This window comes from Octopus sinensis, linkage group LG4 (genome assembly GCF_006345805.1).
Source record: "Octopus sinensis linkage group LG4, ASM634580v1, whole genome shotgun sequence".
Classification (NCBI taxonomy): Eukaryota; Metazoa; Mollusca; class Cephalopoda; order Octopoda; family Octopodidae; genus Octopus; species Octopus sinensis.
Window position 1 is genome coordinate 63751744 of NC_043000.1, and position 144179 is coordinate 63895922.

General features: G+C 35.8%; 3 protein-coding genes and 1 long non-coding RNA gene across 7 annotated transcripts; 3 read left to right on the forward strand and 1 right to left on the reverse strand.

Moving 5' to 3' along the window:
* Positions 1-6673: 6673 nt before the first annotated feature.
* LOC115210456 lies at positions 6674-46461 on the forward strand. Of its 2 annotated transcripts, XM_036502041.1 has the most exons (7): positions 6674-6730; positions 17631-17777; positions 31989-32134; positions 35276-35465; positions 41575-41688; positions 43736-43861; positions 45942-46461. In XM_036502041.1, coding segments are annotated over exons 2-7 (849 nt in total). In that variant the 5' UTR covers positions 6674-6730; positions 17631-17776; the 3' UTR covers positions 46214-46461. The 2 variants fall into 2 exon arrangements, with proteins under 2 accessions (XP_036357934.1, XP_029634919.1); XM_029779059.2 differs by lacking the exons at positions 6674-6730; positions 17631-17777 and adding an exon at positions 26939-27311.
* Positions 21716-25148, forward strand: LOC115211106 (threonine aspartase 1-like). Its single transcript, XM_036502040.1, has 2 exons — positions 21716-22879; positions 25126-25148. The coding sequence occupies exon 1, from the start codon at positions 21723-21725 to the stop codon at positions 22863-22865; it is 1143 nt and encodes a 380-aa protein (XP_036357933.1). The 5' UTR covers positions 21716-21722; the 3' UTR covers positions 22866-22879; positions 25126-25148.
* A 4995-nt stretch (positions 46462-51456) lies between the features above and the next one.
* LOC115210187 lies at positions 51457-96582 on the forward strand. Of its 3 annotated transcripts, none has more exons than XM_029778643.2 (8): positions 51457-51634; positions 60305-60925; positions 65737-65865; positions 67870-68054; positions 72451-72509; positions 81930-82126; positions 87990-88105; positions 96217-96582. In XM_029778643.2, the coding sequence occupies exons 2-8, from the start codon at positions 60365-60367 to the stop codon at positions 96350-96352; spliced, it is 1383 nt and encodes a 460-aa protein (XP_029634503.2). In that variant the 5' UTR covers positions 51457-51634; positions 60305-60364; the 3' UTR covers positions 96353-96582. The 3 variants fall into 3 exon arrangements, with proteins under 3 accessions (XP_029634503.2, XP_036357931.1, XP_036357932.1); XM_036502038.1 differs by lacking the exon at positions 51457-51634 and adding an exon at positions 54103-54366; XM_036502039.1 differs by lacking the exon at positions 51457-51634 and adding an exon at positions 58652-59054.
* A 10351-nt stretch (positions 96583-106933) lies between these two features.
* Positions 106934-117698, reverse strand: LOC115210896. Its single transcript, XR_003881454.2, has 3 exons — positions 117585-117698; positions 110469-110600; positions 106934-107069 (listed from the first exon to the last, which is right to left on the reverse strand). It is a non-coding gene; the product is annotated as an uncharacterized LOC115210896 (long non-coding RNA).
* Positions 117699-144179: the final 26481 nt, after the last annotated feature.

Here is a 144179-nt window from a genome sequence, read left to right on the forward strand (position 1 = left end):
CTTCTCGAAAAAGGTTACCCATATGTTTATGTATTGGTTTGTGACACAGGTACAAGATCACAATTAATAAGGATTAATAAAATTTGTTGATTACTTATCATTAGTCGTGTACATGCTGCATCTTGCAACAAAGAGATCAATTCTAATAATGTTTTCCCAACGCAGTATAGCAAGCTATCTTACTAGTCGATAAACGAATAGGAATAGCAGTTTGAGTAGTGAACGTTTTAATATTGTATTCCTTCAGTTTCTAACGTTTTCAACTGAAATGAGAGAATTCGGTTCTAAAAATAATAATTTAAATATTTAGAGTGCACTGGTAATACCAGCGGTCGAAATGGAGTTCCTCCGAAGGATCTGTGGCTTCACATTGAGAGGTTACAGCTCCTGTACTACGGACATGTCGCAGGAAAGAATAGCAAAACGGATTCTTCAAGCCGAGCCAATAGGCAGAAGACGTAGAGGGCAGACCAAGAATGAAATGGCTGTATAATATCCATAGCTTCAATTGGTCATGCTGGGGGAATCCAGCCAGAAAGTGTAATGACGGTTGCTTTTGATAGAACCCGATGGGGGAGGTATCTGAGGACTCTACTCCACCTCCATGACCTTCCCAAGAATATTGGATGGAAATATACAGTATGATTCAAAAGTCTCCTGTAGCTTTTTTTTTTTATCAGTTAAATGCTAAAGTGACTTTTGAATTACTCTGTATGTTGTTTGCATGTTGGAATGACATTTCATTCTCTGAAACAATTTTAAACATTTCAAATGTTACAGAAACGTTCTTTTATGATTTTTTAAACATTTGTTTCAGAAAGATTTCTCGGCGTTTTCAAATCTTCATCATCCAATGTATCCGTCAGACTATGGATATCGGAGTAGATTATCAAATGTAACCTTTCGATGATGTATCTATCACCATATCATTCAATGTCCCTTCAATGCTTTTCATTCACTTTTTTTTTTTGCAACTGTAGGCGCTGGGGTGGCTGTGTAGTCAGTAGCTTGCTTACCAACCACATGGTTCCGGGTTCAGTCCCACTGAGTGGCACATTGGGCAAGTGTCTTCTACTATAGCCTCAGACCGACCAAAGCCTTGTAAGTGCATTTGGTAGACGGAAACTAAAAGAAGCCCGTTGTATATATGTATATATATATATATATATATATGTGTGTGTGTGTGTGTGTGTGTGTGTTTGTGTGTCTGTGTTTGTCCCCCAACATCGCTTGACAACCGATGCTGGTGTGTTTACGTCCTCGTAACTCAGTGGTTCGACAAAAGAGACCGATAGGATAAGTACTAGGCTTACAAAGAATAAGTCCTGGTGTCGATTTGCTCGACTAGAGGCGGTGCTCCAGCATGGCCGCAGTAAAATGACTGAAACAAGTAAAAGAGTAAAGAGAGTAAAAGACAGTGTAGAATGTGGTTTGAGAGACATTTAGTATTTCTAGTAAGTCGAGCGATCAAGTAAAGTTTCTGAGTGTGATATCCAAACACGGTTTATATATTAATTTGAAATACAGATACAAGATCACAATTACATTTTTAGTGGCTGGGTATTTTAGACTATTTGAGCGATACTACTTAGCCTATTGTTAAGGCGCGTGGCTTAGTGGCTAGGCTGTTGCACTAATGACCATAAGATTGTGGCTTTGATTCATGGGCCAGGCGAGAGGTGGTGTTCTGAAATAAAACTCTTCATTTCACATTGCTCCAGTTCACTCAGCTGGCAAAAGTAATTCTGCGACGGACCGGCGTCTCGTCCAGGAGAGGAATATATATGCCACAGAATCTGGGAAACCAGCCTTATGAACCCATGGCTCGGGAAGAACCTTTGATCCGTTTTTCTATTCTTTATGATTTAAACTATAATATAGACACTAGCTGCTGTTTCTCGCCAGTCGAGCGATCACATAATGCTTCTGTATAATATCCAAATACAGTTTATATTAGTCGTGGGCAAACTACAGCACGCGGAACTTTCTGAATGGAACGTTTAACGAAAAATGACATCATTTTTTTAGTAGTTCGGCCCACTTGATGATGAGCTATGTCTCATGCGGCCCGCTTCTCGAAAAAGCTGTCCATACCTGGTTTATACATTGGTTTGTGATATAGGTACAAGGCTACAATTATTTTTTTCTTAGTGGAGTGGTGTCTTGACTTCCATTTTGTTCCAATGCCTGGATGGATTGGATTCTTGGTCGAATGGAGTGTCGATCGAGTTGTGGTGCACAATTTAGTGAAAATAGGATTACAGACCTAGATTTTGCTGATGATGAGGTTATTCCTGCTGAGTTTCTAGATGTCTTAAGGAGTGCTCTCCTTTCACTGAGTATTGAGAAAGTGAAACCACTTAGCCTTAGAGTATTTTGGGTCAAGACAAAGATTCAGTCCTTCGTTGGCTTCTTGGAGGCCTCCACTTATCTGTCTTTGTTGCGGATGACAATGCCGAAGTTGTTGGCCGTTTCAGTTATCTCAGCAGCGAGATTCATGGTTGCTTTAGCTGCGAATCTGAAGTCCTAAAAATACGCAGACGAGCTGGTGCAGTTGTAGACTCATTTGATAAGGGTGTTTGGTGCTACAGATATCTGTGCAGGAGAACAAAGATTCGGGTCTTTAGGTCTCTGGTCCTCTCTGTTCTGCTTTTTAAGTTGTGAGACTGGGACACGGTCCAAGGCCCTTAAGAGCCACCTCAACTTCTTTGGTAGGATTATGGGTTACCATTTGTCGGATTTCGTATCCAACCAACGACTCTACTCAGAACTGGAATGCGACCTGTTACTTGTATGATTGGGGGCACCAACTCAGACTGCTTGGTCATGTTGCTCGATTTTCTGAGTTAGACCCTGCTTACCATGTCCTCTTCACTGGATCCAGCTGGGTTGACGGCTTGTGTTGGTCGACCACGTACCACATGATTACAGCAAATGAGGAGGTGTTTTGCGGAGATGGGGACTGACTGGGACTCTACTTGACGGCTCGCCCAGGAGGACCTGGAAATATAGTGACAAATGGTGAATGCAGCAACGCGCTGCAACAGTGCATGCTACAACACCTGACCTCATCTGGGGTGGTATGCATAGCTCTGTGGTTAGAGTGTCGGGCTTACAATCATGAGGTAGTGAATTCTATTCTTGGACCTGGCTGTGTGTTGTGTTCTTGAGCAAGACACAGTATTTCATGTTGCTCCAATTCACTCAGCTGTAGAAATGAGTTGCGACATCACTGGTGCCAAGCTGTATCGGCCTTTCCCTTGGATAACATCGGTGGCGTGGAGAGGGGAGACTGGCATACAAAGGGCGATTGCTTGTCTTCCATAAACAACCTTGCCCGGACTTGTGCCTCGGAGGGTAACTTTCTAGGTGCAGTGCCATGGTCATTCATGACACTATTTAAAACTATTATATAGATATTAGCTGCTATTTCTAACAAGTCGAATGACCATGTAAAGTTTTCGTATGTAAAACTCAGAGTTTCTATATATTGATTTGTAACACAGGTACAAGACTACAATTATTTTTAGCTTTTCTTTTATAGGCACAAGTTTTCTTTTATATGCACAAGTTGCTATTTCTAGCAAGTCGGACGCTCACTTTATATATTGGTTTGTAACACAGATACAAACCCACAAACTAGTGGATGTAGTTGGACTCTTATATACGACTGATACTTATTTTACCAACCATCGAAGGACAAAAGACTTCGCTAATCTCCTTTTATCACGTAGCCATACGTATACAAACGAATGCACACACACACGCACACGCGCGCGCACAGTGAAGGCACGTGGCTTACTGGTTAGAGTATTCGACTCATGATCATAAGGTTGTGAATTCAATTCCTGGCAATGTGTTGTGTCCTTGAGCAAGACACTTTATTTCATGTTGCTTCCGTCCACTCAACTGGCAAAAATGAGAAGTACCTGTATTACAAAGGGCCAGCCTTGTTACATTCTGTGTCACGCTGAATCTCCCTGAGAACTAAGTTAAGGGGTAAGCGTGTCTGTGGAGTGCTCAGCCACTTACACGTTAATTTCACGAGCAGGCTGTTATATTGATCTGATCAAGTGGAACTTTCGTCATCGTAACTGACGGAATGCCAACATATGCGTTAAAGGCAGTGGGGCCTCCAAGAGAAATTTTGCAAGGCGCTACAAGACCCCTTTGGGGCCCCGGGCTGTAAGTAGATACTCTTGGTGTTATCATATGTTCATACAACTAAGCCTACAATAATTAATAATAAATACTAATAAAAAGAAGTGTGATATGATAAGTATTGTTTGCGTATGTGTGATATGATAACTATGTGTGATATGATAAGTATGTTTGTGTATGTGAATGTAAGTGTATGTCGAACTGGGGGTAGTAGAAAGTGCTTGTTTTCAAGGGGGAATGGATGTTGCATGGTTGCTGTGGAGCCCTCCTTAGCTTTTGGGCCCCAGAACAAAGTACCGGCTGGACATCCCTCTCTCGTAGGCCCTGAAAGGCAGTGTTTATGACCCTTAACATAACTTCGTTGAATGGTAGAAGAAAGTTATTCTCAGAAATGGAGACATGGGCTGAATGCTAGCAACAAGAGTGTGTTCTGCTAAAGGCATGCAAGAACCGGGTGGGGGAGTTTAACCGAGCTACGAATTGAGTCTATAAGCCACGCAGCCCATGCCGGAATTCGAACTCAGAATGCAATGACTTGGAGTAAATAGCTCATGACATGCCCGTCCGATGCTCCATCGATTTCGCCATCCCACCGATCGATCACCCTGCACTGGTCAATTTAACTATTGAGTCCGGAAGCAGGAAAGACAAAGTTGACCTTGGCAGCATTTGAACTTAGAACGTAAAGGGACGCAACTAAATACGGTAGCAACAAGGTACGTTGTCCGAGGCTCTACTGATTCAGCCGAGAGATGAGAGAACGGGAGAACGGGGAGAGGAAGGGAGAGAAGAAGAAGAAGAAGAAGAAGAAGAAGAAGAAGAAGAAGAAGAAGAGAAGAAGAAGAGAAGAAAGAAGAAGAAGAAGAAGAAGAAGAAGATGAAGAAGAAGAAGAAGAAGAAAAGAAGAAGAAGAAGAAGAAGAAGAAGATGAAGAAGAAGAAGATGAAGAAGAAGAAGAAGAAGAAGAAGAAGATGAAGAAGAAGAAGAAGAGGAAGAAGAAGAAGAAGAAGAAGAAGAAGAAGAAGAAGAAGAAAAGAAGAAGAAGAAGAAGAAGAAGAGAAGAAGAAGAAGAAGAAGATGAAGAAGAAGAAGATGAAGAAGAAGAAGATGAAGAAGAAGAAGAAGAGACTACGTAGGTAATTCAAGCGAAGGACGTGGTAATCGTACTTTTACAATAACACTTGAGCTTATTTTAAGTCATCCACTACCAAGCAGGCTACACCACCTATACGAACACGCGCACACACACGCATGCACGCACACGCATACACGCACGTATATGTGCGCGTGAAGGCTTTGTTAGAGTTGTGTATGCGTGTGTGTATGTGCATGTGTGTGTGTGTGCGCATGTGTTTGCGTTTGGGAGAGTGCGCACGTGAGTAATATACACATGGTCTTATGAGTGTATGAGTGTGAATGTATCTTAGAAGATGAATACGTATTCTGTGTGTGTGTGCGCGTGTGCGTATGTGTGTGTATGTGTGTGTATGTGTGGTGTGTGTGTGTGTGCACGCGCGATCCGTATGCTGCTATATGAATATAGTCAAGTGTGTATCTGAGTAAATAATATACGATGTTATATAAGCAGTGTCATGTGTGATGCGTGTATGTAGGTTTGTTTATTTACATTCTATTGTGTGTGTGTGTGTGTGTGTGTGTGTGTGTGTGTGAAAGAGAGACACACATACTGACAGACAGACAGACAGACAAACAGACAGGCAGACAGACAGACAGACAGACAGAGAATGTATTTGTGGTAGAGGGGTATGTTTGGCGTTATGAATGTGGTTTTGTATATATGTTTGCTATTATGGTGATGTAGTCTAGTATGTATGTATTGAAACATAATGGTTTTCTGCCTGCATATATGCGCATTGTTTTGATACGGCGATAGCTTTGTGTATATAAGTGAATGGGTTTTTTTTTTTTTTAATTTATAATCATGTGTAGGACTATGTTTTGGTGCATGTTGCTGTGATAATGTATAAAACAGAGATGGAGCAGTCCTTATCACCTCCGGTTGTGCACGTGTGCCTGCGTGCGTAATTGCGTGTATATCATGTATATGTACAGTTAGTTATATCATGTGATTGTGCATATTAATGTGTATGAGTATATGTATATATATACGTTAACGTGCGGAGAAATCTTTCAGTGTAGGTTTGTTTGTATATTTATAGATGTATAAACAATAATACAAGTGTGAATTTGAGAGAGAGAGAAGAGTAAATGAGAGAGAGGGGGAGGGGGAGAAAGAGGGAGAGAGGAAGGGTGAGAGAGAATACAGTGTTTGTATGTGAGAGGGTGTAATAGAGGATTTTTTTTGTTGTGTTTGTTTATTTATAGATACATATAAGTATAATTGTGTCAGAGCGAGATTGGTAGAATACCCGAGCAGCATTGACGTTACCAGTCTCTCTCTGACACAAATAAATCCAAATTCTTTAGCCGACGTCATAACACGGTTTTTTTTGTTCTTGTTATCCAGTGGCGTTGCATAGGGAGTGCGATTAGTGCAGATTGCGCAAAGCAGCCACTTAAGGAGAGGTGGATAAACACACGTTGAAAGTGTGTTACATTTAAGAAAGGGACCTGCCAATCTAGCTACCATACAGAACACCAGAATCCATGCTACGCTATTGTTGCCACCTCTGCAGCAACCTTACTAAATCAAAGGCAACTCTACTCACCCTACATTTATTTTGTTTTAATACTTGCTGAGGATTTATTTTTATTCTCAGCCCCTATCATATATCTGTGATGGAGTTTTCTCTGTTTCTCTCTTCGTGTCACAAATTCCTACTCTACTGTTCCTCTCAAGTCCAATACCAACCGAGTAAGACAATGTAGATCTAACAACTCATCCGCGACATCCCACTTTCATTGGAAGTCCTATAGTAGTGGTTGCCAGTCTTTTCACAACCATGGCCCCCTTTTATTTAAATGAGTTTTCTCACGGCCCCCTTTCAATATGCTTATCCATCGCGTGTGTACCGTTGGCGATTTTTTTTCCTCTGTCTTCCCTTCTCTAGATCTTTCCTTCTCCTATGTTTCCGACGAAGAGCTCCGTTCGAAACGTTAAACCCTCCTTCTTCCCTTCCTTCCTGGGCGTCCAATAATACTATATTTGTTCCACGTCCTCGCGTTGTGTTTTCTCTTTGTGTTTTCATGTTTGGATTAACTATATATATATATATATATATATATATATATATATGGAATTTTGAATTTAATTACGGACCCCCAGTACTCACTATTTTTGCGGACGACAAGTTGGAAACCACTATACTGTAGATTGCCATACTCGTGTATTCACACGATCCCTGAATCCGCAAGATTTTTTGGGCACCTCTTTATCCCATCACCAAATATTCAGGTCAAACCATGCTATAATGGACCGGACCGTTGCTTTCTTATTGCAACATGACTTGGGAAGACAAGCACTTCCACCAGTCACATTCTCCTCATCAATATTCTGAAGTTTAGGTAGCGAGCTGGAAAAATTGTGAGCACGCTGGGTAAAAAGTTTAACGCCATCTCGTCTCTTTTTACGTTCTGGGTTCAAATTCAGCCGAGGTTGACATCGTCTTTCATCCTTTCGTGGTCGGTAAAATAAATACCAGTTGAGCACTGGGGTCGATGCAATCGACTTGCTCCCTCCACCGAAATTACTGCCTTTGTGCCAAAATTTGAAATTCAATATCATTCTGAAGTTTAGGTTTTGGTTTTTCTTTGTACGAATTTTTTGTGCCTATTTATTTATTTATTTTTTGCTATAGAAAACAACCGGGTACAACTTGGAGTTGACTGTCATCACATAGATATTGCTTATGTTAAATTGTTGTTTTAGTGCAGAGCAAATACGTTCAAGACTTGGCTATACAACCATATACATTCTGACTGGAATAATTTGCACGTTACTAGGATATGATTCAATAAATGTGTATCTTCCTTGCCGATTACAATTAATAATTTCCATTTCACTTTACCACCAAGATGACTGGAGACTGAAACAGAACGAATACTGACGGATATGGAAAGAATCATTTAGCTGAATTCATTCCCTTAATTAAGCTCTATAATAGCTTCCCATTCTTGTGATGACCCTGTAACATTGACGCATTGACTTTCTATTTACGCGGCTTCCGTTAATCAGTCTTTCTCTTCAATCTGGCGAATTTCTCTGGCCACATTATTTCGCTAACCTTGTTAATCTGGCAGAGATATCTGAGATCCTTCTTTTTTTTTTCTTTACACGTTAGATCAGGAGTGGGAAAACTTTTTAGTGCGGCGGGCAAAAATTTACAATAAAAAAGATCCGCGGGCGGATCACAAGTTCTAACTCTTATATCTGTGTAGATCTTGTATATATCTAATATATCTATGTATAATTCGATATACATTAATAAAGATAAATTTAACATTAAATTAACGCGTAACATCTTCATTAACGCCGCCACTGAATTTAGGACATTTATATTACTTATGAGATTTCTGTATTTTTCAGCTAGCGTGTAGTTGGGTCTCAAAGGGGCAGTATAAACCTAGCAATATGTGTTATATAGTGAAAACAAAATTTCCATTCAAATGGCAATTATCGGATGATTTTCTGTTCGACTCTAACCATCTTAAGTCGTAGTGGAAACGCGACCTATGTCGAAAATAGACATACGAATATTGTATTAATTTTATAATTGAAAAATTTACTATATTTTGTACATACGAGTATAATCAGCCAGCGGGCGAAATAAAATGGGCTCGCGGGCGCAATTGCGCTCGCAGGCAGGGATTCCCCACCCCTGATGCGCAGTATTAAATATAGCTATTACAGCCAATCCTACCAATCAGTTTCGCATTGGATATTAAACCTAAACCGGATGTTAGATAACAGCATTGTTACAGCATACTGCATCCTTGTCAGAAAAAGCAAGCATGAAAAATTTTTTTTTTAAATGACTGCCCTCCGTTATTGAAGGTGAAAAATTACATCCGGTTTGTAGATGCTTAGAAAAAAGACGAAGCGAACTGAACAAGACTTATGTCACTTGGCCTCAAAGCTTTCTGGTATGTATTTCTACAAGCGTTTGGTATATGAGTAGGATTGGAATGTATGTAGGGGTATTATATGTCTAGTTTTTTTTTTCATGGCGAGCGGTGGTGGGGGTACTCGGCAGGTGCCTGAACGCTAAAGCTCATGTTAGCGAGCATGTGTATCTGTGTGTTCGTTTGAGTATGTTTTGATCAAACTTTTTGCTGGCTTTCTCACGATACGGTAGTGAAAGAGCCGAAGATAGAGAACTGGTGATAGTCATAATGGGTCCCGCAAGAAAGATAAGATATACCTTCTGTCAGGTGGGAAAGAGCTAAAAATCTCACTTCTGCAGTTTATATATATATATATATATATATATATATATATATATATATATATATATATATATATATATATAATATATATATGCCGAAATTACTACGATGATCCGGTTCTTGACTGAAGACTGAGGGGTTCGAATGTCCTGTCCATGTTTATTGTATCGTCTTCTATGAGTTATACGTTCTTGTCCATGTGTATTTTTCTACATACCTTAACATATATATATATATAGATATATATATATATATATATATATATATATATATATATATATATATATATATATATATATGCCGAAATTACTACGATGATCCGGTTCTTGACTGAAGACTGAGGGGTTCGAATGCTGTCCATGTTTATTGTATCGTCTTCTATGAGTTATACGTTCTTGTCCATGTGTATTTTTCTACATACCTTAAATATATATATATATAATATATATATATATATATATATACTAACAGAGCGTAGCTCGGGATTAAAATGGCATAGTTTGTATATTACAGTTATGTTGAAACAGGTTATACGGGAAAGTGCAGCATTGACGACAAAACATTTGTGGAGTATATGAAGGGCTAATTCGACTAAGCGATATGCCATGCGTCCGTTTGGAAAATTAGGCATGAGGGGTATGTGATTTTTGAACGTACCGAAAAGCTGTCAGTGGATATACTCTCCTTTGTGGCAATCGGCACTGCGTCTAACACTATCCATCATCTGAAGTTTTGACACCTCCTTCGGGATTGTTATCCTACATCACTCATAAAGTAAATTTGGAGGAACTGCGGTTGTTCATTTGTGGGTAGCAGGGAACCAATGAGGTGATAGACTTGTCTTTGAACTTTGAACGTCGGCATAAATCTATGTTCAACTATCTCCTTAGATGCACCAAAATATGTCATTTGAAATGCAGAATTGCATTGCCTGATATTGTTCAGAAAATCCTTTGATTGAATGGAAGTACGTTCCAAAAGATCTATAAGAGGTTGAGATGGAGCTGGTAGTGCTGGCAATCTTACCTTACCGCCTGAGTAGCACATGCCATTAGTTTCATTTGGAAATTTTAAAGCTTTGCAGAAACGACAATTTGAGTTTAGCACACCAATTTGGACAAAGTTATGATTTTTATAAGAATGGAATGGATCATATCTGAAAGCCACTCCATAATTTGTACGTAGTCTGTTTCTAAGAGCTATTCTATTGGACATCTGTCTAATCATTAAAACGTTTTAATGATCCAGCATTAAGTGCTGCAACATGCCATTGCTGATCTTGGAAAAGTCTCATCTCCCTTCTCTCTTGAAACTCCATCTGACGTGCTGCAGCGTGCGTTTGCTGATCTTGGGAAAGTTGCATCTCCCTTTCCTCTTGAGACTTCATTTGATGTGCTGCAGCATGCATTTACTAATCTTGGGAAAGTCTCATCATCCTTCTCCCTTGAGACTTCATTTGACGTGCTGTAGCATGTATTTGCTGATCTTGGGAAAGTCTCATCTTCCTTCTGTATTCAGACGTCATCTGACGTGCTGCAGAATGCCTTTGCTGATCTTGAGAAAGTCTCATCTCGCTTGTCTTGAGACTCCATTTGATGTGCTGCTGCATGCGTTTGCTGATCTTGAGAAAGTCTCATCTCCCTTCTCTCTTGAAACTCTCGCCTTCGGTTTTCTACAATTCTCCTTGTTTTATATTTGTTTCTGGAGAGATTACGTCTTTTCTTTGATGGCATATTTTTTCAATATTGTAAACAAAAAATTATGAACATAGAAAAAATTATACATTAATCTCTATTCTTGTAAACAGTTGTATGTAGTATGTCTTTATTTTTGTATCAATATAAATTAACCAAATATAAGCAAATTAATGAAATAAAAACACATGGATGAACTGCTAATTTAACGGTAAATGCCGCAAAATGATCTTAGTGTTATCACGTTAGAATTAAAATGGAAGGAATAAAATAGAAACAACATTACAATCTTATCACATTAGAATTAAATGTGAAAGAATAAAAGTGAAGCAATATTATATCACATTACAATATAGATGTTACTCTTTCACTTTTCCCACGTAATACCGAATCAGTGCCGATGTTATATTGTTTTAATCCAAGTAAAAAGATTACATGTTGACACTCACGGGGTCTAATACTAATACCTTGTAAAATTTGATATGATTTGGTCGAGCCGTTTGAGAATGCATAGGGAACACACAGACAGACGGAAAGACAAAGAATTTTATATATATATAGATATATGACGGGCTTCTTTCAGTTTCTGTCTACCAAATCCACTCACAAAGCTTTGGACAGCCCAATGCTTTAGTAGAAAACACTTGCCCAAGGTGGGACTGAACCTAGAACCATGTGGTTGGGAAGCAAGCTTCTTACTACATAGCCACTCCTGTGCCTATATATAATATATATTTATGTATTTATTTATTTGTGTTGTCTCGACCCTACCACCACCGTCGCTTGACAACCGACGTTGGTGTGTTTACGTTCCCGTAATTTAGCAGTTCAGCGAAAGAAACAAATAGAATAAGTACTAGGCTTACGAGGAATAAGTCCTGGAGTCGATTTGTTCGACTAAAGGCGGTGCTCCAGCATTGTCGCAGTCAAATGACTGAAACAAGTAAAAGAAAAGAATAAAATGTATACATATGAGTGTATGTTTTGTGTTTGTCCTCCACCACGGATTGACAACCGGTGTTACTTTGTTTATGTCTCCGCAACTTAGCAATTCGGCGAACAGAGACCTACAGAATAAATACCAGACTCCAAAAAAAATACTGTGTCGATTTGTTTGGCTAAACCCTTTAAACTGGTGCCCCAACAGAGCCGCAGTCCAGCGACTGAGACAAATAAAAGTAAATTGATAATACACACATACGCGTGCACACATACATACATACATACATACATACATACATACATACATACATACATACATACATACATACATACATACATACATACATACATGTTAGTATTTTATAGTAATATAAGGTGACGAGCTGGCAGAATCGTGAGCACGCCGGGCAAAATGCTTAGCAGCATTTCATCCGTCCTTACGTTCTGAGTTCAAATTCCACCAAGATCGGCTTTGCCTTTCATCCTCGCGTGGTTGACAAAACAAGTACCAATCAAGCACTAGGGTCGATGTAATCGACTTAGCCCCTTACCCCGAAATTGCTGGCTTTGTGCCAAAATTTGAAACCAATACTTTATAGTAATATTAGGTGGCGAGCTGGCAAGATCGTTAGCAGCGCATTCATACATACATCTATCTATATGTTTACATCCTTCATAGTGTGTTAGCGCATGTTTGTATGTGAATGTATGTGTGCGCATATATCATCTTCATACATGCAAACATAAAGATGTCAATAAGTGTGGGAAGAGGAAATTGCTTGGCTTCTATAACTAATTGTTGATTATGAATATTCTTCAAAGTGGACGCCTATGTCAAGTAGGATATTATTTTGGCATCAATTAAAATATCAATACAATATCTTTTTCCTCAAAGAAGTTGTTGCCAAGTGGAACATGCAGTCATATAAACTTCTACTTCGTCCCAGACACAGAATAATATGTATATCATTATATCACCCAGTCACTGATAGAGTTCAAGACAACAGGGAAGTCTCAATGTGGTCGTTCGATTTGCTAGAAATAGGAAGCGAATATTTCTCAATGCATGTCCTACTATCTTCAAAAAGAACACGTCGGATTATGTTTATCTAGGATTATTAGTGTATAGACGAAAATACGACAGGGTGATCATTCCTGGGGTAACCTTTCCTCATAGGTCTGCACATTTAGAGATGAGGGAAAAATTGACAGATATTTTAGCTGTTACAGCGGCTACAAATCTAAAAGTTTACAAAATCTACAAGACATTATAAGTACCATTTTGAAGGCCACCGCATCACCAAGCCTTGTGAATGGAATGAAATCCTATTGTAGGGATCTGTGAAGAAACCCAACCAATCAAACTGTAATTGTTTTGTGTGTGATAGACTTAATCTCCATCTTGGATACATTCAGTAGAGTTCGGACTCCTGCAAACACTGAAACCGAGATTTCAATCTGAAGATATATTAATATCTCGATAGATATTGCTTGCCATTGTAGTAAACTATGAGTTAAACTTTATTGTTCTCCCCCCCCCCCAGTAGAACCAAGAAAAATTTTGTAAGCACTATTCTTCCTTCTTTGTCAGGTAACCACATAATTGACTATACCACATAGCGTCCGCCTCAATTTCGGCACTTCGGTCTATTTTCTGCCATTACTTTCATATTTGTGGTTCTATGATGCTGTTTTGTCTACAAGATAATCGCTCAGTTATGTAGTGTAACGGGACAGATTAAACTCCATATATAAACAATCCTTTTACCATAGGCACAAGGATTAAAATTTGAGGGAAGAGTGCTAGTCGATTACATTGCGTGCGTGCTTATGTGTGTATATTTGTGAATGTGTGTGTGTGTGTGTGTGTGTGTGTGTGTGTGAGTGAGAGAGAGAGAGAGTGTGTGTGTGTGGTGTGTGTGTGTGTGAGAGAGAGAGAGAGAGAGAGAGAGAGAGTGAGAGCGAGAGAGTGTGTGTGTGTCTGTGTGTGTGTGAGTTTGCTTCCAATGCCAAAATGTACTATTGCCCAAACAGGCTGAATGTCCAGTCAGTTGTAGCAAATCATCTCATTCCACCTCATTCCAGTCGGACAGCAGAACAGACATTGTAGAAGAAGTTGATTATTTTCTGAATATCTTGTTCCGTGTGAACTATAAAATCACAAACATCAGCATACAAGTGTGATAAAGGTCTTTGATTTAGCATTGAGATATTTTAGGCTAAAAAAATTTACTTGCTGAGCGATAGTGGACAAAGATACATAGAGATCTCAGTCGTTAAGTGTATGAGTGATCACAACCAAAAAGTGTATGGGGGATAAAGTTGGCGCAGATTTATACACCCTCGTTAACATCATTGTCCACTGGGGCGTTAGAAAAAAAATTAAGTGTTTTTCTGGGTTTCTTTTCGGTTTTTTTTTTTTGTCATTTAGTTCCGCTTCTCTCCTATCAAACATTTTCTTTACCTTTCAATGAATTATTGATTTTCTCTTTTAATTAATTGAAAATAAAACTAGAGCAAATATTTCCTTTTAGACAAATGAACATATACGATCTTAAGATTTTAAGTCGCCATTTTGATATTATAAAATTCAAATTTCAAGACAAAGCGATGTTATAGCTATGCATGCACATGTGTATGTATGTATATATGTATGTATGCATGTATGTATGTATATACATGTGTGCATATCTATCTAGCTAGCTAATCTATCTATATTTGTATGTGTGTGTGTATGTATATACGTATTTGGGCAGAATTAGAAACACAAAAACATTCCAGAACACGCATACACATACACAAACACATATATGCACACACACACACACACACATACTCACATGCACATATATATACACTCATACATACACCTGGTGTAATTACATAAACAAATAAAGGAATAAATAGTATTTAATTTAAATAATTAATGACAAAGAATAAAGAAAGTGGGTGGGGGATGAAGGTGGGGGTAGGGGCCTAAAAGCGAAACAAATCAACAGTCGTTTCTAGAAGTGTATAGCATACAAAGGTGGAAAACGAAAGGAAAATTATTGCTATGAGAGATAGCGTTAAGAATATTTAAATTTTAAAATAGAATATTCTCTTTAAGTCTGAGCACTATATTACGAAAATATACACGTAAACAAACTCTCACACCAGAACACAAACACTCACGCATACAATCATATATATACATACACACACACACACATATATATATATATATATATATATATATATATATATATATATATATATATATATATATATATATATATATATATATATATATATATATATATATATATATATGTATAAGGGTGAAAAGGAACACACGAGTTGATATATATGAAAAAACAAGTCAAAAATAGAAAATGCTAAAATAATTTTATAGTGAACATTTCAGTACCGGTTTCGGTCATTTTGAGACCTTTTCAACTGTAACGATTAAATAATTAAATTTAGAAAAATTAGAAGAAAAGTTTTTTTAAAAGAATATTTCTATAGTAGTGTTCAGATTTAAGTGGCATTCTGCCTTTCTCTGACTCCCTTGTTTGCACTTGTGCGTTGGAGGTCGTTGTGAGTTCTTGGTAGGGTAGTAGAGGAAGAAGGCTGGTGAGGAAAGGGGGGTGGGAGAATCTGGGAGTGCCCTGATGGTCGTATTTTGAATGGTCAGTGGCGGCTGGCAGTCTCAGTTCAATTCAGGAGAATATTTATATTGACAGGCTTGTTTATAGAATTAGCGTAGGTGTTATACATATATATATATGTATACATACATACATACATACCTGAATATATGTGTAAATATATACAGACTAATATACATGCATATACATATTTAAGCATGTATAAGTTTACATCCAGATATGCATACATGCACATATATGTGTGTGTGTGTGTGTGTGGTGTGTGTGTGTGTGTATGTGTGTGTGTGTGTTGATTCATACTGACATATGCATACGTACTGACATATATATATATTAATACATGCACAGGCATACGCATCAATTATTATTTTACATACAGCTTGCACTGCGGCACATTCCCTTCATCAGCTTTGTTTAGAGACTCAGCGATTTCATCCACTAACGACACAACCGCTTCTTACATTGAGGCTACTAGGATATCTCCGGATTATTTAGGCCTATACTGTGACATACTTTCTCTCTTGTCATCTGTGTAGTCACCACTGGGTGCAGATGTTACTACTCTAACCATATCGCAATTATTTTGCTTTGCTACTCATTAATGATATGGAGGCGCAATGCCCCAGTGGTTAGGGCAGCGGACTCGCGGTCGGAGGATCGCGGTTTCGATTCCCAGACCGGGTGTTGTGTGTGTGTTTATTGAGCAAAAACACCTAAAGTTCCACGAGGCTCCGACAGGGGGTTGTGGCGACTCCTGTTGTACTCTTGGGCCCCAACTTTCTCTCATTCTTTCTTCCTGTTTCTGGCGCTGGCGTCCCGTCCAGCTGGGGGGAACACATACGCCATAGAAACCGGGAAACCTGGCCCATGCGCCTGGCTAGGCTTGAAAAGGGCGCATAAATACATAAATAAATAAATAAATAAATAAATAAATAAATAAATAAATAAATAAATAAAACTCATTAATACTCTCAGTATTGGTCTTTCTGTCACATGTGGCCTCTGCCACATCCATGTTAAAACAATTTATTGCTTGTTTTTCTGCTACAAGAATTACTAACTTACTGTTCTTCTTAAGTCCAATGGCAGATAAATGGCGCATAAGAGATCTAACTGTAAACCTACAACACCTCACCTCTACTGTAAGCACTGTATATGCCACCCTTCTGCTTCACACGGCTCCACAAATCATATCGCTTTTAGACCGTTTTTTTTTTTTCATGTGCGCACAAAGTAGCGTCAAATCCTCGCTCAGGATGTTGTAAAGTTAGACCATGCCATAAGATCAGGAATTCCTTATTTTTGCACTATAGCTTGGGAAGACGAGCTCTTCTTTTAAATCCGATCGCCCCTTCTCTTCAGTATCACCATTCAATATCATTCAACTAGCGGAGAACACTTCACATCAACATCGAATTACATCGGTAAGGTGCCTTTTCGAAAATGTTATTTGATACCAAAGAATTACCTGAACAAATAGCATGCTTAGGTGTTTTATCTCACGAAAGTTTGTCGTAAGAAGAATTTTTAATGGTTGGGCTACGATAAAAGCAGAATGACAACCTGAAAATAGTTGATATCTTGTCTTAACCGTGTTAAGTTTATTTTCTGGCTTTTATGCTAAAGTACCAGCTTGTGACATCAAGCTTGGGTATTGAATTTCTCCTATTTAAACTACATTATCTTTTGTTAACATTCTTACGAAAAGAGCGGGGCGTAATTTTGTAAGGAATCTCATTATATTGATGCTACTACTTTCTTGATTTAGTACTTCAATTAGGATACTCCATACTTGGTTACTCTTATATTCTTCAGGTGATGATAAGCTTGCTGTCGGAATATACAGCGATGCATTTTGTCCACACCAATGACAATCAGTAGTTTTACTCCAATCCCATCGTCTACCATTAGCTACGAATGAAAGCACACCGTAAACTGTTCTCGGGAGGAAACGCAACCTGAGTGAGTCTATTTTCCACAACATGCGTCTCTGTAGCTTTCTCGTTCAGCCGCCTCCTATGGTGCCTATGAGCACTCATGCAACTAAGACTGCTTCTTAACTCTGCAGACTTAGTTGCATGCTCCTCTCTTTTCAATTTGAGCGATTTCTTTGGCTACAGTATTTTGCGTTTTCTTTGACCATAATATCGCTAACAGGATATTAATTTGTTCAAAGAGGATCTCAGCTGTAACTGAACTTTTACTAGTGAAATAAATGAGAGAGAGAGAGAGAGAGAGAAAGAGAGACAGAGACAGAGACAGACAGACAGACAGACAGACAGACAGAAAGAGATGATTTTTCGTATTGACTTTATGTTCTTTCGTTCTTGAGAAAATGGCATCTTTACGATGAAATATTAATTTTTGATTTTACACAATAATTTCATATACATAAATTGTAATGACTACAATGTAAGGTTTCTTTGCTATTTTATTCAATTTAACAGTATTTATATCGCTCCTTAATTCCATTTCACTTATATTTTACATCCAGCTAACAACGAGCAAGTGAAATATAAAGAGAAAAGACTAGCAAGATTTTGCTATAATATCACATTAGCATCAAATTACATCAGTAATGTATTTTTCATAAAATGTCATTTGATACCAAAGGATTACTTGAACGAATAGCCTGTTTAGGGATTTTAGCTCACGAAAGCTGATCGCAAGAAGAGTACTACGATAAAAGCGAAATGACAACCTGAAAACATTTGACGTTCCATCTTGACCATGTTGCTTTTGTTTTCTTTTTCGAGTTTTTATGTTGAAATACTAGCTTTTGACTTTAAGTTTTAATAATTCACTGCAGGCGTGGCTGTGTGGTAAGAAGCTTGCTTCCCAACCATGTGGTTCCGGGTTCAGTGAGGGTGCTTGGCTTTTCCAACGTCTTAGCCTCGCCATCGTCTGTGGTAATGTCGCGAGCGTGTTGGCTTGCTTCATTAGGTTCCGTTGAACCTTGAGGTGTGCGACCAATTGAGGTTCTTGATGTTGAATTGATGTTTTTTTTTACTTCCTCTTTTTCTTTATTTTCTTTCCTTGTTCTTTATCCATTTTTCCTCCTGGTTTTGGATTTGGATTTTTAAAGTTTTTAAAGTGGTTTTGTATTATATATGTATTTATAGACATATGTGTTATATTTCAATAAAAGAATATTAACATTAGCGCTAAAAATAAATTGGGTGGATGGATGGATGGACCCACACCAATACACAAACAAGCAATAAAAAACCATATCCCTCCAAGGCGATGTATGGTTATTACTTAGCAGAAATCAACATATTCTTCCATACACATGCACACACACACATACGCGCGCGCTTTAAAGGTGTATATGAAATAAATTTAAATTATCTTTTCTATTTCTTCTTGTTTCTTTTTGCTTTGATAAAAACAATTTGAGAAGTCAACAGAAAGTTTGGATTAATGAAGTTTCATGGATGTTGGTAATCATATATTTTAATGGTATATTTACGAAAAGGTAGCAATTTGTTTTGTTTGTATCTTCACATTCTTAAGTCCTTAGACTTGACCTTTAGTATTTGAGATTATACATACACGACCGATTTTCCGGCAACTGATGATCAGGTACTTCTGTTAATTCTTACATAATTTCCCGCGACCACTATTATTAACTATTTTGCTACCAAGCCAACATGATACACATCCGTGTCTTCCCTAGTAACATATCATAAAGGCGGAAACACAGTTTCTTACACCGAACTATCTATTATATAAAATCCGTTCTGTCTGTCTGTGTGTCTTCTATGATCTCAGTCATCCTCAAATTTGCGCTCAAATTTGATATGTAGATACTGACGGTATCAGAGCGTGTATAAGTCTTGAAAAATTACAAAAATCGATTCCTAGAGAGAATGCGACCGATAAAGCCGTGGGAACGTGCATTTGTACGCGTCAAGTACATCAGCTGATGCGATCGAGTTTTCATCTAGATTTACCTCCAGTAACCCATTTGCATGCATCGTGTTTGTCCTGATTTTCTTCTGTCAACCTGTACATAACTGCACCTTCCATTTTTGTTGTTTTTGTACTGCTTAAAGGCACGTTTCTTTCCTTCCAAGCTTACTGTTTAAACCATGTTTGTGTTCTCCCATTCAACAGCCTTATCATTGCTGGTACTTGAAACTCTTCGGTTGCATATTTGTGTGAATAAAATCGTTTTTCTTTGGAATAGAAAAAAAAAATCTATCTTTATTTCTTCTTTTGCTGGTGTCTCAAATTTAGGTTAAATCAGTGTTTCTCAAAGAGGAGGCTTATGGGACGGTCGGACAAGTTGCTTTGAGAAAATTTGGTTTAAATGTTTGACAACTCAGCACCGTCCATTGGACGGGTGGGGGGCATTTTGCTCGTAATAATATAAAGACGCAAGGTGGCCAGCAGGCAGAATCGTTAGCACGCCGGGCAAAATGCTTAGCAGTATTTTGTCCGTCTTTACGTTCTGAGTTCAAATTCCGCCGAGGTCGACTTTCGGTGTCGATAAAATAAGTACCAGTCGAACACTCGGGTCGAGCCAATCGACTCAGCCCCTTCCCCGAAATTTCTGGCCTTGTGCTAGAATTTGAAACCAATAATATGAAATGTTCGTATTATTTGCTTAATAGCAGAAAGAAAGAGAGAGAGAGAGAGACTTAGATAGGGTAACACATGATGTTTGATTTTATCTTAAATCAATCATCTGCTACCCAACCTAAGGTTCTCTCCCTGTACGTGTGTAGCAAATTTATAGAAAACTTGCCTTCGCTCTGTTGTGAATCCCAGCATGAAAGGTGTATTGTGAAGATTTATCAAAACATTGATTAATAACGAGGCGAAAGTCTGCAAAGAATTTACCCAGATTTTTTACTACGTTCCATCTGTTAATCGGCTAAAATGGATAAACCGGAACGAGCCTTGAACCGAAAGTACCGGTAAATTGACGCTGTTCAAATATTCCATCCTATTTTTGGTTAACTTTATTCTACCAACTCTTTCATTCGTTTAGATATAATTAGCGCGTGTGTGTGTGTGCGTGGACGGGAGAGGTATGAAGAAAGATGAAATTTTGGGAAATGAGATAAAGGGAGATAAAGAGAGGTGATAGAAATTTGAAGGTGAAAAAGTGAGTGGGTGGAAAAGCAAGGAGAGAAGATAAGGTAGATGGAAAAATAAGGAGAGAAAAGTGAGGAGGGAAACGTAAAAGAGAAGAGGGTGCATAATGATTTATTTAATCACTTTCTTCCTTAATTTTAATTTATGCATAAACATCTTTTTTGTAGAGGAGACAACCTTATTACTGCTTCATTAAATTTTGTAATAATTTGCTGTTTGCTTGCTGAATATCGGTGACAGTAAGGGAATCGTTTTCATTCATTAGATATACCATTTAGATATAGAAAAATACCTATGCGATATGGTTCCCATGTTGTTAGGCCTACATGCAATAGCAGTCAAATCTCCCTCAAATCATATCCTTATGTCTTAAAAATATATGAAAACAAAGGATGGTGCATTGTCTTATACAAAAAGACTGTATGATTATCACTAAAATGCTTTTCATCATAGATTTGATGTATTGGACCGATTTGGTCTACACACTAACGATAACAAGAAACGTTAGCACGCCGGGCGAAATGTTTAACAGTATTTCGTCTGTCTACGTTCTGAATTCAAATTCCGCCTTTCATCCTTTCAGGGTCGATTAAATAAGTACCAGTTACACACTGAGGTCAATGTAATCGACATAATCCCTTTGTCTGTCCTTGTTTGTTCCCTCTATGTTTAGCCCCCTGTGGTTAATAAAAAAATAAAAAATATAGCAGACCGCATCAAGAAAGATATGCTTTCGGAAGTGAAAACTTCCTAATTCAAGGGAAATAACTATGATGTTAAAGGGGGAACACTCACAACAAAATGGCGATGAAACCTTTTGTTGCTGTTCATGCTGGAGCTGGCTATCATTCTTTTTCTAAAGAAACTGATTATACTAAAACTAGTAAGACTGCCTGCCAAGTTGGAATTATGTCATTGAAAAATAACGTATCAGCACTGAATGCTGTAGTTTCAGTTCTAGCAGTTTTGGAAGATGCGACATGTACAAATGCCGGAATTGGCTCGAATTTAACACTAAATGGAACCGTAGAATGTGATGCCTCTGTAATGGACGGACATACAAGGGCTTATGGAGCTGTTGGCGCTGTATCTGGTATAAAAAATCCTGTATGTATAGCAAAAACATTAATTGATGCTCAGCTGAAAGGATTATCTCTTGGTAGAGTCCCTCCGAGTATTCTAGTCGGACGAGGAGCTTATGACTGGGCTCTGAAGCAAGGTTTAAACCATGTGTCCGATAGCATTCTCGTAACAGAATCATCACAAAAGACTTATGAAAACTACAAACAAAAGCTTTTGGCACTTGATAACCGGCTTATTTGTAAAGCTAAAAGAAAATATCTTGAAAAGAAATCGGTTATAAATCATAGAAAAGATTCGTCTTCCAACATTGAAGAAGTTGAAAACAGTGATGACATTTCTCAGCACCAAGATACAGTCGGTGCCATATGTGTAGATAAACAAGGGAATATTGCTTGTGCTGTATCTAGTGGTGGACTATCTCTAAAACAACCTGGTCGGCTAGGTTCCGCAGCTGTTTTTGGTGCTGGTTGCTGGGCGGCTAATAATACTGCGGATTCAGCTGGTATTGGGGTTGTAACATCTGGCACCGGTGAATATCTTATCAGGACCATTTTTGCAAAAGAATTTGCCGAGTGTATTCTCTCTGAAGAGGATACAACATTAGCTGTTAACAAAGCTTTTGAGCGGAAGTTTTTCGGATCCCCTTTACTGAGCAATATTAAAGATAAGTATGCTGGTGCATTGCTCATAAAATTAGTAGAAGCTAATGAAATTGAACTTGTGTCGGCACATTGCACCTCAAGTATGTGCGTCGGCTATGCAATTGATGGAAAAGAACCAAAAGCATATATATCAAGACTCTCAAGCTCACAAAAACCTGGAAAGTCTTTAAGTATTCAAGGGAAACATTTCTTTTTATGAATTTCATTTACAAGGTAATTTAATCTTTACAGCAATGAATAACAAGAATCTTACACCAGACAACTTCTGAAGTCCTTGGGTCCAATTCATTTTGCTATATACTGGAATCTAGTTAATTTTATAAATTAAAAAGACATATTCAAATTAGCTAACCAATATCAAAAAGCACTAAATTGGTTATTTTTTAATGTTTATTTGCTAAATAATCTTTTACAACGATTTTTTAATATTTTATTTTATTACATTTTGGATTTACATAGTCCAACACTAATCTTTCAGAGTCTCTTGTAGTTACTTTAAATACTTTGGGTCATTTATAAAAGTGCCAAGTTACAATTTCACTAGCTTAAAATTTGTTATTCACTTACCAATTTAAACCTGCCCAATTTTCCATTTTTTCAAACTTTATATTTAGTTAAATAGTATATAGATGCCTTCTACTTGATTTATTACAGTTACCTTAAAGGTCCCTTAAAGTTCACACACATACTTCATTGTTTACTTTTTTTCTTGTGTGGTGATAATATTTTGTAGGTGACTTTGGTTATTTTATCAAATTATCAGTAAAATATGACCAGTTTGACACTTCTCACATGAAAAGTCTTTAAACTCCTGCACAAACTGTTTTTAGACTTGGAGACCTGAATGAAATACAAACGAAAGAGGAGAGTGAATATGTTGCTAGAAATTTGATGAAACAGATGAGTCCAAATCCTCAGTATTTGATGAAATGATATTGCAATAATGAATAATACTGCAAATCAGAACAGGCCAAGGCTACAGTTTGCTACCTCACAGCTGAAGATTTAGTGTGTCTCATTCATAAGTACTGTTCTGTGTTTAGTCCAAGACTATAAACTGTCCTTTAGCTACAAGCAGGTAGAACTGGTAAGTTGGAAACAGTGACAGGTGTACTAGTCCATCAAATTAACTGTTCACTACATATGAAATAAAATTACTAAAAGAACTATCCAGTAAAAAAAAAAACATAAAGATAACTGACACCTTAGATTTGTTTTGTGGGTTTTTTGGCGGGGTGGGGGTCATTTTTAAATGGAAACATTGCACCAAACCCTTCATATAACTTTTTCCCGCCAACTTTCAAGTAATACAATTGCAACTGTATTGACACAAGTGTGGTTTGCTCATCCTTCAACCTGCTAGAAATAGCAATCATATCTCTCTCACAAAACCAAACTTTAGTGTCTTTAAAAAAGAAAGGATATATTAGATGATGTAATCCGAGAAACATTGTACCTGATTAAATGGTATGTTGATGAAGGATAGAATATCCTTAACCAAAGGTTTACCAGATCAGGTCTGCTTTGAGTTAAACAACTACATTGTTGTATACATAATAGGATTTCCAAGATTTCTACATTGAAAATTGTAAGGCTAATATAACTTTCAGATGTTGGTACAAAGTATTCTAATGCTATTATATTTATGTCTATCTGAAATTTGTTTAATCAGAAGTCAGCTTTGATTGAGCAAATCTATGGTCAGTGTCACTCCATCCATAACCACCCCATTATTTTAGGTATATGTATGACTATCCAATATGTCCGCTGCTTTCCAAAAACAGTAGCGTTTGATTAGCAGAATATTTGGCTGTTGTTTCTTGCAGGTCAAACAAGCATGGAAAGACTCCTTTGTTGGCTTGTTAATATAACCATGCAACTACACATCTTGCTTGAAAACAGTGTTAGCTATTGGCAGTTTTTATCTTGACAGTATAGATGCCAGATTGGAACATTGTTTTATGCTTACAACGGATAACAAAACCAAGGATTGTAAAGTGGAAAACAATAACAATGTACAAGTTACCTATAGAAACAAGCCTATTTGTATTAATACAAAACCATATGGAAGAAGTAAATTATATTAGTGACTCTTTCTATAGTATTCAGTCTTGAAAACACTTGATTTGAACTGACTCATTTATACTGAAATTAACTTGCACTCTTGAATATTATGAAATTTATTTCTTTAAATGCCACAAATTGTATCAAGTGGCACAGCCATTCTTTTCTACTCTAGGCACAAGGCCTGAAATTTTGGGTGAGGGGGCCAGTCAATTAGATTGACCCTAGTATGCAACTGGTACTTAATCTATCGACCCCAAAAGGATGAAAGGCAAAGTCGACCTTGGTGGAATTTGAACTCAGAATGTAAAGACAGACGAAATACCACTAAGCATTCTCCCAGTGTGCTAACATTTCTACCAGCTTGCCACCTATTTTCCTTCTTTTATTTGCAGATGACACAGAATGTGTTAGTGCTGTCATTTTATTTATTCAGTAGTAAGTATTGTCATGTAGTTAGGGACTAGCCAGCTTTTATACCAAAAAAAAAATATTTTCTCTAACACAAGTACAGAAGCTGAAGTTTGATGAGAAAAGTTAGCTGATTAATTTGACCTTATTACTTGATTGATCAACCCTGGAAGGATAAAAGTCTAAGTTAACCTCAGCAGGATTTGAAACCAGAGCTTAGAGCCAGAAGTAATATTTCTAAAGAAGACACAAGGAGCAAAATTTTGAGGTTAAATAGATTACATCCACCTTTGTACATGATTGCTACTTTTTTTATTAACCCAAAATAATGAAGGCCAAAGTCGATCCCAGTGGGATTTGAAATTAGAATGTAATGGACCATAACTAAATACTGCAAAACATTTTGTCCAACACCTCAATGATTCCACCATTCCAATGCAAAGATGAAATAATGCTTGTCATGATGTCCTGTTTGGTATACTTCAAAGTATGGAATGAATATTATTTAATGAAATTGTTACAACATAATGGTAGCTGTTGAAGTATGATCTTGTGAAAATATAACCTCTGTGTTCTCATAAGCTGTCCAATATATTGTTAGTGCTAGTCTAGTATTTTCACAATTAACAGCTACCTTGGTTTAGTAAGGATACTTCTTTAACAAATTTACCATTAGCTTTACAAAGAGAACCCCATATTTCAATCCCTAAACCTTAGGACTGAATCCTCTGAAATGAAAATTACATGAGTGAATGATTTTTTTTTAATCTGTTTTTTCCATGCTATGATCCCATGAGGGTGTGACTGGGGCTATTCAAATTTAACAACTAAATATTAATAATTTCATGAGGGAGCTCATTTGTGATCATTCAACAAGCTACAAATATCAGCCAAATTCCATTAGATCACACATCTTAACTCTAGCATTCAGATTATTCTGTTTAATGTAATGCTTGTTCATTCACATTGTTGTGAATTAATCATACATTATCTGATAGCTTTGAGATTTCCATGATGTGCTCTTTTATTCTTAGAATGACATTGTAGGGTAGATGTGAGAGGCTGAAAATGGCCAGTCTGTACATGAAACAGGTATAATATTTGGGCCAGATATGGCCAGTTTAAAATTAAAGGGTTAAAATAAAGCTGGAAGGACACATTTGACAAGCTAATTCTAGGTATGTCTGCTCAACCAGAGCTGAGCTTGAACTAAGCAACAGCTAAATAAAAATCTGACAATCTTGTCATGCAATAAAACAATAAATTGATATCACAGAGCCTACTATATTTTGTTTGCCTTTTGAATGTAGAGTCTTATGAAAATATTTATTGATTTGAATCAACAATTTAGGGTAGAGAATACCATATCAGGAAAATATATACATTCTCCAGCTTTTTTTCTTCTTCTCGTTTTGAACTTGTAGTTCCTTCATCTAAATTTTACATCAAATTGTATAAAAATTTCTGATGTTATACAATCTAATGTTAGCCTCTCTCTTTCTCTCCATTCCCGTCTCTCTATCTATCTATCTTTCTTTCTACAATAGGCACAAGGCCTGAAATTTTATGGGAGAGGAATAATCGATTACATCGACCCCAGTACTTGATTGTACTTTATTTCATCAACCCCGAAAGAATGAGAGGCAAAGTCGCCCTCGGCGGAAGTTGAGCTGAGAAATATAAAGTAGCAGAACAAATGCTGATAAGCATTTTGTCCGACGTGCACGTGTTTCCACTAGCTTGCTGCCTTTTCACAGATATTTTAAATGAAAGGGTTGTCTCGTAATGCAAGCATGAGTTAATTCCCTTTATGTTGACGACGTCCTTGGTAACAGTGAAATAAACTCGCAAAACAAACTTAGTTTTAAGGGGGAAATTATAAGTATTTGCTTGGTTAAGGCAAAATATTTCAAGTAGATTCCCCATAGCGCGAACTAGGAAATAATGATTCAAAAAAGCACGTATTTCGAACAATCTATTCAAAATATAGAAATCATCGTTAAAAAAATCCTGCATTGTAGTAACTGGTTTAGTAGTGACCGAGTTGACAATGAGCTTGTACACCTCCTTAAAGGTCTTCATCAACTTTGGTTGGACAACAATATACTTCAAAGTTCCACAGAATGGTCCAGTCAACAAGATTCTCGATATATGTTTTCATCAAGGCAAGGTAGGTGTTAAAAACTCATTTCGCAGCAAGAACAAGATAGACACAGGCATGACTGTGCAGTAAGAAATTTGTTTCCCAACTTCATAGTCTCAGGTTCAATCCTACCGCAGGGCACCTTGGGCAAGTGCATTCTACTATAGCCCCAGGCCGACCAAAACCTTGTGAGTGGATTTGGTAAACTAGAACTGAAAGAAGCCCATTGTGTGTATGTGTTTGTTACTGTCGCCTTGACTTCATATGATAGTTGTAAACGAAAATCACCCTCTTGAAAGTTGTGTCCTTTTCCAATCTTCTGTGGAAATGTGAGGTCATGGAAGTATTACCTTACTTGAAAATAGGTACGGGCTTGCGACAGGAAGGGCGTCTGGCTGTAAAAAAATCTACTTCAATAAATTCTGTCCGACCCATGCAAGCATGAAAAATTAGATAAATGATGATGCTGAATTAGTTACTGGATAAATTATTTACTATATCCCTTTGAATTTTATGTGAATTCTTGTTTTGGTTTAATGACAGGGAGTTGTCCTGGGCTGCTGAGACCGACATGGTGAAGAGAGTTAAAATCTACGAGGTATAATTATAATTTAGTACCCCCACCACCACGAGTAAACCCTTTTAATACCAACCCCCTTCTACTGATAGCAGTAGTAGTCAGAACCGATGCCGGCCATGCTCCGACGGCGTGGTCGATATCGCAATGCGGTCCGTCCCCCACAAATTTCAGGCCTTGTGCCTATAGTAGAAAGGATTATTACCTCCGCCTTAGCGGAGGTATTGTTTTCAGTCATATCTCAAGAACCACTGGATGGATTCTGATGAAACTTTCATGGATGTTTGGCTTCGTGACTGGCATGAACTGATTAGATTTTAGGATCGATCTAGTACCAGACAAGGATTCTGGATTATTTGTTATATTTACTTTACACGATTACGGTCTTACATTGACTTCAAGTCTTTCTCAATTTTCTCCCTTTAGGCTGTTTCCAAAGTTTTATTTTCGTTTCTCTATTATTAATTTTACTCATATCTCTATCTTAGAAGAAATTGATGGATAAAGAAATCAAACTATATAAACAAACGGCAGCAAAACCTTTCAGAAATTAAATAACACTAACATGTTTTTATAATATATATATTATATATGCATATTAACACTTTACAGTATATTTCCATATATATATACATCGATGAGGATTCTGGATTATTTTTCTGGTTTCTTTACTTAATTTTTGAGAGTGGTCGGGTTCATTTTTAGTATTCTCGTTTATGAGAGCAGTCAAGTGTATTTCAGATATTCTCATTTTAAAAATCTCCAGCTAATCATTGAGAGGTCACTGGTGTTGCCTTGGCAGAGGTTTGCACTCTCAGAGTGCTTTTGGAAGTAAAGTTGACCATGGAAGAATTTGAATGTGAAGACAGACAAAATGCTGCTAGGCATTTCTTCTGCTGTGCTAACAATTCTGCCAACCTTAATAATAATGATAATAATAATAATAATAATGATCCTTTCTGCTATAGACACAAAGTTTGAAATTTGGGGGAGGGGACTGTAATTGACTTCCTTCTCACTTAAAAAATTCCTAGTTTTGTACCGAGGTGGCAAGCTGGCAGAATCGGTAGCACACTGGGCAAAATGCTTCACTGCATTTCTTCCATCTTTACATTCTGAGTTCAAATTCTGTCATGGTTAACTTTACCCTTTCATCCTTTCAGGGTCAATAAAATAAGTACTAGCTGTGTACTGTGGTCGATGTACTCAACTGTCCCCTCCCCCAAATGTCAGGCTTTATGCCTATAGCAGAAAGGATTATTATTATTATTATTATAAAGGTGATATGTTGGCAGAATTGTTAGCACATCCGAAGAAATACCTCACAGCATTTTGTCTGTCTTTACATTCAAATTCTGCCATGGTCAACTTAACTTCCATCCTTTCAAGGTCAATGAAATAAATACCAGTTGCACACTGTGTCAAGGTAGTAACTAGCCATCCCCCACCAAAAAAATTTTAGGCCTTGGGCCTATAGTGGGAGGTATTATTATTATCATTAAAACAGTGAACTGGCACAGCCATTAGCATGTTGAACAAAATTGTTTGACAGCATTTCTTCCAGATCTTTACATTGTTGGTTCAAGACCTATGGAAGTCAACTTTGCCATTCATCATTTTGGGGTCAATAAAATAAGTATTAGTTTAGCACAGTAATTCACTTACGTCTCACTTAAAAAATTCCTGGTTTTGTACCAAATAGAAAGAATTTGAGATAAGTTGACAGAACTGTTAGCGCACAGGGCAAAATGCTGAGTGGCATTTTGTTTCTCCTTAGCTTTGCCTTTCATTCTTTCATGGCCAATACAATAAGTACCAGTTGAGCACTGGGGTTGATGTAATCAACTAACCACCTCCCCCAAAATTTCCAGCTTTGTGTCTAAAGGAGAAAGAATTATTATTATTTGATGGTTTCAATTCTTAATGTTCTGAGTTCAAATCTAGTCAAAGTCAACTTGCCTTTCATCCTTTCAGAAACAGTCAAGTACTCGGATTGATTTAACCAACTGATTTCTCTACCACCACCACTAAATATCTGGTTTTGTGTTAATCACAGAAAGGATTATTATTGTTGTTGTTAGGGTGGTGAATTGACAGAGTCATTAGTCAGACAAAACGCTTTGTCATATTTAGTTGCAACCTTTTCTGATCCAAATTCATATTTGGATCTCACCTTACCTTCTGGGATTAATAGAATAGAATAACACTTAAGTTACAGGAGTCAGTTTAACTCTTTAGCATTCACATTTCTCTGTCAAATGTAATAAATAATATCTATTTACATTGATTTGAATTAATTACACATTACCTTGTAGCTTTGAGATTTCAATGATGTAATTCTTTTATTCTTTTACTTGTTTCAATCATTAGACTGCTTTAAAGGGGTTTTGTCAAACAAATTGACCCCAGGACTTATTTTTTAAAGTCTAGTACTTATTGTATTGGATTCTTTTGCCAAACCACTATGTTACAGGTACATAAACACACCAACATCAGTTGTCAAATGATGATGATAATAATAATGATGAAATTATTGTATACAGTGCTCAGGTGCACCACAACTTGTCAAAAGTGCATACAAAGCATATGCAGTAATGTACAAATGTCTGGGAAGTGAACAGTGTATGAGTCAGATACATACTTGCATGTGTATGGAGGGGAGAAAATCAGGTGTAGTGTTGGCGAATCTCAGGAAGCATGGAAGTTTTGAAGGATGCAGTGCTCCGACAACTAACAACTGATGCCAGCAGTTTGTTCCATACTTCAGCAACTCTTAGCGTGAAAAAATGTTTCCGAAAGTCATGGGAGCTGTGCTGTTTTCTGACTTTGTAAACATGTCCATGGGTGTTAGACAGGTGGAGCTTGAAAAGGTGCTCTGAGTTATTGTTAGTCAGATGGTTAATAATTTTATGGGTGTCTGCCAAGTCAGCTGCCAGACGTCAGAGTTTCAATAGATCCATGCCCAGGGAAGTAAAGCGTTCAGAATATGGCAAATGCCTGATGGAGGGTATTCTCTTGGTTGCACATCGCTGAACAGTTTCCAGACGATTAATATCCTGGGCAAGATAGGGATTCCAGACTGGTGATGTAAATTCCAGCTGAGGCCGCACCATAGCTATATAAAGCTTCAGATAGATAGCCAGAGAGCAGCTCACAAAGGACTTGGGAAGTGATGCCAAGACACCCTCAGCCTTCTTGGCAATTTTAGCAATGTGTTTTGTCCAATGCAAATTGCACACACACACACAGCGAACTGCTTTCAGTTTCTATCTGCCAAATCCATGCACAAAGTTGAAGACACTTACCCAAGGTGCCATGCAGTGGGCTTGAAATCAGAATCGTGTTGTTAGGTAGTAAACCTCTCACCACACTGCCATGCCTGTGCCTATCATAACTGTTGATAATAATGAAGCCAACTAGAAAGCCACTATATGGTCCCTCAACCTATTAGAAATAGTAGCCAAATCACACTGTGTTAAATAAAGGTACATTGGATAGTGTTGTCCTTTCATAGACAAATATTACAGGACAGTCACAACTGGAATATCTTTGGATCATCAGTCTGTTCAGTTAAGGCTGATCTTATGCTAAATAACAATAACAACCATTTTTTTTTTTAATGGCTAGTTTTTTTATTATTTCTTTAACCATTTTGTTGCTATATTTCTGTTGAAATACACTACTATTGTTTCAGTCAATTTTGAAAATAAGGAACAATTTGTTAAAATAACTTTGTCATTATTAAGTTGGTGTTTAGAACATAAATAAACATGAAGTTTCAATGGAAGTCTTTAATTTTGATCCCTTTAAAGCAGGTAGTTTGCACCATTGAATCATAAAGGCAGTCCCTGGTGGATTGTTAGCAAAAGGATTAAATCATTCCACTTCAGTGTTCTGTTGCTCTGATTTTGTCAGAGCTCTCCCAATGCAAGTCTGCATTCATCTGTTTGATTTTTGACACACGCTGTATCTTTCATAAAACCAATCTAGGATACATTATTGCCAAAGTTAAGATTTTGTTTTCTTTTGTTTTATATTGGGTTATTTTATGCTTTGGACATTTCCAGATGTTAGTGAAATGTGTATTTATGTATACTGATGTTTTTTTTTTTTGCCTTTTATTTTAGTGCTTATGCAACTTTTAAATGCAACAAGAATCTTTCTGGATGAGTATATGGATAAGTTTGATATACTCAAATACAGGGAGTTGCAGCCAAACCAAAAGAGTAGCATAGAAGAATGGGCACTTGTATCTTTGAACAATATTAGGATGGTGAGAGAATATCTCTTTGTTAACATGTTATTTACCTACTATTTTTAATTATATGGTAAGTAAGGTGTTGAGCTGGCAGAATTGTTGGCAAAATGCTTAGCAGCATTTTGTCTGTTTGACCATTCTGAGTTCAAAGCCAAGATCAACTTTGCCTTTCATCCTTTCAGGGTGGATAAAATAAGTACCAGTTGAGAACTAAGGTTGATGTAATTAACTTATCCTCTTCCTTGAAACTGCTGGCTTTGTGCCAGAATTTGAAACCATTATATGGTAAGTATTTCCAAGGACCTGATTAATTGTAGTAGTGGAAAGACTTGCTTGGTACCTTGAACCTGAGAACTATACCATTTTATTATCATCAAGCAGACCTATCAACAAAGGTGTTCTATCTGTGACTATTCTTATTTCTAGCTATAGAAAAGAACACATTTAATATGTTCTTTTTTTATAACGGTAATATGTTACTTCAGAGAGATTTTACAGTTATTTCTTGCTATATTTGTAAAAGATTCTATGACAATGACAGGCTTAGGTTAAAAATAATTTCTTCAAAAATGCTATATATACACAGAGAAACCATCTTCCTATAATAACATCTAGTTACATTCATTCTTTCTAAGGCGGAGAGTTGACAGAATTGTTAGCTTGCTGGACAAAATTCTTAGTAGCATTTCATCCATCTGTATATTCATCATCATCATCGTCATTTAACATCCGCTTTCCATACTGGCATGGGTTGGATGGTTTGACTGAGGGCTGGCAAGCCAGAATGCTGTACCAGCTGGATGCCCTTCCTAATGCCAACCACTCCAAGAGTGTAGTGGGTGCTTTTTATGTGCCACCAGCATTTTGTCCATCTTTATGTTCCGAGTTAGGATTATGCTGAGGTCAACTTGGACTTTCATCCTTTCAGAGTTGATAAAATAAGTACCAGTTGAACAATGGGGTCCATGTAATCAACTTATTCCTCCCCTAAAGCTGCTGGTTTGGGACCAAAATTTGAAAACTATCAACATATTCTTTCTTTCTTCAACTCTCTTAGAATTCAAAATTTGCATCATTCCCTTTTCTTATTTTTTACTATCCACTTCATTTTCACTTGTTTTATCTCTCTCTTTACACTTTACTCTTTTACTTGTTTCAGTCATTTGACTGCGGCCATGCTGGAGCACCGCCTTTAGTCGAGCAACTCGACCCTGGGACTTATTCTTTGTAAGCCCAGTACTTATTCTGTCGATCTCTTTTGCCGAACCGCTAAGTGACGGGGACGTAAATACACCAGCATCGGTTGTCAAGCAATGCTAGGGGGACAAACACAGACACACAAACATATACACACACATACATATATATACATATATACGACAGGCTTCTTTCAGTTTCCGTCTACCAAATCCACTCACAAGGCTTTGGTCGGCCCGAGGCTATAGCAGAAGACACTTACCCAAGATGTCACGCAGTGGGACTGTTCCCGGAACCATGTGGTTGGTTAGCAAGCTACTTACCACACAGCCACTACTGCGCCTCACCATCTTTTTTTTCTCTCTATTTTATCTCTTGAGATTTTGCTGCAGATATCATATTGTGCTCTTAAATTGCATGTACAGTTTTGTTTGCCTTAGTCTGCTTATATATAGATTGTTGTATTTACTCTTGTTGTTGTTGAGTCCCAAGTACACTCTGACTGAGCAGGCTTATGATTAAAAATATTCCGGCCATGACTATCTTGTCTGTTTAAAGTTATGTAGGATTACATTATTTAATGTATCTATAGGCGCAGGAGTGGCTGTGTGGTAAGTACCTTGCTTACCAACCATATGGTTCCGGGTTCAGTCCCACTGCGTGGCACCTTGGGCAAGTATCTTCTACTATAGCCCCGGGCCGACCAAAGCCTTGTGAGTGGATTTGGTAGATGGAAACTGAAAGAAGCCCGTCGTATATATGTATATATATATGCGTGTTTGTGTGTCTGTGTTTGTCCCCTAGCATTGCTTGACAACCGATGCTGGTGTGTTTATGTCCCCGTTACTTAGCAGTTCGGCAAAAGAGACCGATAGAATAAGTACTGGGCTTACAAAAGAATAAGTCCCGGGGTCGAGTTGTGCGATTAAAGGCGGTGCTCCAGCATGGCCGCAGTCAAATGACTGAAACAAGTAAAAAGAGTAAAAAGAGTATCCCTTATTTAAGAAATTAGTATGAAAGCTGTGGTAGATTCAGTTGCTATTTCTTGTAGTTGACATGACTATGCAGAGGCTCATATAAAAATTGGCTCATTGGCTCATATAAAAATAAGTATTTCATATATACTAGCATATAAGATGACATGTTAATCTTAAAGAATACTATCCAAAATAGTTGAGATTATTTCCAATCTTGATATAAAATAGAAAGTTGTTAGCATGGCTGATGGTTGACTATAGGCTGACTTTTACCTTGATAACAACAGACATACCTTATAACTCTAATCCTTTTAAACACCAACATATACAGTAATTGATAAATAATTCTTGCATGCTTGAATGATTAGCAAAATAGCAGTTGCTCCAATAACACTGTGTAACAAATTTTTTTTTTTTATTTTTTGCCTTTGATCAATAAGTGTTATCTCCTATTTGCTTTTATCTAGAAATCAAAGGAAATGACTACAATTCCCTTCAAACTTTGCTTTTGCAACTTGGACATCGATGTTTTGAAACTCAACTATTCTCCATTACATTTCAGACAGATTCAGTGCTGAGTTACTGAAGCAAAAATATCGTTATAGCAAATATTCTGCTCAGTACCACAGATTTGTTTGTCAGTTGTTTGACCTTAACCACTTGAATATGTCTCTTAATGGCTGACAATATGTGCATCTCTGATCATGAGCAGGAAAAGTTGTGGGGCATCATAGCCATGTATTGGGAGGGATTCTTTGGAGTTTGAATAAATATCATAATAAAAGCAAAGTTTGAAGAAAATATTAGCCATTTTTCATACTTTCTGGGGGTAAACAAATAGGAAATAACACTTGCTACCCAAAGTCAAAAATCACGCTGCACAGTGTAATTCATATGAAATAACAATATTTTAGAATATTTATTTCTATAATCTATAAGGGTATTTCAATTATTAGGCCTTTGGATAATGTTTTAATTGCAGAAGTTAGAATCCCACATTACTGCTTCTAATGACCGGATCCAACTTTTTAGTGATAACACGGGTGTTACGGATCGATACACAGGATATCGCAACAATTTGACAAAACAATCAAAGCAACCATTCATTTATGAACCTGATTGGATGAAAGGCAGACAGCAACCATTAGAGGAAACAGATGCCATTTTACTTGGTAAGTTCACAACATTACATTTGTTTAAGTTCTACTTTGCTTTTAATTTATTTTCTTTAAACTTTCTTTATATATATATATTACACATTCATAAAGATATTTTTCTTGCTTATGTGTTGATCTTCACAGCACATTTAAATAATTCCAGCTCTAGCAAGTGTCTCTAATGTTTCTTTTTCATTCCTTATACTAGTTCAAAATACCAAGGCTCATCTACTCATAGGATTAGGTCATCATTCTCTTCAACTCTTATTCAATAACAGAAGCTGCTTACTGGATTATATTTCAAAGTAATTTTAGAATATATTCTTCATAAATAATATTGTAATAATATTATAATCTATACATACATAAACGGCAATCTGTTTGTTTGTGTCAAGTTGCCGTCTACACTCGTTAACGAATCATCATGAAACTTTGCATACATGTTAAACCAACATCCAGTTTGTTACTAGGCTCATTGCAGTTTAATAGAAATCTATAATTGGACGCCTAGGGCCCCTAGAAGGGATCCAGATATACCCATCTATTTTCCTTTAACAGCCAAGGGGAAATAACCCATTCATTTTTCTTTATTTTTCCCTTTTGCCCACTGGTCATTTCTTCCTCCATTTATTAGAAAGCAATATCATTAGAGTGACTGGTTGCCAGTCATTACGTTGTATAAATACATATGCATTCTACATTACATGGACCTTCTTGCAAGAAGTTGTCAGACAAGGTCAGTGATTTTATTATCAATCTAACCCTTGTCCTAAGTCAATATATAAATTTAATGATATTTCATAAACCTACCTAAAATTTTTCATTTAAAACAAATTTGAATAAAATCTGACCATGGGTTATGGAGATATCAATGCCACAACTTATTTGCAAATTTTACCATTAACGTGCTATTTCCAAGGCAACCATGCAAAAATGTTTCAAAATATTACTTTTTATTTGGTATAAATCAAGTCTCTTTTACTTGTTTCAGTCATTTGACTGCGGCCATGCTGGAGCACCACCTTTAGTCGAGCAAATCGACCCCAGGACTTATTCTTTGTAAGCCTAGTATTTATTCTACCGGTCTCTTTTGCCGAACTGCTAAGTTACGGGGACGCAAACACACCAGCATCGGTTGTCAAGTGATGTTGGGGGAACAAACACAGCACACACACATATACATATATACGACGGGCTTCTTTCAGTTTCTGTCTACCAAATCCACTCATAAGGCTTTGGTCAGCCTGAGGCTATAGTAGAAGACACTTGCCTAAGGTGCCACGCAGTGGGACTGAACCTGGAGCCATGTGGTTGGTAAGCAAGCTACTTACCACACAGCCACTCCTGCACTCTGTATGTCGAGTATGTTTATTTCTTAGTATTTGAACTGTTAGGGTTATTTTTGCACTTTACCCAGAACACCCCTTATTTCAGTTAGTGACTTATTCACGAATATGCCATGAATGACGATGCCTTTCATGTCACTTCAGTCAATTGACAAGTGCTGCATGAAGAACTGTTCTACTTTTAGATAAATGCACTGTCATCACAAAGGTCAAACCCTGTTTACAAGAAGAAACACCTTCCTAATTTATAATGATAGATGTGTTAATGTTTCGTAACAGTGTTCTCTATGTAACAACCAACCACACAAGAAGACAGAAATTGCCATTTATCTATCAATAATATTGCTATCTATACTGTCCTCATAAAGTTCTCATGCTGTTTACATGTAGGAACATCTTCTTAATTTATAGTGATAGCTGTGTTAATGTTTCCTTAAGATATACCCTTTACTATTTTTTAACGGCCAAGAGGAAATAACCCATTTAAAATCCTTTATTTTTCTTTTCTACCCACTGGTCATCTACACTGTCACACGCCAATTACTTGATAGAACACTTTCCTAATTTATATTGATAGTTGTGTTGATATTATGTAAAGATGTACTCTACAACAAAGACAAGTTTTAGTATGCCAAGCCTCACTTACATCACACCCTACTGTTCTAAAAAATAATGTTGAATAATGTTGTCGTAGCTACACTGTATTTAAATAAAATACAGAATGATAACAACCAGGTCTTAGATCATAGTCTTACTTCATCTAAACACTATCAACTACCATAGACCCATTTTTTCTTGTCTGTAGTACTGGAACTGTAACCTCTCAGTGAAGAAGTAGCAGCTCAATATGGAGAACCTCCCTAATCTCAAAACCCTTTACTCTGTTGAGTAATGTTACTCCAGAGTCCCTTTAGAGAAACCTCATTACAGCATTTGGTCAGAACCACACCTTACGTTTTTTTCAAAAGGAACATTTATACACAGATATAACACACACACATACAAACAAACATGCATCATCATTGTTGGCGTTCTTTTTTTTCTTTTTTCTTTTTCTTTTTTTTTTGTCTGCTGGAATGGATTGGACAAGATAGCGATGAAAACCAAATTGAAGTTATGATTTTGGCCTTTTTACCAACCTTTCCTCTTCTTTTCTACTCTAGGCACAAGGCCTGAATTTTTGGGGGAGGGGGCCAGTTGATTAGATCAACCCCAGTGTGCAAGGATGGGGATAGAATGCTAGAGCAGGTACATCATGAATTCAGTTTTTGTATGTATTCTCACCTGTAGGTATGAATGTTAGGTAATGAACAAAAGAGTATGATTGCAAATACAAGTGACCAAAATGGGATTCTTCTGAAGGTGTGAGGAGTAATGTTAGTGGACAGAGTGTATGGCTTGAAGATCAGGGAGTCTCTCCAGGTCAAGTTGCTATGTTTCTGGATTGAGAGGTCACAGCTCCAGTACTATGGACATGCAATTAGAATAACACAAGAAAGAATCGACAAAAGACAGATTCTTCAAGCCAAGCCTACTGACAGGAGACTCAGGGGTAGACCAAGAATGAGATAGTTGGATAATATCCATAGTCTCAGCTGGTTGTGCTTGGGAAGCTCTAAAATCTAAAGACAATTGCCTCTAATAGGACCCTATGAAGGAAGTAACTGGGAGCTCCATTACCATAGCCCTCCCAGGAATAATGAGAAGAGAAGATGGGTGCATGTGTGGATTGACTATTTTTGTGCCATCAGCTAATGGTTGACTCATAGTGACTTCTTTCACAATGCTATGCAGTTGCCATTGAATTTTTATGTATAAATACAAAGATAATTTCCTGTTGCCTTCCTTGGTTAGTTTTTATACGACATGTTCCTATCAGCTAGATACAAACAAATCCATCACACTAGCCTGGGTGCTTGGAACATAAAGGCCAGGAATAAATAGTACACTCTTACAATTCTGTCAGCCTAATGATGTAGCTAGAATGTGTGTCCCCTGAGGTAGCCCTTGAGTTTTCCATGCTCCAAATTGTAATCTACACAGGCTTATACAACATACCCAAACGTTCTATCCCATACAAGTATCACTGGGGTGCACTGGCCCATTACCCCCTCCAGCTATACTACTGTGCAAGTCCAAAGCTCTAAACTGGTACTTTATTTTATAGACGTCCAGAATAATGAAGTTGACGTAAGCAGGATTTGATCTCAGAAAATAGAGAGCCAGAACAAACACTGCACTGTTTTGTCTGACACTCTAACAATTCTGCCAATAGCAATTTTAAAGATTATTTCTTACAAAACATTGTTTTTCACTCTTCAGTAATTGACAGCACCTTTAGGTCCACTATTCCTATCAACTCTGATGTCAACAAACAAACAAGAGAGTCACTGAACTTGCTAGAAATAGCAAGTCTCTCTCTCTCAAATCATATTCTATTTTCTTCCAAAAGAAAAGGATACATTGGGTAATGTAATCCTAGATGCACTATATTCGAAAAAAAAGATTGGATGATCACGGATGGAATGTCTTTGATCATAGATCTGCTCATTTGAGTTCATTTCTCTAAGTTCAGTTCATTTTATATATGCAGATTGTACTGGCCAAAACTTTTTCTAACTCATTAGCAGGCTTAGACAAAAGTTTGAGCAGAAACAAAACAAAGGAACAAACGCAAAATTCACACACAAGACAGGACGTTACTAATTCCTTATCAGTTATTATCCAAAAGATCCTCACAATTTCACACCTTTCCTGATAAGATCTCATAGACTGAAACATATCCACAGTGATCTCTTGCCTGCTACCAAAGATCAGATTTTCCCCTAAACCTGAGAGATAAGTTCTTAATTTCTTTAAATTGTCTCCCCTTCGCATTGAACGTTGCAAACAATTGCTGCTTGATTTTTGTTTTTCTCCAACAAATTTATGAGAATATCAATTAAGAACTATTTACATACAGCATTCAGTATATCATCTCTTAACTGCTTTATCAATATTTCAGCCTAGTTAGCTGCAAATAAGTGCTACTTTCGAGAAGTATTGTTCACAGCTGTAGACAATATTGACAACATATAACTGACAAAGGTTTAGTTATCTTCTAGTACTTAGCTCAGATCATATCATCAATAATGTTTATATCCCTCTCACACTAACATAGCTAGAGTGTGTGCTGCCTGGGGTAGCCCTTCTGTTCGCTGCCCCCAGACCCTACAAAAAACACATATTGCCTACAGCAGATCCAAAAATGTTGCCCCTACCACCTCACCCCACTAGCTACACTAGTGCTCTCTCAGAGTAGAAGCTATGGTTGTTGAGTAACCCTAGATCAACTCTCATCAAGCAGACCTATCATTAATTGTATTCCAATAGTGACCATCCTGTGTTTTTTCAAACTTAGTATATCTAGAACTGCATTATTCAATGTGTCCCTTTTTTAAGATGGTAAAGTCTGCAAAATTTAACTGCTATTTCTAGCAGGTCTAGCGATTCTATAGAGTACCTCTTATTGTTTAACAGGGGAAATAAAAGAGTCAACCCCTAAATGAAAGGTCATCAAATGCACTACATTTTGTATATTTGAGCAGTACTCTTACACATACTTCACTTCAACTAAGTTTTGGATGTGGTTATTAAATCATCTGGGTATATTATCTTATATCTAGTGTCCTACATCCATAGAGGGAGGAGACAGGATTATCTTTTAGTGACTAAATATACCTGCTTCTCAGAGACAGGTGATGTACACAATAATCTGTAGTGAAAAAAAATTTTCTCTACCAAGATTCAGTCAACAATTCTAATATTAATAATATATACTTACCTAATTTATACTCCAGATACTGAAGATACATGGCTCAGTGGTTAGAGCATCAGGCTCACAATCATGAGATAGTGAGTTCAATTCCTAGTCTGGGTTGTGCGTTGTGTTCTTGAGCAAGATACTTTATTTCATGTTACTCCAGTTCAATCATCTGTAGAAAAGGAGTTGTGACATTGCAGGTGCCACGCTGTATCAGCCTTTGCCTTTCCCTTAGACAATATCAGTAAGTGTGGAGAGAGGAAGATGGTATGCATGGGCAACTGCTGGCCTTCCACAAACAACCTTGCCCAGACATGTGCCTCGGAGGGGAACTTTCTAGGTGCAATCCCATGGTGCAATCCAAAGGGCGTTTTTACCCTTTTACCCTATAACTGACTCCATATATAAACCTATTTATCATCATCATCATCATCATCACTTACCATGTTCAACGCTGACATGGGTTGGATGATTTGACAGGACCCAATGGGTCCAAGGACTGCATCATGCTCCATTTGTCTACTTTAGCATGGTTTCAGTGGCTGAATGCCCTTCCTAACACCAACCACTTTGAATACTAAATTGAGTGCTTTTTTTGTACCACTAGCACTCTTAAGGTTGCCTTGCAGCTCACAAGACTACAAACACCAAGGGAGTGCAAGTGGGGGAGTCCATTTTTCATTGAAGCTAAAGAGATTACTAGTTATTTAGACTAACCCTTTTGTTACCATATTTCTGTTGAAATGTGCTGCCTTTGTTTCGATTACTTTAAAAAATAATGAAGAATTTAGTAAAATAATTTGGTCGTTATTAAGCTGCTGGTTTTTGATGGAAGATTTAATTTATGTCACTTTAAAACAAGAAGTTTATATCATAGAACAAAGTGCAATTCAAGTAGATTGGTAAGAAAAGGGTTAAATTAATATATGTAAGTGAAATTTCTTTTAAGTATGTTTTATGAATTCTTTTATTTCAGAACATCAAGCAAAAGGATTAAGGAAACATATTTTACCAATTCCACCAACAGACCTCTATTATCAGTCTCTAGGAGACTTTCCACAATCTTATAGTGGTGACCTTTTAGCTACAGGTAAGAAATGAAATAGCAACTGTGATGTTTCTTTTGAACTTATTTTAATTAAGTTAGAACTCGTTTAGAAATTGTTATATTTCGGGATACCCTTTTACTCTTCTATTTGCATCAGTTATTTAACTGCAGGCATGCTGTAGCACCGCCTTTAGTCAAACAAATCAATCCCAGAACTTATTCTTTGTAAGCCTCGTACTTATTCTGTCAGTTTCTTTTGCCAAACTGCTAAGTTACAGGGACGTAAACGCACCAGTATCAGTTGTTAAGCGATGATGGCAGGGACAAGCATAGACACACAAACATATACATATACACAACGCATATATATATATGCATAAGTGCAAATGTATATATATATATATATATATATATATATACATTTACACTTATGCATATATATATATATATATATGACGGGATTCTTTCAGTTTCCGTCTACCAAATCTACTCACAAAGTTTGGTCAGCCTGAGTTTATAGCAGAAGACACTTGCCCGAGGTGTCACGCAATGGGACTCAACCCAGAAGCATGTGGTTGGTAATCAAGCTACTTACCACACAGCCATTCCTGGTCTTTTTTTTTTTTTTGTCAAATAAACACATGCACTATACATGCATTCTTCACTTCAATTTTTTTTCACACATCCTGTGACCTCTTCAGCAACTCTCCATCCTACGTGTTTCCTCCTGTTCTGTTTAGTCCATTCTTTCGTTTAGAAATCTTTTAGGTTTTTTTTGTCATTTTTATCAAAAGTAAGACTGTCACTTTAAAATTTAGCTTACAATGCTCTCAATCTTAATATGTATCATTTCTTTTTCTATCTAATATCATTTGATCAGAACCATGCCTTTCATTTTCTCAAAAGGAACATTTATCACACACACATACACACACACACACACACACACACATACACACACGTCTGTTGGCATGGATTGAATGAGACATAATTAGGCAGTATTCTATGTCCAGATCCTGATCCTTTTTGTCATCAACCCATATTTGTTTTCCCAAATAAAGTACTTTTTACATAATATGACCTCACACATCAAAACTACTCAAAAGGCTTTGGGACTGAACTCAAAACCATGTGGTTGAGATGCCAACTTCTTAAACAATGACTCCTGCACCTGTGTGCGTGTGTGTGTGTGTAAACAGTTGTATTGAGTTGCCTCCCTTTACACCACACCTTAGTCGTTTGATAGTCAGAGATTGGCACAATATGTAGCAGATTAAAATAAATACTAAATTCAATATGATCAACTAAAACCATTAAAATTGGTCCACCAGCACGTCAATAGTCTAGAGATTGAAACCAGTAAAAGAATAAAAGGATACTCAAAGGGTTAAATGATAATTTCAACTAAACTAATCAGTTTGGAGTTATTACATAATAATCCCAGTTTTTCAGATTATTCGAAACAAATCCTTTAGGTGTTGGTAATCTGTTAGCTATATAGAACCAACTCGACCATTTGGATAAACAGTATTTCATCATAACATAAAATATGTTAATTAACCAGTTCTTAAACTAGAATTCTAACCTGAGTTAAAGACCTGCTGATCTTTTTTCTAAACTCTGTTAACTCAGCTTAATTCTGACTGAAAGCAAGAACCAATGAGGTCCTTGTATCTAGGAAACTTAGCTTTCGATTGTAATTTATCTTGGTTATACTACATAGATGAATAATTATTATTTAACATGTGTGCCATTAGCAGAGTTCATTCTGTTGCAAACATTCAGACCAGCTCATCAGTCTGACAGTAACTTCCTTCTTTTGTTCCACCAATATTAGAACCCCTCAAAAAAAAATGTCATGGTTTTCCTCTGCTAAGCCACTGAAAGCCATTTATGGCAGTTTAAACCACACGTGAAAAGAAAAGTGAAAAATTAGATAAAAAGAAAAATTATGATGCTAAGTAATTTGAAAATTCTTATATTATCCATGGGTTTGGTAAGTTCAAAGTACAAACATTTGAAATGTACTTTAATGTACCGTTGTCTCAATAGTAATCTTATCAATGTATTTTTGTTTTTAATTTCACAGCACCTGGTGCCGTTAAACAAATAAATCCCATTGAAAAGATTAACCGTGCTGTTGAGAAACCAACAGGTGTACTAGGAACAAAACTTAGAACTGGAGCAGCTCTACTTCCGGAATTGACCACAAGAGGCAAGTAAAAGAATATATAACACGCTAATAAATGTTTCCATCAATTTTTATGAATAATTTCTAATAACATCCAAATTGAGGTGGTATAACGTAATTGATGTTTTCAAAAAAAAATGCTAAGTGTTAAAAAGGAAATTTGTCAGTTTTCATATTCTTTTTGATAATAAATTAAAAATTGTATTCAGTTTTAAAAATAAAAAAGGAAGGCTTCACTGTTGAACCAATTAATTTCACTGGCACTCAATTTCATAGGTCATGGGAGAATTCCTGCAAGAGGGAGTTCCTGAGCTGGGAAGGATAATGTTCTAAGGAGTAAGGACCAGGCTAAGACGTTGGTGCAGAGCTTGAAGAATATTGGTGACAAGAGGAGAGACAAGTTGGAAATATTTGTATGGAGGTGGTATGGGATCATCCAGTTTCAAGGTGAAGGGGCCACTATAGTAGTATAGATAAGAAAGGGATGGAGAAGACCGTAGATCTATAGTACAAAAGTTGGAGTGTAGTGTTGACAAATAACTTCATACTAATCACTAGGATGTCTGTAAGAACTCTTGATTTTTTGACTAAATATCTTCACCCACATTATCTTTCCACAAAAGTAAAAGTGAAAAGCAAGTGATCTTTTTAGTAAGTTGTTCCTTTTTCATCTGATTTATCTGGTGCATCTTCCTCTCAACCTGTTTTTCTTTTCAACTTGTCCTATTTATGCTTATCTGGAGATCTTAACCTCTACAAAACTTAACCAGACCACTGAGCCAATGATGAAACATCTCTATATGGTTTTTCAGTATTTTAGAAATATAAGTAAAATCTCCCTCATATCACATCCTACCATTTTAAAAAGGAGGAAGACACTGAAAAATAGCCTCTAATCACAAATCAGCTCATTCAAGGCCAGTTGAATGTAAACAAAAACAAAACCAGTGGAAATTATCAGCCAGCAAGTATATTTTACATACTAAAGTTCAACTTTGTAATATCAACTCAAGAACAAACCACTGAAATTCAAACATGAAACACATAATAATGACTCTGAGTATGACTGAAGTTTTACCATACATTTTCTATTTGGCCAGGGTTAGTCACACCCTTTGTACGGTATATTACCAGTAGTCACAAACTGTTATCTCATCTGGGAAACACAGCCTCTAGATATTTGACCTCTTTACATCTCTTGCATTTGACAGCAGTTGATTCTATTCAGCATTCATTATCAGTTTACACATCTCCATACCATACAGTTGTCCTTCCTACTGATGCCTAACCATCTTTGCAGCTTAATCATGTCCCACTTTTTGTGCAAACCTTACACACCCAATGGAACATGGTCATCTTATTTCTCTTCAGTCTCTGCAGATTTCTCATATTCAATTCCCTTATCTCAGTTCCATGCAGCATCACTCTCTTCACATGTTTCAGATGGTGTGCTTCTCACATAGAAAAAAAAAAACTTTTAGTGCTAAAAAAAAAGTACCAGTTCCTTGAATTTCTTCCACATTGGTACTGCCATCTTGGTGCTGCTTATTTGGCATCACTGATTCAATGCTGACTTATTTGACATGAGACATTTTAATATTTCTTTTGTTCTCTCTCTCCCTCTCTTCTTTCTCTTTGTCTGTCTATCTCTCTTTCCTTTATTCCTCTCTCTCTATCTGTTTATGTCAGTTGCATTCAGCTAATAAATTGTAATGACATCTCTCTTTCTCTCTCTTTCCTCTCTCTCTCTCTCCCTCCCCCTCTCTCTATGTATGTATGTAAGTATGCCTGCATGTATGTGTATATTTCTGCACACACATGTGCATATATATGTTTACTTCCAGTGCTAAAGACTATTTTCACCAAAGCAGGCTCCAAATCCAATCATTTGTGCCAAATCGTCTCTTTCCGTCCCTTACTCTTGCTATTATTGTGCTGGAGTAACCACTTGACTTATGTCTGGGAAACCAGCAGTTATTTAATAAGGAGTTTAATTATGGTTGACTTATTAAACCATCTGTTTAATATAAACAATACTAACAATAATAATGAGGATACAAGATGTAAATGTAATAAATGTTTGTATTGTTTTATTTTGGAACAGGTTATCTCACCATCGACAGTCTTTATCCTCAAGAAACAGTTGAGCTCCATGATCCTTTACCTATTTTTTGCAATGATACAAGTGAATCAGCCTACAGCAAAATTTTGAAAAAGACTGATGAGTCATTAAGGGCATACCAACAAGAAACAAAACCTCTAAGTAAAGAGGAAGCCTTAAAAGCTGCCCAGTTGGCTGCTGGCTTGGAGCCTATTCTAAGTTACAAAAGTGAATATAAAGACAACTTTATCAAACCAGCAATTAATCGATTCTAGAATTTATAAATTTGATTATGTAAACCAGTTATTGAGACTGTTGGTTTTTTTTATAAATGTTGCTTTTCAAGATTCACTTCAATGAAACTCTTTGGAATAACAAAAACATCGGGGAACTATGCAGGTTGAAGCTTTTGCTGTTTCATCCTTATATACCTTTATTTGTATTATGTACATTGAATCAACTGAAGATATATTATAGGTATTTACCATATTATTAATAAATATATATTCTTTACATATATCGATATGGTGTTCATCTTATGTCTTTAGAGTTCACAATCTCTCTATATATAAAGCTGAAGTTGTCTGCGTATGGCAGGTTTGGTAGCCTTCAACTAACACTATCTCCTCCGAGACCCTGCGGTGCAAGTTGACCAAAATTGAGAGTGTGATAGAAGAAGGCTTGCTCTTCCTTCTGTAGAAGAAAAACTTCAAATTGGACCATGTTAACACCAAAATTTATTTACATCAAAAGGTGCTTTTTTTCTATGAAAATCCCTTTTTTTTTTACGATTTTTTTATTGCTGTGTCGCCATTTTTCAGTGTATTTCAACCAGAAAAATGTTCACTTAAAGAGAATAACAAGCTACATAATGTAAAATTTTTACTTTTCAAAAATTCCAATTCTAAAGGGTCGAAACAAACCTGAGCAATGCTGGGCGATATTTCTAGTTAAGTAATAAAGCCAATTATCATGTTATTTACTTTATTTACAATTACAAATACTTCAGGTGTGTGAGTGGTTGAAGTTGATTATATTTTAATATAATGTAACTTACATCATCATCATCATTTAATGTCTATTTTGCATTCTGTCATAGGTTGGACGTTTTAATAGGAGCTGGCAAATCAGAGGACTGCATCAAGTTCTGATCTGACATGGTTTCTGCAACTAGATATCCTTCCTAATGTCAACCATTTTATAGAGTGTACTGGGTGCTTTTTACTTGGGATCAGCTTTAGTATCTTTCTTGCAAAATAAAACCCTCAACTGAAGTGGGGGGAGTTGTATTGAGGGAGGTGGCTTGATGTCAGGTGATGAGAGATTCAAGTATGATTGGATAGATGTCTTGTTGTAAGGGAGATCCATGGTTACCTCTTCTCACTGCTACTACTGTTGTTCGTCTGCCAAGTATATGGTTTTTAGCTTTGACAAATGTTTCTTTTCAATTTTCTTCTTTTGTCAGCTTCTGATAAGCATAATAACAGACATGCTTCATATCCTGTTGATTATAGGATTTCTGTAACAGTGTTCTGCCATTATGTCTTTCAAAGTTAATAATATCTGATTGTCACTGCTTCTCATAGAAATATTGTTGTTGGGATTTACTTTTTCATTCATCCTTAATGTGCAAGCAGTACTAAGAATACTTACTTGGGATTCTTAGCCATAGTTTCATTGCTTGAAGAAACCTGGGAGACATCAGCTCTCTTGTGCCATCTGATTGATTAAAGATGTCTGGTGATGTAACACAACAATCACATAGATCTCGTCATAGAATTTTTGTAGAATACAAAGATGGTCTCCCTTGGCTTTTCTTTAATGTTTTTTACAAGACATCATCATGTCAGCTATAGTTGATTTTAAAAACGTGAGAGAAAAGAAAGAAGAATTAGCCACAGTACATGACTAGTATTTTATTTATCGACCCCTTGCCCCAAAGATAAAAAGCAAAGTTGGCTTTGGTGAGATTTGAACTCAGAGTGCAGAGAGCTCAAATAAATTCCGCACAGCATTGTAACTAATACTGTAACAATTTTGCTTTGAGACCAGTGGCAGCACCCCCTATTTCCACTTGATATTTTCGATAACATTCAATATAATGAGTCCTTTTTTCTTTAATTCTTTCTTTATACTTGTACATTATATAATCTTTAAGCTTAAAGTCAGTAGCCATCCCCTAATTTATGAAATAAATACAAAAATCCTTGTATAGAACTGTGTGCTTCACGGTTCCTGCAATGTGGTGTTTGGCTTTTGTGTGCTTGCTCACATGTCCAAGATAGGAAGCTTCACACTAGGGAGAGAGAGCACTGTGTGAATAACAGTACCGGGTGAAAGATAGCGTTTCTTTTTGACTCCATGAGTGTGTGCTTAAAAACATTTATATTCTTGAATGTGATAGAGTGTAGAATTAGATTATTATCCTGCTTCCAGCTTCAGTGTTGCTGCCAGGATATGAAAAACAGGGCACATTTTCCCACCCACTTATTTTGTGATTTAGGGGGAATTCATGACAGTGTTCAATGAACAAATTAAACACACTAACTGAAGTGGCTTTGACCTCTATATATATATGTATATGTATATTACTTCCAGGTACTCATGATCATCATCATTTAGCATATGTTTTCCATGCTGGCATGGATACAATGGTTTGAATGTAGCTCCAGTCTGTTTTTGCTTGGTTTCTATGGCTGAAATCCTTTCCTAACACCAACCACTCCACAGAGTGTACTGAGTGTCTTTGACATGTCACCAACACAGGTGCCTTTTATGTGTCACTGGTATGGGTGCCTTTTACACATCACCTGCACTGGTCACAACTATGATTTCACTTAGTTTGATGTATCTTCTCAAGTACAGAAAATTACCAAAAGTCTCAGTTACTTGTCATCACCTCCACGAAACTCAACATCTGAAAACCATATCTCACTACCTCATCCCAAGTCCTTCTGAGTCTGCCTTTCTGCAGGAAACCTCCACAGTTAGAGATTGGCACTTCTTTACACAGCTTTCCTCATTCATATACACCACATGACCATACCAGCACAGTCTTCTCTCTTGCACACTACATCTGATGCCTCATACCCAATTTTTTTCTCAAGGTGCTTACACACTGTTGTACATGCATACTAACATTGCACATCTAGCAGAGCATACTAGCTTCATTTATTTCAAACATTCTCTTTATTAAAAACAAGGAAGATTGCATTCAGTTAAGTACTCAATACAGAGTTAATCTTTCTACAATTGCAAATCAAAGACAGAGATATAGTCTATAAATAAATGATAATATGTGTGTGTGTGTGCGTGTGTGACAAGATGATCGAATACATATATATATGTAATATTATAGGTATATGTGTGTTTACACTAGTCTAAATCCAGAGTTGTATCAAAGATTTAGCAATTTAATAATTATGGAGCAATGTAATATGTACCAGACTTATTATCTGCAATCCAAAATAAGTCTTGAGATTGCATGAGTATTTGCTTTTAGATTAACATAATAGATCTTCTCTCTTTTAAAAATGAATGTCTTACAACAAATAACTCAAATCATCAAGTTTGATTTCTTACTTTTCTTCGTGATAACAATTTGTCATTATTGTTTTAAAGAAGAAAAGTTTGCATCATGATCGTTTTCCAAGACCTTCATGACTCAATGGAAGGGAGTCATCCTCAGACCAGAGACTTGGCCCAAATGTCTGCAATAATAAGGGCATCCAAGTAGGCCATGTGATAGTAGTTAAGGGCAAGTGATTACATTCTGACAGTAAAGTTAATGACCCATTGATGAACTCTATGGATTATGAAATGTACTGAAGAAAATATGGTCGTTACTGCATCAGTATTACATTTCACTATTTTGATTCAGTTCATTTGCATTACTGAGAAGTGGAATAAATTTGATTAAATTATCATCATGAACAACATTATAATTGCTAATTAACAGCCATTTTCCATGCTGGCATGGGTTGGCCAGTTCAAAGGGACTGGCAACCCACAGGACTGTGCCAGACTCCCGTGTCTGCTTTGGCATGGCTTCCACAAATTGATCCCCTTCCTAATACCAACCACTTTACAGTGTGTATTGGGCGATTTTTTTTTTTTTTTGTGATACTGGCAGTAGTGAGGTCAACCAAGTAACTTGCAAGACTAGGCCCCTCAAATGATGGGTGGTGGGCAGAGTAGTATTGTGTATGTGTTTCAATACTGATATTATGTTTTATTATTATTATTATTTCAGGTGGATGTTAGAAGTTTCAGTCAACCTTTAAGATTCTGTTGTATATTTCTTTGAATTTTTGTTCTAGACAGAATATGAAAATAGATAAAACTAAGACAACAGTATATTGAGTTAAGATATAAATGCAACTTAAACCTTAATGGTTTTCAACAAGAAATACTTCCATGTAACAGAAGTATTCAATGGTTAAAATAACTTCAGATAAACCCACAATAATAACTCCCAATAATAAATGCAGAGGAACTGCAACTATCCGGTTTTGACTTGAGTTCACCTTCCTCACCTATATAGGCAGCTATTACTACCTACAAATACAAATGAGCCAATGAAATAACTTCTATGAAATCACTCTACCTTCTAGACATAACAGCAACATCTCCCTTAAATTACATCCTGCCATCTTAAAGAGCAAATGGCATGGACTGAGTATTTATAAATGCTAGCAGCACCCATGAAAGTTCATGATTATTTTGAAAACTGCAACGGTTGGAAGTTTATAAAAAATGATATTCTTTTTTGTTTTTTTAGTTTTTCTTTTTTCTTTTTTGAAACATATGATTCTTTTGATGGTATAATAGTTCACATAGTATTTTGAATGTGCAGTCTTAAGAGACATCTTTGAAAGCTTGTTATACATTTGTCACCTTTTCTATCTTGAAAATTGTTATCTATTATTTTTCACTCTAAGTCAAGAAGGAAACTATCTTAACTATGGAACAAAATGGAAGATATAATATAGCTGTAATACTATTCTGCTATTGTATGTCTACCCTGGTAAAATTTTACCAAATCTTAATATACTATATTCTATCTTCAGAGAAAACTTCATATAGCTAGACTTGAACACAGTTTCACTAAATCCCACTGAATTAAGGATAGTAGCTCCCACTACTGAGCTACAGCTCTAAAAAAAATTAACAAGTAATAATAATATTAATAAAGCCATTTAAAATTTTGGTGCTGGCATGGCAGTATAGTTTAAAAAAAGTTTGTTTCATAGCTATGTGATTCTGGGTTGAGTATCACTGTGTATGTGTACAACTTAAATGTAAAGCTTTTATATTTTATACTGCATTTGTAACACCATATTAATTTGATAAGCTAAATTTGTCTGGTGAAGTGGGTATATAAATGTTATGGACCGCTCGATTGAATGATATATTACTTTATTCATTTGGGTCTAAGAAAATATTCCATTAATGGAATAGCTAATGAGTAAGCAGTTACGTCCCTTGAATCACGGTTTCCCTGGAAACAAACTGACAACCACTTTACCGTTAATTATTTTCTTTGAAATGTGAAATACGTCTTTTTAGTTCCTTAACGTAGTGACTCTTCTATTTCTTCTTTTTTATATACACATCTTTAACATCTGTTCTGTTAGAACACTATATCACTTTGTTACAAGAGAAAGGAAACGAGGACAGTAACTAAACTTTAAAACGTATGTATGGACGGATGTTCTGAAAGAGCACTTTTTAACATCAAATCTTTTAAGTTATAAGTTAAGTCTCTTCTGTGAACGTGGTTTAAATATATAGGGAAAGCAACAATTCTCATTAGAAAAACAAGATTAGAATTTTCTTTGGTCTATTGCAAATATATAGTGTTTAGTGTATGGAACATTCTGTTTGAGAAAAGATTTACTTGAAAGAGAAACTATTAAAGCAACGCCTCCAAGTTACCATTTAACTAAAGTTAATGGGAATAACTTCTATCAGCGAATGAACTCTACAAAATGAATTTCTGATAATTTCTAAGCCCACCACCACTCAGTCACTCACTAAGTATAATTTTCGCACAATATTATGACTAGGTTTTTCTGCTTGTTAAACAACGCAGTCAAGTTTAAGGCATAGTTTTCGTTGAGTTTTCAAGACAAATATTTGGGTGTTCAACAAAAATTTTAATTCCATTGTTTATTGAACTTTTTCCTTCATTTAGTCTCTTCATATCTTAAGACTCATCATTGTCATCTTCAGGGCCGGATTTAAGCCAATTATGCAAATTTGTTTAAATTGTACCTCGCACCAAAACAGGGCCCCGCGCACATACTCGAGCTAGGAAGTACGGGACCCGTTTAGAGAATTGTCAATGGGTCCCTCTATTTTACAAAAGCTGAAGATTGATGTTTTATGCTTCGTGTAGTACGCCAGTCCCAGCCAAAAAGCGTTGAGGGCCTCAGGACCCACCATTAGCTACTGTTGCGGCCAAAATGTTCAGAATGGCATTGTTTTCGTCAGAAAAGTAGGTATAATTTTTTATCAAAGTTGTTTTATATTCTATAATTTTCACAGACAATAAATACGATATTATTTGTTATTGTCTGAGATTTTGGTGTAATTTGAGAGGATAATACAAAAGTTATGGATAATTTAGTGATTTACTGCAAAACCCATGGCGGCCAAAATGATCAGAACGGTTGCTTTTACTCCGTGTTTTAGTATATTTAACCGGCGAGCTCTAATGTTTTGAATTTGTTTATGTGACGGTTGGTTTACTTAACATTAGTAAGAATATCTGCAGTGTACTTTGTTAATATAATGCCACTTACTCCGTTACCAATTCGTCAGCTGATTATTAAGCTTCGAAAGAAGGATAATTTAAGTATTGGGTCTATTGCAAAGATTGTTAACAAGTCAAAAAATGTTGTTCACAGTATTCTTAAGGTCTACGATGATTGTGGTTCGTGTGAAGCAAGAAAGTCTACAGGTAGGCCAAGAAAAACGACCAAGAGAGAAGATCGTGCTATGGTAAATTTGGTTAAAAAGGACAGATTCAAAACTGCTGCTGCTGTTTCTCGGGAAATGAGCATTGTACTGAAGAAAACTTTATCTCGAAAAACTGTGTCTCGTCGTTTAGTTGAATATGACCTACAAGCAAGAGCACCTGCAGTGAAGCCACTGATCAGCTCCAAGAATAAAAAGTGTTGTCTTACCTTTGTAACCGAACATGTGTTGTGGTCTCAAGAAAAATGGCAAACGGTGCATTTCAGTGATGAATCTAAGTTTATGTTATTTGGCTCAGATGGGAAAAGGTACGTTCGTCGAAAAATAGGTAAAAGATTGTCGCCTAAATGCCTTAAGACTAGTGTTAAATTCGGTGGAGGAAGTGTCATGATTTGGGGATGATATCTGGAGATGGTGTGGGCCCTTTGGTGTGATAACATGGAAAGGTAAATGCGGGAGTTTATAAACAACTTGTAAAAGATCATGTCTTGCCTGTGCTCAGAAATTCAACTAAGCGACCACCCATATTCATGCAGGACAATGCCCCATGTCACAAGGCTAAGGTGGTCATGAACTTCCTCAAGGCTGAAAAGGTTATTGTTATGGATTGGTCTGCTCAAAGCCGAGATCTCAATCCTATTAAAAATGTGTGGAATATTCTAGGAGAATGTTCGAAAGCCAGAAATCCTAAAACAACCAAGCAATTATGGAATGCTCTTCAGGAAGAATGGAATAAGATCACCCAGCAAGAAATTGAAAATTTAATTTCCTCATGCAGTCAAAGATGTCAAAGTGTGATTGAAGCTAAAGGGCTTCACACTAAATATTAAATAATTACAGTATTCTCTGTCATTTTTGATTATTTTGTTATTTTTTCAACTGTTCTGATCATTTTGGCCACCCTGGGTTTTGCAGTAAATCACTAAATCATCCATAACTCTTGTATTATCCTCTCAAATTACACCAAAATCTCAGGCAATAACAAATAATATCGTATTTATTGTCTGTGAAAATTATAGACTATAAAACAACTTTGATAAAAAATTATACCTACTTTTCTGACGAAAACAATGCCGTTCTGAACATTTTGGCTGCAACTGTATAATGATATAATAAAAATTAGGTGGAACTGGAGGACAATCACCTCCCCACACAAACACACGCGCACACACACACACACACACACACACGCACACACTGGTCGTCTTCATCATTTTGCTGCTGCCTTGATTTTCAGTGCTGACATAAATGAACAGATCTGCTGTAAAACATTTCTTATGGATGACGTTGATGCTTGAACTCCCTTTTTAACTGAATTATCTACTACATTATTCCTAGTATTGTTTACAAATCCTTTCATTGTTGCTTTCCAAAAAATCAAATAAGTTTTCATCGAAAAGGCACTTTACCAGTGCAACCATTTCTCTTATGTAAATACATTGATATTTTAAGTAACTTTCTCAATTCTTTTGCTTCAAACATGTCTCTTGAGTTGCCCTGGTACATCCTTCTGTACTTAACTAATTCCTGACCTACTGTGACAGATCATTTGACTTCATATTCACAGTTCATCTTTCACTGTTAATTTACATCATAAGAGTTTAGTTATTTTCTTAAGTAGATAATTTCCCAGTTAATTTCTCTTCATACAACCAACATCTAAACTTTAAACTAAAACTAGTCCCTGTTATCTTAAAATGCTAACATGATTTTAATCCATGTCATGTTGACTAACAACTAATTTTCTAACTGAAAAGTTATATATATAATTAAGTTGAAAGGAGACAGAACAATCAACTGAGAGCCAAATTGTTCACATATTAGGAGTGTTATGGTGTATGTATTGCGTTTCAGTCATCCACATTCACTGGCCCAATTCGCTGTTGTTGAGCAATTTCAGGTTAACTCTGATCTAGGTCAACTCTGATCTAGTAAATTCATGATAAAAAGCTTCTCAGTCATGACTATCCTTATCTTATTTTCAGACATCTAAAACTCACTATCCAATGTGTTCCTTTCATTATAAAATTGTAAAGTATGATTTGACAGAGAATTTGGTTTTTATTTCTAACATGGCGAATGACCACCTAAAGGCTTCTTTATTGGCTTGTATAATTTATTGTTGTTATTTAGTCCCCAAATAAACCCTGATCAAGCAACCGTAAGATCAAAAGCTCTCCAACCATGAAATCTAGGAACATAGAATTACGATATATCCTTTTGTAGACAGTTGGGTTGTGATTTGTGGGAGGTTTGTCTTTTATTTCTAGCAGGTGGAGCCGCTACGAAGAGACTTTTGTTGACTCACATTATCCAACAGTAATACTGATATTTGATTGATATTTCATTGGCCTCAATGCTAAATTCGGATCTTTTCGGTTTGAACGGCACTTTTCAACACAATTTCTAGTTAACTAAACACTTTTAAACTTTGTATACTGATAGAATGTGTTTATAAAACATCATTTTTTCTTGGCTTTATTGATAAAATTCTCTATGTTGTAACATATTTCGTCTTTAATTTCGAGCATTTTGGCAATTTTAACCAATCGCTGGATTCCATTTAGGTAAATAACATTCTGTGCATAATGAATATGTCCCTCCTTTAAGAAACAGATTGGGTTTATTTACATTTGTGAAGAAAAAAAGATACCCTTCCCCAACCCCTAACCCTAACCCTAAATCTAAAATAGATTGAAATGCAATAGATCGATACAAGGGCCATAATTATGGGTGATAATTTCATACAACACCGCTACGGAAAATGGGATTTTTTTCTAGCGGTGTCAAATGAAGAGAGGTGCGTGGGATCTTTTCGGTTTGAACGGCAGTTTTTTCTAGCGGTGTCATATGAAATTGTCACCCATAATTATGGCCCTAGTATCGATCTATTGCATTTCAATCTATTTTAGATTTAGGGTTAGGGGTTGGGGAAGGGTATCTTTTTTTCTTCACAAATGTAAATAAACCCAATCTGTTTCTTAAAGGAGGGACATATTCATTAAGCACAGAATGTTATTTACCTAAATGGATTCCAGCGATTGGTTAAAATTGTCAAAATACTCGAAATTAAAGACGAAATATCTTACAACCTATAGAATTTTCTCAATAAAGCCAAGAAAAAATGATGTTTTATAAACACATTCTATCAGTATACGAAGTTTAAAAGTGTTTAGTTAACTATAAATTATGTTACAAAGTGCCATTCAAAAGGAAAAGATCCCTAAATTCAGTTAATCTTGTAGAAAAAGCTGTCTATATGACAAACCAGTGTCGTATCCAAACGCGTTTTCATATCGCATGTGTTTGATGTGAAAGAACCCAAGTTTGAGCAGAGCTCAACAAGTCTCAGGAACGATTAGTTTACTTTCAGTGAGAAAAGAAATGTCAAATATATTGCAGTGAATATTATAACTTTTATTTATCAAGACAACATTATATTGAGGCGACGTTGATATTTGTCGAACCAATGCATAAATCAACTGAAGGCAAGGGTAACAACTCAAAGTTTGTTTTTAACGTAATGATTCACCCAAGTCAGAGTTAAAATTACATATAGGTATTGTGTAGATGGGAAGAATAATCTAAGATAAACCAAAGTCCTAATAAGTAGGAAGGTAGACCAATCACAAACGCCTTCAGGTAGATGGCCCTGCTCGATCTGTAGAAAAGGTGTAGGTAGAAACTCTATAAAATGCACCAAGTGTAAGCTATGGACACATAAGAGGTGCAGCAATGTCAAAGGAAGGCTAACTAGGAAGATGGTTTTTGTATGTGACAGATGCTCAGGAACAATTAACACTGAAGATGCTCTGAGACCAACTTCCGTCACTTTCCAGGGAGAAAAGCTAGAAGTAGTTGATAGTTTCCGTTACCTAGGTGACCAAGTCAGTAGCGGGGGCGGGTGTGCTGAGAGTATAACTGCTAGAGTAAGAATAGCCTGGGCAAAGTTTAGAGAGCTCTTACCTCTGCTGGTGACAAAAGGCCTCTCGCTCAAAGTAAAAGGCAGACTGTATGATGCATGTGTACGTACAGCCATGCTACATGGTAGTGAAACTTGGGCTGTGACTGCTGAGGATTTGCGTAAGCTCGCAAGAAATGAAGCTAGTATGCTCCGATGGATGTGTAACGTCAGTGTTCATAATCGACAGAGTGTAAGTACCTTGAGAGAAAAGTTGAACCTAAGAAGTATCAGTTGTTGTGTGCAAGAGAGACGTATGCGCTGGTATGGTCATGTGATGAGAATGGCTGAAGATAGTTGTGTGCGAAAGTGCCACACCCTGGCAGTTGACGGACCTGTGGAAGAGGTAGACCCAGGAAAACCTGGGTCAAGCAGTGAAGCACGACCTTCGAACTTTAGGTCTCACCAAGGAAATGACCAGTGACCGAGACCTTTGGAGGTATGCTGTGCGTGAGAAAACCCGGCAAGACCAGTGAGAACAGTCAAAATCAAGATCAAACCAAATTGAGGTCGATCAACATCAGGGCCCCCGTGCAGGTGACACGTAAAAGTACCATCCGTTCGTAGCCGTTCGCCAGCCCTGTCTGGCCCCCATGCCGGTGACACGTAAAAGCACCATCCGTTCGTGGCCGTTTGCCAGCCCTGTCTGGCCCCCATGTCGGTGACATGTAAAAGCACCATCCGTTCGTGTCCGTTGCCAACCTCGCCTGGCCCCCGTGCCGGTGACACGTAAAAGCACCATCCGTTCGTGGCCGTTTGCCAGCCCTGTCTGGCCCCCATGTCGGTGGCATGTAAAAGCACCATCCGTTCGTGCCCGTTGCCAGCCTCGCCTGGCCCCCGTGCCGGTGACACGTAAAAGCACCATCCGTTTCGTGGCCGTTTGCCAGCTCTGTCTGGCCCCCGTGTTGGTGGCACGTAAAAGCACCATCCGTTCGTGTCCGTTGCCAGCCTCGCCTGGCCCCGTGCCGGTGACATGTAAAAGCACCATCCGTTCATGGCCGTTTGCCAGCTCTGTCTGGCACCTGTGCAGGTGGCACGTAAAAAGCACCCACTACACTCACGGAGTGGTTGGCGTTAGGAAGGGCATCCAGCCGTAGAAACACTGCCAGATCTGACTGGGCCTGATGAAGCCTTCCAGCTTCACAGACCCCAGTTGAACCGTCCAACCCATGCTAGCATGGAGAACGGACGCTAAATGATGATGATGATGATGATGAAACATGTTTTGTGCAGCCAACTATACATAATTTTACTAGAAATATCAGACAAACTCAAATTACACTCTGTCAAAAGCGAAAAGGACATATTTGATAATCTAGTAGGGAGGTGGGACACAATGAGTAACATTTACTGCATTTTTGGCTTTGAGAAAAAGTTTTTTTTTTTTTATAAATGTTCACTACCTTACAAAAAGTATATCAACTAAGCAAATGATATTCTTTAAATGCATTAAAAACATTATAACATATTCAGAACACTATCTGAGAAAATTATCTCCATTCTCTTTGAAGACTTAAAACACAAATTTAGATGGAGCAAAATGAATAGGGCAAGATGGAGTAAATTTGCTTCTTCAGTTCTCCAGAATTGTATTTGAAAAAAGACTCATACACATTAATATACACTCTCAGACATCAGAAAAATTAGAAATGCAACAAAAATTTTAATTATCTTGGTGAAACAAAAGAGAATTATGGTAATATGACTCACAATATGAAATTAATGAAACTCAACTAAATAAAAAAAAAAACTCAGTGTAAAATATTCTTTATAACTTCTTCATGATCTGCTGTAGTGGCTCTCTTCCAGGTATATTTACTCACAATACAGTTAAAAAGAAGAAATTATTGAAATAAGTCATTACTCATTTTGCTCCACTTTTTAGAAAATTGAAAGTTACCAAATTAGACATTAGTATGGGAAAAATTTTGACTTGAAATCCAACAGAGAAAAGAATTTGGATTGTTAAGCACCAAAAATTATCCAGTTGTTTTATTAGCGACCTCGATTACAATCAGGACAAATTTGAGGAAAAGTTTCTAGAAAAAATGTACCTGTCACCTGTTTCAAACTCCCTCAATTTCAACAACTATGCTGACCAATTTTTACTCCCAAAGATGATGCAACAGTACAAAATGATGATGCAATACTTGCAATGTAATGGTTTCAAACAGGTAGGGAGGAAATAAGGAGAAATCAGAAATTACTCATTTTGCCCCAGTTACCCATTTTGTACCACACACACACACACACTTGATTCATTACTGTAAAATAAAATAAAAGTATGATCTTGATTGGATAGCTTTTCATAATGTTCAAGCAGAACTGATCTAGGGACAAATAGCATGTTTCTTAGTTTTCAAATCTTTTACTTTATTTTTTTTTAACCTACAAATTACTTTAGTATTTCCAAGTTTGAAATTACAGTTTTAAAGTTCCTGTGATGAAAGATAGTCTATTTATTTTCCGTGAGCTGAGTTACTCTGAATGTTTAAGTTTGCCAAAACTCAGATGTTTAGATAGATCTTTTGCTTTACAGTGGTGTATTTGTAAATATAACTTTTAAGCTAATGTTTGTAATATAAATTTTAATATTATTTAATGTTAATATTAATTGATTTAATAAAATTTAATATAATATTTTAAGTGTATAAATATTTTAAGTATTAATATTTTAAGATTTTTTGAGAAATGAATTTGGTAAAAAAATTTAACAGTTGTGTAAATGAAATTGCCTCTGTGCATTCACTAAAACTGAATGGCCATGTCATATTAGGTTATTTAATGTAGTGAACATGAACAGTTCTATATTTGACAACAGTAATGTTTAAAACCATTATTTTGGTTTGCTTTATTTCTTCTCTAAATCTAGGTTTTTCCCCAAATCCTAAAACAGCCAGGCTAAACACATTTTGATATATTTAGTTTTTATTTTTAAATTGCTGTAAGTTATCCTGCTATTGAAGTGCAGTATTATAAATTTAAACTTGTGTGTTTGAATTTTTGTAGTAAGTGTTCATCATCATCATTGTTCGACCGTGGTCGAGACTTTCATAGTCTTTTCAAATGGCTAATAATGTGTGCGCGCGCCACTACTACACACATTGGAAAGCATTGTACAACCAAGTACTAAAGAAGATCTTTCCTCCTCCATGAAACAAAGCTGTTCCCGCTGGACGTCAACCCAGTATTTCTAAGCTACGGACCAAGTGATTTATTGTAAGGTTATCTCCCTAGACAGATTGCCTTCACTGCGGCTAAGGAGCCCTTTCTACCCCAAGTGTTACAGATATTTCAGATTTACAATTGAATATTTCTCCTCTTGTATCAGTCAATAAGGAAAATTTTTATGCACATATACATGTATGTGTTTGTGAAATGAACTATGCTTAACTAAATACAATGGATTTTTTTTTTATTTCAGGGAATGTTATTAATCATTTGGACTGTTAAAAGCAAATTATCCATCAAATCTTAAATCTAAATGGCAGGTCACCGGTTAACTTTAATTCTTGATTCTATTCAGGATTCTAGTAAAAAACGTTCTGTTTCTTTCTCTAATTCTCATTTGAATCAATTCAAAGTCCAAAGGAAACAAGACCACCAACCATGGAGTTCTTCTCAATGTAAGAAACAAGACTATGCAATTGATGAAAAAACAGATTTTCAATACAATCAAGTTAATAAAATCAACATTTTAACAAATAAACAGCAACAATTACCATTCTTGCCTTTAATTGAACAAAAATATTCCGATCAATTACTTACTAGCCATGACACTAAACAAAGTCAAACACCGGAATTTGATAAGGCATCACCTTCACTGAAAAATATCAAAGATGCTCATTTAGCCTGTCCCCCAATTTTCATGTCTCCTTTGACAAAGTTCGGTTTTATTCCCACCCATATGTTAGACGTCACCAAAAAAGACCAATATAACTCAATGAATGCATCTCGGAATTTTCTGAGGCATTCTAAAAAACTGGCAAAAACAGCCTATAGTAGTAAGGAGATGGCTGATGCTCTGCTGAAGAAGTTGAAACAGGTAACAAGAAATTATTTCACTATTCTTTGATTATTTGTAATGTAAATATTTGAAACTGTGCAATATAAGTAATACACTAAAGTATTATTTAAGTTTACCACTGAAAAAAATTTCAGTAATGCTTAATATAGGGCAAACTGACTACATGGTTAAGGTACCAGATTAATAAGCACCTAAAACCTTGAGTTCAACTCTAGCTTTATCCATTTTCTTGCTGCTGCCATTTGATGAAGCAAAGGCATAGAGAAAAACCTACTGAATCTATAGATTGTACTATATAGTACATTAAGCATCCCTTACTTAAATATTTGATAATCATCTGCTATTCTTGAATGACAGATGTATAATAAATGTAATATATCTACCCCAGTTATGAAAGAGTCTTGTCTTCCTCTCTAAGTTAGTGACTGCTTCTCTGATGGAATGTATATCTGTTTCTAAATGTAATATATTTATCTCAAATATAGAAAATGCTACACATCCTCTGTAAGTTTATTGACATAATCTGACTGTCTTGGTTTCTTTGACATTCTAAAAAATCGCAATTTCATTCACATAGTTAAGTACAGGGAACCCTCATTAAACTGGACCCCATTAAGCCAGATATCAGATAAACTGAACTACATTAAAAGAGTGACTGTCACTGTTGACTTCTGCCACCATCTTTGAGTATCTTTGTTGATGGGGTATATATTGTGGGTGTGCTTGCTGAGCACTACACACCCACTAAACATGATAAACTCATTATCAATAATAAACTAATGAGCAAGTTATTAAATGATTAATCAGAAAATGGATTTCTTTTTCTTTCTGAATAAAATGATAATGAAAAATGAATTTTTTTTAAAATTGTATCACAAAAAAAGTGGCAATTTTAGAGAATCGTTAGAGTATTGCACAATTTCTTAAGGCTCTTAACATTATGAGTTCAAATCCCACGAAGGTCGACTTTTGTCTTTCATCCTTCTAAAGTCAGTAAAATAAAATGCTAGTCAAGTACTGAGGTTTGTTGTAACTGACTTGCCCCCTCCTTCAAAATTGCTATCGGTTAGTAATATTTCTGGCATGTGGTAAATATCAAAGGGAGCTTTACTAATAATAATTTTAGCCACAATATCAATATAACAACATATCAATTAAATAGTTTAAGTTTCAGTGAGTTGTTTTTATTCACTACAGGGAATGGTTTCATGACTTTTTTTTTTAAATTTCATAGAGAAGTTTATAGTCACCTTCCAAACAGCAGATTAATTGTTTTATTGACTTAAGGTTTTTGTGTAGTAGTTTACCACCTTAAAAATAGGTCGTAGCAAAGGACTGAAAGTTTTATTTCTTTTAAATACAATTATCTCTCAATCATTGTTTCAAGTCCATCATCAGAAAAGGCAAAGTTTTTACCCTACAAATTTTATTCTCACTTTACACTATCTTTTATCACTTCTACAAATTTTTGCACTTAAGTTTTATTCTCACTTAACATTATAACAAGTTTCACAATGGAATGAAATTGAAATAACAGGAGAAAGATAAGAGAAGAATTAAAGAAAAAAAGATAGGGAATAAGAGTTAATTTGGGACAAAGAAGAGGCAACATAACATGAATGCACAAGATACGTTCACTGATGAGATTGTCAGAGTATATGTAAATGAAGAGACTACAAAAATGGTGACTGGCAAGCTGATCATCTGTGATAACATCAAGAGACAGAAGTTTGATGAAATAATATGAATGAAGAACAGAAGACACAATTATAAGAAGAATTTCAAGAAAACAATCAAATGCAATGAGAAAACAGAAGAAAAAATCAGTTGCTTAATTTGAGAAATGCTTAGAGAAGCAATTTTAGAGATGATTTGGTGTTCCTAAATTTCAGAAAAAACAATTTAATGTTGAACCCTACAATGTCAGAGAAATAAACAAATTCTGTCTTCATTGTGATGCTTTAAGATTAAGAAATAAGCCTTTAAAGGTAAAATGTGATTTCCCTTCTGCAGCCTTATCTCAATGAACTCAAGCTTCATTCTTATGTTAATAATGAGGAAGCTAATAATTTCTGAAAAAAATATCCCAAATTATTATTGTGTGCTTTCCATAACAGCATGGAGAGCAGACATTAAATGATGATGACCATGATTTAGTTGATGTATATGTCTTGGTTGAAGAGTACTGTTTATATTTTCTAAGAAATAAACAGTCTCACCTATAAGTTGCACAGTACAGTGGACTGATAGATCACCTTGTAGTTAAAGGTCAGAACTTTGAACTAGGATTACTAGTTTACTTCTTTATTCATTCATTGGCTGTCATGTAACATGTCTCATTACTTTCAAGAAGCTTGACTTCTTTTTAATGTACACCTGTAATCCAATATGCCCTAAAATTTCAAACAATCTAAAATGAAATGAAACCATAGAAAAGTCACCTGACTTAATAGCTAGATTGTACAAAGCCCTTCTTACTGTGTTACTAAATGATTTAAAGGAGCAACATGTATTTGGAGTCTCTGTTACAAAGGCAGAGTTTGAGTTCATGTGATCCATTTCATTGGTAGTTGCTATGTGAAACACATTACTAATGAAAAAGTACTGAAGTAACGTTAATCTGGAGATATGTTCACCTGTAAAAAATATCAAGTTTATTTTAGAATATATTTACGAAGGACACAATTGTGCTTCTGTAGAAAAAGCAACCAATGATGACAATGTTATTATTGCTCCTGCTATTAATAACAACTTCAAGAAAAAAAATGAAACTGCAAGTCCAATATAACAAGGTAAAATCTTATCTTACTAGTAGAGATATATTCATGTCTCTTCCCTTCATATGCAGGTTTTCACAGTAGAAGAAACAGAATACATCCCGCACAGTTTAAAGATTAGCCATTCACATTTTTATAATTGAAAATGGAACAAGTGACAGAATTGGTTTACCAAAACCTCAATGACATATTCAACAAAGAATCAATGAACAAAAACCCTTCATCCCAATATTGAATCTCTCACTTGATAAACAAAGTTAAACAGTGGATGTAATCTCATTAATTCTATTGAGGAAATTACTAAGGGAACAGTTGCTAAAAATAATCTCTTTTACATTGATGCGTTGGAGAATATGGTAAAACACTTTTTTAATATGTTTATATCTCTTTTTAGAGGCAACAATCATCAAGTATTATGTGCAGCTTGGACAGGTATTGCTGTTATCTTACACACAGGAGGCTGAACAGTTCACATCATATTCAAATTTATTGGTCTCTTACAGAGACAAGTACCTGCAATGTATTCCAACTTCATTACCCTAAATATAATTGATAAATACCCACAGGATATTCCCAACTTTTCAGAAGTAAGATCACCCTACTTGGTGGAGGCATTTGGTAGGTTTTGCCTATACTTCTGTAGACCACACAAATTATTGTTATTGATGTTTGGTTACATTCTCAACAATATCAGCTAATCCCAAATTTGTGTGTTGCTGAACAACAGGATGACTTTGAAGACTGGTTACTTCAAATTAGAAATGAAATTGCTTCCATAAGAAGCTAGTCATTTACTGATCATTATGTAGAGATACCCTATATGTATGTTGAAGGTTCAATAGTTGATCATATATACAGTAATACAACAGAAAGTGAAGCTATCATGTGCTCTCATCTAAAAACATACACTGTCTTGCAATCAACAAAAAAGTGCTGATATTCTTTCCAGGTTCTTCACAAAAACATTTCAGTAAAGATAAAATAAGTGAGAAACAGCTGGAAGCTGAACAGTTCCCTTTTGAGATGTTGAATTCATTCACTCCTTCTGGAATGCTACCAATGTATTCAAAGTTTGAAAAATGGAGTTATTGTAATGCTTTTGTACTTTTGAAAAAGGATTTTGCAATGCAACCAGGCTAGAGGTCTTCAAACATCAGAACTGTGTTAGAGCTTTGATAATAAGTGTTATCTTAAATTGACAATGAGTTTTGAGACTGAGAATTAGGATGGTACCAAGTGGCACAAACTTAAATTTAAAATGGAAAGGATCCAATTTCCACTACATTTACCTATCCCTTATAGTGATAGGATAACACACAGGATTAGACTTCTAGTAAAGTAGAAATATATATTTACTCCAGTCATTGCTAAACCATGAACACATATGTCTCCTTTTCTAGAATTTGAAAACCAATAGATATTGAAGTTGAAGTTATGCAGACTAACAGACGAAAAAAGTGATAATGAAAAATTGTTATGAAAAACATTATGTACAAGGGGATTGCCTGAATTTACTAATTTTATTAACTCATTAAATATTCTGAGTTAAATTTTCATTTCCTGAATTATTCTCTGTATTTATTGTATTATTTCTAATACTATTAGTTATCTAAATCCTAACTTTTCAGTAATCTTGGTCTTTTGCCTAGTTCATTATAATAAGAACCTTTAATTCAGTGAAATATTGTCCTGAAGATAAAAATTCATGCATTAAAATTAGAAAATTTATAAGGCATGAAATTTCTATAGGTCCCACTAGCTCTTATTATTGTTAGAAGATGCAAACTGGCTGAATTGTTATCATGTTGGAAAAAATGCTTAGTGGCATTTTTTCTGGCTCTTTATGTTGTGAGTTCAAATATCACCATGGTTGACTTTATCTTCCATCATTTCGGATGAAAGTTGATGTTGTACCTGTATTTCTTCAGCTTTACAAAAATTTACCTTGTCTCTATGGAAGAAATCAACATTATTCACACACATTTTGTTTACTAATTTACTAACTTCTCAGTTCATCATTAAAAATACAAGTTTGTTGATTTAATTCTCCAGAGTCTTAAGAATTGCCCAGAAACCAGTACCACATCTGACATTCTAAAGAGACTGCAGTGTTTCAGCAATATTTTCAATGACTTAATCATAAATTCTCCAGTGTTTGGTACTGCTTTACACATTATCAAAGTAAGCCACTTTTTAATTCATTTATGGATTTTAATATGCAAATTTATAAAATAATAAAGCACGCAAGCATGTATCTGACTCATACACTGTTCACTTTCCAGACATTTGTACATTACTGCATATGCTTTATACATACTTTTGACAAGTTGTGGTGCACCTGAGCACTGTATACAATATATATACAATATATAATTTCATTGTTATTATTTCAAAAGCATTTTTTTCTATTTGCTTGAAGAAGGGGTTGTACCCTCCAAAACCAAAAGATCAAATTGACTAACATTCCTCTTATACTCTACATAACTAAAGAGCACTCACTGTTTTTTTAGTCAAATGAATCGATCCCAGTAATTTTTTTTTCTTAAGCCTAGTACTTATTCTACTGTCTCTTGTTGAACCACTAAGTTATGGTAATGTAAACCCACCAACACCAGTTGTCAAGTAGTGATGGGGGACAAACACAGACACAAAGGCACACACACACATATATATACAATGTGCTTCTTTCAGTTTCTGTCTACCAAAATGACTCACTATAGCCTGAGGCTATAGTGAAAGACATTAGCTCAAAGTGCTACACAGTGGGACTTATCCCTGAACAATGTGGTTGGGAAACAAGCTTCTTACCACATAGCCATGTCTAGATTACTATTTTCAGTTAGATCACAATAGGAAAACAATAATGATTAGATATTTCAAGTAATAATTTGTTAATACATTCTTGTGTTACTGTACTTGTAATATATGTCATGAATCCCCAACTACCAGATCATGGGTCATTTTACACCAGGCTGCACAGAAGGAATGAACTTTTTAATTTTATTTCTATTTTATTGATTACTAGCTGTATCGCCCGACGTTGCTTGGGTTTGTTTCAAACCTTTAGAATTGGAATTTTTGAAAAGTAAAAATTTTGCATTATGTAGCTTGTTATTCTCTTTAAGTGAACATTTTTCTGGTTGAAATACACCGAAAGATGGCGACACAGCAGTAAAAAAATCATTAAAAAATAGGGATTTTCATAGGAAAAAAGCATCTTTTTTATGTAAATAATTTTTGGTGTTAACATGGTCCGATTTGAATTAATAAGCAAGCCTTCTTCTATCATACTTTCAATTTTGGTCAACTTGCGCCGCAGGGTCTTGGAGGAGATAGTGTTAGTTGAAGGCTACCAAACACAGACTTTATATATATAAAAAATGCTTGGTGGTATTTTTTTCTGGCTCTTTATGTTCTGAGTTCAAATGTCACCATGGTTGACTTTACCTTTCATCCTTTCGGAGTTGATAAAATAGTACCAGTTGAACACTGATGTCAATATAATTGACTTCCCACTCTTCTCAAAATTGCTGGCCTTGTGCCAAAATTAGAAAAAATTATTAATTTTGTTAACCACATATATTTGAAGGATATATATATATATTTGAAGTCTTCGGAGTGTTTTTACATTATATAGTAATAATTAAATCGTATATTGTGCACTTTATTGTGTTTTGTTATGTACATGATCCCCTGGTTTGTGGCAAAAATTGCCTTGCATAAAACTGGTCTGTAGTGCAGGAAAGGTTTAGGACCAGTGATCAATATGACTGGCCATCAAACAATGGGGTGTGTAACATGCTGTCTCTGTTCATATGTGCTTAAAGGCAAAGTTGTTATTGTTACCAGGTTAGCCCTGATTGAATAAAGACATTCCAACCATGGCCATCCTGTGTTTTATAGAGATATCTTAGACTATGTTATCTAATGTATCCTTTTTTTTATAAAATAATACTGTGTGATTTGAGAAAAATATGGCTGCTGTCTCTCTAAGAAGTTGAATGACAGTATAAAGGCTCCTTCATTGGATCAATACCTGTTTCATGGATAGAATACATGTACAGCTTCTGTGTGTATATAAAAGATATTTTCTGTATATAATAGTGTAGAGGTTAGATATCTATGTATATATAGAGACATCTTATTGTCTATAGACACACTAACAAAAGTTTGTCTTTCTACCAGATAGAATATGACAACTATATATCATATTTGCTGGATATCTATGAGAAAGAGGGCCAAGTTTTACAAGGAGAAATACAAGAGATGTCTGCACAACACACCAATCATAATGAAGAGTTGAGCGAAGCTGAATTCAAAGTTGAGAAACTGGAGTGTGACATGTTAAATCTCCTTCTTGAAGCTAAAAGGTTAGAATTATATTACTGTTGTTGTTTAGGCTCAAGTCAGCCCTCATTGAGCAGACCTATGATCAAAGATATTCCAGCCATGACCATCCCATTTTTTCCCAGAAACCATTGTTGTCTGAGGGAAATTTGACTGCTATTTATAGCAAGTCAAATGACCTCATTGATTTTCACTAACTAGCTTGATTGTTTGCAGATAAATTTAAAAGAGGTTGGATATGCATAAACACAGGAAAAGATATTCATAAGATTTGGATGGATGCATAAGTAAGAGTCAAAATTTTATTGTTAGAGTCTTTTGATAATTCTGTACTTATCAATAGTGAGGATTTTTGCTGACAAAGCAATTCAACATACTTTCATAGATATGCTACAGTCTACATAATATTAACAGTGCCACTTAGACACAGTAAACTCTTCTCCATAAGAAAGGAAAAAAAAAAACACAAACCTGTTTATTTCATTTAAGTTCAATCAACAGAACAATTAAAGTTCTGTGAGGGCCAAACCACTATAATACTAGTATTTATGCAAAAATAATAACTTCAAGCAAATATTGAACTTTTATGTAATTTCATACATTTTTTTCTGTACCAATCTAATTGAGATAAGATGTTCTTATTGTCGATAGCGATTTGCATTGGACAAAACACATTGCTAAAATTGCCAAAAAGGCTGAGGGTGTCTTGGCATCACTTAATAAGCCCTTTGTGAGCCGTTCTCCAGCTATCTATCTGAGGCTTTATATAGCTATGATGCGGCCTCACCTGGAATTTGCATCACCAGTCTGGAACCCCTATCTTGCCCAGGATATTAATCGTCTGAAAACCGTTCAGTGACGTGCAACCAAGAGAATACCCTCCATCAGGCATTTGCCATATTCTGAACGCCTTACTTCCCTGGGAATGGATACATTGAAACTCCAATGTTTCGCAGCTGACTTGGCAGACACCCATAAAATTATTAACCATCTTACTAACAATAACTCTGAGCACCTTTTCAAACTCCACCTGTCTAACACCCATGGACAAGTTTACAAAGTCAGAAAACAGCATAGCTCCCATGACTTTCAGAAACATTTTTTCATGCTAAGAGTTGCTGAAGCATGGAACAAACTGCCGGCATCAGTTGTTAGTTGTTGGAGCACTGCATCCTTCAAAACTTCCATGTTTCCTGAGATTCACCAACACTACACCTGATTTTCTCCTCTCCATACACACGCAAGCATGTATCTGACTCATACACTGTTCACTTCCCAGACATTTGTACATTACTGCATATGCTTTATATGCACTTTTGACGAGTTGTGGTGCACCTGAGCACTGTATACAATAATTTCACTATTATTATTATTATTATTTTACTGGTTTCAGTCATTGGACTGCATCTCTGGATGAGCACAGCTTTCAAGAGTTTAAATTGATTACACCAACCCCAATACTTTGTCTGGTACTTATTTTATTGACCTCATAAGAATTAGAAAAGCAAGTCACATTTAACATAAAAGAAGGTAACTCAGTCAGACCTAAATATTACAATTTCTTCACACCTGCACCCAGCCACTGATTTGCACATATGTATTCATTTGTTTTTTGCATTTTATGTCCCTTTTCCTATGCTTGTATAGGTTATTTTTTTCTTTTATTCCTTTATTTGTTTCAGTTGTTTAACTGAGGCCATGGTGGAGCATCACCTTGTAGGATTTTAGTTGAATAAATCACCCCCAGGACTTATTTTTTAAATCTAGTACTTATTCTATCAATTCTTTTGCCAACCCGTTAAGTTACAGGGATATAAACACACCAACACCGGTTGTCAAGTGGTGGGGGGACAATTACATGCACACACACACACATAGATATATACATATATATATATATACACACACATACATACATACATATATATATATATAATCATCATCATTGTCATCATTTAATGTCTGTTTTCCATACTGACGTGGGTTGGACTGTTTGACTGAGGTCTGGAGAGCCAGTGGTTGCACCAGGCTCCAATTTGATCTGTCAATGTTTCTACAGCTGGATGCCCTTCCTAACACCAACCACTCCAAGAATGTAGTGGGTGCTTTTTACATGCCACCGGAACAGGAGCCAGTCAGGTGGGCCTAGCAACAATTATGTTCGGATGGTGCTTTTTACATGCCACCGGTACAGGAGCCTGTCAGTGGGTACTGGCATCAGTCACAATCATTTGGTGATTTTTACGTGCCATTGGCACAGGAGCCAGTCAGGTGGACCTGGTATCAACCATGTTCAGATGGTGCTTTTTATGTGCCACCAGCATGGGAGCCAGTCTGGAGTACTGGCCCCAGCTACAACATTGGTTTTACTTGACTCAACAGGTCTTCTCAAGCATATCATATCGCCCAACGCATCAAGGATATTCATAAGAGGGCCGGACATGTGTGCCTGTGATCTCACTTTAGTTGCCAGGTCTTCTCAATCACAGCATATCTCCAAAAGTCCCAGTCTGTTGTCATTGCCTCTGTGAGGCCCAATGTTTGAAGGTCATGCTTCACCACCTCATCCCATGTCTTCCTGAGTCTACATCTTCCACAGCTTCCTTCTACAGTTAGAGAGTGGCACTTCTTCATACAGCTGTCTTCATTCTTATGCCCAACTTTTCTCTCAGGTCACTTATACACTGTCATGTATGCACACTGACAATACACATCCAGCGGATCAAACTAGCTTCATTTCTTTCAAGCCTACACATGTCCTCAGCATTCATGGCCCATGTTTCACTGCCACGTAGCATGGCACTTCACACACATGCATCATACACTCTACCTTTCACCCTGAGCAAGAGGCCCTTAATTGCCAGCAGAGGTAGGAACTCACTGAACTTTGCCCAGGTTTTTCTTACTCTAGTCACTATACTCTCAGAGCAACCTTCCCCACTACAGACTTGGTCGCCTAGGTAGCAGAAGCTATGAACTGCTTCTAGTTTCTCCCACTGGCACGTGATGGAATCTTTCTGTACATCTTCACTGTTTATTGCCCCAGTGCATCTGCCACACACAAAAACTATTTTCTCGAGTACATCATATGGAGTTTCTACCCACACCTTTTCTACAGATCGAGCAGGGCCATCTACCTGAAGGGGGTTGTGATTTGACAGCCTTCCTACTTACTAAGACTTTGGTCTTTTACTAGGTTAACCATAAGGCCCTTCAATTCTAGACCTTGCTTCCACACCCTAAACTTCGTCTCCTGTTCTGGCAATGACTCAGCTATTAGAGTAAGGTCATCAACATAGAGAAGCTCCCAGGGCCAGCCTGTCTTGAATTCCTCTGTTATTGTCTGGAGGACTATAATGAACGAGAGGGGGCTAATCCTTGGTGAACCCCTACTTCTACTCGAAATTCTTCACTATACTGGTTACCAACCCTCACCTTACTGACAGCATCCCTGTACAGGGCTTGTACAGCTCTTACCACCCACTCGTCTATCCCCAGTTTCTACATTGACCAACAGATAAGGGATTGGGGGACCCTGTCAAAGGCTTTCTCCAAGTCAACAAAAGCCAAGTACAAAGGTTTATCTTTGGCTAGGTATTTCTACTGCAGTTGCCTTACCAGAAATATTGCATCAGTGACGCTTCTGCCTGGCACAAAACCAAACTGCATCCCATCTAGGCCCTCTCTGTAACTTTCATCACCTGATCCAATAATTTGATACTCCTGTAGTTATTTCTATCTAAAGCATCACCTTTTCCCTTGTAGCAGATTTTCCTTGTAGCCTTTTCTCTTGTAGAAGTCATACCCAATGACTACACCAGTCATTGGGTATGACTCCTTCATGAACTATCCAATTTACAATGCGGGTGACAAGACTATAACCCACACCACCCAATATTTTAAGCATCCCAGCGGTGATTCCTGATGGGCCAGGTGCTTTCCCTGTCTTCATATCCTTAATTGTTTCATCTACCTGGGTACTGTCAATTCGGATAGCTAGTCCCTCTATTGGGTCAACCTTTGGCAAACTCTCTTCCCATTCATTCTCCACATCACTCAGTCTCCCTTTCTCTTCCTCTTTTCACTCCAAAGAAGGGCTTTATTCAAAACATCAGTACTCTCACCCCTCACTCAACAGTGTACAAACTTATCAAAATTTACCAACTTTATTAAAAATTCTATGCAGACCACGCACCCCCCTCTCTCTCTCTCATCTACACATAACTACAGAACTTGTCTAACCAAATTACTACTTCTCATCAGATGTTATGTCCAATACAGCTTTTAAAAATAAACATAAGGAACTGATAACTATGATTTCTTACATTTGGACTAGTTTTGATTATCTTTCTTTTTTTTAAAAAAGAATTTTGGCTGCTAAACTTACATCCTATGATATTTTGTTGTCAATCTTTGCAGTTTAAAAAAAGATATTGATGCAGAAACAGAAAGAATTACTGCAGATCAAGAAAGCGTGGGTGAGTATGCAACATTGAACTGTAAGAACAATAAACATAGTCATAGCCAAAAGTTTGGAACATAGGTCTGAAAATTAGAATTTTTATATTAAATACTCCAAGTTATATTTAATTTGCAATATATTATTACTACTTACTGTAATATAGTGGGTGTCTATAAAAATTTTATTTTAGTTATGATTGATGCAGGTCACGTGACTTCCTGTAATTTTGCAAACTGTACATGGGCATAATAGATTTAATTTTTTTTTAAATGTTCCAAACTTTCGACCACTGTTTAATGAAATCATCATCACCATCATCAGTTTATATCTGTCTATAAATTTTATGTTGGGCAATATTTTGGGTGTTTTTTTATATTCTATGACCAAAATTACAAGAACTTAATAATTTGTAAACAAAGCAAAACATTAATCAGAAATGCAAAATATGTTACAGATATACTAATGACCTATTATATTCTTATCACCTGTTCTCCCTTCTACTGAACTGCTATTGATATTTTTGAAAATCTCAGGCTTTGAATTGCCTGTTATCAACAATTCTTTGTGGTCAGTTAAAACTTTTATGACCTTTCAATTCCATTCAATGTTACAGTTCTAATAATCATGGAAATTATCGGGAAATAGGTATATGGTAAGGATGAATTTAGAATTTATGCTCTGGAATGCATCTAGGGCAAGTAAAATAAATCTCTTCATTTAGGGGTTCTGGGGCACTGTAAACTACCATGGTTAAATTTTTTTTAATGAAAACCCATCCTACTCAAGAAAATCCATGATCCACAGTAGAAGTGTTAAGGCCACCCCTCCTGATGAAGAGGATTGGCCTGCAAGTGTCCTGTGCCAGTGCCACGTAAAAAGCACTCGTGCCAGTGCTACATAGAAGTGCTCATTCCAGTGCCATGTTAAAAGCACACAGCACACACTGTAAAGTGGTTGGTATTAGGATGGGCATCCAGCTGTAGAAACCAGGCTGAAACAGATTGGAACCTAACGCAGCTTTCTAGCTTGCCAGCTCTGGTCAGACCGTCCAAAACGCATGCCAACATGGAAAATGGACATTAAAGAATGATGATGATGACAACAACAATGATGATGATGATGATGACGATGACGACAACGACAACGACGACGATGCCATCATTGTGAGTCATTGAGTATGCTAATTATGTACACACATGTTTATATCAATAATGTGGATGTAGACATGGCTGAGTAGTTAAGAAGTCCACTGGGACACATCTTGGGCAAATACATTTATCATAGCCTCAGATTGACCCAATTCTTGTGGGTGAATTTAAGAAAACAGAAACTGTATGGAAGTCCATTGGATGGATTGTACCCAAAATTCAAAAGTTCAGCCTTGCTACACACCTGTATCACCCTAATTCCACCTGCGCTCTACAATCAAGATACATTCACTTTCCATGATAATTGAGTGAATAGATTGTCCATTTGATCAGACAACTGGAGATCCGTGCATTTATATCAATGTGAGAGTTTGTCATATCAGTAATTTATAATTCTTTCCATTTTTAGCAAGGTATGTTGCTAATAAAAACGTCAATACTTTAATAAGTGGATTGAGTCATTAAACCAATAGCCATTGTGCAGCAAATAACAATACGTTCTGTGCAAATAGCTTCATGTTCAAGGTCTTAGTCCACTGCATGACAAACGAATGCATACAGTGAGTATACAATGTTCAATAAAGTTATCTGGGATGAAGAAAACGTTTTGAATAACTTGCCATGTTCCATGATAACATTGAGTAAATAGAAGTAATTCAAGCTACAAGATTTACTTTCCACAGGCATTAGGTGTAGAATACCATAGTGAGCTACTGGTAAGAATTAGATATCAAATTCATGTGCCTGACTCTCTCTTCCGCTGTGGACCATGTTGCATCTTGAAGAAGTTACGAAAAGAGGGATCGTTTGAATGGGTGTGCAATCTTAAATAGGCGATGGGCTACTAGTGACCTCCTGCATGTCATTTTGGAGTAATTTCTTTATTGCCAATAATGGCATACAAAGATATAAAATAAAATAAAAGGGTGGAGTCAGGGACAAACAATGGACAGTCTTACAGGAGGAGGGGTCGTGGTGTGGGATAAAAACTATGATATAAATCATTATGAGTTAAAAATTGTGAATTAATAGATTGTATAGTTAAAAATAAAACATATATTCAGTTGTATAGAATTTCCCCCAGGTTCATTTTAACCCGCCAGTTTGAACCATTCGTTTTCCTTTTTTGGGCTGAGAAAAAGCGTTTTCCTCCTTCTTCCTTGTTTTAACCAGCTACACTAGCACAGCCCCATACATATGTAACTTTCTTACCACATTTATCCATCTTTTCTCATATAGGCTATGAGACAGACACTTTCTCTCCAGTCAAGAGGTGGAAGTTGAACCAATCCCTGACCAGAGATAATCCCTTTTGCACGTGTCCTCCATAATGTCTCTTTCAGTATAGCTACGATGCAGACAAAAGCTGCCTTCCTTTCCTTGTTAAAGGAGGGAGGTGGTACAATCTTGACAATGGACTCAGTTGAGAGCCGTACTCTTTCTCCATCCGACATAGGTTACCAACCCCTTCAACTACCAAAAGTGTACGAAGGCATGTGCCACAGTTTCACTGATGTGTCCGCACTTTGGACATGTTGGGTGGGGGTGTTATAACCGTGTCTGGAAACCTCTCTCGAACTGGTAAAGCCGAATGATAGCACAACTAAGCCAAGGATTTCTGGAAATTATCCAGATACCTCGGCCCAAATGTCCTCTCGAACAGGCTGGTTAGTTGTTCGTCATCAAAGCCCAGAGTCTCCCCCAGGACATTGTCAGACTTAAACTCTACTAACCCTCTATAGAAATCTGCAGTGGTAACCTCACTCCTGGTATTGCTCGCTCGGGAGAACATATTGAGTACTTGTCTACACTCTCTCTGCCATAATTTATGAGAGTATAGAACATTTTCTAAGCCAAGCATATTTCTTTATTGCAATCCAGTACTATGTCTGTGTTTGGCCTACATTTCTGCACAATATTATATACAGTTAAACAAATTCACCCTGTTTTTGTTTCATAATTTTTCAGTGACATACAAACACTTCATTTTTAATTACTTTTTCATCAGCTGCTTTATTAATTTTTCTTAAAGTTTCTGTAAATGGGTTTCACAGGTTTTGTGTTTAAAAATCTTTACTCCTAAGCTTTTTAACTGTTTTACCTTGTCACCATTTATTCCTACACCTACAACATTAACATGGTACCATTCACAAGACATGGATTTTTGTGTTCATTCAAGTCCAGGGTGACCATTCTTGCATACAACACTACTAAGTTTTCTGTTTCTAACAATTAACCAGAGATATTTTTATATTCATCAATCTGGAAGATCGTGTTTTCAATATTTTTTGTAATATCATCTTTTATACATGCAGCATCAAGTGAAACAAAACACAAATGAGATTATCATTTTGTAGTACTTTAACCCATCCTTACTGGTTGAATTTTTTCACTATTGCTTATATATATGTCAAAGTCTTTTAAAATATCTTATTATACTCATTTTCACAGCAATACTCTAATCTGAACCATATAAACACTGTATCTGATGAGCCATCAACATTCTGAACAAAGCCTTGTGTTTTTTAACATATGGATTTCTTTGAAAAGTTTTTCTGAGACTTTACAATTAGTCTTAATTGTAAAATAGTGAAGCCTGGAAAATATGTTTACATGTCATCTGGTAATGAGTCTGATGATATATAAGGTGATTAATTTGAGGATGGTGAAGTACCTACTATATTACAACATGCACCATTTCACATTGGTACACACATTATAAATGTTATCACACCAGTATTTTAATCTGGTGCTCTTTCAAATGCATGCAGTAATTAAATTGATACTAGCAATGATATTTGTTTGATAAAATTGATGGAATATTATTTTTTCCTACTTGCTCATTCATTAAAAAAACCACCTGCCATAAAACACTTTCATTAATGATTTGTATGAGAACAAAATTGATTTACACAACCTATTTCATTTTGTTACTGTTTATTCTCATCTAACCTAGATATCTAATCTAAAGATGTGAACTCTTATTGAGAGAGACAAGGAAAGCACAGAATTATATAATGTGCAGTCTATTTTAGGTTTACCATAGCAGTTTCTAGATATAAAAAAGGTCATGTAAAACCTAGGTTAAACACTAAGGTAATTTTTGAAGGGTTAGTGGTCATCTCACACCATAAGCTAAGTTAGCCACATTATTTACATAATACAAACTACAAAGGGATTTTAAATGTTCATTCTGTAAATTTGTTGTTCTTGTACAACCAAATCTATACTGAGGAAAACAGATCCTTATAAGTAGTAGATAGCTTCCAATACCTAGGCAACCAAGTTAGCAGTGGAGGAGGATGCTCTGAGAACAGTTGTTAGAATAAGAATGGGCTGGGCAAAGTTCAGAGAGCTACTACATTTCTTGGTAAGAAAGGGCCTCTCCCTCTGAGTGAATGGCAGATTGTATGACACCTATGTACAAACAGCCATATTATATGGCAGTAAAACCTGTGACTGCATAAGACATGTGTAGGCTTGAAAGAAATGAAGCCAGCATGCTCCACTGGATGTGCAATGTCAGTATCAATGTATGACAGAGTGTAAGTGTTTTAAGAGGAAAAATTGGACATAAAAGGCACCAGATATATGAGTAGTGTGCAAGAGAAAAGACTGCACTGGTATGATCATATGATGTGTATGTATAAGTACAGTTGTATCATATAAATGTTTGACAGGTTTTTGCCCCAGTTTGAACCAGTCTGGTTTTGGGGGTGAGGGGAGTATCTATTAGGAGAATTTCATAAACAAAAACCAGATTTTCAAACTCAGTGATGATATGAAAGAAAATAACTCATGATACTCCACATCAAATTCAATGACTGACATCAATAAAACTAACAAATCATAGCTGTTGATTGCAAATCAACCTAGCTGAGCTACACAAAAACAGAAATTTTAGAGAGCAGGATGGACAGTAGAACAGAGAACAGAACACTGTTATATGTTCATGTTAAACTCTATTCAATATCAGCTGGTGTCAACTATCTGATCCACCAAATATGAAGAGTCAGCTATGTGAGCCATCTAATTCCTCCTAATTTTAGAACTTCACTGTGGCAACTGACACATTCATGTGCACGCCCCCCCCCTCTCTCTCTCTCATCTACACATAACTACAGAACTTGTCTAACCAAATTACTACTTCTCATCAGATGTTATGTCCAATACAGCTTTTAAAAATAAACATAAGGAACTTATAACTATGATTTCTTACATTCATTCATGTAACTTTTCATTCATCCCATTATTAATATGATAACACATTTATTCATGTTTTAAATTGATGAACACTTCATATTCATTCATAGGTTAAATTGGTGACCCCTGCTGTAATACAAACACATTGGTGATTACCATTCATATTCAACTATTATGTTAAATTTGCAACCCCAGCATAATAGTAGTAGGAATGTGAAGTGTGTTTGGACTATGTTAGGTCACCAGTTTAAGATTTCAATGAAAATGGAGCATTCACCTATTTAGCACTTGAGTAGATGTGTGTGTGTTTACCACATTAATAATGATGTGAATGAATAAAAGAAGTCATTGTTATTGATTCATTATTATTATTATTAAAAGATGTATTGGATACGACCATCCAGTGAGGAACTACAGTCGCACAAGAAAATATTCTTTTCATGCAATGGTTTGGTTGGACAGGTTTTGTAGTTATGTGTAGATTATATATATATATATATTGTGATACCCATAAAAAGCACCCGCTACACTCACGGAGTGGTTGGTGTTAGGAAGGGCATCCAGCTGTAGAAACACTGCCAGATCAGACTGGAGCCCGCAGCCTCCTGGCTTCCCAGACCCCGGTCAAACTGTCCAACCCATGCTATCATGGAAAACGGACGTTAAACGATGATGGTGATGATGATGATGATGATATTTATATATATATCATCATCATCATCATCATCATCATTTAGCGTCCGCTTTCCATGATAGCATAGGTTGGACAGTTTCTACTATAGGCACAATGTTTGACATTTTTTTAAAGGAAGGTGCCAGGTGATGACATTGACTCCAGTGCTGAGTTGATAATTATTTTATCAACTCTAAAAGGATGAAGTTAGAGTTGATCTCAATGGAATTTGAACTCAGAATGTAAAACCAGAAGAAATGCTACGAAGCTAACAATGCTAACAATACCTTCAACTTATAGGCACAAGACCTGAAATTCTGAAAGATGGAGCTAGTTGATTACACCGCCCTTAGTATTCAACTAGCACCTATTTTATTAACCCTAAAAGGATAAAAGACAAAGTAGACTTTGGGAAATTTGAATTCTGAATGTAAATCTTGAATAAATGTCAGTAACCATTTTGTCCTGTGTGCATACAATTCTGCCAGATCATACCTTACCAATATCAGAAATATAATGGCATTGTGCATGGATCGAGTTCCTAACTGGGTTTTGGTTCTTCACATAACATTGATTTGGGAGAGCAAAAGAGTATTAGGACTTAGCCATAACAATACTGGGGAAAAATTATTGATGCAATCAATTTCAGCAACCCTTTCCATCTACATGTATCCTCCTGCTCTGCTTAGTCCATTCTGTCCTTCTATGACATGTAACCTTATCAATTTCATTTTCTTACTATTCATTCTAATATAACCTAGATATTTAACCTTAATGTAAAAATACAATTTTTTTTATTGAGGGAGATAGCAGAAAAGCATTCAGTTAGACTGGGTAATAATATGAGGTCTGGACAATAAGTATGCAGACTGGTGCTATAAAAGCAAAACTACAACATGTGCCAATATGACATTGAATCTCCTTCAAAGTAGTCCCCTTCAGAAACCACACACTTAATCCAGCACTGTTTCCATTGATGGAAGCATTCCTGGAACTCGTTTTCTGGGATAATCAGCAGCTGCCTCATCAAATTCACTTTGATTTCTTCGACATCCTGAAATCTTCGTGTCGAGCAGGATTTGATTTTTGGAAGGAGGAAAAAATTACAAGAGGTAAGATCTGGGGAATACGGTGGCTGTTGGACCTGAGGAATGCTGTGTTGAGCCAAAAACTGCTGCACAAGTTGCACTAAATGGGTAGCTGCGTTGTCAGCTGAAAGCAGTTTTGGCAGACACGTGTCTCATACCCAAATCTTCAGTGATAATGGACTGAACCTTAACTAATCTGCACATCCTCTGATGACTCGTGGATGGTGATTTAATTTTTTCCCCTCACTGCTACACAAACATCTACGATATTTTTCTCAGTTCTGCTGGTGGCAGGTCTTCCAGAATGTTCATCACTATCGACATTTTTTTTGGCTCATCCACTCCTCTCCATACGCTTTCTGTAACTTTGTGTTGGCCTCTGGGCAAGTATCGCCAAGGTTTTGGCAAAATTTGATGCCGATTCATGATCAATGCAATGATCACATGCTACACACGTTCCTTCCAAGCACTGCTGTAAACTGCAGAAGTGAGCTAGAACATTAAAACTTGGTGTGCATACATTGCAAAGTTCAAGGTCAGTCTGTGTCAAGCAGCTTCACTCTGCATGCTTTACCTTTGTTACAAGGGCAACAATTCAGATACTTATTGATCAGACCACATATAGTTTATGTTAACATATATAGTTAATAATTTATAACTGACATTAATCTAGGAAATATAAGACAGTGAGCTGGCTGAATCATTAGCACTCTGGACAAAACGTTTAGTGGCATTCCTTCCAGCTTTATGTCCTGAGTTCAAATCCTACTGAGGTCAACTTTGTCTTTCATCCTATTGAGGTTGATAAAATAAGTACCAGCCAAGTACTTGGGCCAATGTAATCAATTTGTCCCCTCCCTTCAAAACTTCTGGCTTTGTACCAAAATTAGAAAGATTAACCTAAGAAACTACCATAAATATAAAAATCCACAAAGTCACTGATCCTATATAATTTATCAATATTCCTCACAGTCGACTTCATTACCTCACATTTGATTTAAAACAGAAATAAATAAATACATGAAATATATAACTTTTTCACCAACTTCTTTCCCATGATAATTTGTAATTTTAAAGCTTTCTTTTTTTATGCTTTTATTTTGCTTTATGATAGTTGTGTATTGATTTCCAATTTGTGAAACATTTTTGATCTTTCCTCATGAGAAGAATGATTTTTACATAGGTTAGTAGGGCATTTATTGTTACATGAAGCAATGAATTTCCATGCAATGAATAGTTTAAAAATTCCAGCTATAGCTAAAATCGAACACATAACACTATGTTGAGGGCAAAACTGTCTCTTAATTAAACAAACATAAAAATGACACCTAGATTTGTATTTTAAAAGTTGAGTTTCATTCTCTGATTAATCTTCAAAATATCAATGTTATTGTGGTTGTAATTTTCTTTTTTGACTATCAACAAATGAAACATGTTCAGTTATTTAATGAAGCATCATCATCATTACAATCCTTTTACAACTACTTACTGGTGCCATGTTAAAAGCACTGGTGCTGGTACTACATATAAAGCACCCAGTACACTTTAGAGTGGTTGGTATTACGAAGAGCATCCAGCCATAGAAACCATGCTATAACAGACAATTGAGCCTGGTGCAGCCCCCAGCTTTACTAACTCTGGTCAAACCACCCAATCCATGCCAGCATGGAAAACAGACATTAAATGATGGTAATGGTGATGATTTTCCTTGTTTGCATGAGTCAGATGGAGTTTATTGAAGCAGATTTTTCCATAGTTAAATGCTCTTCCAAGTAAATTAATATTTGCCTGTGGCTAGACATATTTTCATGGAAGACTGGAAATGAATGGTACTCCCTGTTTGAAAGTGACACTCATTTACAACATTACATGATGTCGCCATAAGGAGACGCAAACATACACACATATAAATACAATGGATTTCCTTCAGTTTCTCTCTACCAAATCCACTCACAAGGTTTTGGTCAGCCTGGAGTTATACAGGGTGTTCAGAAAAAATTTGATACTTTGTTATTGTTTAGTCCCAGGTGAGCTCTCATGAAACAGACCTTTGATCAAAGCATTTCAGCCATGACTTTCTAATCATATTCCCAGACATATATCCAGGAATGCATTATCCAATATATCATTTCATTTTTAAGACATTAAAGTGTGACTTGAGAGGAGTTTGACTGTTATTTCTAGAGATTGAGCAATAACTGACAGGCTCCCCTCATCAGCATGTTGTACTCTTATTTTTTGCTGTTAGTTTCTCTGAGAAAATTTTTTCATATTTCAACAGGTAAATTATTTTCTTGAGGAATTATATTTATTTATTTTTCCAGTCAGCCTTTATGATGATAGTGCTGAAGATGTGCCAGAAATTAAACCAAAATTAGAATTTTATGATGATGTGGAAACACTAAGAATTGCTATTCTTGAGAAATTGGATGAGCTACAGACCAAGAAAACTGACATGTGTAATAACTATATTCCTATTTCAGTCTGTTTACAGCTGGAACAATGTATAAAAGACACAGACGTAAGCTCTATCTCTGTTTTTATTCCCTTAAATGTATATTTTCCCTACTTTTTATGAGTAACAAAAATAAAATCTAAAGGTAAGTTCCAAGCAGGTACAAAATTTTGCATTCAAGATAGATTTGCCCTTCGCTCGCATGAGATGATTTGTAATTTTGACAAAGAGATACAAAAATTTGTGAAGAATGGGCTTGGAATTAACCCCAATATGTATAGTATTTACCTCAGTAGTAATTATTGCTTCTGGATCTTTAAACTGCAACTTCATCCCTAGTTGGATTTGAAATCAAAATTTAAATACTACAAGCTCAGTACTCTACTATTCCTGTTACGTTCTTTGACATCATCATCATCATCATTTAGTATCCGTTTTTCATGCTAGCAGGAGTAAGACAATTTGATTGGAGTTGGTAAACTAGAGAGCTGCACCAAGCTCCAGTTTATTTTAGCTTGGTTTCTACAGCTGGATGCCCATCCTAATACCAACCACTCCTCCACAGACAGTACTGGGTACCTTTTACATGTCACCACCATGGATTCCTTTTATGTGTCACCGGCACAGGTACCTTTCATATGTCACTAACATTGACTGTGATTATGATTTCACTTAACTTGACATGTCTTCTCAAGCACCCGCTTCAATCTTTAGCATGCCAGACAAAATGCTTAGCAGTATTTCTTCTAGCTTTACATTGAGTTCAGATTTTTTCAAGACAACTTTGCCTTTCATCCTTTTGGAATTGATAAAATAAGTACCACTCAAACATTGAGGGTCAATGTAATTGACTAGCTCACTCCTCCAAAATTTCGGGCCGTGTCCCTACTATATTTTATTGACCCCAGAAAGATGAAAGGCAAGATTGAGCACATCAGGATTTGAATTCAGAATGTAAACCACTGTTACTGAATACCACAAGCATTTTGTCCAATGCACTAATGAGTTTGTGGACCCATCAGCTAATGTTAATTACATCAACTCCAGTGTATGACTGGTCCTTTAATTTATTGACTCCCCAGAGAAATGAAAGGTAAAGTTCAACTTGGTTTAATTTGAACTCAGAACATAAAGGTATGCAATTGAATACCTTAAGGTAAACTGATTTTAAATTTTGGCACAAGGCCAGGAATTTTGGGTGATGGGTAAATCAATTACATTAACCCTAGTATTCAACTGGTACTTATTTTACCAACCCTAAAAGGATGAAAGGCAAAGTCGACCACAGCAGAATTTGAACTCAAAGTGTGAAAATGGATGAAATGCCACTAAGCATTTTGCCCAGCATGCTAACAATCCTGCCAGCTTGCTGCCATGTCAACCTTGAAATATTGGCAATCAGTATGATTACCATCAGTAAGACAGTGAGCTGACAGAAGTGTTAGCATGCCAGGCAAAATGCTTAGCATTTCATCTGGCTTTATGCTCTGAGTTCAAATTCTGCTAATGTCGACTTTGCCTTTCATCCTTTCAGGGTCGATTTAATTGACTTACCCACTCCCCTGAACTTCTGGCCTTGGCCAAACTCTGAAACCAATATGATTACTATCATTTTGAAAAAGTAAATATCAGATCATTAAGAATGAAATGTCCGATTTTGAACTGAAAGTATATTTTACTATATCTCAACAAAAAGCAATGCAGTTAATGAAAGTATCAACACAATTTTGCCATTTTATTGAAAGCTTATGCTGGCAGCAAAGAATTCTGGAGAGCAAGAGGTGATGAAATCATGAAAGGCTGTTTTTTGCATCTTCTTCAGATTTGAAGTTTTTCCTTTGCAAAAAGTTGTCTAATGCTTGAAAAACATGATAGTCAGTTGATACAAGGTCTGGTGAATATGGTGGATGACAAACTACTTCCAAGTTCAGTTCCTGTAACTTGAATAGTGTTCTTTGTGCAACATGTGGTCGAGCATTGTCTTGCAAGAGAATTGGTCTGTCACTATTGACCAACCTCGGTTGTTTAATTGCAAGTTCACTCATCATTTCATCCAATTGGTTGATGTATACATCCACTGTAATTGACTTTCCAGGTCTCATGAAGTTGTAGTGGATGACACCAGTGGTGGACCACCAAACAGACACCATTAGCTTCTTTTTGGTGAATATTCTTTTTTGGATTGTGCTTTGGCATTTTGTCTCTATCCAACCACTGTGCAGAATGCATGCTATTGTTGAAAAGAATCCATTTTTCATCACACGTAACAATATGATGCACAAGTGGTTTGCTTTTATGCTATGACACCAAAGAACAACAAGTTTAAAGATGACATGTCATTTGGTGCTCGTTCAGTTTGTGTGGTACCACTTGTCCAGCTTCTTTACCTTGCCAACTTGTTTCAGATGGTCTAATACAGTTGGAATTGAAACATCAAACCTTGCTGCTAACTCATGCGTAGTTTGAGATTAATTGACTTCCACTACAGTTTCCAGCTTATTATTATCCACCTTGGTCTCAGGTCTACCATGGAGCTGATTTTCAAGAGTAAAGTCACCAGGCCTGAACTTCTCAAACCATCAGCGTACAGTGCGCTCACTTGCCACATCTTCACCAAACACCTCATTAATGTTCCATGACAGAACTCATATTCATAAACAACATGGAATTTTTTATCTATTCATGGGTCCACAAAAATTGATTTACAAGAAAAACTCACAATATAATCAGACATCATGAAATGAATTTCAAAAAGTGATGATTTAACCCTTCAGTTTTGTAAAACAAAGAATTGTCAGGACAAAACATTAGAGTTAATGACTGTCAAACTTGGTGCATAAGAAAATCGGACATTTCATTCTTAATGACCTGATAAAAAGTTAAAATTTAATAAGTCGTGGCTGTGTTGTTAAGAAGCTCATTTTGACACTATGTGATTTCAGGTTCAGTCCCACTTTATGGCACCTTTTTTGGGCTGACCAATGCCCGGTGAGTGAATATGGCAGACAGAAACTGTATGACAGCCTACCATATGTATATATGTATGTGTGTGTTTTTGTATTTACCCCTAACCCACTGCTTGACAATTGGTGTCAGTTTGTTTACAGCAAAAGATACTTACAGAACAAATATCAGACTTTAAAAATATGTACTGGAATTGATTTATTTGACTAAACCCTTCAAGGTGATGCTCCAGCATGGCCACAGTCCAATGTCTGAAAAGTAAAAGATAAAAGATACAATATATAGATGGGAATGTTTCCAAATTTCTTGTTTATATAAATAACTTTATTTCTTAGTAGCTTCACAGCTTACTTCCATGTAATATGAGTTTCACTGTGGTAGTTTTTGCCATTTTTTTTATCACAGATTGAGCATTATCAGTTGCAATTACTGGATGTTTTTTTTTATATATATTCCAAGTGTAGTATATTATATTTTATTACCAATTAAAACCAGACTTTAACTGTCTTGCGTTGCATCTTATCACCAATGAAAAATGTATGTATAAAAATTGATGGCTGTGTGGTAAGAAGTTTGCTTCTCAGCCATGTGCTTCCAGTTTTAGCCCCATTGTGTGGCACCTTGGGCAAGTGTCATCTACTATAGCCCTGGGCCAACTAAAACCTTGAGTGGATTTGGTGGATGGAAACTGAAAGAAACCCATCATAAATATATCATCCTTAATGTCCGTTTTTTTCCATGGGTTGGGCAGTTTGACAAGATCAGACAAGCCAAAAGGCTCTTCCAGGTTCTGCTTTGGCATAATTTCTACAGCTGGGTGCCCTACCTAATGTCAAACACTTAACAGAGTGTATTGGGTGCTTTTTTCGTGGCATCAACATTGGTGAATATGCCAAGTACTTATGACATAAGACCTCTTGACTGAGCAGGGTATAGACTGGAGAAATAAGAAACTATGATAGAGGAAGAGGAGCAGGTATCTTGCTGAAAAGGTGAATACATGGCTTTTCCACTTGGAAAGTGAGAGAGAGAAAGAAAAAGATATGAAATTTGGGTACAACATGAATGAGACAGAATAGAAAGTGCACTGACTGACAAATTATTAGAGCTAGGGAATTAGTTGGACACAGAGGATATCTATTCGGTGTAGTGGGAAGTGAAGAAAATAGATGAGTCATGAGGGAAGGCCTGACAGAGCCTCAATTCTGTTGATATGGACGGGTCTCCATAAGCACAGTATAATGCCATTCATCTTGGTTGCCTGAGAGGCTCAACATATTAAGGTCAGTTTTCACCACTTGATCTCACATCTTCCTAGGTTTACCTTTTCCACATGTTCCTTCAACATTTAACAATCGACACTTCTTTATACAGCTGGGTGTCTGGGTGAAGTGAGTTTTTTAAATATAATTTTTTTCTCCACTAAGTAAAATCTGCACTTTCTGCTACTGTTAAGATAAAGTGTGTATTTCTCCAGAATTTTCCACTCGATATTGCAATTCATAGTACTTTAGATCTGTAGTGCCTTCTTTCAATAACCATATATGCTTAACCAAGGCTATGACTTTAAATCTCTTATGGATATCAAAGGAGGACTTATGGTTGTTAAACTTGGTTCTGCATGGTGATCTCACTGGTGCTGGTAGCACAAGAAACAGCACCCAGTACATACTGTAAAACTGGTTAGCATTAGAAAAAGCATTCAACTGTTGAAACCATGCCAAAGCAGACACTGGAATATGATGCAGTTCTTGGGTCATGAGATATTGTCAAACCATCCGACCCATTTCAGCATGGAACATGGACATTAAATGTCAATGGTGAAGATAATTTACTACAAAAATTCAGAAAACAAATTTTTAAAACTTCATGACAGGCAGAGCTTTGGTGCATATTACATGCAACATGGTGGTCCATAAATTGTACTTCATAGATACAAAAGATATTGTATATTTACACAAAAGATAAGTTGAACCAGTATCTTGTTTTTGTTTCTTTTATTTAACCAAACTGCATGCATAAGAAATATGAAAGAAACAAATTTAGTTCATGATCTTCTTAAAATATTTTTATAAAATCAACAATTCAATCTCAGCTTCAAAAGATCAGAGTTCAGCATGACCTTCTTTGTTACTAATTTTGACTAATAGTATTTATTGTAACAAAATATAATTTTTGGAAATTAAATCATATGAAACTGAGTGTGAAAGCTTTACTCTATAATTATATATATATTCATATTTTAGAAGTGTACTTGTTTGACAACTGACTTCATCTGAGACTGTGCTGAAATACCATAGTGGAGAGTTATTTAAAAATACCAAAAACTTATTTTTTTCATTTATTTCTTAATAGTACCATCTGTCATCATCATCATCATCATTGTCATCATTATTATCATTATCATCATTTAATGCCCAATTTTCTATGCTTTCATGGTTAGAGAGATTATTTTTGAAGCACATTTTCTATGGCTGGATGCCCTTCCTATCTCCAACCTTCACTCATTTCCAAGTAAGGTTAATATTTCTCCATGGCCAGACATGTTCTCACAGAATATTGGAAATGAATGGTACTGCTTATATGACAGTGAAACTCATTTACAACTATTGTGCAATGTCAAGACAAACACAAACACTTGTACGAGCATGCACATGTGCGCGCATACACACACACATATGTATGTATATAAGGTATCATGCAGTGGAATTAACCTGGAACCATGTGGTTGAGAAACTTCTTACCACAGCCACACCTGCATCTATATATACATTTGCTCATATATTTAAACAAATATATATATATGTTGAGTAATAGAGAGTATTTAAAGGCAAAACTAACTGACAATGGTGTAGCTGGACGAAACTTCAAAGTCTGATACAAGCTTTATGTATGAAATTTTTCACTGAAATTTTCACCATTACAATATATGAAATAATTATAATCTGTTTTTTTATATATATAGATGGAATTACATAAATGGATAAAACAAAATGAATACTTCAAAAGCAGCAGTGCTGAAATGGAAGGTTATCTGAAAGAAGCTATCAGAGACGCAGACACTAGTGAAAGAGATGTCCGGTAAGAATTGTTTTACATATCCAACTTTATAGATTCGAACCAATAAGGAAGCTATGCCAATAGTTCTCAGCCTAGGATGTTGAGACATAGACCCTACAATTAGAGGACATGTGAAGGCAAAAGAGATAGTATGCTCCACTGGATATGCAACATTAGTGTGCATGTACAACAAAGTGCAGATATGTTGAGAGAAAAATTAGGTATACAAGGAGTCAGGTATAGCTGTGATGGTTTAGTCATGTAATGCATATGGATGAGGATAGCTGTATAAAGTGTTGATTGCTTAAAGGAGATGGAACTTATGGAAGTGGAAAACCCAGGGCCCCACAAAGAGATTACTGGAGATCCATGCGCTAAGTAGACAGACCTTTGAAAAGCTTGGGATCCATAGGGAAAATCCATGTAAATAAAAGGAGATCCTAAGTCATAGAGAGAGAACTGCTACTCTATGCATTTGTTTGGCATTCTAGAAACAACAGCCAAATCTCCCATTTTGTCTTAAAAAAGAAGGAAGAGATATTTGACTGACTAGTTGTAGCTGGAACAACTTTGATCATAAGTTTATTCAATTGGTGCCGACTTGAGGTTAAATAGCAACTCCATAGATTTTCATGACTAGAAGAGCAAATCCTGTAAATGCCTAGTCATTCATAATGAACACCTTCAGAAAGTATCATATTCCCAGTAATTTATCAATTTTATTTCTTAATTGATTGGTTGTATTTGACTCAACAACTTCCATAAGTAACTGATTACAATTAGCATTCCTCATTCTTTGCAAGATTGCTTCATAAATGATTAAAGGTAATGTCGTTAGGATAGTAGTCTAAGATTTCCTATTTGATGAGGCTAATTTTACTTTTAGTTATTTTATAGGCATAAGAGTAGAAGACGGATAGAATCAGTACAGAGTCAGTAAAAATGCACTTGACAAAATATGATTACTTCCCTTTACATTCTGAGTTCAGTCCCATATTAGTCAAATGTCTTCTACCGTAGCCCTGGACCTACCAATTTTGTGGATTTGGTAGATGAAAACTGAAAGAAGCCCATCGTGTGTGTGTGTATATATATAATGGGATAAAAAAACAAGAGGAGACACATGGGATCGAGAGTTGCTGATGAGGTCACAGGATGTGTGATGTAAGAGCTTTGACAGAGAAATTAAAATAATAATAATAAAGCTATACATAGTGTGTGTTTAATTGGCAAAATATGACCATCCCTATGTATAAAGTGTGTGTGTGATCACCACTTGACAACTTGTGTTGGTTTGTTTGCATTCCTGTAAATTAGCAGTTACAGGAATAAGTACTAGGGAGTCAAATCATTTGATTAAAACCCTTCAAGGCAGTGCTCCAGCATGACCACAGTCCATTGACTGAAACAAGTAAAAGATATAAGATATATACAAGCAGACAGATAGAAGATTAAAGAGAGAGAGAGAAGGTATTATAGTGGAATGGGGAGAGAGAGAGAGAAAAGGTATGTATAGAGGAGGGGGAGGGAGAGAAAAGGTATGTATAGAGGATTATGTGAAAATATCATAATCCAAATATAGTGTAGAAAAAGATGAGGTTAATGGTTAACAGTGTGGAAAACTTAAAGTACTTATACCTAGTTTGTATGTTGCTGGGTTTTTTTTCTTTTTCTTTTGCTTTTATTCATGCACATATGTGTAGGTGTATGTATTCATGTATGTATATGTACACATGTGTGCATGTGTTTTGTTCTACTGACCATACTGATAATTAGATAACTCTAACATGTTTTCAAAAGTACCCATAACTTACAAAAACTTAGAGGTCATTGATTGTATATCTAATTTGTAAAACCTGAAGCCTAGTAATATAATGCTCTAAAAAAAAGAATAGTCATGAGCTTGGGGTAATCTAAGATTTATAAACTAATTGCACTTGAGCTAATGAGATAACCTCTATGTAGTTGCTTGGTCTGCTAGAAATAGGTAGCTAAATCTCTCAAATTGCATCATATAACCTTAAAGAAAAGTAAGATATATTGGCTAATGTGATCCTAGACACACTGAATAGAATAAAAGATGGATGGTTAGGCTAGAATGTCTTTTATTGTAAGTCTCTATTTGATCTGAGTTGATCTGCAACAACAAGGACATAATTTCACTTGAAAGCTTAAGGTTTTTAACACTTTGCCTACCAAGCCCATATTTTCTTTTGTACCAGCAGTCTAATTTTGTTACAAATTATGCATTTTTCAATTTTTTAAGCTGTGATTCCCATGGTAAATTAAGAATTTAGCATAGCAAGTTACAAGTGACTCCCATCATAGGTAAAGTGTTAAACATCATTTGTAGTTGCTAATAGCCTTTGAGGAAACAAATCTACATGATCCCATTTTGCCTCCTCTATAACTATAAAGTTCTTTATCCATTGAAAATAAACAACAATATTTGAAAAATAGTAGTTTTCAAACAACTATATTGATTTCATAGAGATCATTTTCGTCATTTTCTTAAACCAATCATTCTGTCAACCACCATAGATTTGCTACAGCTGAATAGATAACAGAGCTAGCAAGAGTCATAAGCCAACAAGGATGCCTCTATGAATTTGCTCAGCCTGTTAAGAAATAGCAAAATTGTAAAATGGATTCTAGCCTACCTGATGTAATAAACCTAGAAATTTTAATTAACTAAAATTACACCCACGTTAATGCAAATAATTGTTTTCTAAATTACTAATTTTGTTGAAAAAAAAACAAGAGAAGACAACTTCAGTATTTGAATTAATGACAATTAATTTACTATGGAATGTAGTGAGGAATGAGTTTAATCTTTAGAAGTATGGTGCTGGAAATAGCAGCTAAATCTCTCTCAAATCATACCATAATGCCTTTAAAAAAGAAGGACTTAGGATAATATAGTTTTAGATAAAGTTCACTGTCTTAAAAAACGATAATTGCAGTTGGGACTCCTTTGAACAAAAGGCTGCTCACTGAGATTTGATCTGGACTAAACAAAAAGAATAAGTTAATCTTACTGCAGACATGTCATGAAGACTTACCCTAGAAGTGGTGCTATACTATGCTACATACAATACTGAAACTCCACACAATCCCCTTACCAGGCAGCAAAGCATAACAGAGCAAAAATGTCCCAGATGTAGAAAAATCAACCGATTTGTCGTTCAGCTCCAGGTCTGTTTCGATCATACTAACCTTTCGGTTATGGGTATACCAACCACATTTGTCCTATCTTTTTATGACTCTGTAGCATTATATTGGATTGGATTGCCCATGTTCAGTCCACTGCAGAACGAGGGCCTCTGCATGTTCTCTCCACCAACCATGATTCAATGCGGAAACCATGAATTTGAGCCTGAAATCATACTAGTTTGATGAGCCTACTCTATCACACTGGCTTGACGTGGCATTATATTAAGGCTTCAAATTGACAGAATCATTTGAGTGGCAAACAAGATTACCTTGTTGTATTTGTTTCAGTTCTTTATATTCAGTGTTCAAATAATATCAAGGTCAACTTTGTTTTTCATCCTTCCAGGGTTAATAAACTAAAATGCATGTCCAGGGTGTTAAACTGGCAAAATTGTTAAAGCACTGAACAAAATGTTTTGTGGTATTTGTTCCAGCTCTTTATATTCTGAGTAGGGAATTTGTATCCAACCAACCAACAAAATGGTTTCTTGTAAAACAAAAATTGCCTGAAAGAAAGCAACAGAAAATCACCTTCATATTCTCCCACGAAAATTCCATAAGCACATAGTACCTGTTAAGGAAGTCTCTAAGGTTAATTTAAATCTTGATGGTGCAGAAAGAAAGGACTACATTACTTTTCCCTATTTAAGATGATTTGTGGGAGATATTAGTGCTCTGTTTAGATGAGTGATCCCACCTTATTGGTACTACATGTACATTAGATTATGAAATGGGGATGACTGAATCAATTAGATAATAGAATAGACAACTAGCTAAGAGGCATAGGTCACTAGTTCATAGCCTTCCATGATTATTGGATTACATCCATGGCTCAGCTCCAATTTTTTATTGTGTTTAGCCATCCCCCAATCTGGCCAGCTCTAGTGACTACCATGCATGTAGTTACTAGTTACTTTCCACTGACCTAGTGCTCCAGATATACAATATTCCCAACCCATAGAGAATGACATTGCACAGTACATTATTGTGTCATTTAGCCTTAGGCTCACTTATGATCAAATTTGTGTGTCAGATACTATGTTGGCTAATATATGCTTTCTTTAAGATATAGGACATTATTTGAGAGATCTTTGGTCTTACATCTTAAAGAAAGGTTATATTGGTAGTTATGATACTTAAATTATACCAGCAATATTAGTTACTGATGTCTCTATGATGTTGTTCAACTGTATAGAGGCTTCCCTTGTGGCAGGGAATTAAACTAGGTGGTTTAATTCTTGCCCTAAGATGAGAATAATTTGAAACTGAGAAGTATTTCATTAGCTGTCAGTGCTCATTTCAGCCTCTCCCACCAGAAAGGCTAGTTGTGGGATACTATTTACTTCATGTCACAGAAACCCAGGATATTCATAGAACCTTATAATTTTGAAAGTGCTTAGTTTCGAAAATTAATTTAGAAACTTGTGATTGTGAGTGAAGTTTGTTAGAAGAGAACAATTAATTAGTTAATTATATTGTTGAACTTGACACCTCTCACCTTCACATAATCTAACTTGACCTTTCAGAAAGATAAGGCACATTCCTTTATCTACTTTTCATATCATTTATCAAATATCACAAAGCCTCTCAGATTACTTGTGTTCTTTACAGCCAGAATTTGAAAGGAATTTATTCATCTCTAAACTTTAACTTCTAGTATTTCTCTTGTTATTGTGCCATTCAGGCACTCAGACATGTACTCTTAGAGCCATAATATTGTTTGGCTGTTCTTGTTCACAAGTTAACTACTATGTTATTTTTGTACAACATGTTATAAACATTTATTTATGATTTTTTTTCTAGCATTTCAGTAGGAAGAAGAGTAAATTATTCAATGCGTTTAGTGAATTTTATCTTGAATGAAGTTATTAATAGAATATGATAATAGTAATAATAATAATAATAATAATAATAATAATAATAATAATAATATCAACAACAACAACTTGAAAAATTGTATTCTAATATTGGCAGAAGACCAAACATTTGTAGGAGAGAAGTGTAGTCTATTTGAATGAATCTATACTTGCCTGGAACTATTTTATAGCTCATTATCAACATCATCATCACCATCATCATTGTCATCATCATCATCATGCTTTAACATTTGTTTTCTGTGCTGGTATGGGTTGGATAGCTTGACTAGAGCTGGTAAGCAGAAGAACTGCACCAGATTCCATAATCTGTTTTGGCTTGATTTCTATGACTGGACGCTCTTCCTAACACCAATCACTTTACAGAGTGTGCTGAGTGCTTTTAAAATGGCGAATAAAAGGCAAAGTCAACTCTGACAAGGTTTGAACTTTAACCCTTTCGTTACTATATTTCTGACCAAAATACACCCCTTATGTGTTTCAATTAATTTCTAACGTAATCATAAATTTAGTCTGGTTTCATTAAACAACTATAACTTTTTTATTTATCAATATATTAACGTGAATTTTGGAAGATAATTTAATGAAATGTTCTCAACCAATTCTATACTATAATTTTTGTCACAAAGTGACTCTAATTGCAGGTAGATACAGGTAAATTCAACAAAATATAAAATTATTAAAATTTTGTTCAAACATCGCTATAGAAAATGGGTTATTAGCTAATATTCAATTGGGTATACAACAAAATTTTACGATAGAATTTGTTATTCTGGGTAACTTTCTGATACCCATAATAATATTTATGGCAAAATAGTCTTAATTTCATTTAAGGTTATGGGAAACCACTTTCTTTCGTTTTGTTTACATTTAGCGTAACGGTTCGTTTCCACCGTAATGATTTCAAATAGGCTCATTCGAAAAAGTAAAAAGAAATAGTCTAAGGCTTTACTCTTCTGGGAAAGTCTGTGGCTTGGTCCAGTTTCTTCAGAAAAATCACCGAAAGAAACAGTTTTAAAATTTTCACTCCATTCTGGTGCCAATTCATTTTCTTGGAGCTCTCGGATTCACTGTTTTCACTTTCGGAAAATGAAACATCAGATTCATTATCAAATACCACATGCTTTTTTTTTTTCAGTCATAGAGTTAGATTTATGAAGGTCTTCAGTAGAAAATCCTTCGAATTCTGACTCGCTGCTTGATATAATGAAATTCGTATCCATTTTTTTGTCAGAATTACAAATTTTGAAAACACAATAGGAACAAATTTCGAAAAAAAATCTCCCAAAATTCACAGAATTAAAATTACACTTCGATTTTTGTACAAAACTGTAGTTGAACTCTTTACGAAGTATAATACGTGTTTTCACGAATGTACTAAAGAGATTTGCTCTGATATTCTCATTTAAATATGAATAGGTAAATTCAGGCAGTTTTGGGCGGCTTGGTCACATTAGCCAAAATTTTTTTCGGCCGGTTTGGTAACGAAAGGGTTAAGCATAAAGGGTCAAATCAAATACTACTCCTCTGATTCCACTTTCCACTACTTTTCTAATAACAATTATTAATTATTAGACAGGGAGATAAGGTGGGGAGCTGGCAGAATCATTAGCACACTGAGCAAAATGCTTAGCAGTATTTCATCTGCCTATACAGTCTGAATTCAAATTCCACTTAGGTTGACTTTACCTTTCCTCCTTTCGGGGTTGATAAAAGTACCAGTTGAACACTGGAGCTGGTTTAATTGATTTAGTCCCTCCCCACAAACTGCTGGCCTTGTGTCAAAATTTGAGGTCATTATTGGACTAGGAAACAAAATGGCAAGCTAAAAGAATTGCTAGCATACTGGACTAAATACTTGGCAGTATTTTTTTCTGACTTTATGTTCTGAGTTCAATTTCCACCAACGTCAATGTTGCATTTCATGCTTTCGGGGTCAATAAAATAAGTACCAGCTGATCATTAGGTTTGATGTAATTGACTATTCTTCTCTTCCAAAATTTCAGGCCTTGTACCTATAGTAGAAAGGATCATTAGACAGGGAGATAAGATGACAAGCTAGCAGAATTGTTTGCATGCTAGACAGCATTTCCTCTGGCTTTACATTCTGAGTTCAAATTCCACTGAGGTCAACTGTACCTTTCATTTTTCTGAGGTTGATAAAATAATTACAAGTGAAGTACTTGACTCAGTTGAATTGATTAATACTGACTCCCACAATTTCATGCCTTGTGTCTATTTTAGAAACTTTTATTATTATTGACATAATCACTAGAGTGTCAGATAAAATTCCTTGGTATTTGTTCTGGCTCCTTACATTCTGAGTTGAAATCAACTTTCCTTTTCATCCCTCTGGAACCAATAAATTAGTAATAATTATGTACTGGGGTCAATAAAATAATATATCAGTCAACCACTGGGGTTGATAGTATCAAGTAAATCCTCTCCTCAAAACTGCTAGGCTTATGTCTAAATTAGAAGCAATTATTATATTGTTAATTAATAATACTGTAGTTAATAATTCATTATTTAACCTTTTAGCATTTAAATTAGCCATATCCAGCCCGAAGAGTCTACCTGTTTTATGTTCAAACTGGTCAGATCTAGCCTCTCACACCAATCCAACAATGTCATGCTAAAAGTAAACAGTAGCATCAATGAAATCTCAGATGATTAATTCAAAACCGAGACCTTTGGTGATATGCTGTGCTGGAGAAGATTCATTAAGTCAAGTGAAATTGTAGTTGTGTCTGATGCCAGTGTCACCTAACTGGCACATGTGCCGGTGGCACATAAAAAGCATTCATTACACTCTTGGAGTAGTTAGCTTTAGGAAGGGCATCCAGTCGTAGAAATCATGCCAAATCAGACTGGAACTTGGTGCAGTTCTCTAGCTTACCAGCCCCAGTCAATCCATCTAACCCATGCCAGCATGGAAAGCGGATGTTAAATGAGGATGATGATGAATGATGTGAATAAAAAAAAGTTTGACTGAATTATCTGAATGTTAAAAGGTTAAATCAATAATTTCGTTTTTTTTTACAGGAGAATTTGGAGAAAAATATATTTAAGAAAACATCTTGGTAGTGTAGTGAGCAGTGAATGTAGGACAGACAGTAATGAAGATGATGGTGATGGTGATGATGACGATGAAAGTAAATGGAATTGGTATATTTCTTGATGAGATCAAGCAACTAGAAGAATACTGTTTCACAGGCATTCAAACCAGAAACTAAAAGAAAAAAAGAAACAAATAAAAGCAAAAACATTAATTACATTACCATATAAAATATATATATGATTAATTAATTCTAATAAATGACTTTATTTTCACATATTTTCTCAGTAATAAGTGATAGATTTTTTTTTTCAGATTTTTTCCCTACATAAACTGCTGCTATTATCACTATATACATTAATATTGATTTCTTTTAATTAAGCATATGGTCACATCTTGTAAGGGAGTGTTATAGCAGAGTGACTCAACCTCAATATAATGCTGGCACTTATTTTATTGATTGTTGATTTGAACTCAGAGTAATAAAAGTAAATTCTAAGAGGTATTTAGTCTGGCTTTTCACCATTTCTGAAGACCTTACCCCGCTTTATTGCACATGTAAATTGTAACACACAATTAACGAGTAAGATAGAGTAAGAATTTGATTTATAGTTGAAAGCCATTTCACCTTCCTTAGTCTATTAATGATCCTCAAAAATGTATAAATAATACAGTTTTCTAATTAATTAGCACTTCTGCAAATAAAGATCCTGATTTCCTGTCAATGTTGCTTAGAAACACACACACACACACATGTGCATGCACAAACACATATGCACATGTATATATACATATATACAACAAAATCCAATCACAAGTGTAAAAATACCTCTAGCCTTGACAGTTTCTCCTCCATTAGTATATACAACGCTATTTTTCGGAACTACCTCCCATCTTCACCAAACATTTCAATCTCTCCTGCCTCTACAGGGATCCACCACAAACTGTTGAAACAAGCAATAGTATGTCTCATATTTGAAAAAGGGACAGTCAATCTCACACTGCCAACTACCAATATATCTCCCTCACTTCCAACATTGCAAAAGTGATACTAACTGTCATTAATGACCACAATGCAGCAATGGATCATGGACTGGCAACTCAAGCTGACTGTGGACAAATGTACCACCATGCATTTTGGGAAGAAAAACCCAGCGTCTACTTACTCCCTCCACAACACTAATCTCAAAAAGTCTTCTTGTGAACGGGACCTGGGCATTATTGTCGACAGCGATTTGTGTTGGACAAAACACATTGCTAAAATTGCCAAGAAGGCTGAGGGTGTCTTGGCATTACTTACTAAGTCCTTTGTGAGCCGCTCTCCAGCTATCTATATAGCTTTATATAGCTATGGTGCAGCCTCACCTGGAATTTGCATCACCAGTCTGGAACCCCTATCTTGCCCAGGATATTAATCATCTGGAAACCATTCAGCGATGTGCAACCAAGAGAATACCCTCCATCAGGCATTTGCCATATTCTGAACGCCTTACTTCCCTGGGAATGGATACATTGAAACTCCAATGTTTCGCAGCTGACTTGGCAGACACCCATAAAATTATTAACCATCTTACTAACAATAACTCTGAGCACCTTTTCAAACTCCACCTGTCTAACACCCGTGGACATGTTTACAAAGTCAGAAAACAGCACAGCTCCCATGACTTTCAGAAACACTTTTTCACGCTAAGAGTTGCTGAAGTATGGAACAAACTGCTGGCATCAGTTGTTAGTTGTCGGAGCACTGCATCCTTCAAAACTTTCATACTTCTTGAGATTCGCCAACACTACACCTGATTTTCTCCCCTCCATACACATGCAAGCATGTATCTGAGTCATACACTGTTCACTTTCCAGACATTTGTACATTACTGCATATGCTTTATATGCACTTTTGACAAGTTGTGGTGCACCTGAGCACTGTATACAATAATTTTATTATTATTATATTATCCCTTATCACTTTCATTCTCTTTCCCTTCTCAGCAAACACTAATACAATTTCTGCAGAATCATATTCTAACAACTCAGATGTACTTCATTATTAGGTGATGTCCCTTCCTTAAATTTCCTCACATATTAATGGCATAGTTGCTTTTATTTCTAACTTAACACTATTACACTAATGAAGCATGTTCACCTTTTGCATGCAGTTATCATCCATGTGCAATATGGATGCATGCATTGTTTCTATGAATAGTCACCTTGAAAATATGTTTCAAAGACATGACAACCTAGAATTGTTAGCATGCTAGACTAAATGCTTGGTAACATTTCTTCTAGCTTTATGTTCTGAGTTCAAATTCCACCAAGGTCAACTTTGCCTTTCATCCTTTCAGGGTCAATAAAATAAGTACCAGTTGAGCACTGGGGTTGATGTAATTGACTATTCTCCTCTTCTAAAATGTCAGGCCTTATACCTATAATATTATTAAACAGGGAGATAAGGTGATTCTAGACTAAATGCTTAACTGCATTTCTTCTTTTTCAACAACACCAAAATTAATTTTGCACATCAAATAAGCAGTGTTGTAACTTTATGAAGATATAGTTAAAACTCTTACAGATATTTAACTTTTCAATCCCTATTGACTATTCATAGCAACCATACAGCTATTAAATTGTCAAAACTACATAGGTTTGGGCCCTGAAGAAAAAAGGCCAGCTTTTTTCCTTCCAAGACTAGAAAATAATGCAGCCTTCATCAGTTGCCAACCATTCACAACCTTAAATGCAACCATTTGGAGTACTTGCTTGAGATAGTGTTGCCACCAAACACACAAACATTTTATTTGCACTTTGTGCTTGACGCATACATTAAATGGACATAATAATAAAGACAGGCTAACATACTGCAATTTATTTTAATTCTATGATAAAGACTTGGATAAGATGGTGCAGTTGTGGACTCCTTGAAAAAGGATGCTGATATCAGAGCTGGAGGACAAAGGTTTGGGTCCTAAAGTATCTGTCCTGCTCTAAATTTGTGAGATTTGGACATTGTCCAGGGCTCTTAGGAAAGCCATCTGAACTCCTTTGGTTCCAGGACACTTCGTAGGATTATGGATTACCATTGGTCAGATTTCATACCCAATCAACTACTCATCTGCATCTTGTTACTTGTATGATCTGGGAGCACCAACTCTAACTGTTTAGCCATGTTGCTTGATTTTCTGAGTTAGACCCTGCTTGCCATGATCCAGCTGGGCTGACGGCTTGTGTTGGTCAACCACATACCACATGATTACAGCAGATGAAGAGGTGTCTTGTGGAGATATGGACTGAATGGGACTCTGCTCGATGGGTCACCCGACAGAATCTAGGAATATACCAACAGATGATGAATGCAGCTACATGCTACATGACCCCACAATTCAACTGACCTGTGAAGTGGCTATTGTCAGAGAAAATGTCAGCTTTTTGTATTCCTATTGCTAATCCTGTCAAGGTCAAATTTCTCCTGCAATTGATAAAATAAAGTACCAGTAATGGGAAGTGGTGGACAGGCTACCTTGCATTATTGCTCTGGTTATTTGCATTCTAAGTTCAAATCTCCACCATAGCCTAATGAATCATACTCAATCCATTGCCAACCACCATCTGGTTCTAGGGTGCTTCTAGTAGACTCCACTGTTTTAACTCTTCAGGCCATCTCCGGTTTAAGAACATCTTCCTCTCTACATACATACCAGTCTCATTAGACTTTAAAGAATCATAGGCATTACACTTCACTCCTGACTAAGCAAGAAATTCCAAGCATCCATTTCATTTTACTGTTTTATTCACATCATTTGAAAAGAATATGTATGGCTTTGTATTTCACCACTGTAGCAAGTGTTTTGTTATGTATCCAAGAAAATCAGTCTTGTTTCAGCTCACCTAGATGTATAGCTGTGGAATTTGTACCAGTTTTATGGGAAACTTAGTTGTGTTAGACTGTCATTATATTTAAATGATTTATCTCAATACTTCAATCTTTCGGACTGTAAGTTCATATTCATCTTGAGCCACATAAATTATATTACTTGAGATTAGAAAAAATAACCCAATGTCCTTCAAATTACATGTGACTATTTTAAATAAAGAAAAGGCATGTTGATTTATGTAGTCCTAGATGGTGAATAGCAGACTCATTAGAGTTTTGATTACAATTCTTTTGCAGTTTTCATTCCTGATCTCTGCACTGAGTTAAAATCCAGCCTAAGTCAACTTTGCATTTTAATCCTTGAGACTTGATTTTAAAAAGTATCAGCCCAGTACTGGGGTTGATTCTTCCTGTTGTCTCTAAAGAAACTGATTGTAAAACTTGGCAAGGGTTGAGTTCCACCAGGCTATGATGCTGAAGCCTGGCCTTATGTCACAACAGGACCTCTACAACTCTACCAGTAGTTGAGGGGCAGCTAAGGTAATACAATGCATACTCCCTTGCAACAAAGGCAGGGTGGTCATAGATGGAATGTCTTCAGTCATAGGTTGACTCAGAATTAATCTAGAATTATGCAAAACTCCCTAAAGTATATTTTTTAAAAAACAAATCAAGTGTAATGGAAAAAGTTTGTTAGTATAAACTGTTGATTGACAAACTAACATTAAATTAGATGTAGACTGAACAATTGGCTTTAATTATGCAATTTAACAGACAAATTACTGAGTAGATTTAGAACACAGTGAAAAATAAACACTACCCTCCACCTCGTAGAAGTGCAGTAAATGATATCAATTGTTTCTGTTTTCATTAGAAACCAGCTTTAAATTGTGGTCACTCCTATTGACCTCCTTTCCAGAAAATTCTAAACATATTGTTAATATCTAGACAAGCTAAAATTATCCTACTCAATTTCTATGTGGTAGAAATAACAATCAAATCTCTTTCATATGCAATATGGTTCTTATTTAGGATCAACCTGGGGTTAAACAATACACAATTATCTGCAGAAGATTTCAATGTACAGTATATAGCCCATGAAGCCAGCAATCTTATCCACTAAGTTGTTTCAAGTTGAGGTATTAAATGAAATCTAAAGATAGTTCAAGAAAATCGGGTAGAGGTAGGGGTCCACCAAGGTTCAGTCCTCAGCCCCCTCCTATTTATCATAGTTCTCTAGGCAATAACAGAGGAATTCAAAACAGGATGCCCCTGGGAGCTCCTCTATGCTGACGACCTTGCTCTAATTGCTGAGTCACTATCAGAACTAGAGGAGAAGTTTCAGGTGTGGAAACAAGGATTAGAATCGAAGGGCCTTAGAGTCAACCTAGTTAAACCAAAGTCCTAATAAGTAGGAAGGCAGGGCAACTACAAATCCCTTCAGGTAGATGACCCTGCTCAATCTGTAGAAAAGGCGTAGGTAGAAACTCTATAAGATGTACCCAGTGTAAGCTATGGACACATAAAGAGGTGCAGCAATATCAAAGGAAGGCTAACTGGGAAGATAGTTTTTGTATGTGGCAGATGCTCAGGAGCAATAAACACTGAAAATGTGCAGAGAACAACTTCTGCCACATTCCAGAGAGAAAAACTAGAAGTAGTTGATAGCTTCCAGTGCGCTGAAAATGTAGCTGCTAGAATAAGAATAGCCTGGGCAAAGTTCAGATAGTTTTTACCTCTGCCAGTGACAAAGGGCCTCTCGCTCAGAGTAAAAGGTAGACTGTATGACGCATGTGTACGAACAGCCATGCTACATGGCGGTGAAACATGGGCCGTGACTGCTGAGGACATGCATAAGCTCACTAGGAATGAATCCAGTATGCTCCGATGGATGTGTAATGTCAGTGTGCACATTTGACAGAGTGTAAGTTCCTTGAGAGAAAAATTGAACCTAAGAAGCATCAGATGTGGTGTGCAAGATAGACTGTGCTGGTATGGTCATGTGGCGAGAATGGATGAGGATAGCTGTGTGAAAAAGTTCCACACCCTAGCGGTTGAGGGAACCTGTGGAAGAGGAAGACCTGGGATGAAGTGGTGAAGCACAACCTTCAAACATTAGGCCTCACCGAGGTAATAACTAGTGACCGAGACCTTTGCAAAGATGCTGTGCCTGAGAAGACCCAACAAGCCAAGTGATACCATAACCTCGTGGCCTATGCCATGGGTGTAACCAACCCACTTATGCATACCTTTCCTTCATTGGACACTAAACTCTGCTTGCGAAGATCTGTTGAGGCAAGTGAAATTGAAATCAAATTTGATGACTGGCATCCGTACTAGTGGAGCACTAAGAGCACCATCTGAGCATGATCATTGCCAGAGCAGCTAACTGACTTCCATGCCAGTGGCACGTAAAAAGCACCATTCAAGTGTGATCGTTAGCAGCATTACCTTACTGGCACATGAAAAAACACCATTTGAGCATGGCTGTTGCCAATACCACCTGACTGGCCTTCGTGCCGATGGCACGTAAAAGCACCCACTACACTCTCGGAGTGGTTGGTGTTAGGAAGGGCATCCAGCTGTAGAAACTCTACCAGATCAGATTGGAGCCTGGTGCAGCCATCTGGTTCACCAGTCCTCAGTCAAATCGTCTGCTAGCATCGAAAGCAGACATTAAACAATGATGATGTTGATATATGATACAGCTAAGACATAGTTTTAATATTTGAACTTACATACATAAAAAAGAAATTTCAGAATGCTGGTAAGTGGCAAAAGGAGGAAATATGAGTAAGGTCAATGCTTTCATTTACAAGGGGGTGCTGAAAAGTTCTTAACTTTAAGGGTATTGCAAAAGGCCTGATTAAAGGCCCAACCTTCTAAGTTCTTTTACAGGGCTTAGAAAACCTGAAGGACCTCTACAATAAGCGAGTGAATCTGAGAGGGGAATATGTTTAAATAAAATCATACTTAACTGATCCTCCTGTCTTTTCTTTTACCCAAAGCCAGGAACTTTTCAGCACCCCATTATATTTGTGCATGACAAAAATCTGCCACATTTCCTTGTCCATTAAAGGTTCAAATAAGGACAAAAATGGTTAAAATAGCACATGATCAGTGATCTAGAACACCAAAACAGTTTAGATGGTTAGGCCATGCACTTAGAATGTACCAGGACAGGATATCAAAAGATCAAGACGACCTGGAAAGCAAAATCCTAGATACTTAAAGAATGTCCCATGTAAAGCAGTTGAAGGTGAACTGAAAGAAATGCATCTTAAAGGGGCAAGACAACGATAATTGATAAAAGTGTGACCTAAATAGTGCTTAAATGTCAAAACACTATTTCCCAACTGGGTAAAAGAGGATTAATATTTATAACATATGTAAATGTATGTTTGCCATCAGCCATCATGAATTTGGTCAGGAATATTTATAGTGGGTAAAATAAGTATTCTATATCATTAATATATAAGCACAGGTGTGGCTGTGTCATAGAAGCTTGCTTCTCAACCAAATGGTTCCAGGTTCAGTCCCACTGCATGGCACCTTGGGTGTCTTCTATTATAGCCTTGTGAGTAGATTTGGTAGACAGAAACTGGAAGAAGCCCATTGTATAATTGTGTGTGTGTACATTTGTGTTTGTACCCCACCACTGCCTGACAAACAGTGTTGGTGTGCTTACATCCCCGTAACTTAGCAGATCAGCAAAAGAGATCCAATGGAATAAGTACGCAGCTTAAAAAAAAAGTCCTGGGGTCAATTTGTTTGTCTAAAACCTTTCAAGGTGGTGCAGTCAAATGACTGAAACAAGTAAAAGATATACAAAAAATGTAGAACTTGAGGTAAGTATTTATTTTCAAGATAGGGTATTTACTTGCTGTTTGACTGCTTGATTGAACAGGTCAAGTGATTAAGTAGTATAGTTCTGACATTGGTTAATGGCTATTGTTGTTGTTTAATTCCAGGTCAGTTTTTATCAAGCAGACCTATGATTAAAGACATTCCAGTCATAGTATATCTAAGAAAACATTAGTTTATGTTCTTTTTTTTCTATTTTAGACATTAGGATGTGATCTGAGGAAAATTTTAGTTGCTTGGACCAAGCAACCATATAGAGGGTCTCTCATTAGTTAATTTGTTGGTTGAAATCTAGGGTCACATAAAAGAAATACACTCATTAACTGGGAAGGCAATTTTGCAACAAGTAAAATCTTTAATTAGGTGGTAGCAATAATTATCTCCTTTATAGCCACTAGGGAACATTGAGCCAAAGCATTGTGAGAATGCCTAAACGTACACAATCATTAATTTATATTAAATATATATTCTCCTTTAATTCAACATATCCACTAAAATAGATTCAATCTATCTGAAACCAAAGTAGTATATTCTCTTACATATCACTATATACAATTGAACTGGTGTATATCCAGGAAACTGCTGTTAATAACCACTTAAGCTGCAACTACTACTGTTGCTACTAATCTTTAAATATGTCAATTTTTCTTTAACTCTTAATGATTGATTTCATTACACTCAGCCTAAATATGTGATTCATTTTAAATTTCATCATGAAAGATTCAGGTACTATTTTTCTCATAGCTGCTCATTTGATACAAAAATTGCAGGTTTCTTGTCCCCTCTTACTTTCTTTAGTCATACAACTCACAATTAATGTACTAACCTACTGTACAAGCCTAACAGATATTCCTCTCTGACATGGTTGCTTATCTAATATACAAATAATGTTTCTTTGAAGTACCAACCATGGAAAAAGAATTGGGCTCAGAATTTGGTGAGACCTTTTGAAATGCAATAAGGAAAGTGGTTTGCATCACAACTTATTGAGCAATCCTAGTTTCAATCCTCATTTTTGAGCAAACCTATAGCATGGAGATCGTCAACTGAATGGAGAATGAAAGACAGCTACAAGTGGTTTGAAATCAGTAATTTCTTCCATATTTGCTCTCCAACTATTATTTTAAACCATGAAAATAATCTTGATAAAGAAGATAATTAAATAATGTCATGTGAAAATGTAAGAATAACATTTTACAGCTGATTTCATGTGAAGAACTGCTTGACTTTAGCATGAAATATTTTAGCCTTGCAGGTGTGGCTGGTTGTAAGAAGTTTGCTTCCCAACTACATGGTTCCAGGTTCAATCCCACTGTGTGGTACCTTTGACAAATGTCTTCTACTATAGCCTCAGGCCAATCCAAATCTTGTGAGCAGAACTGGTACACAGAAACTGAAAGAAGCTGCTTGACAACTGATGTTAGCATGTTTATGTCCCCGTAACTTAGCAGTTTGGCAAAAGAGACTAATAGAATAAGTACTAGGTTTAAAAAGAAAGTACAGGGGTTGATTAGTTCAACTAAACAATTCAAAGCAGTGCCCCTGCATGGTCACAGTCTAATGACTGAAACAAGTAAAACAATACAGTCATCTTCAATAAGATAGTTAATTCAAATCCAGTTTGGCACAGTAGTTCGCTGCTCTAAGAAGCAGGTAACCTGCTACTAACTATTGGCAAATAAATTTGAGCTAATGACATCACACAAGACAATAGTACATATGAAAGGTTTGAAAACTGCTTTTCTTAAGAATTAAAAATATAGATCACATTTGTGATAGGTGACCAAATGCTGGAAAAGGATGTGTAAATTTTAATTCATGTAGAACACATTAGGAGAGAGATAGTTGTAATTGATAAATAAATGCAATGTATCTCAAGCCAAAGGAACAGCTACTTGGTCATTTGACATGTCAGGAATTGTAGACAAATCTTTAGATCACACCTCATCATCTTTAACCCTTTAGTGTTCAGATTACTATTAAATGTAATACTTTTTCGCTCAAATTGTTTTGAATTAATCATGCATTGTCTAATAGCTTTGAGGTTTCAATGATGTGATTGTTTATTTTAGAATGTCAATGTAGGTTTGGTGTGAGAGGCTAGATATCGCCAGTTTGAATATAAAACATGTAGAATATCTGGGCCAGATATGGCCGGTTTAAACACTAAAGGGTTAAGGAAAAGAGACACTATAATGAAACCTGAAATAAGAAAAACTAGGATGGTTCTGGTCAGGATGTCTGATTATAGGTTTGCTCAACTGGGATAAATTTGGAGCTAAACAACAACGTATATCTTTGAATTTCAAGGTATAAGACATTACTTGCAAAGACAAGATTTTCAATTTGTAAACAAATAAGACAGAAAGCAAAATATTTTGCAAAACTTTGACTATGTCACTGATACACTGTTTTTGTAACAGTGACATTCGTTTACAACTATTATGATATCAAGACGAAAACACACATACATATACACACAAACATACACACACATTTCTACACAAACATACACAGGTTTCTTTCAGTTTTTGTCAATAAATTCCACTTACAAGGCTTTGGCTGGCATGGGGCAGCATCCCCAAGGTGCCACACAGTGGAACTGAACCCAGAACCATGTAGCTAGGAAACAAACTTCTTACCACACAGTCATACCTGTGCATATCTTGGAATTTCAAAGTATTAGATGTTGCTTCCAAAATAGACATGATTTTAAATTTGTAAACCAATAAGGATGAAAGCAAGAATAAACTAAAAAAATATTTGTAAGGTGGAGAGCAAAATAATTTTCAATCCTGCCCAACTGTTTTGCATACTTATTTTTTCTTTCACAAAACAGGAGATAAAGCATGAATGAAGATGACAATTTTACTGTTTGGAAGATTCTGTATTCTAATGTCCCTAAACAAAATGGCTTTTTATAATTTTACATAGGAAATTCATAAACCCAAAATGAAATGAAAACATAACAAAAATGAATTTGTAAACATTTACAATTTTCTTTATTTCTTCCAATCATGTGGAAAGAGACTGGCAAACTGATATTTAAAAAAAATTGCCAGTTTAAATTTACCAATTAAGACTGCATTTATCATTCCTCCACACGCAAACCTGAAAAAGAAGAATGAAATTAGATCAGTTAAGTAAATACACTTCAACATAAAAATTTGGAATTTTCAGAGTTCCATATAATATACAATGGATATTATAAATCATAAAAATTAGAGAGAAAAGTGACACAACTCCAACCCCATTACTGATTCCACACAACAGACATCCTGTCAATCCTTCACTTTCAGTTTAGGTACTTAACATTCCTCTGCCCCTTTAACTGTTATATTTTTATCTCTAAGAGATAATCAATTACTTAGCAGAGCAGGAGAGGTTTATCTCCAAATATTGGCTTCAAATTTTGGTACAGGTCAGCAGTGCTCAACAGGTACTGATTTTATTGACCTTGAAAATATGAAAGGTGGTGAGCTGGCAGAAACGTTAGCACACTTGGCAAAATGCTGTTACATTCTGAGTTCAAATTCCACCGAGGTCGACTTTGCCTTTCATCCTTTCAGAGTTGATAAATTAAGTAGCAGTTACACACTGGGGTCGATGTAATTGACTTAATCCCTTTGTCTGTCCGTGTTTGTCCCCTCTATGTTTAGCCCCTTGTGGGCAATAAAGAAATAAGAAATAAGAAAAGCATAGTCGACTTTGGCAGAATTTGAACTCAGAACCTGAGGACTGATGAAATGCTATTAAGCATTTCGCCTGGTGTGTGCTAACAATTCTGCCAGCTCACCACCATTAGTTTTAACTCCAAATATTAGGGAGTGATACATACATGGTTTGAGTACCAGATGTAGGCTTGTTTCTCTTTTTTATCTTAGACAGGTGATTATACTATCTAATCTAAAAATCATTTTACATAAAAAAAAATTTTTAGCAGTCATTTCATAAGAAATAAACTTCAAATAAATGTAGTGATATTAAATGAGTAGTTGACAGAACACTGAACATAAGGGTCTCTCTTCATTCTAAGTCCAAATCCTGCTAGAGTTAATTTACCAGACATTCTGGAGGACAAGTACCAATAGTTTACTGGTGTTAATCCAGTTAAATGTTTCCTTCCCACAGAACTGCCTTTGTGTTTATGCAAAGAATTAAATGTAGGTTTTTACTGTTTTATATCCAGACAATGACAGGCATATATTGTTAATTTAAAATATTTAATGCAGAGAGATTAAAAAGCTAACTGGAAATAATTATGTAATGAAGAAAAAGTAGATAAATATAATTTAGCAAGTGCAGGAGACAATTTCAAACAGGTATCATTGTAAATTCATCAATGAAGCACAGCCTTCATTATATCTACTGAGGTAATGATGGAATTATTACTAAATAAATGTTAGATATTTAGAGTTGTTTTTCAAGTAGCAGCTTTTCTTCTCTTCTCTTCTATTCCAGATGTTATCTTTTACTGGTTTCAGTCATGGGACTGCGGCCATGTTGGGCACCCCAGTGTTTTGTTTTCTCATCCTATCAGTTGCAAAACTGCTATGTTATGGGGATGAAAGCAAATCAACATGGAGGACAAACACAAACACTCACATATATAGTATGTGTGTGCGTGTGTGTATATACACACACACACACACACACAGGGGCTTCTTTTAGTTTCCATCTACCAAATCCACTCACAAGGTATTGGTGCTCCTAGGGGTATAATAGAAGACACTTACCCATTGTGTCATGCAGTGGGAGTTATAACATTTCTTTTATCAGATAGACTGAAGTAAGGAGTGTGTCAAACAACACATGTCTAGCAGAGCTAATACCCAACAGTATAAATACAATAGAGTTGCAAGACAGCAAAACTGCAAGTCTTTAAAGCATATTGTGCTTGCTGGCTGGCTAACCTATAAAATGTGGATAACAATACACACACACACATTTGTATTTATTAGAAAACTAATAAATATAATAGGTTAATATTAGTTAATATATTAAAATATATTTTTTTATTTATTTGAGAACTAATAAATATATGTAACCTATACATATATTTCTTAGTTTATATTGTAATAAGATGTGTATACAAAAATAAAAATGTGAAATATTTTCATATCTTTCATCTCTATAACATTAAGATATGTAGCTCCTGTTCAAGCAAATCTATGCTTCATTGACGAGGTCACAATAATACAGATTTTTGTCTAATATGTTAAAGCCTGTATCTAATACATTAGAGCCTGTACATTAACAAGCAAAAATTGTTATATAACATTATCAGAGGGGAAAATTACTTTATGTACTACTACAACAGGGTTACAAGGCAATAAGTCGGATTTTCAAAAAATAATGTGAACTCAATGATAAATGCCTTTAGCTTAATATAACCTCAATACCAGATGTGTTTAAAAAGCTCAATGATTTAGACTAAACAAAAGGAAAAAAAAAAAGAAAACAGAAACAGCTTGGAGTGAGAAAATTAGTGATGTGGAACTGTTCACAAAAACAAAAATATGAGATTATAGTAGCAGAGCAAGTAGTGATGTATGAAGGAATCATACATATAATATATTCAGAAAAAACTAACGGGGTACATGTGCAACCAACTAAAAATAATTATTTAGATAAAAGACTTCTACATGAATATCAAGGATATTTTTCCCTCTTCATTTTCATTATTTTCTTTAAAATTATATAAAGGACAATAACCTTGCCAAAACCTAATAAATGGTAAAAGGGGAGAGAGAGAGGGAGGGAGGAAGTAGTGAAGAGAGAACAGCTAACTCAAGTAATGGCATACTCTCACTATGTGAGATGTTTGCTAGCAAGGTCACAGACATTAATAGACTGTGAAGAGAACTGAAAGTCAAAATGTGTAAAAGCAAAAGTACAGCTGAACTCAAGGGGAGACAAGCAGTTATAGACAGAAGGTGAAAGAGAGATACAGCAGAAGAATTTAGGGGAATCAATGACAAAATGTCTCAGACTAAGGCTACTGACAGTATATATAAAAAAGAATTATACACACACATACACACACACACACACGTATGTATGTATGTATATATATATATATACACACACACACATATATGTATACACATATATACACATACATACACACACACGCGCATATATATTTACACAGAAATACACACACACACATACATATATATATATAACCACATACACCTTTTTATCTTTAATTAGCAGAAAGCTACAAACATGACTCAAAGGCCATGTGTTTCATTGCCACACAAAACTCCACTCTAGTTGCTTTTATAACTTTCTGGAAACCAAAAAAATAAGGATACAGTCACGTTTTGAATTGTCTCTCTCCTGTTTGGCCTACCAAACCTAAGTGCACACACACACACACACACACACACATATGCTCATCATGCAGGGAAATAAATACATGACTGCTTTATAATAAAATTGAAGTCATTGCAATTAGCATTTTACTGAAAGAATTAATTGTACAGGTTTTTACATAAAACTTACCAATGACAGAAAAATTACAAAAAAGTTATCTACATGAGAATTGTTGGTCAAATGTCAAAGCCCATCTTCTTCATACAATCTTTGTGTGCTTGTATCAGATCACCACAATGTTCTTCACCCTTTTCTACAATGCTGGAATTAGAAAGAAATATTTATTCATTATTTTTTTAAAAATTGAATATCATCTCTAAATAACTACTGAACTTTTCAAATACTAATATTGATTTCAAATTTTGGCAGAAGGCCAGCAGTTTCGGTGGGGGTAGGGGTAAATTGATTACATTGCCCCACTGTTCAACTGGTACTTATTTCATCAACCCTGAAAGGATGAAAGGCAAAGTCGACCTCAGCAGATAAAGACAGATGAAATGTTGTTAAACATTTTGAATAGTGTGCTAACAATTCTGTCAGCTCACTGCCTTTACTGCTAATAATATTAATAATCCTTTCTACTGTAAGCACAAAGCCACCAATTTTCCGGGAGGAGGTTATTCAATTACATTGACCCCAGTGTGCAAGTGGTACTTAGTTCACTAACCCAAAAAGGATGACCTTGGTGGAATTTGAACTCAGAATGTAAAGAAATAAAATGCTGCTAAGCATTTTGTCTGACATACTAACAATTCTGTAAGCTCACTGCCCTACTACCACTAGTGATGATAATAATTTCTACTTGAATGTGTAGCACATTTACAGTTACACCCTACTCTTATGAGAATCTAAAAGTAGACTATGAAAAGAAATTTGCATCACACACAACTTCTCAACAGAAAGAAACTAAAGATTAAAAAACTCAACATGAAGAATAAATTTCTCCTAACATTCTTAAAAAACACAATCTGATCTAGAATGTTTAAGAGTATGGGATACTTATATAATGAATTTGTTCTTTCTTCCTGGGGAAGAGAGAGAGTACATAATTATACTTGGTAGACAGGATATATTTCACATTTGCCATAGTTAACCACATTAACTGTACCATGTACTTTAAGCATTAGAAAACAGAGGGGAATTGGAAAATGATAAGACAAACATTTCCTACCAAACGGAATAAAATAAAAACTGACACTGAGTGTATCTCACTGCTATGTTAAAATCAATAAAACAATTATAAAAAGAAAAATGTTACATAAATATGAAGGGGAAAAAAGTAACAAAAAATACAGAGGAAAGAAAATTTATACAATAATCAATCATTACCAGTCTTTATTAACATGAGAATGATCTTATCTTTTTAAGACTATGATAATCAGTTATTCTCTTTGTTCCTGTTCATGTGTTAATGATGTTATTCATTCAATAAATGAAGATTATTTAACAAAAAGATATCCAAAATTCAAATAGTGAATGCAGTTAAGAAATAAATAATAATGTAGTTTTTTTTGTTTTTTTTCAAGTAAGTACTGGTAGATTAATTTCTTATTAACCTTCATATCTACACTACCCTTCAAACACCAACTTACAAAAGCCTTATGTCACAGCATCGTACACTGTACTACTAAGAGATTTTTGTCTTTCTCACATTTCCGCTCACTATTTATAAACAGAATATATTGCATTGTGTTTATTTTATATAACAATGCTTCACTTTACTATAAGGTGGGTGCTAGTGTATTTGATGTAATAAACCAAGAGAGCTTGATTAACATTACACTCTTGATGCAAACAATCATTTTGTAAAGGATTAATTCTAGTAAAAAAAGGAAAAAAACTAGGAAGTTAACCACAAAATTTAAGTAACCCTTTCATTGCTGTATTTCGAGATGCTCTGTGTTTCTTTCAATTACTTTAAATATAACAAAGAATTTAGCAAAACAACTTAGCTATTATTAAGCTAGTATTAGGAACATAAATTGTGACTAAGGTTTGTTGGAAGACTTCAGTTCAAAACATATGAAAACAAAACATTTGCACTACAGAGTCAGAGGCAGTTTCAGCCGGGTTGGTAACAAAAGGGTTAAATAGGAAATACAGTGACTGGTGAGTCTGCTCTTTAGCAGTCCAGTCACAACTGCAAACGTATTTAAGTCTCATGCTTTATTAAAGAGATTCCTTTTCTTTTCTACTCTCAGCACAAGACCCAAAATGTTGGGGGAAAGGGCCAATCGATTAGAATGACCCCCAGTACACAACTGGTACTTACTTTATCGCCCCCAAAAGGATGAAAGGCAAAGTCAACCTCAGCAGAATTTGAACTCAGAATATAAAGACAGACAGAATACTGTTAAGCATTTCGCTCAGCATGCTAACATTTCTGCCAGCTTGCCACCTGCTTTATTAAAGAGATTCAAAACAACTGAAACCACTCCATCATCGTTACTATACTGTTAAAGACCAGACTCAATCCCCATTGCATTCCATATTAAATTAATTAGAATCTTGGGGTTATTTCTTCTGCTTTTCTATCAGAATTAGTCATTTAACTTTTTTAATACAGTCTGAGATTATCCCTGGTTCTATGTTTTAACCCTTTAGTATTTAAACTGACCACATCCAGTCAAAATATTCTACTTGTTTTTTGTTCAAACTGGCCAGATCCAGCCTCTCACACCTACCAAACAATGTCATTCTAAAAATAAACAACCACACCATCAAAATCTCGAATCTATGACATAATGCATGATTAATTCAAAACAATGTGAATAAGTATGCAGAACATTTGACAGAGTAATCTGATAGCTAAAGGGTTAAAGTGATTTAAATTAATACCTTCCATCAAAATTTAATGTTAATTTATGTTCCAAATACTAGCTTAGAAGTTACAAATTTATTTTTACTAAATTCTTCATTACTTCCAAAATTAAATGAAATAAAGGCAGTTATTTCAACAGAAATGTAGTAACAAATGATTGTTCTTATCACTAAGAGTGCAATTTAAAACTTTTTTGGCTTACTACAACTATACTAGGATCCACTTTACTAACAAAAATTCATGCAGCAGATGTCCCCAGACATTTTTCTTCAGTCATTAATGTTCCATTCCACTTTACAATGATGTTAAGCACATTCTTATACTTATTGTACATATGCCATAGCTAGATCACCAAAGACACTCAACAGGCTTCACACAGTCTTTACTGTTGCAAGACTTGGAATCATGGGCAACATGATTCCATGTTAAATGGGTTGGCATCTAGTTCTTCACAATATTGACAGGTCAGCCAGATGAGCAAATCTATGACCTAAGGCATTCCAATTTGGCCATTCTATCTATACTTTCTTGACATTATCTTATACATTCTTTCTTTCAAAGACAATAGAGTAAGGGTGTGATGTGGAGCATTTGATTGCAATTTCTAATTGATCAAGTGGCTACGAATAAACTCCTTGAATGACACTTGTTCAAAAGGATGGTAATTGCCAAATAAAAAAGAATTACTTTTGCTCATCTCTATGTTATTAGATTTGAGCTTCCAATATAAGCCACCCAATAGCAGAATCATAGAATCTTACTTCCAAACAATTTTCTTAAATTTTCTTTCTCAATGCAAACATGGGTTGGCTAGTTCTACCAATTCAGATATGAGCTTAAAATATAAGAGCAAATATCTGTGATTTACACTTTGAGGTCCTCTTTAATATCAAGCTGAATCAATCCAAATTGATAAACCCTAGCAAATTACACCACACTAGCAGGCTGAACCTCCAAAGGAGATGATTAAAGACTACAACAAGCAGCAAGACAGTATTCTAGAAAAGATCTGCCCAACCTCTCTCTCTCATACATAAATATATCATCATCATTTAGCATCCATTTTCCATGCTGGCATGGGTTGGACAGCTTGACAGGTTCTGGTAAGGCCAGGGGCTGCACCAGGTTCCATAGTATGTTATGGCTTGATTTAGGCACATAAAAGTTCCAAGATGGCATTAAAATAGGAAATGAATTGTAATCATCATCTAAGAGCAGGTACAGGCCATTGGATGGTGTTTTGCAAGCTATGTCTACCCAATTTCACTGATAAGGCTTAGATCAACTGAAGGCTATGCTTAAGATGCAAATATTAATAGGATTGAAAACTGGAGCCACATGACTGCAGAGAACTTCTTAATGAAATGCATAAGCATGCACTCATAAAACATCAACCGGCCCATTGATGGAACTTGCTTGCCTATCAACCACATTACAAATTGCATACTGAGGAATCAACAGCTACAAATAATGAGTAGCGATTTTGTCATGAAATACAGTTACTGAATTGTTAAATAGGTGTCCTTAAATATAAATCAAAATCAAGTTCCATCATAGACATAATTTTGTATACTTAAGAAAAGCAAATTTAAATTGGCTTTCAGTTACCCCAAAAAGAACAGCCCAATAGCCTATTATAATGAAAGAAAAAACATCAGAAAATATTTTGGCAAGTTTCATCTGTGAACATGTCTAAGCTTGATACATTAAGCCAATACACAGCTGAAACTGCTAGAGATAGCAATCAAATTTTCACGTCATACTCTGTCTTAAGAAAAGGAAAGCACACATTGGGCAATACAGTTTGGGAGACAGTATACCTAGTAAAGAAAATAAGTGACAACTGGAATACCTTTGATCAGAGATCAGCCTGGAACTAAATACAGCAACAAGAGTTATAAAATTCATGTTCAATAAAAGATTGTTTTATTATAAAGAATAGCAAGATCACAACTGGAAATTTCTAATATGAAGAAACGTTTCATTGAAGATTGATGATAATTGTAAGCCAATTATTAGGCAATTAAACCCACAGAGTGCAATAGTATAGTAAACTAGATTGACGGCAGTCAGGCAGAAAGTGTGACAAAAAGACAGTCAGAAGCAGAAAAAGGATTAAACTTGTTTGAAGTTTATAAGACAGCAACAATGCCCTACTTCAGAATGTTAGAATGAAGTGGAAGGTAAAGAAGGACTGCTACCATAACAACCTCACGTTTGTGAAATTTGTTTAGCTTAAAGAACTTTTTTTAAAGATATATTTTACATGTTCCTCACTATTTTCTCATCTCTACTCTAAATAAAAAAAAAAGAGAGAGAGAGAAGAGAAAATGGAGGTGAGTAGAGAGACAGACATACAGGGGAAGGTAGACAGAGAGACAGAAGGGTACACAACAAGACAGAGGAGGAAAGATAGACACAGAGGCAGGCAGAGAGAGAGAAGTACACAAAAGACAAATAGCCAGACAAAGAGAGGTGGATAGCTAGACAGAGATACAGAGAGAGGTACACAGAAGGTAAATAGCCAGACAGACAGAGGTGGATAGAGAGAGAGAGAAAGAGAGAGAAAATGGAGGTGAGTAGAGAGACAGACATACAGACAGAATGAGAGAGAGAGAGAGGTACACAGAAGGTAAACAGCAAGACAAAGGAGGATAAATAGACACAGAGAGACAGGCAGAGGCAGAGAGAGAGAAGTACACAAAAGATAAATAGCCAGACAAACAGAGGTGGATAGCTAGACAGAGAGACAGAGAGAGAGATGGTTGCAGTATTGTCTTTTTGTTCTCGTAGCAGGACATAGGATACAAAATCTAAATTTCTATAAAGGTAAATTGCAAAAATGTAGCCAACTGAGGCATTTGCCAACCTACATAAGTCCTCTGATAAAGACTCACACTCAACAGACACAAAGATAATGGGAATGCCAGGTGTAGCTGAACAGGTGTTTGTGAGTATATACACAAGAGAGAGACAGAGAAAGAGCACTTCAGGTTATATGTGAAGATGCAAAATTTAAGATCAGCTTTATGAATGCACTCAAATGATAAATATAGTTTACAAGCTGCAGCCTAAAACTCTGTGCATAGTTTTTTGCTCTTCATTCTAGTGCATAGCACACATGACTAGATATACAGAGAAACTTCTGTATGACATCAGATTGACATTGCAGAATCATTTCAAAGAATGTATTGTGTTAAAAAGCTTAACAAATATATAGCAAAGACTAAAGAAGTACTAGTTAGTAACTTGATCTGTCAAGTTCTAACAATATAAAAATATTACATGAAAAGAATATGCTGTGATCTGATAAAATAATCAAGGCTCAGAATCACCAGAAAAGTTTAGCAGCATGTAAGTAATGAGTGAAATGAAGGTCAACTGTTAAAAGATAAGTTTCATTACCTAGGTGACCTTATTACTACTTGGTGTAGAGCTGGTGGTAGTATGGAATTCAAGAAACAATTGTATCAAAGCCAGAATATAAGAAGGAAGCATATTCATGAAATGTGATGCAGTAAGGCAATGAATGGATCAGTCCATTGGATTTAAAGGAAACACAGAGTGCAATAGAGAAATATATTCTTGAGAGATGACTACACTGTTAAAAGTATGTAATACTAACAGCTAATGCATGTTAAGTGGAAAAGTGTCCTGAAATAATGAAAGAAGACCAAAGCAGACTTGCGATTAAGTAGATCAAGATGCATTCAAAGATGATGCTGTATTGCTGACTCTGACAACCCATGCCAACATGGTAAAAAAAAGAACATTAAAACAATATGGAGAGAGTGAAAAGCAAATACAGTATTATCCATTTGAAATTAATATAAAATGAGTATTTTTAATAAAACTCACAAAATTTTTTATGTTTTAAAATGTTATGAAAATTAAAAAATATTTGTACTCTGAGAACTGAAGTAAAAATGGTTTATTTTCAACTTATTAAAGACAATAAAAAAATGTAATAAAATTAACATTGTAAATAATGAGAAAAAATATTTTGATAAAACACTGGAAATGTCAAGACAAGATAAATATTAAATAGGAAGAACTTTAAGAGATTTATGTATAGATTATTTTATACAGATTCTCAGTTGTTTCATACCACAGTGTACAGCATATTCAAAGACACAAAAGATGAAGCACTAATAAAGAGCGAGCTATAAATTATTATTCCAAATTAGTGGCAATAAGATATAAAGCAGAATAATGCTTGGAAGGCTGATAATAAAATAGTTAAAGCTGATCTGAAACTGGTGCAGGCAAAACAAATAACCATTTAACAGATAATGAAGCTTAAGTGATCATATATAATGTGGATATTGCAATTAAAGTTATTGAGCAACAACAGTTGTTTATAGAGATTTTTCTCTTCTAAAGTGCAAATGCTAGCCTGTGGATAGTTTGAAAATATAACTGACCAGCTTACTAGAGGAAAACAGGAATTATCAATATATTGATCCTCTTAAACTCTGCAGATAAGAGATAAGCCAGTGGTATATGGAAAGTGAAATTTTCTCTGATCTGTGAAAAGCATCGAGATGTATTACAAAAACACAAGAAATTCATAACAATATCAAATGTCTTATCTGACAAATCTTATTTGTAAGGTTTGTGTTGATTTAGTAATTTCAAACTAAATACTACATAGCATAATTCAAGAATAGAGTTGATGGATAAACAGTTTACACTCACCCTCACCATACAATGATAAATAAATTACTTAAAATATTGTAACAGTAAACTAAATTATTCCCTTAATCTTTTCTTTTTAAATAAATATATGTTAATGGATTGAAAAATTAATTTTAATAAAAAGACAGAAAAAAATTGAATCAAAATTTAGCCTGAGAATAAGCAAAGCCCAATTAATGTATTCTAATAACACCACCAAAAACAAATTCCAGTCAAAATAATAAAATTACCAGGATATCAAAATTGTGAAAAACAAAAAATTACAAAAGTAAATAAAATACTAGACTGATAAAATTAGTGTAATAGGCACAAATTTATAAGCCAATTTTTGCCTATTTCAATAAAATTTTTTAAATGACCTTAGTTAATAAAATGCCTTTACATATTGAGACTTAATGACCTCAACAAATCTTTGAAATGTCAATTATCATTATTATCAAATTGAATATTTACATATTTCTTGGACATGGCTGGTAAACTAATGAAGACAAGGATTATTGTATGTGGATGGAGGTACCAGTCCATGTTTGTGAACATTTTATTTCACAAAGAATAGTATTCAGAAATGAAAAATTAGACTTTGTTATACAACATTGTGTGTGCAAACCCTAAGTCATTCATGATGCATGCCAATTCCAATAAGAACAGGTTTAATTTTTTTCTAAACATTGCTTGTAAATGATATTTTCAAAACTAGGAAGGCATTTAGTGAAATGTTTTCAGAACCTTTCATATACATCTATTTTATCAATTAATTATGGAGGCCAGAAAATACAAACAAAGAAAGTAAAAAGGAATATAATTCATATTTTATTTGCATGACTGAAAAATTGAAGTTAAAAGTAATATATATACAATTATATGCTTCATTAACAATGTTAGAAGTATGCTTAGTAAATTTGAAATTGCCATCCATTGTAACTCCCAAGTCCTTTTTATCCTTCACAAGGGCAATTGAGACAACCAAGGAAAATATGAGGTTGTAAAAGAGATTTAGAAACAAAAACAGCAGCAAAATACATTTGTTGACAGAACTTCTAACCAGTTAGCAGATCAAAGTTTAAGAGAAATCATTTTAACCCTTTTAATACCAAATTGCATCAGATGCCCCTAGGTTCTATCATAGAAATTGCATGTTTTAAAATTACCTAAATTGAAACCTTCCATTAACATTATATGTTAATATAAACCTAACACCAGCTTAGTAACTGCCAAGTCATTTTAATAAATTCTTCTTTATTTTTAAAAGTAATTGAAACAAAAGCAGGAATATTTCAATAGGAACATGGTAACAAAAGTGTTAAAAGTACATCTGAAATATTTTTACGTTTCATTTGTATTGATTTCATCAATTATATATATTTACATTTCATTTTTATAACTTTGACATTTATGCACAAAATAAAACACTTTGGTCTAACCACACTACCCTGAGGAACATCAGAAGTCACAGGTAACTAAGAGGCTAATTTGAACAGCCTCAATACTTTGTCAGAAATACCAAATGTCAACTGAAGCTTTTCAAGTAGGACAGTATAAACGACACAATCAAATGCTTTTAAGAGATCTCATTTAGCAATAGTCAGAAAATAAACGACTCAGAAACAATAGTGCTATCATGTTTGTAAGAATAAAATATTCTCAACTAAATCTATGTTAGAAAATGTTCAATAAATTATTGTGCACCACACTAGTATTATATTTCCATGCAAATTCATTTCAAACAAATGACAGAGAACACATGTTAGTAACATAGGGCAGTAATTGTTAATGTCTGACTGGGAACCCCTTTTTATAAATATGCATGAGAATCATGCCAGATATCCGGTAAACATTTTACTGTCCAGAATTTTTCTAAATAGGATCCTTAAAAGGCTTACTAAATGTAGAACCACAATGTTTAATGAACAAAAGTGGAATATTATCAGGTCTACAAGCAGGTTTCATTTTGAAATTTTTAAAAACATATAATTTGAAAGAATCACCAGTAAATATGTCATCCATTATTTCATAACCTAATTGTGTTAGAAATGTTAGAATTGCAGGTACTGAGTTATGTAACAGTTAGAGACATTTTGTTTTCAAACATTATCCCAGATTATTTCAAATACATATTGGATTTTATTGACAGGATAGATATATCTAAGTTTGATAGTCACATAACTGAAAAATTTCTTAAGCATCTTTACATTGTTAATAGAAATTTCTTTTTTCAAATATGTATTTCTTATCATAGATATTATTGTTTTAGCAATAATTTTTCTAGCTTCATTGGTTAAAGACAGTTGGATAAATTTAAAGCCTTTTATTTTCAGAATATTATTATTTTTTTTTTTTTTACATATAAAATATAAACTTACACTAACCTAATTAGTATTTCACAGATTCTTAAGCTTATTTTGCTTGGAACATGCTTATGTACAAGTGATGGGGAATCTATTATAAAACACATCAAAACATTTGATAATAGATATTGAGGCAAGAAATAATACGTTTTACTCTGTAGCATGCAAATAAAAACCTAGAACATTAAAACCAATATATATATTATATATATATATATAGAAATTCAGGGTGAGTACTTGATATATATATATATATATAATTATAAATGAGGGTTGCTTCGGAGCTATTTTTAGCACTAGAGTTATCCACATAGTGGATAACTCTCTAATAATTTATATATATATATATATATATATACTAAGCAATAAGGGTTTAGCAACGAGTTGCCTTACCACATACCGAATTTAGAAATAGCAGTCAAAGGGTTATAGCTATTTCCTCTACTAAAAAGGGAGATCTCAGTAAAAACAGCATTTGGAAGGCAGACACAAACAGGTATATATATATACACACACACACATACACGTATTTTTCATGGCCAACTTGTTGATATTATCATTGAGAATATGATTCACTAAGGAGATATAATAAGACCGGAACATGTTAATATCGAATAACTGATCTTATTAGAGTTATCTTTCATGTTTGTTGTCAAAATTAAAAACAAAACCAGAAAGTTTTTATTTGTTTACTAATTACTTGGATAATTTCACTTAGCTTTTCAACATTCTATACTATATACGTGAGGCCCTACAGTATTTGTATTTAATATGCACTTTTGAGATATTTTCCTTCAGCCATATTACTGCACATGTACTTTAGTTATAGTACATGTGACCTCAAATCTTAACCATATTAATGCTAATGCTTAGTTGCAGGAATCATGCCGTCCTAAGATAGCGAATAAATATAGAAAAATGGATATATAAATTGAATGCGACCTGAAGACTTACAAAAGTCGCTAGTTAGAACAAAAACGTGAAATAATTTGTTGAGATAGTGAAACTGGCTTTAAACATGAAAGTACATGCTTAGATAAAATTACGAAAGTTAAACAACACGCCGATCACATAAAATAAACAAATTAACAGTGTCACATTTTTAAAAAATATCCAGTTCGTTAAAACCCGATTTCAGAAAGGAAGAAAAAGTATTCTTTTTATTGTGAGAATATTACTAGTAGACAGAGGTTTTAATTAACTCTTTGATCGAAACAGCGGAGCAGAATACAACGTGTTTAGTTATCCGGCAGCAGTTTATATTTAAAACGAATATTGCATTTTACGTAATGGTAATTAACGTTCAAAATCTGATTAAAAACTATGTAAATAACCGATATATACCCAAAAACAAAACCACATGTATAACGAAACATTCAAGGAAAATTAATGATTTTTTTTTTATGTCAAAAAGAATATTAGTTTACTTTGCACACAATTTAAATAACAACATACCATGCATCGCGGACTTTTTTTGTTTCCGGACAAGCACAACATGGTTTTAGCTTTTGAGTTTCAGCTACTTCTTCTGCAGGATTTTCATCAGCCATGGTTGGAAAAAAGTGTAGTACTAAACAGAAGGTCTGATGGTTAAGTGTGTGTAGGAGCGTGTCTAGTTACCTACTACAACAGTGCAAGTCGCTGGTTGAACGGACGTCCTTCAGGATTCACCTTGTGTTGAAATAACGTCTGCTAGGTGACGCCACTGTCTGTCTTGGGTAAATTGTTGCTGCTGATGGTGTAGAAACATTTAGATCAATCTTCCGATTCTAAATTTTTGGAAATTTCTTATCATTATGCTCAACTGGTATATACATTGTTTGCGTTTATGTAATCGTGCAACACGTGGGCATTTTTTGTACTTATATTATTTTGCTTTGCTTTACTTAAAACAAAAAGCTTTCAGAAAGATTTATTAGGAGATGTACAAGTTGTGTGCTCGTCGCTTAATTAAAATTTGTTGAATATTAGTAAAAAAAACAGGAAACCGGTTCTATTTTCCCCTTTCTATTTTATTTTATACATTTGATGTATAAAATAAAGCAATTTTTATTAACCCCTGTATTCTTATTTAGATCTTATTGTAAAGCCGAAACATTACAAATTAGTTTGTATGATGATTGTCTTAATGGGTGGGCACGGAAGGGCCATCACTAACATAAGTGAAATGAAAATGAAGAGACCTTATTTTGGGGAAAACATCTACGTAGATTAAATGTTTCTAAATAACCTTAACTTCAGTTTTGGAAAAAATTAGGTCAGCTTTCATAAAAATTTTAATTGGACTACACCATGGCACTTTGCTTTTCTTTTCATCAATATAAAAATAGAAGAAGATTAGGCTTTCAAAGAAAGTTTCCTCCTCGAAATTTTGATATATTCTGATCGCATAAGTTAATTTTTAATTTTTATTCTGTTTAGATTATTGCTGACACACAATTACTCGCATCGAAATTGTACAGCTTTACACACACGCTTATTTATTAACTCTTTATTTAGTTGTTAAAGTAAAACTGTTTCTTCTCAGGGAATTTTTATAGTTTCTTCAATTGTCTCTGCTCTTTTGAACTTGATATTCGTTTACCACATCACTTAAACCTACTCAAACACTTTTCTTCCGGGGGGATTTCAAAAGCTGGTACGAAAAAAATAGTCATGCTCAATGGTTTCATTTTCAAACGTCCTTGACCTTCGGTACAAACGAAAGTAATGTAACATGAAACAAAATTCAACTGGGTGAAATTTACAAAACTCTTTTACTTGTTTCAGTTATTTGACTGTGGCCATGCTGGAGCACCGCCTTTAGTCGAACAAATCGACCCCAGGACTTATTCTTTGTAAGCCTAGTACTTATTCTATCGTTCTTTTTTGCCGAACCGCTATGTTACGGGGACGTAAACACACCAGCATCAACTGTCAAGCGATGTGGGGGAGGGGGGACAAACACAGACACACAAACATATACACCCCACTCATATATATATATATATATATTACGACGGGCTTCTTTCACTTTCTGTCTACCAAATCCACTCACGAAGCTCTGGTCGGTCCGAGGCTATAGTAGAAGACACTTGCCCAAGGTGCCACGCAGTGGGACTGAACCCGGAACCATTTGGTTGGTAAGCAAGCTACTTACCACACACCACTCCTAAGCATTTTTTTTTTAATTCTCCAATAACATCAGTTCTCCGTCCAAAGAGTTGGTGTTTATCTGTTTCACAAATAGTAGATTGTACTCTTTTACTTGTTTCAGTCATTTGACTGTGGCCATGGTGGAGCACTGCCTTTAGTCGAACAAATCGACCCCAGGACTTATTCTTTGTAAGCCTAGTACTTATCCTATCATTCTCTTTTGCCTAACCGCTAAGATATGGGGACGTAAACACACCAACATCTGTTGTCAAGCGATGATGGAGGACAAATACATACATACATATATACGACGGGCTTCTTTCAGTTTCCGTCTACCAAATCCACTCACAAGGTTTTGGTCGGCCTGAGGCTATAGCAGAAGACACTTGTCCAAGGTGCCACACCGTGGGACTGAACCTGGAAACATGTGCTTGGGAGGCAAGCTTCTTTATTTCTTTTAAATTGCCATAAAGGCATTACATAGACGGGGACACTACAACACATGTGGGGACATATAACAAAATAAAAATATGATGCTATGAATGTCACATGAAAATGAACATGAAAAAACATTAAAATCATGGGTGGGTTTGGTGTCTATATGGGGAAGGTGAGTCTGAGTGGTCTTGGGTGGGATGGAGTTGGTCTGGGGTCTCACATCACACTGACTGTTCTTCCTCTTCATTCTCTTTTTCCTTTTATTCTCTGTCACTGTCCATTCATCTTCCTTGTTCCTTCCATCTATCTGTACTTCTTCCTTTTTCTCCTCTGTCTCCACCACCGCTTTTCTGTCGTTTTCCTCTGCAGAGGGCAGTGTGCTCTAATGTGGCCCTTTTGGTCACACTTAAAACATTGTGGGATTCTGCCTTCCACCCACACTCTTAACACAATCTCTCCCAATGTCACTATCTCTACCAAACTCTCCAATTGCCTCTCCATCCTCCATTTCCATGGCATGGTGGACAGCCACCTCCGCCTCATTTCCAATGAGGACAGCTGCCACAACCCAAGCCACTTCTATATCAGGTGGAATTCTTTCTACCCTCACCTTAGAAATCTTTCTTCCAAGGTACATGGGTAGAAGTACCACTTCCTCCATTTTTGCTGTTGCACTTGCCAGCCTCTTTGCCTCCTCTGCTGTCCTAAACTGGTCAACCATCGTCCTATATCCATTTCCTTTCGCTATGTATGTCACTTCCTTCGAAAGCTCCCTCCAATGCTTTTTCTACTTTTTCCATCTCCATCCATTTCACCTTCCTACTCTCCACTGAGTACACCTTGTGGGTAATGGTCTTCTTTTCCATATTTTCCATGACCCTTTGCGGGGGTAATAACTTTACGTCACCATCCACCTTCTGTGTTATCTTACTCAGCTCCTTCAGTCTGGCCAGGTTCACCTCCCTTTTCTTCACCTCTGCAGCCTCAGCAAAACTCTTTACTCTTTCCAAATGCTCGTCCATTCTATTTACCACCTTAATGAGCTCCTCCTCTGCTGAGGACAGCTCATACTCACTAAGGTCTGAATACATTGTCTCGACCAGTATAACAACTGCTGCCAAGCAGTACAAAAGTTCTGTCCAACTTGTCGAAAATCAACACAGTGAATAGACTGATGCATGCACAGGAAGCAAGCTTCTTACCAAACAGCCACTCCTGAGACAGTTATAGATTTCATAACGAGAAATCTATAACTGTCCCTTAGATATTACAGTATTTGTTGGTTGTAAATAAATCTGAAATATATTAATAACATGACTTAGATTTAAAAAGGAAACCAAAATAGTGACAACTAAAACTTATTTGAATATAGTGTCATATCACTTTTGTCTGCTACTTTGGAAATTTTTTCTTTTTTTTTGCAGCTTGTGAGATGGCATACTGAAGTTAATCAAGATTTTTTTCAGTAACATGTAAATGTATTTCTCTTAGTTAAGATTGGTTTAAGATGTTATACTGCTTTCAATTTGTACTGGAAATCATTTGGGAAACAAATGCATTAAGCAAGATTGCAATATAAGCTAAACTCTATTCTTTCACAAACAACATCCCAACTGAATATCTACATTGTATATGTTTTCATCCCTAGCACTTTCAAGAATTTGAAACATGACCAAACAACTAAAGGTTTGAAATAAGTTGTTAATGAGTTTATAATTTTTAGGACTAATTTTTTTGTGATTGAAACACATCTACTTCAGAGTTGACAAAATAAGTACCAGTTGAATACTAGGGTAATCAATTTACTCCTCCCCGACATTACTGGCCTTGTACCAAAATTTGAAACCAATATTTACACTCTTGAAGGCAGCAAGCTTGCAGAATTGTTAGCACACCAGGCAAAATACTTAGTGGCATTCCATTCATCTTCATGTTCTAAGTACAAATTTCACGAAGGTCAACTTTGCTTTTCATCCTTTTGGGGTTGATGAAATATGTATCAGTTGAGCACCGGGATCAATGTAATTGGCTTACCTTCTCCCCTGTAATTCCTGGTCTTGTGCCAAAATATTAAACCAATATTACATCTACTCTATATTTAATCAGTTTCATCATCAATCATTCTCAAGTTTTCTTTTCAAAGTTCAAGTTTAGAAGTTGAATAAATATAGTTAAAAAGTCTAAATGAATCCTTATAATTGTTGTATAACTCCAGTATTGATTTCTCCAAAGAGCAATGTTGGGAATAGTTGTATCCCTTAAGTTTTATTTCTTTTAAGCAGAATAACAATTTTTAAAAGATATCTATAAAACACTCTTCCACTCTCTGCACTAATATCTACATTCATCCCCAATCTCTTGAGCATTCCTCCACTCTCTAATATCACTGTTATATCCTCATATACTAATATCACTCATATACAGTGGTCACTTCTCCCTCAGTTACGCTAGCATCTACATTAACCTCAAATCTCTAGGACACTCTTTCCTCACTATATTAACATTTGCCATAACACCAATTTCTCTCTTGCCTATATTAATATCTATTCTATCTTCTATTCCCAAAGCTCATGCCCTTAAAACAAACAGCTACAGAATATCTAAGCTAGGATTCAAAATGGAATCCACATTTTTCTACATTGTTGAATAGGCATGGCTGCATGGTAAGAAGTTTGCTTCCTAACCACATGGTTCTGGGTTCAGTCCCACTACATGGCATCTTAGGCAAGTGTCTTCTACTATATAGCCTCAGGTCAACCAAAGTGAGTGGATTTGGTAGATGGAAATGGAAGAAGCCTGTTGTATATGTGTGTATGTCTTTGTGTCTGTGTTTGTTCCCCATCACTGCTTGAAAATTGGTGCTGGTTTGTTTACATCCCTTTACTTAACAGTTTGGCAAAAGAGACTGATAGAATAAGCACCAGACTTCAAAAAAATAAAAAGCACTGGGGTCATTTCATTCAACTAAAAATCTTCAAGGCAGTGCCCCAGCATGGCTGCAGTCTAATGACTGAAACAAGTAAAAGAAATCATCAGCTTATTGTTTTGCTTTTCTGCATTAAGAGAATGAACTGACCTCTTAGAGCTTTTTCAAAGCATTCGCAGGTCAAAACTGATATAGTGAAGAATCCTATTGTTCTCAACTGATCTAATTAAACTGGCAAAATAATAAATACACAAGCAAACATCAGTCATTCTATTTTGGTAACTCAGTGCCTACCAATAAGCGTGACTATCTTCCTCACCTCAGATATGTCCTGTTGTGAGTATGAGAACACAACTGTTATCTATTTATCTGCATACACAACTCAATGAAGTTGTATATTTCTTATATATTGTAACAACTAATATTATAATCAATCTAAATAAATGGCCATAATAATTAATGTTCTTCATCATTTCTCTGATGCATCTTCTCATTAAATTTCATCATTACATCCTTATCCCATGTAAGATATATATCTTTCATTCTCTTTTCCCAACCTGTGTAATATTTTTAAAACATACCCCCAATATTTTTTCACCACAGCTATCTATTCTTCCACCTTGGATTTCCATGATAAACAAAACTTTTGTTTCACAAAAGTCTTCAAAATTATCTGCTACCTTCATTGCCCCAACAACTGACAGGATCACCAGTTGTTATTTGACCGAGTCTTATGCTACATTGATAGCATCCACCATAACCCCCATTCTCTCTCTCTCTCTCTCTTAAATAATTTTTTTAATGATTTTAGTATTGACCATTCTTCCTGGATTTTTCACTTCTTTAAGAATTCTATTTAAATATTGTTCCTAAAGAATCACCTCTATGTTAAAATATCTCACAAAGTATTTGCTAATTCTTCAAGTCTGTTAAATCTCCTATTGTAGTAAAAACTAGAAGTGGGTTCACTGAATAGGTAAATAATTGGGTTACATGCTCATAGATTATAAGTTCAAGTTTACCTAGACCACTTCTTTCTTCCTGAGCAGAATAGTATATTCTACACTGCTTCAGTTTACCTGGCTATTGGAAATTAGTAGCAAATAATCTTGGAATATTATCTGCAATAAAGCAGCATACTATCTTCTTAATATTATAAAAACTACACTATCAAGATAGCAGTTGATACAGAAACTCCACTAAGAGCAAAATACAATTTTCTATATGCAAGTTTTCTAAGCTTTCATCTTTCTCAAGTGAGTCAAACATTTTGACCCCTTGCCATAATCCTGCTACCAGCCAATATGTATTGGTCTCAAATTTTGGCACAAGACCAGCAATTTTGGGGAAGTGAGTAAGTCAATTACATCAACCCCGGTGCTCAACTGGTACTCATTTCACCGACCCAGAAAGAATGAAAGATAAAGTCGGTCTCAGCAGAATTTGCAATCAGAATATAAAGAGAGACAAAATGTTGCTAAGTATTTTACCCCGTGTGATTATGATTCTACCAGCAAAACACCTTTTACCTGCCATTAGGTAATGAAAGCTCTTTTACTGAGATCATCTGCAACCAAAACTCCATTTGCTGCTTGTTGTAGTTTTCATGCTACTGTTCCTTGAACTTCATATCTTTTCTCCATTCTTCCCTTCATCATAATCCAGTTGTTAAGTGGGATAAATTCCCAAAGACAAAGCAACACATCATCCAAAGTATCTCCTCATATCATCCCAAGAATAACTTTGGAAAGGTGTGCTTCTGAATTGGATGAATTCATTAAATTCTTCAATATCCCTTTCCTTTTAAATACTCCAAAGTTTGAAAATATACAACTGCAATACTTCATTTCTGAAGAAAGGTGAACACTCTGGCTCTGCCAACCATCAGCTTATCACTCTCACACCTAACATCTCTAACCTGGTGCAAACAAGTACAGATTAACAGTTTTGTTTCTTTTTTTAGTTCCATTCAAGTCTACAGTCCCACATTACCCATGGGATTTTTTTTTTTGTTCATGTAAAATTTGGGTAAAGAAAAGTTGTTTCCACTGAATCTATTTAGCTTCCTAAGAATTTGGCAGTAATCCCATAACGAGTACAAATCAAACAGTAAAGTTTCTGAGAAGTCAACTCAGTTCTAGAATGGTATTACAAAGATCAGTTACCTCTCTAATTTTTCATACATCAACCTATTTACACTCTACATCTAATTTTTACATTTTTCCCTACTTGCTTTACTCACCAGCATCACCCACAAGCAACTGCAATATTTCATACTTGGCTTGCAAGTCCTCCAGGAAATGAGACTACAACAGATCTTATAATGAGGAATTGGAAGCACAATTACAATGGCTTCTCATGAATAATCAATATGACAAGTTGTCCCCACCAAAAATATTTCAGCCTAGAACAACTGATTATCTTTAAAAACTACTTTTATTTAAAATGTTGTACATACATAAACATCATACAACCATTGACTCACCATTACTTTGGGTGTCCTTTTAGCTTCTCATATCAATATTACAAATAACTTCTTAACCCTTTGCACCCTTGGAAATCACTTGTTGTTTTCATTCCATTTCATCTTCCAGGCTACATACAAAACAGTTTATCTGGTCCTTCCTCACCAAGAATACATCTTTTTTCCCTTCCAATCATATATTACCAATTACTGCATGGTTTTAATACAACTTTTTATGAGAACTTAAAAAGATTGCAAATATTTCCACTTGCCCTCTCATTAACAAATACTAAGCAACCGATATTTTGTTTAGCCCCCAGGTCAGCCCTGTTAGAACTGACTCATGATAAAAAGTATTCCAATCTTCACAATCCACAATTCATTTGTAGACAAAAGTGTGTAAGTTGAAGAAGACTTGACTGCTATTTCCAGCATGTTGAGTGACTACACAGGGACTCCTTTGCTGGCTTATTCATGGCATTGTTATTTTATTTATATGTATTCAATCCAGTACCATTCATTTGACATTTTGCAGTCTGAATTCTAAAAAGACCTCATCCGTTTCTTCAAATAAAGTGCTTAAGCATAAAAGGCAGACACAAAAGCAAATTTGTTCAAACATAAAATGTAGAAATTTTATTAACTCCCCCAGGCCATTTCATGAATCTTACTAATCCAGCTGTAGCTATTTGTGCAGCTCATGTCATTCATAAGAAAACTAACAGACAAGTAACTGAACAATATCAGGAAAAGATGTTCTATACATCACCTACAATTAATGCATGATTGGAAACAAAATATTTAAGCCTTAACTGACTCAATTATTTAAACCTTGACTAGTTCCCAGTCTTTACCCAACGGTAATTTGGATATCTGTGTTTTTATGTGCTGATCAAGTTACCTAATAAAATAAAGATAATCATACACTCAAATGTTTCTTTAAAAGACGGCTACAACTAAGGGAGAGCATTCATTATAAAAAGGACAATACTATTTCAATGATTTTACTTTTAGAAAACAATCATTATCAATATACAATGTCTTTTAATATTATATAAGAATGGTTTGCACGTTGGGCCAAAATGCTTAGTGGCATTTCGCTTGTCTTTATGTCGACTTTGCCTTTCATCCTTTCAGGGTTGATAAAATAAGTGCCAGTTGAACACTGAGGTCGATGTAATCCCTACGAACTAGCTGGCCTTGTGCTAAAATCTGAAACTAATATCCTGTGATAAGTATCTTTTATAGGGAATTATTGTATATATTTAATTTCTAGAATTCATAAGATTAGTAACGGCTTCAAGATTAAACTTTTGTGTCATATTTAAATTTCCACTTGGTAACAATCGGAGACCAAACAAATCAAAACATAATATAGAAAAAAGAAGTTTCTTCGAAGGTGAAGTTAATAATAGGAGAATTTTAATTATTACTGTATTAACAGTAACTCATCTCAAACATACGAAATATTGTTGAAGTATTATATTTGGTATCAAGGGAAACAATTCTGTATTGACTATAATTAAATTTATGTAACTATGGAATTCCTGAATATATCCAAATCGCAATTATCGATAGGGATTTTAAATAAGAATTAATTCTTAGTGAAAAGTGGAAAGTTATAAATATGATGATAATGGATCAAAATACATAAACAGAAGATATCATTGTCGCAAATTTCATAAGAAAAGTGTTCATATCATGGATAAGTTCAACGAAAACGATCACGGAAATTTTTCTGAAAATTACAGCAAAAACAGGATATTATTACATTATTTACATTCGACGGATATTTGTCCTCATCTTGTTTATTGTTAACACAACGTTTCGGCTGATATACCCTCCAGCCTTCGTCGAATGTAAATAATGTACAAAATTCCTCATCTCTTAAATATAGAACTGTAGGATATTATTAGTTACAAAAGGCAGAGTATATTATTATTTAGGCATTCCTTATTATTATTATTATTGAGAGGTCGACTTTACCTTTCATCCTTTCGAAGTCGATAAAATAAGCACCTGTTGAACACTGGGTTCAACGTAATAGACTAGCCCCCTCCTCCAGTTTTAGACCTTATGTCTATAGCAGAAAGGATTATAATTATTAATAGTACAATGAATGTGTATCAGTTATAGTAAATTAAAAATAAATAAAACAGATGTTCGGTTGATACCACAGTACATCCGTTTTATTTATTTTTGAGTAATTGTTTAGGCTTCAACATCTTAAAAAAAATGCAAGAAAGACGGGTTCGAAAGCAGGATCGAAGATCGGAGCTCAGAGATACTCTCATCCAATGGTAGGGGGACAATGATGAAAGGGAGGAACTCTGTGAATAGATGCATGACAGTCTAATGATGTGAATACGAATGTACAGAGTTCACATTTAGAAACATTAACATCAAGACCAATGAGATCAAGTTCCTTTATCAATTTCATTGTAGCGAAGGCCCAACTGAGGATCCTGTTAATATGAATCACCAAGGTACCAGACGTTTAAATCCAAGTCTGAAACCAGACTAACAATACTACTGACGCCCAGTGCAAGCATTACAGAACTAAGTGGATCACTCTGTTGAACCTCCAATGCAGAAAGAATGCACTGGCTGCCAATGGAAAGGTGAGCGGGTTGCCGAGCAAAGTAGCACAGTTCTAATATTCTCTCATTTACTGAACTGAGAATGATATCGTCTCTGACTGAATTGGAGGTGTTTTGTTTGCTTGTTTGTTAATTCCCAAGAAATGAGCTCTGGAGTGATCACGAATGTCCTAGTGGCATGAAGGGCTGCTTTACACATTGTTTAGTACCATCCCAAGTTAAACGGATGCGAATTCCAAAGAGAGGTGGTAGTAGGAAACCGATGACAAGTACACATTTAACGTGAGATATTACAAAGTACACTTAGCTGTTATGCGGGCAAAGGTTGTTATTATGTTTAAGGTTTAGCACCAAAGAATAAGGAGGCATAAAAAAAGGAGAATACTCTAAAAAGAAAATGTATTCACGAATTGCGTGAGACACTCCAAGATGGTGGAGATGAGGTCCATGCATTTTCGCGCCAGATATCGCAAGAAAGCATTTTTCCTGATATTAATAGGTTGTGACATTAACCTGGTGAGTAAAGACTGGTTTTAAGTAACCTGGTTGTTCGGGCCATTGTAAACAGTCATTCAGATGAACAAGTGGATGCTTCTTTCTCAGTCGATCGAGAGATTCTGTTTAGACTGAACAAGAGTAGAGAAAGAGAAGGAAAAGGTGCACTGCTCCTTTGAATATACTTATTTTCTTGTAATTTTTAAATATGATATTAGTATGTGCGTGAGTGTGGAAATACAGACAATAGTTATATAGGTATGATAATACAGATCAAATTACATCAAAGTGACAAGGTTCAGATTGCGTGCATAGCCAATAATATCATATTTAAACCTTTCTGAGATCCTATTTGTAATAATAATTTACAGAGCCTTTACAAAGAAATCCAAGAATAATGCATTTTACTATTATGCGGATTCCAATCAATTCAACGATTTCGAATCCGTATAAATGATAAATTTTCAATCAGTTTTGAACGCCGTATTGAAATTATTAATAATATAAAAGAAAATAAACGGATAGAGATCGGTACACTTCCTGAAAATATTAAACATAATTACCTTTAAGGTATTTCATACCCAAATGACGACAGCTACTAATATAAACTTTATATTCAATATAGAGTTGTTCCCCTTGATAAAAAAAAGTTTTGGTATTTTTTTGTATGAGAAAAGAAGAGTGATTGAGGGTTCACATAAACATTTAATTTTTTTCTGTAGAATAAGAAACGTTAATATCACATTTTATTGAAACAATTAAAAAATGAATGAAGGTGAGTCTTTCTATATTATCATTCATTTGTACAGGTGCAAATATGACAATAGGGAGGGGGCACAATGAGGACTTTTTACTGCGTTTTTGACTTTGAGACAACATATTTTTTAACAAATGTTCACAACCCTGCAAAATCTACATCAGCTAAGCATATGACCTCCTTTAAATATATTAAAAACATCATAACATAAATTAAACATTATTTCAGAAAACTGCAACCGTTCTCTTTGAGCATATAAAAGACAAATTTAGATAGGACAAAATGAGTAAGCCAAGATAAGGTAATTTTGCCTCCTCAGTTCTCCAGAATTACATTTGAAAACAGATTTATACACATCAATATCTGTCCTTAGACATCAGAAAAGCCAAAAATTGCTACAAAAATATAAATATCTAGGTCAAATGAAAGAGGATCATGAAAAAACAGCACTTGATATGAAATTAATGAAACTTGATTAAATCTAAAAACTCAGCATAACGTACTCTCTATGGCTTTTTCATGATCTCCTGGAGTGGCTCTCTTCCAGATATATTTATGCACCATGCAATGGAAGAGAACAAATTACTGAAACAAGTCATTTATTTTACCTCAATTTAGACATCATTATAAAGTACATAAATTATTAATAAATATAAATATAAAATAAATAAAAATACACACACATTTAAATACTTATACATATATATATATAAATGCATACGTATATAAATATACATAAATACTTAATATATACACATAAATGTACATACATATTTACATTTATAAGCATACACAATAATCAATTATTATTAATATTAGATGCATTCTATTATTCACTAGCAGTATCGCCCGGTGTTGCTCAGGTTTGTAAGGGAAATAACTATAAAGCATTTTTAGAGAGTTATAGCCAAAAAATAGCAAAAAAATGGAAAAAAATGATGGTAAATTTTTTTTTAGTTAAAAAAGGTGGAGTTGCGTCCCCTAGACAGTTTGCGGTTTGTGTTTCTAATTCTCGACCCCATGTCGAATTTATCGATTTTTTTCAGAACTGGGGGAACTTTTCAAAATTTTCGCTGCGTTAGTTTTGAATTATGACATTGGGCTATGTGTGTGTCAAGTTTCATCAGAATCGGTTGAAAGCCGTGGTCAGGGTGAGGGTACAAGCAAACAGACACACAGAAACACACACAGACAAACTGCCGTTTATATATAGAGAGATATAAGATAAAATATAGAATATAAACATAGATTTTTGAAAGTTATAAGAATAGTAATTTTGCAATCTATAAAATCAATATATCTTAAAGTTATTACAGTTATGTCAGAACGAAGCTGCATACACATGAGGAACATATATATGCATATACACACATACACACACAAATATATATATATACATATATATTTTTCCATTCAAACATGCTTATATGTACATATGTATTATATGTGTTTAGAATGTAGGATCAGTGTATTAGTTTGTGTCATTATAATTATAAATATAATTATAACAATAATATGCAGACTAATTTATATTTACATATAGAAACGTGGTATGCTTATTACTTTGTTATTTTTTTCATTTTGCAGTAGTTTAAATCTTGCGGGAAGTGAGGAGGGGTTATTTTTGTTCAGTTACTTAATCTAATTGGTCATCAATTTTTTTGAATTCCTTTGTCTCAGTTATGGTTGGTTGATTGATAACCAATGAAATAAGAGGATTAATTGGACCATTCTTTTTTTATGCTACTGTGACATTTACTTGCTGCAATAGTCTGTCATGCCAAGCATTAGAGAAGACTTTGAAGACAAGGAGTTTTACTTTCAGCAAGATGGGGCACCCTCCACGCTACCATCGCGATGTTAGATACTTCCTTGATGAGATCTTGCCAAACAGGTGGATTGGACGAAGGGGTTTCATTGAATACCCTCCGCATTCACCAGACCTCACACCACTAGACATTTTTTAATGGGGATACCTAAAAGACAAAGTTTATGCTATGAAGCCTGCAACAGTCACTGATTTGAAAGCAGCCAGTAAATGTGGATGCACACAAATACCAAACATTTCCATAGCTTCACATTGTCAGCAGTGCCTGGACCAGAACGGACGTCAGTTTGAAAACAGGCATTGAGAAAAGAATAAAATAATGTCTGTAGATTCTATAAAATTTTGAAAATGAAATATATTTTAATAATCACATACTTTACAATTATTTAAAGCGCATATACATTTTTTGGGGACACCTTGTATGTATATATATATATATATATATATATAGATAGATAGATAGATAGATAGATAGATAGATAATAAAGTTTCCCATATGTGAAGCATGAGAGCTAAAGAATTTTATGTCTTCCTCTTTTTCCTTTTCTTCTTCTTTTTCTCTTCTTTCCTTTCTTTCCCCTTTTCCTCTCTCTCTCTCTCTCTCTCTTATATATATATATATATATATATATGGTAAAGGTCATGGTGGTAGTAGCGAACCGGAATGACAATGAGAACACTAAATTCAAGGGAAATAAATCGTACATGAATATGTCTGAGTTAATTTTCTTTCTATTATACGTATAGAAGTAAGATAAAACAATCAAATATACTTTTAATAGCACATAATTGTCGCTTCTCTATAAAGCTAACATTATACATGGAGTAAGGGGCATATTAGTTCTTAACTCTCACTGCCTATAGTTAAAACTTCTCTTCTAATAGTGTATTTTATTATAAAATGTTGCTTGTTCTAAAGCCCCAAGAAGATGTAAACTCTGAAAGTTAAGTTATACAAAAACTGATATTTTGTTACATAAAATATATTTGTGAATACCACAAATTCATTAAATATGTGTGCGTGTATATATGCATGTATGTATGGTGAGTATATGTGTATATGTATATATATATATATATATATATGTGTGTGTGTGTGTGTGTATACATACATACATACATATATATAGAGAGAGACGAGCTGCAGGAAAGCACGCCTCACAAACGGCAATCACACCTATTCACTATCGTCTATGAAGCGCCAGTGCATGTCTGTGCATCATCAATCACAGCATGCCCAGCCCTCCATTTAGCAGGTGTTGACAGCAAATGGATTGCCTAACCATCAGAACGCTTCCCAATCACAAAAAGCGGAAGAGTATGCATTCCAGTTTGGTGATGGTAGGGTCGACAAGTCACAACTGTCAGATGGTAATCGATGGTGGATGCGATGTACACATTTGCCACCTCCATCTGACCTTTTAGGGGTAGCTTCCTTTCGGCCCATTGCTGGGTGAGAGTAGCCCCCTACTCGTTATCTCATCCCAGTTCTTCTCCATTTGGAGGTCCTGTCTGAACCAGACCCTGAGCAATTTACCTGGTCCGTTGGTCCAGTATCCCATGATGGAGACACTGTTGGATGGCATGGGCTTGCTTCTCCAGGTGCCAAGCTGCAAGCTCACTGACTTTCCCTGGTTAATTTTGGCTCCCGTTACCGCTTCATATTCTTTTAGTGTCTCACCGACCAGATCAATATGCCTGTGGATCAACACTATCACAGTGACATTGTCCGTATATGCAGACATGCTCCTCCCGCATCCCAGTTCTCATGGGATGCCCCTCAGTGTCACCAGCTTCCGCAGTAGTGGCTCTAGAGTCAATACATACAGAAGCAACAAGAGAGGGCATCCTTGATGGACCGAACGCGTGATGTTAAATGGTCTGGATAGATGACCATTTATGCAAACTACCGAGCAGATATCACTGTATAAGGCAGCGATCCAATAGCAGAAGATGGGACCAAAACCAGCCGCTTTAAGGACAGCCTCCAAGAAGCAATGGTCAACCCTATTAAAAGCTTTCAGTCGATCCAAATTGATCAGCACCCCACCCATGCCAGGTTCCTTAACTACCCTGTCTATGATGTAGCGCATCAGATGGAGATTGTCATGGTGCATTTTTGTGCCTTGTCAACCAGTTTCTCGATGATAAGTGCCGACCTCTCAGCTAGAACCTTAGCCAAAATCTTCATATCTGTGTTGAGCAGAGTAATGGGTCTGAAGTTATCTATGACGTTCCCCTTGTTTGGATCTTTCTTTAGCAGTGCCAGCTTCTCACTTCACAGAAACGAGGATACTCCCGTTTTGCTGCCAAGATGCCTCCAAACAAGTCTGGCATATCACAATAGAGCTCATTGGGCAAACCATCCAAGCCTGGCGACTTGTCTCCTGTGCAGCCTGCCATCGCATCCTGTATGTCCATGACTGTGGTGAGTCTTTCACAATACTCCACCTCTCTTGCTGAGAGTCATAGCAGGCCTTGCAGGTAGGCACTAAAGTCCACCCTCTGTTCTGACTCACCAGTTATTCCAAACAGTTGGGCAAAGTGTTGTTGAAAGGTCTCACACATCCTTTTGGGATCAAATAATTTGTGCCCTCATTCATCTGTCAGAGATCTAATGGTGGCCTTGTTGCCACATTGCACCTCTGCCACTTGGGCCTCTCAGGTGGCTCCAACTCCTTCGTTCCTTAGAGCACGCATCCTTTGTGTTTGGCATTGAAGTGTTGGTGGAGGGCTAACCTCGCCGCCAGTACGTTGGACATGATGCCAGTTCTAAGTGCCTCTTCTAATTTCTTAACTAGGTCTCCCTCTATTCTATTTCAGTCTAATGCTAGAGCCTTACTATACCTAACCGATTCTGGTTTAATTGCTTTCTTTAGGGCATACCACCATCTATTGTTGACAATGGTGCCAGTCAATGCTCTCTTAATGTGCTAATCTTAGGTCCCTGTAAGCCTGGCAAGCTTCCAGTAACTGGGACCCTGCCAATGTCTCTTATCTAAGTCAAGTGTACAAGTCACAAATTTATGATCTGTGTAGGCAACTATATGGAATTGTGGACAATCTACACTATCCCTATCTACTGTCCAACAGAATGCTCTATCTAAGTACAATCTGGACGACATGATGCCGTTGCTCCATGTCCACATTGGAACATTCAGGTGGTCCAGTCAGTACCTGTCAGACAGTTGGAAACGTCTGAGCAAGTCTTTGAGGTATTTACATCCACTCCTATTACTGTCTCTGCTCATGTAGTCTTGATGCATGTCCAAGGTAGTGTTCCAATCCCCCACTAAAAGTAAAGGTTGAGACGTTCCCAGGAAAACCTCTAGACATCAAAAGAAATCTGGCCAACCTGTTAAAGACAATGAATAAACTGTTATCAGTCGAAAAACACACCCATTACTGCTATCAACATCCAAGACGACCAGCCTACTCTCTGGGTCTAGGAATATTGCTCTTACTTTGAGGTCCAGACTCTTCTGAAAAAGCACCGCAGTACCATTCTTGGTAAACATGGAGAAAAATAAATGTCGAAAAGTACACCAAACATGTGCAGGAGGGCCTGCAGGTTGTGGAGTCTGGTCTCACTGATGGCTATGATATGCACATTCTGTGACTTGATGTCATTTAAAAGGTAGCCTTGTTTCCAAGGCAACCCCAAACCACATACATTTATACAACCTATTCTGAGCATGTTCCTATTGAAAGTTGTGTTTTACACACGAAAGGAAGATGAAAGAGAATGAGAGAGAGAGAGAGTCACTTACTGTTCGAAAGTTGTTTGTCCTTCACCTCATAGTCTTCTTCCAAAGTGTTTTTGTACAGTTTTTTAGAGAAGTATTTTAGAAATCTCCCTACTGCATCTGGGTAAAGAGATTTCAGTGTGTTATGTGTGTTCTGTGTAATATGTATGATTTTAGTGTGTTGTGCGTGGGTGATTCTTTGTTTTGGTATCGTTTTCTGTGATGTTGTTTGACCTAATGTATTCCATTAGGTCTGAATTGTTAGTGTTTATAGCTGTCAACATTGTGGGGATATTTGGTGTTTGTGTGTTTGTGCTAATGCTTTTGTTTTCTGTGGGTGTTTTGGTTTGGGGTGTAATAAACCTCCCTGCCTTGTTTGCTTCTCTATTCTTTTCCCCCCTTTTCTCCTTCCCCCTGTGACAACATGTCAATAATCAGAAAGTGGGAGGGGAAGGGTATTGGGGTTTATTTCTGAGTATGTTAATGTTGATTTTGTTGTTGGTGTTGGTGCTGGTTTGTGACAGTTGGACTGGCTTGTTGGTTGCTGATGTTCTTTCATTTGTTGGTAGAGCTGTTTTATCATTTATCACCATATAGATGTTTAACACTAACCTAACCACTACCCCGTTGTTCCATTCACTACATTCATCTCTACGTCCATTTCTAACCATCTGTCATTCACCTCTCACACTTTAATGAACTTTTCCATCCACCATTCCTAATTTTTTGTATTCTCTCTTATATTCAACTTCTTGTATTGTATTTATTTATTGCCCACAAGGGGCTAAACATAGAAAGAGACAAACAAGGACAAACAAAGGGATTAAGTCGATTACATCGACCCCAGTGCATAACTGGTTCTTAATTTATCGACCCTGAAAGGATGAAAGGCAAAGTCGACCTCAGAGAAATTTGAACTCAGAACGTAATGGCAGACGAAATACCGCTTAGCATTTCGCCCGGCGTGCTAACGATTCTGCCAGCTCACTGCCTTAACTTCTTGTATCTTGAGAGCACACTCTGACACTTCATTGCCACCATCATTGTCTTCTCACAAACTACTCCCACCTGCCCTCATATAATGTAGGATAGCCATGCACCCCTTCTTTATGAGTGTTGATTATTCTTTAACCTCTCAACACCCAGCAACAAAAAGCTATTTTAGGCTCAACTACAACCGCACTTAGTCGAGGGACCCTTTTTCTTCTTTTGTGAGTTACTTGGTGATCTCACTAGTGCCAGTGTCATGAAAAACAAAAACAAAGCATCCAGGACACTCTGTAAAGTGGTTGGTATTAGGAAAGGCATCCAGCTGTAAAATCCATGCCAAAACAGAAATTGGAGCTTGATGCAGTCTTTTGTTTTATTGGATCCTGTCCAAACTGTGTAACTCATGTCAGCATGGAAGACAGACATTAAATGATGATGATGATGATGATGATGACGACGACGTAATAAACAAACAGATAGAGAAATAGACAGACAGATAGGCTGACTGACTGGCTGATAGACAGGCAGATAGATGATATATGTATTTATGTATGTGGACGTGAATATATTTATGTACCAATTATAATACAACAACGATTTCTTATATTTGCACATGGCTACAAATTTTCAACACGTATAGTTAATAAAATCAACATCAATTGACACCTATTTTATCAATGTGCAGGTTTTTGAACTCAGAATATTAGAATCTAGGTTGCTTTGCACTCTTGCTAGCATACTGTTGTTACAATAGTATATATCATACTTAATAAATAAAATATAGTACACTATCACAAATACGTCTGTTAACATATGCATATCTTACTCTGTGTGTGAATACTTCTATAAATCAATATGCTTAGAGAGAAAGGATGGTTGTAATTTGCAGTTTTTTTCCCCCCATGTACTTTAAGTGATGCAACCAATAATGATCTGATCCTGATAATAATGAACATCACTCTAATGAAAATCTGGATGTTATGTTTCACAGCCAGATACCATTTCTAACATAGAACAGAAAGAAGAGGAGCAATGATTGTTCTGGAAACTCCAAATACAAAATTAACCTTCTGTTTTTTTCCTCTTTTTTTGTTGTCCCATAGGTACAGGCATGGCTGTGTAGTAAAAAGTTTGCTTTCCAATCACATGGTTTGGAGTTCAGTTCCACTGTATGGCACCTTTTACTGTTGCCATGGGCTGACCAAAACCTTGTGAGTGGATTTGGTAGATGGAAGCTAAAAGAAACCTCTTGCATGCATGCGTGTGTGTGTGTTGTGTGTTTGACCTCCACCATAGCTTGACAACCAGTGTTGGTTTGCCTACATTCCCATAACTTAACAGTTCAGCTAAAAGAAACCAATAGAATAAGTCTTTAAAAAATAATAAGTAGTGGGGTTATTTCATTCCACTAAAGTTCTTCAAGGTGGTCTCCCATTATGGTCACTGTATAATGACTGAAACCAGTAAAAGATAAAAGATAAGGGGATGGAAAAAGTCAGCCACAGGCAGGATTTGAATTCAAACCCTAGGAGCATAAAATGAAATAATTCAAATCATTTAATCTGGTGCTCTAATAATTACACCTTAGAAACTGTGAATAAAAATGAGCCAAGAAGAAAACTTCTACTTAATCACTTGGTCTACAAGAAATAACAGCTAAATCACCCTCAAATTACACCTAGCCATCTTCAAACAATGTAGTCCTGATACATTGTACTTCTAAATAAAATACAGGCTGTTCTTGCCTGGAATTTGTTTAATTATCAATATCAACGGGAAATAGCAAAAAACTAGCTGAGATTCAATCAAACATTACAAATATCTACGCTGTAATTATTTAATGTTTAACTAGAATAAAAAAAAAAAAACAGAATAAAATGAAGTAAGCAGCAAAGACTCCAGGTGTTGAAAAATAGTTTAAAATTTAGACCAGAAATCATGCAAGAATGTGTCTGAAGTTAAGAAACTAGCTAAGTATTCCTTTTTTTAATCAACAAATAAAATAAAAAAGCAAACTGGCTGACAACAAAATCTTTGTCACAAGAGAATTTGACAACACATTTCATAAGCTATAACTGATGTCACTAAAGTAAGCACCTGTTGGGAGAAACAAGAAAGACTGTTAGGGACTACAGAAAAAAGCTGGTAAGAGTGTTATATGATGAAAGAGCACACATGCACACTCTCACATATTCGTACAATACACATGCATACAGATACCCAGGCACATAGACAAAAGACACATTATACAAACATACAACAAACATTGTGTAAAATATACATACAAAATCTCACAAAGGTACACACACACATACATGTGTGTGTGTATGTGTGGATACATGATTTTTGCATGTGCACATCCACAAATACACAGGTAGATTCACAGAGGACACATCTACCCACACATACAAGGTTGGTAGAACACTCATACACATGTGTGTGTGTGTGTGTGTACATATATATATAACTGTGTGTGTGTGCATGTGTATGCATGTATATATGCACTCTCTCTCCCTCTCTCTCTCTCTCTCTCTCTCTCTCTCTCTCTCTCTTGAGAAGAGGAAAGAGGGAAAATAATAGGGAACTAAAACCATCCTTTCTCTTTAAACATACTAATCAGTTTAGATCTTCCTGGCCTCATGCAGGTTTTAAAACATTAACACAAAACCTTACAAAAATCTATGTAGGAATGTTTAAACTTTTTTTAGAATAAGAAAACAGAATAAAATGAAGAGTGAAAAAAGACGAAAGTTTAAAAATGACATAAGGACAGCATAAAATACACTCTACTAAAAACCAGCAAATAAAAACACGCTAAACTACTAAAAAGCACTTGGAGAGTGCAGACCTCCGCCCAGCAGGTCATTTTCACCGATATAGACGCATGCTGAAAATCACCCTACTTCCCAAACCAATGCTGGCAAAAACATAATCTCCTTGGCGGAGGTAAAAAAAATAACAGTCACTTTCACCACCACAACCAGTAAAAACACTACAATACCACCATCACACAACTAACACTATCATCAACACCACTATTATCACCATCACCTCAGCATCACACATCTCCTGTCGCCATTATAACCACCGATACTATTTTATCCTCCTCCTATACTTATCTCGACCATCATCATCATCAACACTGTATTTGCTTTCACTACAATCACCATCAAAACTACGATCACCACAATCAGTTTCTTTACACTGTTGAAAATCCATTGTCCGATACTCATGGGACCGAGATTGTTGCAGATTTTTGATTTTTCTAATTTCGGAGTGCTTTAGTAAAAAAAAAAATTGCATCTACAAAACAGAACAGTTTGAGGATAGAAACCAGGTCTAAACACAATAGCTTACAGACATACTCTGAATGTAGTTCTATATAAATCTTTAATAATTTTTTTATACCATCAGAAATGTTTAGATGTCAACCTCTACTCACATTGTCATGCTTTGATTAAAAGGTTACAGCATAGATTAGATTACTTAGATAAGTTTTGGCCAAAGTTGACTCAGGTCATGTCTAATTTAATAGCACAGTCAGCTCTGGGGAACCATAACCCATTCAAGCAGAGGGTTATTGTTTTCAGAGACATATCTGAGTGTGAGTGGTTTATCTGCTATTTGTCAGAGGTAATCATCTAGGGATCGTTTGAATGCCGTGAAGTCACTTTCCTCCTTTATGTGTGTCTGGCACACTGTTGAAGAGAGCAGGGCCAATTGAGGTGAAATAGTTCTGTCATAGTGTTGTGATATGACACAAACATTTCTGTAGTGAACAGATGGCACGGGGCCCAAGCCTCAGATGAATTTTAAAGATGGGCAATGTTGATGGAATATTTTCCACATCATACAGATGATATAGAGCTCACAGCGGTGGTGGAGGGGCAAAGCCTGAGCCTTTTGAGTCGATACCAATAGTCAAGTCTTGTCATGTCATCCTCTGCAGACCTCCACCAAGCAGCTCATTTTAAGATAGATACGTGAGTCAAATTACTAATAAAGATTCAAAAATAAACTTTGGAAACAGCAATGCCACCATAGGTTATGTGGAAATGATGAACATGTTTTCAAGGGAGATAATCAAAGAATGTAACATTGTAATACTTTATGTAAAGTAGATATAACAAATGAAAAATCCTTCAAGATTCCATAAAAATTCCTGGATCACTACCAAAATTTCATTATCTGTTCCTTGTGTCATTACCAACTTTTTCTGCAACTTTCATCAAATACGGTTCACAACTTTTTGAGTTAATTTGCACACAGATGGACAAACCAATGCTGATGAAAACATAACCTCCTTCCTTGGCGAAGGTAATAAGGCAGTTTTTCAAACATGCCTGATAATCTGAAATGTGATTCCATGACCAAGTCATGATTTACAAGATCTGAAGCAAATATAACAAACAAAACTCACCATCTCTACAGGAATGATTGCATTTGCCTGTGGGATGATTGTGTCTGAGAACATGTTTTTTCAGTCCAGGTTTGGACTCATGGATTAAACAGGAGATGCAAGGGTTGGTTGTAAAGTTCATAGGCTGACTATGAAGGAGTGATGGTACAGCTGCGAAATCTTATTATTAAAAACTGC

What these genes read in the sequence shown, in the direction of transcription:
- LOC115211106 (XM_036502040.1), top strand. Translation starts at nt 21,723, where the DNA reads ATGGCGATGAAACCTTTTGTTGCTGTTCATGCTGGAGCTGGCTATCAT.
- LOC115210456 (XM_029779059.2), top strand. Translation starts at nt 27,086, where the DNA reads ATGATTCAAAAAAGCACGTATTTCGAACAATCTATTCAAAATATAGAA. An exon ending in CTTTGAACAATATTAGGATG is followed by an intron (nt 32,135 to 35,275) that starts GTGAGAGAATAT and finishes TTTTAATTGCAG; the next exon opens with AAGTTAGAATCCCACATTAC. An exon ending in TCCGGAATTGACCACAAGAG is followed by an intron (nt 43,862 to 45,941) that starts GCAAGTAAAAGA and finishes ATTTTGGAACAG; the next exon opens with GTTATCTCACCATCGACAGT.
- LOC115210187 (XM_029778643.2), top strand. Translation starts at nt 60,365, where the DNA reads ATGGCAGGTCACCGGTTAACTTTAATTCTTGATTCTATTCAGGATTCT. An exon ending in AATGTATAAAAGACACAGAC is followed by an intron (nt 82,127 to 87,989) that starts GTAAGCTCTATC and finishes TTATATATATAG; the next exon opens with ATGGAATTACATAAATGGAT. An exon ending in ACTAGTGAAAGAGATGTCCG is followed by an intron (nt 88,106 to 96,216) that starts GTAAGAATTGTT and finishes TTTTTTTTACAG; the next exon opens with GAGAATTTGGAGAAAAATAT.